General features: G+C 55.2%; 10 protein-coding genes across 10 annotated transcripts in view; 4 read left to right on the plus strand and 6 right to left on the minus strand.

Moving 5' to 3' along the window:
• Positions 1-363: 363 nt before the first annotated feature.
• Positions 364-23,736, minus strand: RIPOR1 (RHO family interacting cell polarization regulator 1; the record flags this gene model as incomplete). The annotated part of the gene is made up of 23 exons (XM_080352038.1): positions 364-732; positions 1,758-1,848; positions 2,150-2,233; positions 2,314-2,510; positions 2,858-3,016; positions 3,156-3,317; positions 3,478-3,613; positions 3,775-3,949; positions 4,319-4,458; positions 4,671-5,474; positions 6,107-6,247; positions 6,448-6,577; positions 6,792-6,940; positions 7,150-7,275; positions 7,468-7,511; positions 7,597-7,660; positions 7,747-7,899; positions 8,769-8,822; positions 9,414-9,437; positions 9,714-9,792; positions 10,108-10,257; positions 12,202-12,328; positions 23,658-23,736. 23 exons carry the CDS (start codon positions 23,734-23,736, stop codon positions 635-637), a joined length of 3,366 nt encoding a protein of 1,121 aa, XP_080208164.1. The 3' UTR covers positions 364-634.
• A 10,445-nt stretch (positions 23,737-34,181) lies between these two features.
• On the minus strand, positions 34,182-39,927 carry LOC308045035 (C-signal-like; the record flags this gene model as incomplete). Its single annotated transcript, XM_080352055.1, has 6 exons — positions 34,182-34,476; positions 35,168-35,278; positions 35,577-35,735; positions 36,566-36,756; positions 37,613-37,664; positions 39,781-39,927. The coding sequence occupies 6 exons, from the start codon at positions 39,925-39,927 to the stop codon at positions 34,363-34,365; spliced, it is 774 nt and encodes a 257-aa protein (XP_080208181.1). The 3' UTR covers positions 34,182-34,362.
• A 4,135-nt stretch (positions 39,928-44,062) lies between these two features.
• Positions 44,063-46,246, plus strand: LOC308045037 (C-signal-like; the record flags this gene model as incomplete). Its single annotated transcript, XM_080352057.1, has 6 exons — positions 44,063-44,209; positions 44,551-44,602; positions 44,781-44,968; positions 45,239-45,397; positions 45,745-45,864; positions 46,142-46,246. The coding sequence occupies 6 exons, from the start codon at positions 44,063-44,065 to the stop codon at positions 46,244-46,246; spliced, it is 771 nt and encodes a 256-aa protein (XP_080208183.1).
• Positions 46,247-60,562: 14,316 nt separating this feature from the next.
• Positions 60,563-67,276, plus strand: LCAT (lecithin-cholesterol acyltransferase; the record flags this gene model as incomplete). Its single annotated transcript, XM_080351884.1, has 6 exons — positions 60,563-60,710; positions 63,620-63,776; positions 64,220-64,335; positions 64,678-64,773; positions 65,051-65,275; positions 66,654-67,276. The coding sequence occupies 6 exons, from the start codon at positions 60,563-60,565 to the stop codon at positions 67,274-67,276; spliced, it is 1,365 nt and encodes a 454-aa protein (XP_080208010.1).
• Positions 67,277-68,642: 1,366 nt separating this feature from the next.
• On the plus strand, positions 68,643-79,320 carry MATCAP1 (microtubule associated tyrosine carboxypeptidase 1; the record flags this gene model as incomplete). The annotated part of the gene is made up of 6 exons (XM_080351924.1): positions 68,643-69,080; positions 71,829-71,972; positions 77,367-77,499; positions 78,094-78,399; positions 78,609-78,706; positions 79,156-79,320. 6 exons carry the CDS (start codon positions 68,643-68,645, stop codon positions 79,318-79,320), a joined length of 1,284 nt encoding a protein of 427 aa, XP_080208050.1.
• Positions 79,321-80,523: 1,203 nt separating this feature from the next.
• TMEM208 (transmembrane protein 208) lies at positions 80,524-85,902 on the minus strand. The gene is made up of 6 exons (XM_080352087.1): positions 85,863-85,902; positions 85,637-85,732; positions 85,503-85,562; positions 85,212-85,348; positions 81,993-82,077; positions 80,524-80,994 (listed from the first exon to the last, which is right to left on the minus strand). The coding sequence occupies exons 1-6, from the start codon at positions 85,866-85,868 to the stop codon at positions 80,857-80,859; spliced, it is 522 nt and encodes a 173-aa protein (XP_080208213.1). The 5' UTR covers positions 85,869-85,902; the 3' UTR covers positions 80,524-80,856.
• A 1,822-nt stretch (positions 85,903-87,724) lies between these two features.
• ELMO3 (engulfment and cell motility 3) lies at positions 87,725-96,038 on the minus strand. Its single transcript, XM_080352157.1, has 20 exons — positions 95,946-96,038; positions 95,836-95,876; positions 95,645-95,717; positions 95,519-95,569; positions 94,894-95,063; positions 93,946-94,045; positions 93,690-93,841; positions 92,738-92,816; positions 92,039-92,089; positions 91,557-91,679; positions 91,256-91,387; positions 90,879-90,983; positions 90,260-90,368; positions 89,901-90,037; positions 89,644-89,807; positions 89,426-89,538; positions 88,700-88,804; positions 88,460-88,542; positions 88,172-88,252; positions 87,725-87,988 (listed from the first exon to the last, which is right to left on the minus strand). The coding sequence occupies exons 1-20, from the start codon at positions 96,021-96,023 to the stop codon at positions 87,776-87,778; spliced, it is 2,160 nt and encodes a 719-aa protein (XP_080208283.1). The 5' UTR covers positions 96,024-96,038; the 3' UTR covers positions 87,725-87,775.
• A 341-nt stretch (positions 96,039-96,379) lies between these two features.
• Positions 96,380-110,409, minus strand: E2F4 (E2F transcription factor 4). Its single transcript, XM_080352202.1, has 10 exons — positions 110,237-110,409; positions 108,311-108,420; positions 107,653-107,816; positions 107,096-107,137; positions 104,162-104,223; positions 103,537-103,822; positions 102,315-102,494; positions 101,079-101,126; positions 98,963-99,007; positions 96,380-98,626 (listed from the first exon to the last, which is right to left on the minus strand). The coding sequence occupies exons 1-10, from the start codon at positions 110,381-110,383 to the stop codon at positions 98,511-98,513; spliced, it is 1,200 nt and encodes a 399-aa protein (XP_080208328.1). The 5' UTR covers positions 110,384-110,409; the 3' UTR covers positions 96,380-98,510.
• Positions 110,410-111,008: 599 nt separating this feature from the next.
• On the plus strand, positions 111,009-119,771 carry EXOC3L1 (exocyst complex component 3 like 1). The gene is made up of 13 exons (XM_080352223.1): positions 111,009-111,246; positions 112,283-112,443; positions 113,338-113,557; positions 113,843-114,503; positions 114,666-114,783; positions 114,983-115,108; positions 115,217-115,317; positions 115,740-115,850; positions 115,993-116,122; positions 117,168-117,290; positions 117,632-117,787; positions 118,556-118,680; positions 119,198-119,771. Exons 1-13 carry the CDS (start codon positions 111,204-111,206, stop codon positions 119,382-119,384), a joined length of 2,262 nt encoding a protein of 753 aa, XP_080208349.1. The 5' UTR covers positions 111,009-111,203; the 3' UTR covers positions 119,385-119,771.
• Positions 119,772-128,274: 8,503 nt separating this feature from the next.
• PSKH1 (protein serine kinase H1) overlaps positions 128,275-137,826 on the minus strand; it is a 22,661-nt gene continuing 13,109 nt past the window's right edge. The window contains exon 2 of the mRNA XM_080352264.1: positions 128,275-129,260. Coding sequence (XP_080208390.1) covers positions 128,943-129,260 — 318 coding nt within the window. The 3' untranslated portion in view covers positions 128,275-128,942. The remainder of the gene's footprint in view (positions 129,261-137,826) is intronic.

Raw genomic sequence — 137,826 nt, forward strand, 5'->3', positions numbered from 1 at the left:
CACTTCCCAACAGACCAGGAAAGGCTCTGAGCTGGGGCCACATCTCGCTACACTCCCTACAGCCACAGCCGGGGAGGGACAGGAGCACGTGGAGCTGGAAAGAAGAAACACCAGCAGAATATATTAATATCTCATATTTCATTTTATTTAAGTCCTGGAGGCCTCCAGGTGGCAAAGGGCAGCAGTCCCCACAGCCCATGCAACTCCTGGAAAGAAACAGCGTGGTGGTTTCCAAAGTGCAGGTCCTTCCAGGACAGGGCACGTGCCCTCGAGCAAGAGGAAGGCAAGAGGAGGCAGAGAAATCCCAACATCTCCCTGCCGCCGCGGTCCCAGCAGCTGTAGTGGACAAGGGGGGGCCAGGAGGGGTGGGCTCCCTGTGTATTTTAAATAGCAATCAGAGGGTGGGATGTGCAGCGAGCCCCCCCTGCCCAGGGGTGCGTACGTGGCACCCCGTGGGGCCAGGGGCCGGCGAAGCGGTGCTCCGTAAGGCAGTGTGCGGCCACGGCGAGCTGCCGGCGGGGGTAATACTGCAGTGCGGGAGCTGCCGGTCCTGGCTGGCCCCAGGCCGTGCAAGTCCGGGTGGCCCAGCGGTGCCTTTGCCCCCGAGGGATGGCGGGTGGGTTTGCGTGTTGTCTCAGAAAGCTGTACTGGCCATGCTGGCTGGTGCAAAGATCCTCGGGAGGCTGTCCAGGGCCTCCTCCAGCCGCCGGTGAGCTGATTTACCATCTTCCCCTGCAAGTACACACCATGGTCAGTGAACCAAGCTGCAGTTCTGTCCCCTGCTCATCCCCTGCCACCTTCCCCAGCCTTTCCAGGGAAACGTGGCTAACACCCAGCAGAGTTGAGCTGGTGTGCTACAGCCACAGAGTGGAGACCTCTCTTGTCCTCCTTAGCACACCCTTGGGCAGGTCCCAGCTGGGATCCGGCTGAAAAAGCCCCCAGAACTCCTGATTCAGATGTTGCAAATCCTGTTCTTCAGCTGCCTACTGTGCCCACGCAGGGCAAGATCACCACATTTGGCGTGCAAAAGTGCTGGCTTGTGGAGAGCCTAACTCGGGGCAAAGGGGACCAGACTCGGGCCTTTGCTGGCTCCAGTGTCTCAAACAGCTGTGCACATCTGCATGCACTGGCACGGGAATCCTAAGGGCTTCCCCAGAACCCCCAGGCACACACAGGGATGCACACATCCACACTACAAGCTGGCTCTGAGATCTTCACCCGGCAGCCCCACACACAGTTCTGCCCGCAGCAGCCATCCCCAGCAAGAGGTGGTGACATGGACAATCTGCTGGGACATGGGACACGAGGTGCCTACATGTGCCGGGGTGCAACGGGGATGGGCTCTATGAACAACCAAGGCACACAGACTCCAAAACGTGACACGGCTGACAGGCTCTAAGACGGAGACATTCGTGAGCAAAGCGGCAGGAGCAGGGACAGGGTGACGAGGATGGCTCACGTGTCCCAACCTGTGCAGCAGCTGCCACGATCTGGAGGCCTAGAAACCCACTCAGATGGTTCTCTCTGTGCCATCTAGCAAATAACAAACAATAACCAGGCTCAGTGCTCTGTGGCCACAGGATGCTTGGCCCTTGCTGCCCGCTGCCAGCTTGCTCTTGCCCAGCAGAGCTTGGGGCACGATGAGCTAGAGTGCACAGTGTAGGCAGGGACCAGCCCAGGACCCCCACTCCCACAGGAGATAGCGCTCAGGATGCCGTGGGTGGGGAAGGAGCAGAGGGAAGCAGTGAGACACTCACCGCACAGCATCAGGCTCTGCTTGGCTGCCTCGCGCACAGGCTCCTTGTCTGTTTGGCACAGGTAAACCAGCTGCTCGATGCTCTCCTTGGCCTGCAGGAGAAGGGACAAGGGGGTAAGTGTGGCTGGCAGGGCTGGCAGCAGGGACACGGCCCATAGGGGAAGGCAGCACAAGGCACTGCAGCCCTATGGTGCAGGAAAGTCCCTCATCCTGTTCCCTTCCAATCTCCTTTCCTGCCCTGTCCCTGCTGGGTTCTCTGGCACATTGGGGGCCCCCTCAGCTCCTCTCTCCTGGGAGAAGGCTGTGCAGGTGTGTCTGGACTTGCTGACTACATGTGATACCTCTTCCTCTAGAAGATGCAGCCCTGCCACCTCCTCCCCACGTCCCTCTCACCTTCAGGCAGCCCAGCGCCGCACACCCTGCCACGCGCGTCTGCACCTCCTCATCCTCCAGCTGCTCCAGGTAGCACACGAGAGCCTGGGGGGACACAGGAGGGGTCAGCAGCCCCAGGGACTGCAGCACCAGCCTACCTTGTCCCTGGCTTGCCCAGCACGTACCCGTTGGCGGAAGCGGGGGTTTTCTGCCAGGCTGCGGAGCTGGGCTGACACAGCGCTCACCACCTTGCTGTTGCCTTCCACAAGGAGCAGGCTCAGCGCCTTCAGTCCCTCCTTCTTCAGGCGGCCCTCGGGCACGCGCTTCAGGGCACGCAACACCACATCCTGGTCGTCTGAGTTGAGGTTCTGCGCCAGCAGCGCTGCGGGGAACCGCCGGCTGAGCCGAGGTGCAGGGAGCCCAGTGGCACTGCCCGCACACCCCTGCCGCCACAGGGAACCCATCCCTGGGCACCCCACACCAAGCAGGGGTGGCCCCACACAGGGTGCCAATGCACGGAGCTGCTGGGGCACCCACACCAAGATGCTGGGGACCTACAGCAAGGAGACAGGGTGCTCAGGAAGGCAGCGTGGGAGTGGGCTGTGCACCGGATCACACCTACTGGTCCACCCCAGGGGTGGCTCACCCCATGGCAGGTTGTGGTGGTACTGGTGGCACCCTAAGGTGATGCTCTGGCACCCCATGTCAGGGTCTCATGAGGACACCCACCTTCCTCTGCCAGCTCCATCATGTAGGTGTCGAGGACCAGGGCACCAAGTGACTCAAAGTGGCTCCAGTACTGGAAGATGGTGACCTGCTCGCCCTGGGTGCTGCCAGGCCGCCGGGGCAGCCGCCGATTCAGCACGTCCTCCACCAGTTTCACACACACTGTGGGATAGGGCTGGGGTCAGGGTGCACAGCAGCTATGGCCACCCCTCTGTGGGGCTCCTGGCACCCACAGGTCCCCACTCATGGTCACTGAGTGGGGCTGGCAACTCTCCCCAAACACCCCTGCACATTTGCTCACCAGTATCAGCCAGGCCAGGGTGCCGCTCGCTGATGGGCGCTGCGTACTGGGTGCTGAGCACCTGCAGGAACCGCTCCACAGGGCAGGTGTAGACGTTGGGTGCCTCCACGCAGTGGTCCCAAAGGGGCAGCACACCCTCCTTCCGTGTCGAGAACTGCACCACTGTGGGGACAGACACTGTTAAGCCTCCCACCAGCCACGGCATTGGGCAGGTGATGGTCTGGCACAGACATTCCCTGCCCAGCCACAGAAACAAGGGGCAACCAGGCCCCGCACATCCCCTGGGGTGCCATGGAGAGTCCTCTCGGCTGCATGTCCTTACCATCAGCAGCAGAGCTGGCTGCTCCCGCTCGCTCCTCTGTCAGCTGGCACACGATCTCCAGTACCTGAGCTTCCCGCAGCAGCCTGTCCAGGGCGTACATCTCCTGGCACCGCAGGGGACCGAAGGTGCCAAGCTTCTGCAAGGCACAGTCACACCAGGGACCTCAGGGACAGAGCTCAGCAACCACGCCACAGCCTCCATGCTGCAGCAAGACACCCCTTGAGGGGGCACCCACAGCCTAGTCCAAGGCTTCCCTCCCCAGGACATCTTCGGCCACCACACTCAGCCCGTACTCACCAGCAGCAAGCGGTTGCAGTTGTTGAGGTGAAGCACCAGGGCCTTATCCAGGAACTCGTTGCCGGTGCTCAGGGGGTCGGTACTGGCCTCAGAGCCGCTGCACAGGCCCATGTCATCTGCCCCTGTCTCTCCAGCGCTAGGGGCCCTGCTGCCGCGCCGGGGTCTGCCAGCCCTCCTGCAAGTGAGGAAGAGATGAAGACAGCAGGTCAGCATGGGAAACCTGGACCTGACCCTTCCCCACCCACAGGGTCAGAGTTTCTGTAGGACCTACAGTATCACAGCATCAAGGCTGGGCAAAGGAGCAGGTCCTGTGGGCACAGGGCATGGGAGCTGCCTCCCAGCCCAGCCCCATGGAGAGATGCAGGGTGGCACTGTGCCACCAGAAGGGCCAGATCCTGCTGCTTCTCAAGCTGGACCTGCCCTGAGCTGTGATGGGCTGGTCTAGATGTGCACAGGCACTCAGGGAGAGCTGGGCATCCCCCATCCCAACTGTCTCAGGGCCACATCCTGCCCCTTGCCCCATCCTGCCAGCCCCATTGTGCACCTCTCATCTTGGAGAGGCTCCTCCTCGGAGCCCTCTGAGTCCTCCATGTCAGAGGTGTTGAGGAAGCTGAAGCTCTCCAGCGCATGCTCCACCGTCAGGCTGATGCTGGAGGCCCTGCTGAGGAAGACGCCTTGCTTCTGCTGTGGAGGAAGGCATGGCAGGGTCAGATCCTGGCTCGCCAGCCAAGATAGCCCCACCACCCATGTCCTTGGGCACTGCCAGCAAGGATAGCCCTGTCCCCATCATCCCAGGAACTGCCATCAGGGATGGCCCTTTCCTCATTGTCCTCAGGCACCACTATCAGTGATGGTCCTGTCCCCATTGTCCCCAGGCACTGCTGAGAGCCCCTCACCAGCAGCATCTCCTCCAGGTGTTTGAGCTCCCGTTCCAGGGGCTGCAGCTCTGGGAACTGCCCCCGATAGTCTTCTAGGGCTGAGCCCAGGAGGCCAATGGCCTCCTCCAGACCCGAATCCACCACCTTCCCTCGCGGCACTTCGGGGACGCCGGCAGGCAGTGGCGGGGCCAGGACGGGCCTCTCCTCCGCGGGAGCTTGTGCCAGCACTGTGGGGACCCCGGTACCACAGCCACCCTGCGCTGGCTGCTGGTTCTGCACCGGCTCAGCCCTGCTGGCCTCCGTCTCACAGGTGGTGGCCCACACCACAGCGGCACGGGGCCTGGCCTCAGCCCCTCTGTCCTGTCCTGCTCCAACAGCTGCCACTGAGGCACCAGGCAGGGAGTCCGTGTCCTGCTCTTGCATCCCTGTGTCCTCTGGGCTGGGCTCCCAAGGGCTTTCCGCAGCCTTGGTCTCCATTGTGGCATCCACACTGGCCTCGCTGATGTGGCTCAGAGTCCGGGAGTAGGGCACATGCCCGTTGGCCACTGTCTCCTTATGGCTGCCTGGCTCCTCCGGCTGGCTCCCAGTTGGGGGAACACTGGTGCCACCAGCACCAGGCCCAGCCCCAGCCTCCTCCGGCTGCTGGGAGAAGGAGATCTCAATGGCGGGGGCGGACGCCTGCACCTCAGGCTGCACGATGGGCTTGTGTGTGGCATGGCGGGCACTGCCAGACAGCTGGGGGCTGGAGGAGTCATCCGAGGACTCGGAGGAGATGGACCAGGCTGTGCCGTTCTCCAGCTCCTCCTGGCGCCGCAGCATGTTCTGGAGAGGGAGGAAAAGAAGATGAACCTAATGAAATTCGGCAAAGGCAAGCGTAGGATCCTGCACCTAGAGAGGAACAACCCCATGCACCAGTACAGGTTAGGGGTTGACCTGCTGGAAAGCAGCATTGCAGAGGAAGACATGAGAGTCCTGGTGGACAACAGATTGACCGTGAGCCGGCAATGTGCCCTTGTGGCTAAGAAGGCCACAGCCCCAGCACCAGCTCATGGGGAGCAGCACCGGCCATTAGACCAAAGTCACAGCATTAGTTCACCACTACTGAACCAGTGCCACGCCAGCACTGTCGCGCCAGCACCATCACTCCAGCACCACACCAATGCCACAGCACAGCACACCAATACCACCAGTGCGGGGACACAGACAAGCCTTCTACTCACTAGTGCCTGGCTCTCGCACGAGGGCATGCGGATGAAGTGGGACCAGCCCATGCAGCCCAAGCTGCCCCAGCTGGGGGCTGTCTCATCAGGGTCAGCCAGACCCTGGCCTGGCAGGATCAGGCCTCTGGGGATCAGCGAGGGCTAGTGAGTAGGAGACAAGGAGCGGCTACGGCTACTGCAGGATGGCCACAGCGCTGGGCTAAGCTACTGGCCGGCTCCAGCCCTCGCACTTACGCGGCCCTGCTGCGGCCATCTCCCGAGCTCGGCCGAGGAGACGTCGCTGCAGGAGCAGCTCTGAGAAAGCTTCTCGAAGAGTGTCTCCCGAAAGATGTCCAGTAAGGACCAACCGTGCTTGTCGGCCGCCCGCCCCGGGCTCTTGGGCAGAGAGAAGAGAAGCTGTGAGTGCGGGAGGAGCAGGCACCGGTACCGGGAAGCCGTGGCCAGATGGCTGGAGAGGAGCTGCCCACCCCATACCCAAGCTGTGCCGCCCTCTGGGATGTGGCCTGGGCATGTCCCTGCATGGACCCCTCCATGGGCCACCTCACTCGAGCAGCCCTGCCCAGCACCACACTTACATAGAAAGCCTGTTCTCGCAGGGACGGCGTGTCTGGCGGGCTCTGGTTGTACGTGGAGAACCTCTTGTTCACCGTGGAGGCCTTGTTGACGCTGCTCGCTGCTGAGGGCTGGTCGTCCTTGTCGAAGGGGCTGGAGAGGAGAGCAGAGAGGTGAGGGGTGTGTGCTCAACCCTGCTCTGCAGTGAGCAGGACACCAGGACCCCATCCAGTCCAGCTCTAGGTTCCCATAATGCAGCCCAGTTTGGTGATGGGAGAGAGCTCAGAGCAGGCCACCTCTTGCCACACTGTGTCAGGTGTCCCCAGCCCTGCCATGCGTTACCAGCAACACCTGCTGAGATACTCACTTCCAGGTCACCTCCAGGCTGAGTTTGAGGGTGCCCAAGTCGTTGATATCCACAGCCACTACCTGGGGCAGAGCCGCGAAGAGGTCCTTGGTCTCACAGGACACGTTGCCCACCACAACATGGTTGGCCAGACTCTTTAGCTCCGTCACCTGGAGAAGGAGAGACAGGAGAGGATGAGATGGATCTGTGGGCTTCATCTGCTGTGTGCATCCCTGCTGTGTGCCAGGATGCCACTACCACCAAACAGCCTCTTCCCACCCCAGAGAGGGCCAGGTTTAAGTGAGGGCCTGGAGGAAAGCCTGGCTGAGATGCAGGGTGGCAGCTGGCCCACACCATCCCTGCCCCTTCTGCACAGTACCTTTATGGAGAGGAACTCAGTGACGAGGGGCAAGAAAACCATTTCCTCGCTGTCCCACACCTGCTTGCTGTTCACTTCGATGCGTCCCCGCAGCTTCCACCGCTGCCGCCCATACTTCATGAAGATCTGAGGATGCAGAGAAGTGGGGATGGGGGAACAGGCAGCACTGGGGTGGTGGGTGCTCCCTGCACATCCCAGGGCATGGGCCCATCCCGCTCACCACTGCTACCCGCACCAATGCCCACCTGCCCTCCGCCAGCACCCCAAGGACCAGAGGGCAGGAGAAGAGCAGATCCCAACCCATACGGTCCCACCAACCTCATACTGGTCACCAGCACAGAGCCGGGCAAAGCCTGCCAGTCCTGCAAGAGAAGGCAGAGGGGCGTCAGAAGATGGCAGCAGGCAGGCAGGCAGGCAGCAGGCCAGAGATGGAGCAGGACACATTACCTTTCATTCGGACATGGAACTCGCCCAATTGGCTCTCCAGCTCATTCTCCAACAGGCACATGTTCTGGGGACAGACGGACAGACGGCACCCATCAGCAGCCACCCATGGGACCCAATGCCCTGCCTGCCCACCCCAGCCAGCTGCCTCACCTCCGTGTATTCCTTGTAGCCCTTGCTGGCCTCAGCCAGGCTCTCGCGTGCCTCCCGGCTGCCTGGCGAGCCTGTGCTGTAAGCCTTGACCATGTTGTGGGCTCCATCGCGGAGCCGTCGCTGGATGCAATAAGCCTCGTAGAGCTCATCTATCTGCAAGGACAGGCCCCAGCAGTGAGGGGCAGGGCAGGGGACAGCAGGACCACCCCAGGGCTGCACCCAGGGAGCCCCAAGGTGAACCCATGGACAGTTCCACATCTCCTGATGAAATCCTTCAATAGGGCAATTGATGGCTCTTTAGCATCTTTTGTGCCCCATTGTGCCTGTCCCCACCTTGGTGCTAAGGTGCGGACAGTCCCCCCATCCCAGGGCATGGTGACTCCAGCCATATTCAACTCCCTCAACTAGGGAGGCAGGAGAGGTGGGACCCTCAGTCAATAGGGTCCTCAGTCAAAGAGGTGTTTAGGCCAAGAGAAGCCGAAAAGCTTCTGGACCAGCTGGTAATGACCACAGTCAGATCCAACCAGATCATGAAACATGGCCCCTGCTGAAGCCCTCCCTTGGAATGGTCATCTCAGAGCAACAGGTGTGAGGCCAGAGGCCTCCCCTGAGATCAGAGATGCCATCTAAGGAGACTTCCTGGGGTTGAGAGCCCTCACCTTCCCCTCGGTGAGTCATTTTCTTCTGGATATATCCTTGAGTGAGCCCCTGCCCACCACAGGCAAGCAATTATTTCCTTGTGGGGTACCCTTGAGTGAAAGAGGCCTCTTGTTTTTGTGAGTGCATGCATGCAGTGCATCCCCATTATTCTTATGTGGTTGTACAGTAATTATATCATTGGCTGGTATCAGAACCTGTGTTTTAAATGTTGCCAGAGTGCTGAATAATTTTGGATAAACCCCGTTTCTACTTGGTTTTCTTTGCTAAATGGTTCTGGCTAGAATAAAATCTGTTTGGAGCATGTTGCCTGCCAAAATTGACTTTTGGGGTGCTTCCATGACAGCCTGCTCCCCAGCTCTCACCTTGCTAGCATGAAACTCCAGGCGACGCAGGAAGCGCTCGATTGACTTCACTTGCTGGAAAAGCAGAGGAGATGGAGTGAGTGGCAGCCCAGCCCCTCTGGAGCAGAGCCGCAGGTCGGGATGTGCCCTGCTGCGTGCCTGAGCTGTGGCTGGGACACATTCCGGTCACCAGCACCTTGGGAGGAGCAGGGTGGCAGCGGAGCAGAGGCTGTGCTTGCACCCATGTGCTGCAGCATCATCCAGCCTCCCCTGCTCCAGAGGGTCCCCCAGGAGACAGCCCACACTCTGGGGTGCTTTTCACTCAGCCTCAGAGCTAGGCCAGGCCACCCCAACCACAGAGTTTATTTGAAAGAAGCAGGCTTCAAACCCCTGCCTGTCTCCGCTTCACCCCCTGCCCTGTCAGTCCGTGCAGGCAGCACATGTCCAGCCCCACAGCTGCCATAGCCCTGCCCTCTGCTCCTGGCAGGGCCAGAGATGGTTCCAGGAACCACAAAACCCTGCCCACCCTGCCCACAGAGCCCTGATCCCACCCCGCAGGCGCTCTGCTGTGCTGTGGACAGAACAAGCAGAGAGGGGGCCAGCAGCAGCACATCCCAGGCACAAGGATGGCGGAGGCAAAGGGCACAGGGCACTGCTCCCGCTTACCTTATCCAGATCGTAGAGAAAGCCCTGGAGGAGAGAGGAGAGGGATAAGATGCAGCACAAAGCCAGCTCTGCCCATCCAAGGAGACCCAGCACCTCGCACACCCACTACCCATAGCACATCGGCAGGGACAGGCAGCACCCAGCCAGGGCTGCAGAGTGCATGACAGTAGGACAGGAGCCCTGTGCAGCCCAACACCAGAGCCGGGGCTGGCCCCTGGGGCACAGATGGACCATGAACTGCTCCAGCCGTGCCCAGAACCCCCAAAGCACTGGTTCCTGTCAGGTCCCAGCAGCACTCACCAGACGTGAATTCCTCTTGGACTCCCGGATCTGAGTGCTGAGCTTCTCCAGTTCCAGCTGGTGCACCTCCAGGTAGGCTCTGGGGGCAACCACATCATGGGGGTCAGGCTGGAACAGCATGCCCAGGGCTCCTGCCACACACAGCCCACAAACCAGCCCAGCATATCAGGCCCTGCATCGCCACTCCAGCACCTGGGCAAGGGAGCCCACCTGTGCCCTGGTGCAGGACTCCATGCAGCTCCAGGACCCCAAGGCACTGTGCTCAGGAGACCTGGCACGTCCCCACCCGGTGAGACCACAGAGCTGCCAACCCCAACCCATATTCAGCTGTCCCTGTGTCCCTCAGGGGCTCCCTGCCCCCAAACACCCAGTCACGGGGAGCCCCAGCACTTACGTCAGGCCCTTCTTGAGAGCTTCGTACACCTCGTCCAGGCGGTTGGGCTGAGGCACCTTGGGTGGTGGGGATTTGTGAGACATTGAGAACATCCTACTGACCCTGGAGCCAGTCTTGCGGGAAACAGTGGGGGTGAAGGGCGAGAGGTTCCTGGGGAGAGAAGCAGGTAAACCAGGGGTGGTTGGGGTCAGCACACAGCACTGGGATCCTCCTGGGTGCCCCAACCTGCTGGGCACCCTGTCTCAAGACAAGGAACTCTGGAATGGAGGCCAGGTCTACCCAGACCTACCTGCCTGTCCCAGGACTCCCCAGCACCCTGTGTTGCCAGGGGCATGGAGATGTTCCCTGTGGTCTGGGCACTGTGGCAGGGTGACACATGCCACCATTGGCTTGCTGCCCTGTCACCGTGTGCTCCCAGGAACAGGCAGGGATCCCAGTGGGTGACAGCATGAGAGCATCCTAGGGACAAGCAGCTCTGTCACCCCATCACACAGTGCAGCAACACAGGGCTGAGACATCCTCACTGATACCTACGCCTGTCCAGATGTCACTAACCCTGCAGTACGGAGCTGCTGTCTGCCTGTTGCCTCCACCATCCCCACTGCCACCTCAGGGACCTCCCCCGGCTGACCTGAAGAGATGTCGACCCAGCGCCCAAGACCTGAACACCACCCTTCCTGCCTTGTGCAATGGAGTCGCTCCCCAGCCTTGTGAGCAACGCCCCGCTCCAACCGGCTCGTCCCTTCCTCCTCCCAAAGCATCGTCACACCACCGGTGCCCAGGAGACACCCTGGGGTCCTCGGTTCCCAGCTGCGGGCTGGACCTCCCATCCTGTGCCACTCTTTGCAGGAGCGGCCAGAAGACTTCCCTGAATCATTGGTATAGGAAAATGAATGTCTTGGCTTTGTCCCAAGCCACAGTGATGGGTAAGTGCTGAGGTTGGCTGCCAGGCATGGGGAGGGTCTAGCTGGGCTTGTGCCTACCCTGTGAAGGTGCCCACATCCTGGCAAAGCAGCTTGGCACTACTATCCTCAGCCACTCAGCTGAAAAATGTCTCTTATCTGGCACCGGTGGGTGCACTGGGAGGTAAGGAGCCTGGCTGGACACTAGGAAAATGGATTAAAAGCATTAAAATGCCATAGTCTTGCAGCCCAAACATGTCCCCAAGAACCACCTGCAAGGGGGTGGCCAGGATTGTGGAATGATGTGGAGGAGAGTGGCAAGGATGAGCACTGCATGGGGTGGTTCTCACCGATGTGAGCCTCAGCAGAGAGGAGGAAGGGTATGATGGGACCATGACATTGCCAGCGGCTGGAGAGGGTGAGTAGGGAACGGCTGCTCCTTGCAGCACAGCTGACAGGCAGCCGATAAAACCTTTCAGCCGCAGGTTTGAAATGACCTGGAGGAAATCTTGATTTATGCCAGCACTCAAAACCTGAAACCAGCTGCCACAGGATGTCAAGGTGGCTGAGACACCAAGCTTCAAAGCCACCCCAGCTCCTTCACTGCACCCATTAAGCATGATGGTCACCAGGAAGCTCGCAGGAGCAGGCTGAAGCACAAGAGTGAGCTACACCTGTCCCCTCTGTGCTAGGCTTCAGGGGCCAGGCATGAGGAAGAAATTGTTTATAAGGGTGGTGATACACTGTCCCAGGTTGCCCAGAGAGGTGGTGGATGCCCCATCGCTGGAGACATCCCAGGCCAGGCTGGACGGGGCTCTGAGCAACCTGAGCTGGTGAAGATGTCCCTGCTCATGGCAGGGGTTGGGCTGGGTGAGCTTTGAAGGTCCCTTCCAACCCAAATTGTTCTATGATTCTGTGCTCTGGTGGCAGCAGCCATGGGACCCTCACCGTGCCTGGGACATGGCACAGCAGGAGAGTGGGGTGATGGACTCTGTCTCCCATATGCCCTCGATGATCCCCGCAGTCCCCGTACAACATGCCCCAGGTACCATAAAGGCCCCTGTGGGAGATGCCAGGCAGCGGGTTGGGAAGGAGCCTTGGCAGGTGCAGCACATCCTGCCACCGCACCCAAGCCTGTCCCCATCTCTGTCCTCATCCCTCGCAGCAGGCAGCACCAGCACCCATCTCTTACCTGAAGGGCCGGTCGCCTGATGAGTTCACTCCAGCAAAGGACTGGCTCCTATTGATCTTGGTGACAAGGACTCGGCGCTGCGGGCGCACAGACAGTGACATCGTTGAGTGTGACCTGGAGGGTCTCCCTGCAGGGGACGAGAGAGTTGGGTCACCAGCAGCAGCGTGGGGAGACACACACAAACAGGGCTGCCGCCAGGATGGGAACAGCACCCAGGGACCAAGGTGACCAGGGCACCTATGGGCTGAGGCAGACACAGCATCCAGGGGACAGGACCCTTCCCTCCCTCTCAGCCCAGGCAGTGGGGACACAGCTCCTGTGCTGTCCCCGGCAATGGCGTCAGTGCCCTGCCCTGGGTGAAGCAGGGTTCCGGACACTGTCAGCACCCAGCAGGGACAGATGGATGGATGCACCCCAGCTTCGCTCCCTGGGAGCCACAGGAAAGGGCTGATGCCCAGTGCCTTCCTGGACATGACCAGGGCTATCCCTCCACTGTGCCCCAGCCCGGACACCTTCTCTTGAACCCCATCTTGTCCCAGCACACGTCCCACCATCCCCTGTGCCACCCCGCTGGCAGGGCAGGAAGGGTGCGGGGCTGGAGCCGGCTGCCCGGCCCTTCGCTGTCTCCACGCTCACTTCCGCTCGCTCTAGCAACCAGGAGGGAAATCCACGGACAACAAAGCGTTTTGGAAAGTCCCCAGCTTTGCCAGGAGCCCTGTGTCTGGGAAGGAAAGGCAGAGCCATTCCCTGCCGGAACCTGGAAAGTCCGCGCGGGCAGCACGTGTCCAGCCCCACGGCTGCCACAGCCCTGGACTCTGCTCCTGGCAGGGCCAGAGATGGTACCAGGAACCTCAAAACCACCGCCAGTACCTGCCTGTCCCCAGCACGGCTGGTGCAGTCAATGCCAGCCAGGACAGGGCAGATTTCTGAATCCCGGGACCCAGACCCAGTTGCCAGCCCATGTCACAGGGAGTATCACTACAGCCCTGGACAAGGGCTCAGCACAAAGCAAGAGCAGAGGAGTCCGGGGCTCCTCCTGTCCCTGCAAACACACCAAGGAGCCCCAGCCCACGAGGCAGCCACGGGAGCTGGGCAGAGGCTGCTGGATGCTCCACATCACCCTGGCCACCACTGCCACCAGCTCAGTCCCCCTGTCCCAACCAGGCCCCAAAGCCAAGCTGCAGGATGGGGAGTTAGGAGCTGCTGCGGATGAGTCCACACAGTCCCCAGCAGTCACACGCTGTGCCAAGGAAGGCCAGGCAGGGCCTTAGGGACACACAGCTTCCCCAACTGGCAGATGTCACATCCCTGGAGACATCCCAGGCCAGGCTGGACAGGGCTCTGAGCAACCTGATCTGCTTGAAGATGTCCCTGCTCATGGCAGGGGCATTGGACTAGATGAGCTTTGAAGGTCCCTTCCAACCTGAACTATTTTATGATTCTATGGGGCCGGAGCCACCTCCCCGCATCTTTAGGAGTTCACTCTACGTTTCCTCCTGCCCCCAGCACAGCTGGCAGCGAGCCCCCAGCCCCAGACGCACCAGGAATGGCACAGGGACACAGGCACTGCCGGGGGTCCTGTCACCATCCCCACTGCAGCCCCTAGCACAATACAGCCCAGAGCCCAGCTCGAACCGCCCCGCACGGCACACACCTGCTCGGCCGCTGGTGGGGGTGCTCTCGCCAGCACTGTGCTCCCCGCCACCCCGCAGCCATGCTGCCAGCGCCGCTGCCACCGCCGCTGCCTCCCTGGGCGCTCAGAGATGAGCCGGAGCCGTCAGGAGTCAGAGACAGCCCCCGCCAATACTCTCCATCCCAGCAGAGCTGGGACACAGCAGGTCCATCTGGTCTCCCCTTAGTACTCGGGTCCCAGCCTAGAACCACAGAGCTGCTCTGCTGGTCCCGCCACCTCTGTGTTATCTCCGTGCCAGTCCCTCCAGTTTCCAGGACAACGCTGTCCCAATTAAGCTCATTAGGAGGAGCTGTAATCCCTGGTAGCCGGGCTGACCTGCAGGGCCTGGGCAGATTACCCTCTACAGGGCTCTTTAATCTACTCCCCACTGAGTGGGTGAGGCCCATGGCACCAGTGCCTGTTGCCCCAGCTGGGTGTTACAGTGGCTCATCTATAGGGAAAGCACTCCTACAATGGGGCTCTCCATGTGTGGGGCAGGTCAGGGCTCTTATGGGGTGAGCATGGCCCTGCCAGCACAGCCTTCTCCAGCTCACGTTGCTGTCTGAGGGCATGCTCCTAAGGAGGGACACACAGACAGGAGCCTGCCCTGGAGGAAAAGGGTGCTGAGGGTGCTGCAGGGGGGAAGGATGCTGGGGATGCTACAGAGGAGGAGGATGCTTGGGGTGTTAGGGGAGAGAAGGATGCTGGGGGTACCAGGGGGGAGAAGGATGCTGGAGGTGCTGCAGGGGACCAATGCCCAAGCACAACTCCCCAGGAGGGTTAGAGCGATCCCCAGCCACTCAGAGCCCCGAGAGGCTCCAGCAGCCACCTATACCACGCTGGGTCATGCTCCAAGGCACCTGGAGCTCCTGCACTGGCAGAGGGAGCAGTACCCTGAGCGGTAGCTGCTGACAGGACCATGCCACTGCACCCCAACCCAGGGACCCAGCTGACCCCAAAATCCCCCTGCGGTACATCATACCACGAGGCCAAATCAGTGGCAGGGTGGGTGCAGACCGAAGTCGGCAGCGAGGGATGGTACAGTCCCAGCACTCATTGCCAACCAGCCTAGCACGTGGCCCCAGGCACTGCCAGGTCCTGCCAGCACCAGCCTGTCTGCTGTGGCACCCTGCGTCCCCTGGGCTGGCACCCTGCAGCCCAGCTCCTGTGTCCGAACCCCAAACCTCCGAGGAGGAGGGGAACATCATGTTCGCGCTCTGTGGGAGCCCCAGGGATGCTCGAGCCCAGCACATGGAGGCAGCCAGCCAGGTACTGCAGGGCAGCGCTGCCTGCACAAGGCAGGGCAGGCAGGGTGTGGGGGTCTCCGCTCCTGGCACGCTTGGCTCACGGGGGAGGAAAAAGCCCCGGCATGGTGCATTCCTGACATTACCGAGATAAGAGGTACCTGGTACCGCAGCGGCACGGCCAGCCCCAGTGGGGAGCAGCGCTCGGGGCACGCTTGGATGGGGCAGCCGGCCACTGCATCTCGCCCAGGGCAGCAAGCCCTGTGCCAGGCTTACCAGTACCAGGCAGAGCACTGGCACACTCGCATCCCTGCCACAGGCTGAACCCCAAGCACATCCCTCCCTCTCCTGTGAAGGAGCCACAGACGTCTTGCCCGGAAGATCCTGCCCTAAAAGTCCATTCCCTGCCAGCCCCCTGCCCTTAATTAGGGCTGCAGTGCTAATGAAGCCACCACCCGACCAAGCTTTTCACCTTGCCGTGCCTGCGCCGCAGACCGCCCGCAGCTCTCCTGGTGTAGGAAACGCAATCCTGGGAGTCTGTCCGTCTGTCCGTGTGTCCCTGGGCAGTGCTGCCCGCAGGCAGCGGCCAAGAGGGCAGAGCAGCCAGGTGTGAGCTGCTGGGTGGGGGGCACAGCGGGGGGTGCTGGAGCCCACCCTGGGGCTCTCACACCAGGCCGCTGGCTCCTCTCTCAACGCTTGGTGCTCTGGAGATGATTGGGATCCCAAGAATGCTGGTTGGAGCAGCGGAGGGGGCAGTCCGACCGGCTGGGTTGGTCCCAGCTGGTTTCTGTTTCCGACACTCAGACACCAGCCTCAGGTCGCTCCAGCGGGTTTATCAACACTACCATGGTTGGAGACACCCCAAAGTGGTTCCCCCCAAACCCCAGGACTGCAGACATGGGCACTGAGGGTGTTCTGACCACCATCCCCAGCAATGTCACTCACGGGAGGCCAGCAATGTGCAGGGTGCCCGACCCAGCACCCTCCAGCACCCCTGACCCCAGAGAGCAGCACTCACAACCCCGCGAGGGGCTTCCCCAGGAGGCACTGGCAGGGCTGTGGCCCCCACACCGATGGCACTGCAGCCACCTCCCCAGGCACAGCGGGTACCAGTGTCCCCCAACAAGGGCATGGCATGGCGGCCACAGGCCAGTCCATCCTGCCTGCAGTGTCAGTGGCAAGCAGGGGGGTCCCACCACCCCACACCACCGGCACGACCCCCCCACCCCGGCACCCTTGGGTGAATGTCCCTTGGGTACACAGCAGGGACGACCTCGAGAGCCTGTGAACCCAGCTCCCCCCAGCGCAGCCACTGCATCCTTGTTTGCACAGCTGCGTCCTCGCTGCCAGAACCCAGGGCCATACCCCGGCCCCCCCCCGGCCCCTTCCGGCCTCGGGACGGCCCTTGGCCGGCTCCCAGCGTGGGCTGGAGCAGCTCTTCCCTCCCGCTGCCCCTCATCCCTCCCCAGCACACAGGAGGAGCATGTGGGGTGGATGCCATGCCGCCTTGGTCACAGGGAGCCTGGGAGCTGCCTCTTCCCTGACCTCGACGCTCTGCCTCTCCTCCAGGCACACAGACCACCTTGCCTGCCCCCATGCAAAGAGGGGGACTGGCATTTTCTGGGAGTCGTATGAGTCAGTGAACGGCATCTCGGCTCCCCATGACTCATTCGGGAGAGAAACTCCTGGCCATGGGGTCGCAGCCCCCGCCGGAGCAGGGGGTGGTGTTGGGGGGCTGGATGGGTGCCGGGTGCTCTCAGCTCTGCAGTGGTGGGGGCACAACCCCAGTGTCCGCCCTCGTGGCCGCAGGAGGCCGGCTGGCTCCTTGGGCTGAGTGGGAGGGCGGCAGGAAAGGGAAGGAGCTGCGAATGGGAAGAATTGGAGGAAATGCTTATTTACCCCGCGGAGTGTCCCCGAGGAAGGGCAGGGCAGGGCACAGGCAGATACTCCTGGCTGGCTCCCCAGTGGGGGCTTGCAGCCTCCCACCCCACCACCCATCCCGTGGGCTCCCAGTTTGCAGCCAGAGGAGGATGCGAGCCCCAAACTGGGACCCAGGGAGGAATCCACTATTGGGGCCGGGGGGTTCCCCAGCACCTGGCTGAGCTCAAACCCAACCTGTTTTTTAGGATGGCTCCCGAGAACCAGCCCAGGACCACCATGGTCCCAGCGAAGGTGGGATCCCACCACCACAGGTGAAGACCAAACACCCAGCCAGGATCCCCATGATTTTGGAGGCCTGGGAGTGGTAAATCACCTCTATGCCCCCCTTGATGGAACTGCAGCCCAGCCAGGGTCACCAGATCCTGCTCCTGAGTGGGCTGTGACCCCTCTTGGAGGTGCTGAGCAGAAGACAGGGCTCTGGCATGATCCTGCTGGGGTTGGCATAACCTTGTGAAGGTCCCACACGCCACCTTAACCCCCCTCCTCATCTCTAGGATGCTCTGCTGGGTCCCAGTAGCTTCCCCAAAAAATCCTGCCTAAGCAACTCGGTCCCTGTGCGCGAGAGCAGCCCCAGGACCCCCAGTTCTGCCCAGGTCCCCTAGGGTCACGGTGCCAGGGATGTTCAACATGAAGCCAGGCTCTGTTTGTCCTCATTAGTACGGCCGCAGACAAGACAAGGGGGCACGAGGGGGAGAAAATCAATTCGCCAGGGAAAGCCACGGGATCAGGATTGTATCGCCTGCGAGCGGTGGGCAGCCATGGACCGCTCCTGCCTTGAGACACTGAGCCTGGGTCTCAGCGTGGGCAATAGCAAGGCTGGGCATCTGGTAGGTCTCATCCTGCCACAAACACCCCATCCTGACACCCCGTCACTGCACGTCACGGTCACAAATGTGTCCCTTGCGGGTGGCAGGTACCCATGTCTCTGGTGCCCCTGGTTCCCCTCCCAGGGAAGCCGCTTGCCCAGCAAAGACTCTCACAAGCCCGGCCACGTCACCCAGGAGCCTGAAACAACTGGGGGTCCCCAAATTAACAGCGTTTGCCAAGGAGCCCCAGTGCTGCTGCTGCTCAGTACCTTTCGGTTTGCTGTTCATGGTGGGCTGCAGCAGCACGTCCCCCTCGCGTTGGGGTCAGAGTCCCGGGCAGCACGGGCAGCTGTGGCTCTCTCATGCCGTCCGTTCACCCGTCCGTCCATCCGCCCGTGTGCGGGGGCCGGAGGGCTCCCCAGGCAGCAGTCTCCTCCCACGCTTCCCCTGCCCAAGGGCTGACATCACTGCCCAGCGCCGTGACTCAAGGGCTGGGGACAGGAGGATGGGAGGACAGACGGACGCCCGTCCCCCTTGGAAGGAGGAAACCCCACCAGCAATGCCTGCCCCAGCAGCAGGGACAGCACGGTTCGGTTCCCATCCTTCCCTCCCTACTGCCCACCTGGGGAAACTGAGGCACGGGGCCAGGGGAGGGAACCACACTGCAGGTCACTGTGGTGCAAACCTCCCCCCCATCCCCTCTCTGGGCACCACAGTGTCCCCACCAGCCCTGTGAGCCATGCCAGCCTCATGGAGCAACCCCCTGAGACTGCTCCCCTCAGCGCCCCCATCCCTCTGGCACCCCGGGCCGGCCACGAGCCCGGGAGCAAACACCATCCTGCCGAACGCACCACTGACCCCAAGCTGCTGCCGGTCTCTGCTCGGGGGGGGATGCTCTGTGCGCAGCCCCTTGCCCCGATCCCTGCCAACTCCACTGCAGGCAGGCACAAAGCCGTGGGCAGCCGAGACTCACATCACCGTGGGGAGCTGTGCCGCCAGCCCTGCTGCTCACTTCTGCACTGCTTTTTTCTTTTTAATAATATATATGTATACAAAACCACCATGGCTGTGCTGTGCACTTCCCATGGCTGAAGAAGAGGTGGTGGCACAGGGAGTCCCGTGGCATGCCTGTGAGCACCCTGCAATACCCAGCACCTGTTGGGAAGAGGGTTTCCTTGCTCAGATGTTCCTAACTTGTGTCATCTGGTCCCCACAGGGGTCCAGGTCCCATGGGGCAGGGACATAGACCTGCCGGACCTCCATGCCAACCCCCGTGGCACCTCCCGGCCCCACAACTCCCTGGCAGAAAGCACAGGGATGCCCTTAGCAACCAGAGGACCCTGTGGCACAGACGTGACCTCCCTTCCAGCCCCGTAGGTCCCTGCATGGGTCCTGGTCCCGGGGCACCCAGGCCTAGCTCCACACCCCAGCTCCGACAGAGGAGGCTGGAGCAGCCAGCCCATCCAGGCTGGGACTGACTGCCATCACCACGTCACCGAGGCAGGAAAAGACACCTCCCTCCCGGGCTCCTTTCCTGTTTGGTGCTGCTTTTAAAGCGAGGTCAGGGCAGGTTCAAGAGGAAAAGCATTGGGGTAGAGACTTGGGGGGGTGTTCACAAATATGGGGGGCTCCCAGACACAGATAACCCCCTCTCTAGAGGGTGAGACACTTGTGGGGCTGCTTCCCCAGCCCAGAGCTGGTCCCCTCCTTGCTGGTTCCTTTGTACAAAGGGGCAAGCACACCGCAGGGGAGAAGCACATGGGGCTCCTTTGTAGGGTGGCATGGCTCCCCCACCATGGGCACACACACATGTGGGTCCAGAGCCAGCCACGGCCAAGCTCAGTGAGCTGGAGCTTGCAGAGGTGTCACCAAAGAGCACTGTGTCCCAGGACACCCCCTCGTCCTGGTGTCCGGGTGGGTACACAGCACTAGCCCCATTGGGAGAGCAGATGGGGGAAGAGCTGGTGAGACTGGGCTGTCCCCATGCAGCATCTGGCAAAAAGAACACCCCAGCACAGGCAAACAGAGGGGTCTTGTCTCCCACCTGCCTGCAACCTCCATACCAGTGCCATGGGCATGGAAGGGAGCCAGAAGCCCAGAACACTGCAAAGCATGGCCTGGAGAGACCCACCTCCATGCCAGCCTTCACGCATGTCTGCTACCTTGCCCAGTCAGGATGTGCCCCTCAGCTCTCCTCACCAACAGGCAGAGTCCTGACCCGGCGGCTGCCATGGGCAGGGGTCCACTGCCTGGCTTTTCAGTGCTTGTGGCTTCTCCCCATGGGAAAGCATCGCTCCCGGCACCGCCTCAGGAGCGACCAGCCTTCTGCAAAGCCTCTGCCGCGCTGGCAGCCCTGCAGAGCCAATGCCCAGCGCACGGCCAGGCAGCGTGCCTGCAGCCACGGCCCATGCCAGCTCGTTTGTTCTCATTAAAGGTTAATGAGAAAGCCACGCTAAAGCTGTGTGGAGCCCCAGCGCCACACAGGGTGAAGGGACACCCAGGCTTCCCTGACAGAAGGGTGACTGCCAGGCTGTGCCACTTGTAGGGACTCTGGCTCTCCATAGCCCTGCCTGCGGCCCCACCAAGGGCTGCGGGGCAGCCGATGTGCAGACAAGCTGCCTGGCACAGCACCATCCTGGGCATCACCCACCAGAAGATCACCAGGAGCAGGTAGGAAGGGGGTCAAGCATTCAAAAGGTGGTGGAGGATACTGGAGGAGGCCACGGGCATGTGGTGTCAGACATCTCTGAGCACTTTGTGGCACCCTGCACGGCACCCGGCAGGGCTTGCCAGCACAGACACCTTGCCAAGGGAGGACAGGGGAAGGGCACGAGCTGAGCCAACACTGCCAGGGCCTGGGTGGTAATTGAGTTAAATGAATCTCTGTCCCTGGCATGGCTGTGGACGGGGCACAGTGAAGGGGACAACCTCACAGTCACCAGTCACCTCCACCAGGAAAGGGGACTTCCCTGGGTGCTCACCATGCTGGCTCAGCACAAACAGCCACGGCAGCTGCCTCTGCTCCTCCTACACAGCAGGGACGTGGACATAACATCCCAACCGCACCCTTGTTGGGGGCGTCCCTGTCATGCCATCCTCTCACCAGGCCTCACAACAGCTGAATATGCAAACAAACCCCTCCATAGGCAGCTGTGCTCAGACACACGTGTACAGCCATGGCCAGTCCATGTGCAGGCAGAAGAAAACTTCAGACACTCCAGGAGGACGTTGCCACTTCCCTGCCCTCTGTGGGACACAGGACTGGCATCCCAGGGACCCTGTGTTCTGCTAGCACCAAGTCCTGGGGAGGTTCCCCAGTTGCTCCCTGCTGGCCCTGGGACCACCAGCTCTGAGGCTGTGCCCACCCAGCATCACCCAGTCCCCAGAGAAGCCACCCACCCCAGGAGCACGCTCTCCTGGTGCCACCAGCACCAAAGACCAAGGTGATGAAGAAGCTACTTCAGGTTGTTCCTAGGCAAGCACTCCCTGGACACGGACACCCTTGCATAGCTGGGAACGTCACCACAGGTGGAAACATGGTGTGAAAGGGCACAGACCAGCCTCTGCAGGTGCAGAGCGAGCGGAGATGAGTGCCAGCATGTAAGCACCAGCCTGGTGAGGGGCCAAAGAGCTCCTGGTCAATGGGGAGAGCTAGGAACGGGCAGGAGATGACAATTGTGGCAAAAAGTCCCAACATCATGGCTTGAAGGAGAACCACGGTGCATGGTCAAGTGACTTGTGGCCAGACCAGGCCCAGTTCCAGAGTGGCAGGTGGTCACCCTCACCACAGCGCAACAGCCGACTCCTCTGACTTTTATCTTTTGCAGAAACCAACAAAGCTAGCTCCAAAAAACCCTGGCAGCCCAATGCTGCAGATAATATGCGGAGGTTTTTTCTGCAGGGTTGGTGATCTGAGGGCTGGAGAAGGACCAGCCCTTGTGCCAGGTCAGGCTCTACCCGCAGGCAGGCTGGCACCAATACCACCAGAGGGGCTGGGCACCCCGCATCCAGACACCAGGGCTGCAGGAGACTCAAGCCCTCCCCCTTCGCTTTCTCACATCGTCCCCATATAGCAGCAGAAATAGAAGCGATATAAATGGCAGCCCTATAAATAACCCCAAAGCACGAGGCGCGGCGCTCGTCCCAGCCTGGCAATGGCCTCAACCCACGCAAAGCCAGGGCTTGGTCTGCCTTCACCATCCCCTGGGGACCCCAAATCCCAGCTTTGTGCCTGCAACGGGTCTCCCAGGTCCTGTCCTTTAAGTCAGAGCCACGGTAGGAGCTTCAAGGGACCCACTGAGCCTTGGTCACCGGTGCAGGCTGGAGCCCAGCACAGTGACATCCCCAGGGGATGTCCACATGCCCCTGCCCAGCTCCTCTCAGAGTAGCAGCAGCCACCAGATGATGCCAACCCCAGGCACCCCGCAGCAACCCAGGCTGCAGATTCCTGGGCAAAGCTGGAGCACTGGTCAGAAGCCTCGTGCCAGGATTGGGAAGATATGCCCCTATACTGTCCCCACTGCAGGTCAAGTCATCTCCTGGTTGCACCCCAAACACCCATCTCACCAGCTGCCCATCCCTGCCCTGCTCATCACTGCCTGCATTCCCACACTCAACTCTACCACATCGAGTCCTCCACAGGGGCTCAGCCACCGCCACGCCAGCTCCCACCACGGCTCCTCTCCGCCCAAGGGGCTGCAGCGATGCATCAGGGACCTCCACCAGCGGAGAGCAGGCAACACCACCGGCAGCAAGCCCTGTGCTGCCTGAATTTGTGCAGTGTCACAGCCTCACGTCCCTGTCCTGCCCTGGGGACGCAGCAAGGGTACTCCTCAGCCATCAGCCAAGAGATAGATCCTTGGCCAACACAGTATTTATAGGAAACCAAAGACTTCCAGGTCGCCTGAGTAGCCTCCTTTGGGAATCTGGCAAGAGTAAAATGCCGCTGAGGCTGTTTGCAAGCCCTGGGACAGCTGGAGGTGCCGCAGGGAAAGAGTTAATGGCGCGAGGCCTTCCCCAGCACTTCTTGGCAGGCTGGGGAGGGCTGGGAGATAGGAGGATCAGGCCAGCAACAAAGCGAGATCTGTCTCATTAATTCCTCCGAGCATTCCTCCCTCTGTCACCCAGGAGGAGGAGGAGGCAGCACCCAGCTGACATGGTGCACCCAGGTCCCTCGGGATCACTCCCCAGGGTCCTGCTTGGGTGCAGGGGTGTGATGGGGCGGGGACCCATGGCAGCGGCTCGGGGAGGGCCCTGCATGGCCACGGGCAGCTTCCCCTTCCCTGCCGTACCCGTCCCGGGGGAGCGGGGCCGGGCACCGGCTCCTCCGCAGAGTCAAACAAGCGGCGCCCTCCCCGAGCCGGGTGCGAAGCAGCGGCCGGAGGAGCCCAGGGACTCCGACCAGGCGCCGGAGGGGACCGGGTGGCTCTGGGGTGGTGTCCGCCCTGCTATCCCGCAGTCGGGCGGTTCCTTCCCCGGGTGTCTCCGGCCCCGGTCCCGGCCCTGCCGCGGGGTGCGGAGCCGCGGGGCGCTGGGGCGGGGTAGCGGAGCCCCCTCGGCCGCGTCCCCGCCGTGACCGGGCATCCCCTGCGCCCCTTCGGTGGCCCACCCGGGGGCTGGGCGGTGGGCGGCAGACGAGGTCGCTAGCAGGCGACGTGTCCGTCCCCCTCCCCAAGGGTGTAGCCCTGCTAAATCCACCAACCCCGCTTCCCCTTCATCCCCCCGCGCCGTGACCGGCGTCTCCCCGGGGGCAGGCGGCGTCGCCCGGGGTGCGGAGGTGCCAGTGACACTCACATGTCCCAGGAGAGGCGGGGGACGAGGCGCGGGGCGAGAGCGGGCCTGGCTCGGTGCATCCCCTTTGTTCCACTCCCATGGACGGGGAGCAAAGCGGGGAGTTCGTGCAGGCTCTTGGCAGCGCCCACCCCGGCTCTCTCCATGGAAACGCGGGAGCCATGTGATTTCGGCAGGAAACCACGGCCCCGCCAGCGGCAATGGCGGCCGCACGGCCCGGGAGCGCCTCCCTCCCCGAGGAGACCGCGACCGCCACGGCCATCCCCGCCACCGCCGTGCGGGGCTCCCGTCACACCGCCCCAGCCCGCCGGTGCACCGGCATCTCCCGGGGGTCCGCCAGCCTCCCCCGAAAGTTGCCTGCGCCCCATTCCCAGCCCCGCCCGTACAGGCAGCCAGCACTCGCCCCCGGGGGAGACTCGCTCCGGAAAGCAAATGGCTGTAGCTCCCCCAACCACCAAGGGCCACGATAGTCCCCCCGGGCTTCAACATTCCCTGAAAGACCTCGAGCAGGTTGCACAGCCCGGAGATGGCCGGGACAGCATCTCTGGGCGGTGAAGTGACATGACCAAGGCTGTGCAGTCAGTCGGTGGCAGAGACATCCTTGTTCCCAGCTCTGCGATACCCAATACCTCACTCCGCCTTACCCTCGCCTCCTGACCCTAGCTGTTGCAAGCAGGAGCCATGCTCTGACCTAAGCCAAATGGCAAGTCCACCATGGGAGAGCAAAGCACAGGCACCGACCCGCATACCCCATCCCCACCAGGCTCCATATGGAAGGAGTGCAGGACTGTTCTCAGCATCCACAGCTACGGGATGGGCAGCCCTGGTGCAAACGCAGGCTGCCACCTGACAGATGCTGATGTTACATGGCACTGGCTTCCTCATGGAGCATTATGGCTGCCCTGGTCAGACCCTGCCTGCCAGTCCAAGTCCAAGTCCAAAACCCTGACAGCTCTGAGCATCCCCAAAGCTGTGGGTGGAGAGGAGGGAGGAAGCCATGCTTCTCCAGCACCATGCCTGCTGAGGCAATGCGCCCTGCTCCTCTCCTTTCTCCCAAGCCCATCTTTCTCCTACCTGTCCTAGATCATGTTGAATTGACCCAGTTTTAAATGGGTCTGATGCCTTTATAGCCCCAGTGAGACATCCTCCATGCAAGGACGAGACAGTGCAGCGCTCCAGCCAGCCCTGTGATGCAAAAGCACTAATTAGACCATCTCCAGGTCTCAGAGCTCAGCACAGTAGGGCAACATCAGCGACGAGGAAATCATTGCACCAGTGTTGCTCTCCTGGGGTCACACCAAGGAGTGGAGCACTGCTGCCAAGGACACTCAGCAAGAACTAGGGCATCCCAGCTCCCAGCTCATCTCTCCAGACTGGCCTGGTTATGTGGAAGGAGAAGTTCTGCAAAGATGGGAGAGAGGACAGCAGGTCCTGCAGCCACCAGGGAAAAGCCAAACCAAAGGGCTAACACAGGTAGAGAGGATGTGTGGATCCATCAAGCCAGATGGCTGATCAATCAACCCCCATCCCAGCACCACGAGGCACGTGGTCCTTGTCCCATCAGGATGGCCCACCATGTGCAAGGTGTGCTCAGCACCACCGTGCTACGCTGTCATCGCCTGATCCAGCATCCCATGGGGATCAGGATGGGGGCTGGATCCCACCCACACCCTGTGGATGGTGTCATCACCTACCCACTCCTTCACAGCAAGGTGAGTCTTCAGATACTAAGCATTTGGGATGGGATAGGATGGGACAGGACAGGATAGGATAGGATACGATAAATTTTCAGTTGGAAGTGACCTACAACAATCATCTGGCCCAACTGCCTGACCACTTCAAGTCTGACCAAAAGTTAAATCATGTTATTAAGGGTATTATCCAAATGTCTCTTAAAAACAGACAGGCTTGAAGCATTGACCACTTCTCTATGAAGTCTGATCCAAAGTTTGATCACTCTCTTGGTAAAAATTTGGGATGCCTGTAGATGGACTGACCCACACCACCACATTTTGCTTACCTGTGCACCACCATTGCAAGGTAAAACACCATTCTAAACCCTTGGCAGATGGGGAGCAGCTGTATCCCTCTGCAGACATCAGGAGATGAGCCCGCGGCAAGGCCAGGGCCAGCGGTGCTGCCTGCAGCACTCCTGCCTGCAGCCACATGCCTGCCTGCCCTGCCAGACTGGAGATGTTGAGCTCAACACTCCCTCTGCCAAGGCTCAGGCTGGCACACCGCACCGGCTATTCTAGGTCACCGGGAGCTTGCTCGGCACAGACCAGCTTTGCAAACAAAAGCAAAGGCAGGCTTGGCATCTGAGTCTGCATAGCACCCCCCTGCCTGCTTCGCAAAGTCCCCTCCTGGTTTTAAGGAGGGATGATGCCCACCGGCAGGCAGGGGTTAACCTTCCCAGCACAGATACAAATACTCCTGGAGCCCAGCCACTGGAGGAGGCTTCCTGGCAGTCCCCCGGTGCTGGTGCAGGCAGGAGTGCCCAAGCACAAGGACACCCTGTCTGAGCACCAGCTGGCATCACCCAGCACCTCTCAGCACAGGATCGCACCTTGCTGGAGCTTGATGACCTGGGACCACTCTCAGTATATTCCCCTCTCCCTGGCAGCTTCAGCAACCAGCTATGCCAGCTGCCTGCAGCTGCCTGCTGCGATGCAGAGGAAGTTCTGAGCCATCAGCAGACCCCTGCGCCACAGGTCTCTGCCCAAATTGCACTTCTCACTGCAGGCTGGGCCTGGAGCCACGTCTTCCTCTCTCCCCTCTCTCTGGAGGGCAGGAGGCCAGCTCTTGGCTCCAGGCCTGCCTCCCTCCACCGCTGCGTGCTCAGCATTCCTGCTCAGCGTTGGAGCAAGGCAGTAAATGTGGGCCAGGGCTTCAAGCCTTGTCCCGGGACAGCCACGCGTGCTGGGCACACTTAGAGCCTGGTCATCGTCCCCAGGAGCAGCCGAGGTGCCTTGGCTCAGAAGAATCTTCTGCAGGCTCAGAGTTGAGCATCCCGGCGCCAGGCTCCTCATCCCTCCAGCTGCACATTTTTTGGGGAACTCAAATGGGGAAAAAGCGAAGAGCTGGTGCAGCATGAGCGACGTGAGCTGCCGCTCCAGCTGACTCACCGGGGCCCCAGCCGTGCTGGGAACTGGCCGGCAGCAGGGAGAGGCTGTGCCAGCAGGTCCTCTGAGCTCTGCTGGGAACCATTCCCTGGAGCGCTCAGGGCCATCCACAGTGGCACGGGCACAGCCCTGACCCAGCCTGTCCCTCTTCATGGGGCAGAGCTGCCTGTCGCGGCACTTTGCCTGTCTGCAGGGCTAGAAGAGGAGAGGTGAGGACGTCCCCAGAGTGGTCACAAACCTGCTCGGCATTGGCCGGTGCTGGGTGCCGATTAGCTTGCCCAGACTATCTGTCTGGCAAGCAGGGACCCAAGTCCAAAGCCAGAACATGCAGATTGCGATTGCATGAGCTTCAGCCCCAGCACGGACCAAGGAGGGCAAGGAGCTGCTGAAGGACACCATGGACTAATCCAGGCTCCCTAGCCACCACCCAGCTGTCCCCTCTAACTTCCTTCTCCACCCTAGGAAGGTGGCAGGCAGCACCTCCAACCCCTACCCTGGCTCAGCTTAAGAGGCTGCCCATCCCCTGGGACCACATCGCCTCCTGCAAACAGGCAGCCGTCCCTGCCTCAGCATGGTAGGAACCATCTCACACACACCCCAGAGGAATCACTCCAAAAGTATTCATGATTCACAGGATTCTTGCAGCCCCCTCAGGGACCATCTGACACAGGGCAGGAAAGCTGAGGTCATGGACAAGCCCAGCAACCAGCCCACCTCAACACACATGGCCAGACCACGGTGTGGCAACAGCAACCTGGGGATTCGGCATTGCGCCCAGTAAAGCTCAGCCCAGCAGGTCAGCTGCTGCAGGAATAACTTGTCCCAAAGCTGGCCCAGGCCAAGCACGCCGGTGCCGCAGGGGATGCAAGAGGAAAAGGCAATTTGGAACAGGAGGTGCTTTGGCAGGGCTGTTTGCAAACACATGCCAATGTGGTCCTCCCCAAGCAGCGCAGAGGACCCCACGCCTACCCTGACCTATGTGGGGTCCCTATTCCCCTGCGAGCAGCACCCACTGCACCCAGAAGCACAGAGCAGCTCCGTGGGGAGCAGCCAGCGGGCACCCACGTTGGTCTCCCAGAGCATGAAAATGCTGCCTGCAGCAAGCACCAGCCTTCAGCAAATGATCCCTCCAAAGAAAACAACAAAGAAAGCAACAAAGAAAATGCTGGGATGGGGATTAAGGAAATGAAACCAGCTGCGAGGGGTAAGCAAGCATAGGAAGTGGCTGTAATCATCTCCTGTCCCCGTTGGCCTGCAGCTCTCCCAGCCCAGATCCTGCAGCACGGCACATATAAACCCAAAGGGAAATCGTGTGCTAGCAAGTGCATCAGACAACTGAACAACTGGTCCCTGGATGGGAACAGGCACCTGGTGACCCTCCATGCACCCCAGCCTGGCACTTCTCTGCTCACTCCAACCCTGCGGAAGAGAAGATGCAGGGAAACATGACTCCATGAGCTGCACTCACTCTGCTCCTGAAGCTGGCACCACGAGATGGCATCTCAGGAGCTTTGCCCTCATCTCATGCCTCTTCTGCCTGTCCTGAGCTGCTGGTTCAAATTGGTCCCAATGAGAAGGGTGTCCCTGGAGAAAAGTCGCAGCAGGCAAACAGCCACACCAGGGGCAAAACTAGTTGCTAAAGCTGCTGTGGGGGGAGAGAGGGGACATGCTGATAATCCGGATCCTGCCCCTTCCTCCCAACCCAAGTGATGCTCCCCTGAGCTTTAGGGCAGTGGGCTCTCTGCAGGTCAAGCCCCCTTTTCATGTGCCTCTAGCGCATGTGTTGATGCCACCAGCCCCGGGCTGTGGCTCCAGCCAGTCTCTCCTGTATCTGTCACATGCCTTGGCGCGTTGGGGCCAGCTCTGTTTACATCTGCACGTCTCAGATTCTCCTGCCGGGGATGAGTCAGGCTTCCCTCCAACACCCTGCCGGGGCGGCAGTGTCAGAGCCCCAGTGCTGTGTCACCAGCTGGCGTTTGCCTCCCTGCCGGCACAGGGCTGGAAAGGGCTCGCTCAGCCATTGGCTTTCCATCCTGCTCCCAGCCATCTGCAGCAGCACGGCCGGCACTGGAGGCTGGAGCTGGCTGCCAGGAAGCTTTCCCTGGCTCGGCTCCACCAGGCCGGTTTCCTTCCCCTCCACCCCACAAGCACGTCACAGCTCAGCATGTTTGCGGGGAGTCAAGCCCCACAAGCCCCCAGCCCCTTTCAGAAGGTCTAGCGTGGGTGGGATGGCCGGGGTGCTGCTGAGGAATCCCTATGTCTGCAAAGTCTCGGGGTGCTGGAGTGGCTCCTGGGGTGCCAGCTCACAAGAGAGGGAAGTCTCCTGGATTTGGGACCATTGGGGACAGAGGTGGGGCCCGAAGGGGAAGCCAGCCCTCTTTTGTGCCACCCCAGGACCTTGTGCTGCTGGTCAAGCCAGCACTGGACTTGTGGGGTGGCAAGATGGGTACCAGCCCCATACCACTGCCCTGCCTGGTGCAGTTTCTCCAGTGGAAAACAGTGGTCTGTCCCCTCAAGAGGGTCCCCAGCTGAGATGCAGTGAGGGCAGCATCCCTGGCCCTTCTCCAGGGGGACAGCAGATACCCCCAGCCTCATCCTGCCTAGGGGACCTTCTGCTCCTTCTTCCCCACATATCCCAGATTCTGGAGAGCTCTCCCTCTCCAGAGAGAGACCTTTTCCCTTTGCTTCCAGCTTTCCCAGAGTGCGAAAAGAGCCTTGAGGCTCCATTTCAGGTCCCCCCCACCTGCATTCCCCTCGCTGTGCCCAGGGCTGGGAGCGGGCTGGCTCCACACGAGCACAATAACAAGAAGTGTGTTGGAACCGTTGGGAAGGAGTGATGTTCCGGGATGGTATGCAGCCCTGACAGCACTGGCTCTGCTTTAAAGGGTAACTCTATCCTGTAATAACAAACAAGAGGAGCCAAGTTCCTCCCCAGCGTCACTTCCCTGGCTCCGAGGAGAGGGACACAGGGGAGAGCGAGCTCATCAAAATGAGCCTGAATCCTTGTTCTTGCCATCACTGGAGCTCAAGTCTTCTCCCTAGAGCAAACAAGAGGGGAAGGATGCTCCAGGGGAGCAGGGCTGGCACCTGAGTAGGCATCCTGGCCACACTGCTCTGCATTCCAGGCAAAGGCTGGGACACAAACCAGGTGGCTGGAGAGGATGGGATGGTACCTGCTGGTCCCCAGGGACATCCCTGAAGTCCCTGTGCCTCTCACTGTGTTTGCACAGGTGCATTTGGGTGCTGATGTGTGGAGGACGGAGGGGACAACCCCTCTAGCAAGCCCTGTTGCACAGGAGAGCAGCAGGAAGGCTTCCCCAGCCCCGGGCATGTCCTGGGCAGCTTGACCCCATCCCCACAGCCCCCTGTGTCATCACAACACCAGACAGACATGCGAGCAGCTCAGTGCCATGCCGGCTCTGGGTACAGCCTCCCAGGAACTTGTTCTGCAACAGCTGGAAATTCAGGCGCAGCTGGTGCCAGGGGACAGACAGGGAGAGGCTGACCTGCCTGCACCACATCCCCCATCAGGACCCTTCAAAGCGGGACCAGATCCTACAGCCAAAGACCCGCTCTGGCAGCGTCACCCCTTTTGTGGGCACCGCTGGGGACAAAGGCGTGGGGAGAAGCCCTGGCTGTGGGAGGGAGGGCGAGCACCTCGCTGCAACCCACATGTGCATGCTCCTAAGCCGAGTTCAGGCGACTGCACAGCTTGTAGAGTTCCCAGATGGGTTTTTTTGGAAGACACGCGTGTGTTGGCTGTGTCAGGTCCCCAGGGCATGGGGCAGGCTGGCCCAGGCAAACCACTGGTTGATGCTGGGGGTGCACATGCAGCACCGGGGCGTGCAACGGGCACACAAACATATGTGATGCATTTGCAGGAGAGCCTGGAGCATCTCTGCATCACCCTGGCAGGCTCCCCGGCTGGGTGACCTACCTCTGCTCCTGCATGGACACTGATGCTTGGGAAATATGTCCCATGTGGCCAGTGCTGGGAGGACACTAAGGCACTGAGGTCCCCTCCCTGCCACATGAGAAGTGGGGGACAATTTGGCCAAGTTCAGTTGCATGAGAAGATGATATGGAGAACATTGCTGAGATATCCATCTGGTTTCCACTTACCCAGGGAGCAGCAGGTAGCACCTCTGGAGACCCTGGGGTTTGATTAAACCCCAGTTCATCAAATGAAGCTGGTGAAGTGCTGCAATTTTCTTCCCCAGGATGGATTTCCTCCAAACCTTTTATTAGGTATTTGGGTTAAATCTGTGCCAAGCTGGTAAAGCTTCCACTTCCATGGTGCCCCCCACAGCAGACCGGGGAGGCTTCCCAAGGAAGCATCAGGCAGGATCCAAACAGCTAAAAGAGGGAAGAAAGAACAAGGAGGAAATCATCAGCACCTGAAGCCTTCAGGACCTCTCCACACTGAGAGATGACAATGGCAGTATCCGCCCTCTGCAAAGGTGGCTGTGCGAGACAACAGGGCTTGGGGAAGACCTGTCAGGGGGTGCTACTTGTCCCCAAGGAGGTAAAGCCTGCAGCAAGCTCCTGGTGCCAAACCAAACCATCCTCCTAGGGCAGCCATGGAGCCTACCTGGCTCTGGCCAACGGGAGCAGTGAGCAGCAGGTCAGGCAGCAGCGGGTTAAAAGCTTGAGGTGGAACTTGGTGAGCTGCTTCCTCCCCACTAACAATAACCCAGCGAGAGGGAAAAGGGATCCATGGGGCTCTGCAGGGTCAGATAGCGACAGAGCAACCCTGGCCCTGCAGCTGCGGCGGTGCTGGAGGAAGCCTTGGCACATTATCTGCTGGCCCCACTTGGCTTCCTTGGCAGTTCTTGGGCTGTGGGGGCCAGGACCTGCTTCCTCCTGAGCCACATTTCTCATGCACCCAGGCTGGGGTCCCAGTACTTCGGTGGCAGCCATGAACCCTGGGACCCTCCCAGCATTGCACCCTGCAGAGAGCTGCAGTTGCCCAGATGATCCAGCCTTCCCAGCACTGGTTTACCCCACTGCTGGTGGCTCTGGCAATGGTCACCTGGGGCTCTGAGCCACAGGACCGCAGTGCCACCCAGCACGGAGATGCCCCCACTGTGACCATCCTGCTTCCCTGTCCCCCCCATGCCATGGACAGTGCCCGCACCTTGGCAGAATGAAGAGCTGTTCTGGCTGGAAGGAGACTCCTGCCGAGAGGATCTCCAGGTCCTGATGAGGTCCCTGCAGTTCTGGTTGCCTCTGCTCCCGTTCCTTCCCGAGCCAGTGAAGGTCCTGCTGCACCTGGAGCTGCTGCAGCCACCCTGGCCACACTGGCTGGTGTCCCAGCGCTTCCTCGCGTGCTGCCTGTTTGTGACCTGCCTCCTGCTCCACCTCCGCAGCCGTGTCACAGGAGCAGCCCTTTTCCGTTCCCTGCCTCCTCTTCTGCCCCCACCCTGCTCCTGGAGCCTGTCACGGGGGCTCTGTTTGCCCCACTTGAGCATGGTGGGGTGCCTCTCACTTGGCCTGATCCTGGCAAGTCCTGCCAGGACTCTCCATGTCCTCCCCACTCCTGCCTTGACCATGGACATGTCTGACACCAGCTGCTGGTGCAACAAGTCTTTTCTGGTGGCTGTTGGTCTGAAAGGTGTCAGTTGGTGAAAGACCCTGGAAAATATGGGCCTTTCCCATCACTGAAGTCAGTCCCTGGAGCCTGGAGAACTGCTGAGCTCCCCAGAGCTGAGATATACGCTGAGGGTGGTGAAACACTGGCCCAGGTTGCCCAGAGAGGTGGTGGATGCCCCTTCCCTGGAGACATCCCAGGCCAGGCTGGACGGGGCTCTGAGCAACCTGACCTGGTGAAGATGTCCCTGCTCATGGCAGGGTTTGGATTGGATAAGCTTTGAAGGTCCCTTCCAACTGAAACTATTCTATGATTCTGTGTTTACCCCAGATACTACTGTGGCCCCACAGGAGCTGGTGGAGGCAGTCTGAGCTGCTCTGGGTGACAACATTCCCGTCCATGCTCCCTGGAAGTCCCCAGATGTGTCCCTGTGTCCTTTTGCAGCCCCTATGTGAAGAGTACCTGAAATGCTCCCTACTACTGGACCCAGCAGCTCCCCAAGGTCCAATTGGTACCTGGTCCCCAGCTTCAGAATAGAGATGGATCAGCTGCTAAAAAGCAGATGTATCATAAATTGTCCTTGCTCTGTCCCAGCTTGCCCATGCTCCCAGGGAGCTGGCATTTCCCTGTGCTGCAGCCCAAGGAAAGGACCCAGGGCAGGGTGCTCAGGTCTGTGCATTGCCATCATGTTGGGAAGGGGGGGACACAGAGATCTGACACTGCCCAGAGCCGGAAGATAAGCCTGACACAAAGGGCAAAACCAGCAAAAGGGAGTAAGCAAGGCAGGAAACATCAGGAGGGAGAGGAAACAGGGAGATAATCAGCTGCATGAGCACAAACACCGGGAACTTGTGCAAAGGAAAAGCCGACACCACTTGGCAAGCACTGGAGAGGGAGACCTGCCCATCTGCCCTCTCACTGTGGCTTCTTGAGGAATACATGCCCTGGAGCACCTTAAGGTTCTTGGGCATCCCTGGCCACCAAGTTACCAGGACTGGGGCAGTTCCTCGCAGCTCAGTGCCAGCACGTCCCTGGGATAGGCCTTGTCTTGGGGGGTGGGATGGGCTACTGGGGAGCAGCTGGCCCCACTTGGGAAAGGAAAGCACTCGACAATGGTGATTCCAAATTGCAGAGGTCCAAGGTGGGACATACTGGCTTGAAAAATGGGATTGACTGACCTGCTGCCACTTGTCTCTGGCACAGCAATCAACCTATTGTCCCAGCACCCGAAGGGAAAGCCACTGCACTTGGCTTCCCACTAGCTGAAGCTCATGGTGCTTCAATGTCCAGCAGCCCCTCGAGGTTTGTTCTCATCCCTAGCACCTAGGCTTCTAGTAATGCCAGAGCGGACCTCACCTGCAGAGCTTCCCATTTCTCTTCCCACAACTTTTGACACAACTGGGACACACAAGGCCACCCACGGCCCAGGTGACCTGCCCACACTGTGATGTCCCACTTCCCAGAGGGCTGGAGACACAGGTTTGCCAGCCTCCCAAGCTCAGCCAAAACCTCACTGCCACAGCAGGTGGGCAACTGTCCCATGTCATCAGCACTGCAGACCACCAGCCAAGCAGATGGAGCTTGTCCCAGCTTTCAGCAGTCCCGTTTCACCTCACATTCCCAGGGCAGCTGCGTCCATCTCTCGGGGCTGGCAGTGGGGGAGAGGGCGCTACAAGCTGCCTGCGAGCGGTGATAGGATCCAGCACATGGCATGGGGCAGAAAGGAGAAACATGGAGCCAGATGGCCATGGAGCCAGCTCCAGGCCAGGCCAGAGTCAGTCTCAGTGCAGCCATTGCAGCTGGGAGAAGGCACGAGTACTAATTGACTTTATTTATTAGCAAGGTGAAGGCAAAGATTACAGGCTGCCCTGCACACCCAGTAGTGGAGTCCCAAATAAGACCCTTGCAGACCCCAGAGAGCTGAGCATCCTGGTGTTTTGGGGCACCTGGTGAGCCCCCTGGCACTGTGAGGTGCCCTCACAGGGACAGAGAGCAGTTACCAAGGAATGGCTTGCCCTTTCCAGTTGAGCAGGGTCCCGCTGTGTTTCTCAGAGAGGATGGGCAGTACAGACAGCAGCCCCCGCACGCTTGTGTCCACCGTCAGGTCAGCCTACAACGGGCACAAGTGAGGAGAAGGACTGAGACCCCACCGGCACCCACTCAGCTTGTGCATGTTGGCAGCCGGGCTCCTTCCACCCAGACCAAGCAGAGAGCCACAGAAGGTGGAGTGGGTCTGGTACAGGGGATGTTTGCGTGTCTGCATGCTAACTGATGGTTTGGATGGAGGTGCCTCGGGCTGGGAAGCCAATTATCGGTTTAAAACAATAGGACACATAAAAGATCCCTGATGAAAGCGTGATGCTACATGCAGCCTTCTCAAAACTCCAGGGTTGCAGGGACTACCCCAAAACCATAGATTCTGCAGAATGAGGTGAGATCTCATGGAACTGCAGCTCTTCGGGGAAGGCAGCATAGGATGGGATGGTGTTGCTCCTCTCCTCCCTGCTTCGTTGGATTCAGGTTCTCTACGCATCTCCAGGCTGCCCAAAGCCATTTGTCCCTCCTGCTCACCACAGCCATGTGCTGATGCTGTTTCCCAGAGAGCACCCACATGGTCTGCAGGGGCCCAGCACAGATGCAGTAAACTCACAGCCTGAGAGGCAACTCATTCTCACACAGATCCCTCCTCCTGAGAGACATCCCAGCCACCCAAGGCACCTCCCATGCCACTGCAAGTTTGTCTCGAAGGCTCAGGTCCCACCTGTGGGTTCCCCACCTCGACCTGCTCAGCCAAAACCCACCTCCTCGGTGCCCATGTCGGTTTTCACCCAGCCGGGGTGAAGTGCCACACAGAGGATCCCGGCTGCCCTGTAGGTCAGAGCCTGGCACTGGGTGAGCATGTTGAGTGCAGCCTGAGGAAGGCAGGAAGGAAGGAAGGATCAGCCACGGGTAGCAGAAAGCTCCATACCTCAGACTCCCTTTCCCATCCCTGCCACACGGCAAGGAAGAAATAGCAATGCCAGGTCTTCAAGAGACAGTACCTGTGTCCCCTAGGTGGGCACCAGCTGGGCATGGAGATGGCCAGGGAGCTTGGGCAGTGATCAACAGGGATAAGTCCCTCCATCTCACAATCCCAGGTGCTGCCCTGGCAAGGGGCAGCTCCAACTCCCACCAAGCTCACGAGCACGGGCAGGTCCCCAGTCTCTGTACCTTGCTGCAGCGGTAGGAGATGACCGGCTTGAAGAAGGACTTAGGAGTTTTCTGGATGGACCCCATGATGCTGGAGATGTTGATGATGGCTGCCCTGCTGCAACTCAGTCCCTCTTCTGTGCTCTCCTTGGCAGCCTTCTTCAACAGGGGCAGGAACGCCTGGGGAAAAGCATCCTTGTGAGATGCCTGTGCCTCCAGCCGGCAACTGCAACCCTGCCTGCCTATGGCAGGGAGGATGAGGAGGAACAGTGGGAAGCCAAGAGAGCCCAGGTGTTTTGCTGCAATGGCCCTGCCTGCTCCTAGTTAGCCCAGCACAGTGCAGTGGGGCTACAGGGCGCCTGGGCTGGGAGCACAGCCCCAGCACTGCCCCAGGAAACCTGGCAAAGCTCCCTGAGATAGAATCATAGAATCATTTTGGTTGGTAGACACCCTCAAGATCATCAGGTCTAACCATTAACCCAACACTAACACTACACCATGTCCCTAAGAACCTTATCTACACGTCTTTTAAAACCCTCCAGGGATGGTGACTCCACCACTGCCCCAGGCAGCCTGTTCCAATGCCCGACAACCCTTTCCAGGAAGAAATTTTCCCTGCTATCGAATCTGAACCTCACAGACAACTTGAGGCCATTTCCTCTTGTCCTATCACTTATTACTTGGAACGCCCTCCATGCTACAACCTCCTTTCAGGTACTAGTAGAGAGCGAGAAGGTCTCCCCTCAGCCTCCTTTTCTCCAGGCTGAACCCCTCCAGTTCCCTCAGCTATTCCTCATCAAACTTGTGCTCCAGACACTTCACCATCTTTGTTGTCCCTCTCTGAACTTACACCAGTACCTCAATGTCTTTCTTGTAGTGAGGAACCCAAAACTGAACACAAGATACAAGGTGAAGTGTATCCATTGTCACCACAGACAGCCCAGTCTACCCTTAAACTGGTCTAAATTCCCCCTGCACGGTGAGCTCCATCCCCAGAGCTTCATCCATACCTGGGCCACCAGCATTGGCCCCACTGTGTTAGTCTTGTACACACTTATCATATCTTCAGCATCTGCTGTTGCCAGCGACGCCGTGGGGGTGTAGATGGCAGCATTGTTGATTAGCAGGTTCAAGCCCAAGCCGTCCAGCTTCCCCTCTACGATCTTCGCTGCATCAGTAATAGCCGAGGGATTCGAAATATCTGTGGTGGAAGAGAACAGGGTTTGAGAGCCACGGGGGGCCTGGAAGAGGAGGGGGGTTAAGATGATGAGGAACAGCGATGCACCTCACATGGCCTTCCATGTGTGGGCACCAGATGGCGCTGTGCAATCATCTCTGAGCACCCCGGCACCCAAAGCCCCAACCCTTCCCAAAATTGCCTCCTCCACCACGCGCAGAGTTCCCCTCCACTAGCAGCTGAAGGACTCTGCCCTGGGGCAGCTCAGTGGGCAAAGCCACCCTGGGGACAGCCCTGCGGTGGCAAAATGCTGCGGTGACTCCCAAGCTGTGTCAGGGACCAGCAGGCACAGCGTCCTGTCAGTGGATGAAGTCCAGGCCTGAGCAAACTCTGGAGAACCCAGAGCAGTCAGGGCAGGGGGGAACGGTCCCCACGGGCGCTGTGCTGGGACCTGCTGTGGGATGGCTGTGCAAGGCCCTACGGCTCCTGCCCAGGCTCTGGGTCAGTTGTACAAGCATTTCCATGGGAGCTGCCTTCCTCCTGGAGCCCTCCTAGCCTTGCCTGGGATTTGAGATCAAGGCAGCTCAGCTGCATGGCAGAGCAAGGATGTGGTCACTTGGCTGGGGGATAGGGAGGCCACACAGGATGGGTCTCAAGAACCTCCTGGTCCTGTGGCCACAGGGCAAGAAGGCTCTGGGGAATGGGGCACTGGGGCTGAGATGGGTCTGGAGAAGCTGGGCTTTTGGCAGCAGGACCTGAAGCAGGTCTGAAGAACTGGATTCCCATGCAGAGCCTGAAGGCAGGGAGGGAAGGAAGAAGAACTGCAGCAAGTGTGGCCAGCAGCCACAAGTTCACCAGCTCAGAGGCAGAGCGCACCTACCCAGCTTTACAAGAACCAGGTTTGGGTGTTTGGATGCCAGATCTCTCAGCTCCTACAAAAAGAGACAAGAAACAGTGAGCGCGAGGCAGAAGAGATGCCAAGTATCAAACTGGGCCATCAGCAATGGTCCACCCTAAGGGAAACACATTCTGGATGTTACTCAGAGCCTGTGAATGCCTGGACTGTGGACCTACTGAGGTTCTCAGGCCTCTTCTAGGGTCCACAAAGCAACATGCATCTATCTCCTCGGAGTGTGACACGGCCACAGCTGCAAGATACTACAGCCACTCTCCCAAAGGGTCTATGCACACAACCCAGGCAGAGCCACAGCAAAGCAAACCATTAAGGACCTGAGTAAATGGTGTAAACTGGCAGGAGATACGGCCAAAAACGTTTCCCAGAGGCTGCTGGAAGTGAGATGGAGGAGGAACGGCTGTGAGCACCAACACCAGGCTTGATGTTTAGGGAAGTTGCATCTGGATCCAAACAGCCCAATCCCAGGACCTACTCTGCTCTGGACACTACATCTCACCTACTCAAACGAAATTAAGCACTTTGCACTTTTTTTTATTTATTATTTTCACCAAACGCAGAGGATTCAGAATCCAAAAGGGATAAAAGCTGAAACTTTCCGCTTTACAGTTCCAAGCAGCTCTTTGCTCTAAGCTTTTTTCACCTATAGTAGGTTTTGGATGACAGAAATGTAAACGCTATATTCGAAGTGTCCAAAACTATTACTTTTAGAACTAAACACCTCTTACAAACAATCCCACAGAGAATGCTACAGGGGAAACACAAATCAGTGGCTTCTTGTGAAGTGACACTCCCCCTAGGACTTGTCCTACGAACGTGGAGCAGGAGAGCTGCTGGTGCTGGCTGTGGTTCACATTCAGTCACCTCTGGGCTTCCCCACCGTGCCCCATGTTCCCACATTCCCTCTGGGCTCAGGAAATTATGGAAAAATCCATCTAAATGGTTTGTGATTGCCAACCGGCACTTCTCCTCCCCTGTTTTGCCCAGCTGCTAGTCTCTATGGCCTTGCACCAAGCATAAAGTAGCCTCACGCCCTCCAGCACGTGATCCTGGCACAAAGGGGCAGAAGAAGCGATGTGGCTCTTGCAGTGGCACGAGCCTGATGGAGAGTCACTCTGTCCACAGTCTCCTGTGGTCATGGACTTCAGCAGCAACACCGTGAAGACGCTGCCCTTGTCCTACTGTGGCTGGACAAGGCTCAGAGAAGCATCCCATGGTTGAGAGCAACGTGCATGGATCACCTGGGGGAAAGCGGTGCCAGCCAAGCCCTGCAAAAAGTCCTCTGATTTCATCAGTGCCTGATATCAGCAAGTTGTTGGGGGAAGAACAGGGCAAAATGAAGAGACTCGAGATAGTTTTGTCTCACCAGCTTGGGCACCCCGGGCTGGTGGCAGGGTGGATTCTCACCACACTGGAACTACTCCTGAGCCAGAACAACACTGGCAGTGACCACACAACGGCCATCTTGAGGACTTTCCTAAGGTGTGAGCCCTGCACACAGCCAAGCTGCGAGAAGATGCAGCAAACAAAGCAGCTGGAGGTGGGATCTATCAGAGAGCAAATGTCTCCATGCTGCTATTTCAGTGGGTCAACTAAACAGTGGGAAAGCAAAGCTGGGCCTAAGGAAAGCTGGAAGCATGGCCATGCTTTGCTCCTGAGATTTCCTGCTGAAGCAACACCTGAAAGTCACATTTCAGTGCAGTGGAAAGCAGGGGAGGGAGGATCCCACCGCAGCCTTCAGGCTCCGCTCGTTAATGGACTCCCAGCTTTTATGGACACCAGTAACACATCACAGAACCGCCCAGAGCAGCATTGCCGCAAATCCTCCCAGCTCAGCCAGTCCCAACCACCCAGTCCAACCCTGCTCAGACCAACCTTTGCACGAGCTGGCATCGTGCCCACAGGCCATGGGCAAAGCTCTGGCAGGGGAGGGCCAGCTGGGACACGGCCAAGGCAGCCTCAAATCTCCCAGCAGCACGGTTGGGGGGGACGGGACACAGCTTATTCTGCACCCACTGCACAGCAAACCTTCAGAGGACCTTCACACGCCGTCCCTTGCGACCACAATGCTTTTCTTCACGTTGGTGAAGTTACTCGAGCGCTTAACTAACGGCACCTGCCCGCCCCGCTCTCACCTGGGCCCGCGGTCCCTCGGGGTCCCGACATGTCGCAAAGATCCAGGCGGGTGGCCGCGGTGTCGCCAGCAGCTGTTTGACCAGCTCCAGCCCGATGCCGCGGTTGCAGCCGGTCAGCAGCACCGTGCCCGCCCGCCCCGCCGCCATCGCCGCCCGCCCCCAGCGGGGCGGAACCGGCCCGGCACCGCCTCCCCGGCCCGGGCTGCCCGGGAGGGGCTTCCCAGCCACCCATGGGGCCGTGCGTGTGTGTGTTTATGTGTGTGTGTTTATGTGTGTGTGTTTATGTGTGTGTGTGTGTGTGTGTGTGTGTGTGTGTGTGTGTGTGTGTGTGTGTGTGCGTGTGTGTGCGTGTGCGTGTGCGCGCGCGCGCGTGCGCGCGTGTGTGTGTGTTTATGTGTGTGTGTATGTATTATCCCTCCCAGCTAACGTGCAGTACAAACGCACCCCCATCTGGGGGGCCCCGACTGCCCCGGAATCCCCGCGGGAAGGAGCGACGGCTCCCGGAGGGATGCTGGGGGGGCTGCAGGGACCCCAACCTCTTCCCAAGGCTGGGGTGCAGGGGCGAAGGCTTACAGTATTTCTGAGTTGGTATCTTCAGCACAGCAATGCAATTTTTCCCCTAGACAGGGAGAAGGAAAAGAAGGAAACCCAAAACTAAATACCCTCATTGAAATAAATAACTTACGCTTTTTCTATGGATAAACAACATTTAATCCAATTCCTTAATTGTATTCCTTAAACACGTGTTCATTAGAGCATAAACTTCATAAACAAGTTTCTTAACTTTTTACATAGAACTTAACCACCTTTTCCTTTTTCCAGGTTTAGAGCCCGTGCCTCATTTGGCTGTATCTGTAAACATTATAGATCTTAGCATGAATCACAACTGCATTTCTCACACCTATCAACCCAATTTATCAGGGAGGTACCAAATCTTTCCCAGCTGCTCTTTATTGCCTGCCCAGCAATGCACCTGTTTTGGCTGTTCAGAATATAAATGTGAACCATGAAAAGAGCTGGGCTTTAAGCATCTGCTATTGGATACTTCCCATGGTGGCCCTTGCTTGATTCACTTTTGTGCTTCAGTCATCCACAAAACAAGGCATTGTCAGCCCTCGGTTAGTTAAATGTTGTGAGGCTTCCAAAAGGTAAAAAAGAGAAATGCAAACAATTGAAAAAAAAAACCAACCAACCAAACAAAACCAACACACAAAACAAAACAACAAAAAAAAAACCGCACCACAATCACAAAGCTTACCGCAGTGCTTTAGTTTCTTTACAGGCCTTGGTAACTTCCTACTGACTGGTAAAGCTTGAATCTGATACTACTGAATTTTGGAGCTCTTGAATGCATCAATATGCAAATGTTCCACCTGTTTGCTGCCCTCAGCCCCCACTGGACCTTGGTGAGCTCTGGTGTCCTGTGGGCACAGCTGTGCTGTCTCTACTGACTCCTCACTGCCCGCTGTGAGAGCCACCTCTCCATGCACCAGTCCTGGTGTGGTCCACTTGACCCTCACAATAACGTCCCATCCTCTTGCATCCCTCAGACGCAGGACGTGAAGCTGAGATGATCCTTGCGGAGTGCAGGCTTAAGAATTTCTCCCATATCTTGCATTGTTGTGTTTCTTAGGGTGTCAGTCAAATGTCCAGGTCCTATCAGTGGAGAGGCTGATCTGTCAGCACTGAGCAGCCAGTTTTAGGAGGAAGGTCATATATTTTGGTTTTAAGAAAGCTATGTTTGAGCTCAGGCTCTCACCCTTAGTGCCTGCACCATCCCATCACAATGGGCTTTCACTAGTGCTCTCCAGCCAAAAAGAAAATGAGTCAGGGAGGGTGGCCATGACCTGCCTGGCTTCACAGCACAGTTACAGGGCTGGGTAAGTCTCACCCAGCCCCTAGATTAGTAATTCATTCATCAGTATTCATTCTTCATCAAGTGACTAAGATGTGATGACATGGCCCAAACCAGCCCTGAATACAATGTCGAACAAAGAGCCTTGATAGATAGCAGTATCTTTATTCTTCCTTACATAGTAGATTAAATGTATTAAAGATAATTGGGCCATATGCCCGTTTCCCTAGCTGGCAGAAAAAAAAGCAGGTTTCTCAATATTGTCATTGCCCTTTGTGCAAACATCCAGGTGAAGGTGAGTACACATGAGTGTTCAGCAAAGGAGAGTGGAGGAGATGCGACAGCATATTGGAAAACTGGCTCTGAGTCTTCCTAATGTGGTGGGATGGAAAACATCCATATGTGAAATACGGCTGCCAGGAGTTACGGGAGAGGGGTGAACAGAAGGACCTTAATGCTCATCTCAAGGTGCAGACCATCACTCCTCCCTCTCTTGGTGCCCAGTTGGACTCTGGCTCCTGGAGAAGCAGTGCTTGTTTAAACTCTAACAATCAACAATGCAGCATGTGGCCCGAGAGCAAAGTCAACCTGGTAAAGATACAACTCCGGAACCATGGGAGGCTATAAACCAGTGTTGACACAGCAAAAACAGGAGATCTAAAACGTTAATGCTTTGTTTCTGATCCTATCTGGTTCTGAGTCAGCGCAGAGCTTTCTAACAGGCTGTGTGTGATGGCCTCACCCTCCGCCTAGAAGAAAACTGTGGAAGTCTGGAGGAGCAGAGGTCTCGTGCAAATGGCAGATACTGGCAACTATAGTTGTGGTCATAAAATGTAAAATGTATAGAAAACGTTATTGAATTGATCCATCAGAGCCTGCAAACCAGTCCTGCAATCTGGGAGCTGTGCTGAGGTGGGGAGAATTGTCAGGGTTCTCAGGGAGAGATGGGTCTGAGATGGACAGCTGGAATAGCCAGAGCTTTGTACGATTGATGAGTGGTGGGAATTCACAAGGCAAAAGAAACCTCTCAACCCAATGTGGAGAATCAGAAAAGCAGAAGTAGGTCTGATTGGCCCCAGGAAAGAAAATGGGGAAAAAAATGAAATGCGTAGAGCTTGAGGAGAGGCCGAGACTTGTCAGGGTCGAGGAAGAGGGAAGATCTGTGATGTGCTCCCACACACACGCTGCAGATGCACAGGAGGGCAGGAGCCGGCTGCTGTAGCTGTGTTCCCACAGAGGAATATTTCACCAAGAAGCTGGACAGCACAGCACTAGGTGGCCATCGAAGCAAGAACGGGTCATGGGATGCTGGTAGAGAAAGAACAGCGGCTCCACAAATAGGAGCATTGCCGTGGATTTAGTATCTCATGCTGAGATGCTGTGATGGGATGTGCAAAATTCAGTTCTCTCTCAAGCAGGTATGTGGAGATATTTCAACACCACCACAGCAGAAACTGTGAATGTGCCTCTTGGGAGGCTAGCAAAAATGAACTGGAGGAGCTTTCTGCTGTGATTTGTGTCATAAGGCTTGCCGGGAGGTTTCTGGGGATAGGTCTGCACTTGCGCTGGAGCAGGAACACACAATGTGCGCATGTACCACTCCCCATGCTACAAATCTCTGATATGTTCACTTGAGGTATTGGGCAGCAATGGGCTTCACTGGCGCTAGTGAAGAACTGCCTGTGCGCCATGGCTGTGGGGGATGTGGACAATGGGGCTTTCACCAAGGCATTTCCCTTTGCAGGAGAACATCCTGGGCACCTGAGCTGTCTGTGCTTTCTGAGCTGAGTGACCACTCAATGTAGGATTGCACCCAAAGGGGTGGAGTGCCTGAGCAGCAGAAATGTGATGTGCAGGCCAGGTAGGTCCATTTCCTTCTGCCAGGAGACCACACTGGGTTTGATCTCCTCCATGAGTCTCTCATGGGACAACCAGTGAATGGACATTGGCTTGGAAGAGGCAAGAGGAAGGCAGAGAACGTCTGCTCATGGCCATCTGAGGCACCACCTGGTACAATGTGGAAAGCCCAACAGCCCACGGGATGCTTGTGAAGCTGTGAAGCCCACCTGAGCCCTGGGGCATCCTGCATCCCTCCCATGTGCTGCTCCCTCTCTCCCTCCCTCCCTCCTCACCCACAACAGCTTCTCCTGACCCAGCTGGCCCATAGTGCCTGCATTAAGGGGCCAGGTTTCCTGTGGTCAGCAGAGTTTCACTGATAAAGCCACGTGAGTTTTGCACTTTGATAATGAGAGCTGGTTGCCAGCCAAGAACTGTGTCCCAGAGAGTCAGAAGAGCTGGAGATAGTGTACCCAGAGCCAATGGTTTGTGCAAGCTCTGAGTGGGTGTGGTGGACATGGAACATGCTATAAAGAAGCATTAGGGAGCCGATCAAACAATGCAAACTGGAGCAGAGGGAAGAGAAGCGATATGGGAGAGCTTAGCATCCGCTCCGTTCTGGTCACTGGGGCCAACCGGGGAATCGGCCTGGGGTTTGTCCGGCAGTTCCTGCAGATGCCAAAGCCACCTGAGTGGGTCTTTGCAGCTTGTCGGGACCCCAAGGGACAGCGAGCACAGGTGGGGCTGGGCTGGGGGGGTGGGTGGTGCTGGAGGATGGGAGAACTCGGTGCCAGGGCAGCGGGTTGAGCAGGGAGGGGGTTTGCAAAGGGCTGGAGCTACAGCTGGGCTGGGACAGCTGTGGGACCAGCTGTGCATGGAATGTGTGGAGGGGACAGTGGCTTGTGGTGTGTGCAGGAGGCACACAGCCCCATCTGATGGGAGCGGGGCAGCCAGAGCGGGGTGCTGGGCGCCAGGCGGGGCAGGGACGAGCTGGAGCAACACGGGTTTGCCTGGGAAAGGCTGAGCCTCTGCACAGCCCCTCCTGCCTCTCCGTGCCCACGTGGTCCCCTCTTTTGCAGGAGTTACAGAATCTGGCCTCCAGGCACCCCAACCTGGTGATCACCCAACTCGGTAAGTACCCCGAGGTGGGGGTCCCTGGCCCCAGTTCCCCTTTCTGCGCAGCACCACGGCTCCCACAGCCCTGGCGAGGGCCTGGGTGCTGAGACACCCTGGGAACCCAGTGCTGGGAACACGGGGGCCTCCAAGCCAGCATGGGGACACGGGCACCCACCTCCCCTGTGTTCTGCAGATGTCAATGACCCCACCAGCATCAAGGCAGCTGCAGCCAGAGTGGAGGAACAGCTGGGGGGCTCAGGGCTGAACCTCCTCATCAACAATGCTGCGATTCTCAAGATGACCACGCTTGATAGCGAGACGCTGGAGGACATGATCCAGGTTTACACCACCAACACCGCTGGGCCGCTGCTGCTGGGCCAGGTGAGACCCTCACCCCAACTGGGCTGTGCTGGGGGACAAAGGGCTGGTGGGAGGGGGTCCTGCTGCTGCTCCAGTGCTTGGTGGGCTCGTGGTCAATGGAGCTCATGGAGCCACAGGCTGGAGCTCAGGAGCTGGAGCCTTATGGGCTGGGGCAGTGGGAACAAGAGGGAGGATGCTCCAGTGCTGGCGCTAATGTTGCCACTGTGGAAAGAGCTTGTCCTGTTCCCTGTGCACAACCCTATTTCCTTTCGTCCCCTTCTCTCCTCTCAGGCGTTCCTGCCCTTGCTGAAGAAGGCTGCCCAGGGGAGCCCGGGCTCAGCGCTGAGCTGCAGCAAGGCTGCCATCGTCAACATATCCAGCATAGGGGGCTCCATCAAGGAAGTCTATTTATGGGAACTGGCACAGGCTGTCTCCTATCGCTGCAGCAAGGTATGGCCACGCTGCACTGGGTGTGAGCCCAGGTATTTTCCTCTCTGATCTTGCATGCCTTCCAACCTCGCCCTCAGTCCCTGCACCTCTCTGCACTGTGGCTGAGCTCCTGAGCTCCCACTAGTCATTGGGTCCCTCTGATGGCACATTCCCATGTCTGGACCCAGGTCCCACCTCAGAGGGACCTTCACCTGGGCTGGTCATCCACATGGGTGCAGTGCAGCAGCATCGTGTGCCCCAGGGAGCTGGCTCCACCTGCCCTCCCCTGTCCCAGCCACCAGCTCTGCACATGTCCCCCGCAGCCACCCTTCCCCTCCCATCACCATCCCTGCCCTGTCTCCCCACAGGCTGCTCTGAACATGCTGACCAAGGGCCAGTCCCTGGGGTACCGGGAACACGGCATCCTCTGCGTCGCTCTCAACCCTGGCTGGGTACAAACGGACATGGGGGGCCCAAGATCACAAATAGTAAGAAAGCTTTTGGATGAGTTCTGTAAGAACTTCTTTATTTGGGAATACAGAGGACTGAGCAGTCCTGGGCATGCTGGGCACTGGGAGAGCAATGCGGCAGATGCTCTGAGCTGGGGGCACATGAGGGGAGGGCATGAGAAATGGGGAATTCTTCTTGCCCTGTGCCGGCCTCGCTCACTCCAGAGAGCTCCAAGCCCTGAGCAATGATCTGCTCCAGGGCAGACCTCAGCCAGGCCTTTGACACACAGCTGTGTTTCTCCTTCTGCCCCTGCAGACGGTGGAGGAGAGCGTGAAAGCGATGCTGAAGGTGCTCTCCTCCCTCTCTGAGAAGGACACTGGGACCTTCTTGAGCTGGGACGAGAAGGTTATACCCTGGTGAGATGTCAGCCCAAGATCCTGACAGAAGGTCCCTTTGCTGCTGCACCAAGTTATGCCTGTCTCTTAATAAATACATTTGTGCCAGTAAACAATGAGTAGCTCTGTTTGAACCTTCCTCTTGGTCTCCTGTCGTTGTGGGAGTCTTCACTGATGCTTTGAGACAACTTCTCAGAGTTGTTTCTCAATATAATTCAGCTAAGTACGTCTGGATGTCTGATTTCCTCTGACTGGGGTCCCGGCCATCATCCTGGAAGGGCTTTTTCCCCAGGCACAGAGAGGCTCATCCCACAGCTCTCCCTCTGAAGGCCAGCACAACCTTCTGATGCATCAGTTGCCCCACCAGTGAACCCTTCCTTGTTTATAAGTAGGACCTATGTCACAAAGTTATCACTGATGCCCTCTGGGAATCTCCTGGGTTGCCTATGTCCTGCTGCATTGTCCCCCCAGCAGAGACCGGGGTGGTTAAAATACCCCATGAGGAACAGCAAACATGGGGCTACTTCTAGCTGTCTCTAGAAGGCCTCATGCACTCGTTGCTCCTGCTCAGGCAGCCTGTAGCAGACAGCCACTACAATGACGCCCATCCCAGTCTTCTCCTAACCTAAGAACTCCCCGTTGGCTCATCATCAGGCAGAGCTCCTTGTGCTCCTGCTGCTCTCTCACACAAAGGGAAACCCTACAAAGGAGGCCTGGAGCCCAGCTGTTGTCCCAGGAGCAGGGATGCTGCTCTGTGCATTGTTCTCCAAGCCTTGCCTGTATCCCAGGAACTGGAATGTCTCTGTGTGCACAGCCCCACATCAGCAATGGTGGCACAGCCTCTGCAGTTGGAACCGACTAGCTGACCAGCACATCTGGAGTGCACAAAGTCAGCTCCTATCTGGACCAAACCCCAAGGACCTTAGTGCCCCCCCATTCTCCTTGGGAGTGGGCAACAAGGTGGGATTAGCCCACCAAACATCTCCCCTCCCTCTTGTAGGGCAAAACCTGGTAGGATCTCTGTGACATTGTCTGGGGTCACAGTGGAACATTCCATGTCAGGACAGAGTTCGAGGCCCTTGGGTGAAGTCAGAGTAGGAGATAGAGATCATGGAGGAGATGTTTCCTTCTCACCCTCCTGCTACAGGGGTTAACCGAGAGGGGTGGCAGACAAAGATGGAAAACCTGGGCCCAGGTGCATTCCCAACGCTCAGGAATCTCACTTCTAACGGTGAGGCTTGCGAGAGGGGGTTCCTGCATGTTGTAGGCAGTGTTAGCTGTGAATGTAGCTGTGGAAACATGGGGGTTTTGGGTGAAGGCTGGACAGGGCTGAAGGGTGCAAAAAGAGCCCTGTCTGGTCATCTCTTCCTGACTAGGGATCAGTTTGGCAGCCAGGATTCCTGGGTCCTCTTCCCGAGGACTTATTCTGCCCTTGTCTTGCTGCCTACTGCCCAGGTCAAAGTCCCTACCACCAAAGGCAGCGACTTGCCTCGCAGAGGAGGTTGCCCACCAGAGCTCCCAGCCATGGTTGTCAATGAGCACAGAGAGGGCTGACAGGGGTCCCTGCCGAGGAGACACCAGGGGGTCCCCAGAACCCCTGAGCCCTCTGTGGGCACCACACCATCCTCTCAGTGGTGGGGACCACTATTCCACATCATTTGTCATGTGGAGCACCTTACATGTTCTCAATTGGGGTGCCAATACGTTTAATCTGGCTCACCATCTCCTTGGGTAAGAGCGTGCTGAAGGGTTGTGAGCTTGCTAACCTGGAGTATGACACATCTTTCTCTTGCTTTCCAGAGATCCTGATGATTTGGGACAGCGTGTCTGAATGCATTAGAGAGCACTTGGCACAGGAGAGGGTGGGTCTTGCATCCTGTTCCTCCCCTCAAGAACCCCTAAGAGCTTGCCTTGTCTGGACAACACTATGCCATCGATTGTCATCGCTTCAGTGCTCTGAAAGCAGAATCAGTCACCCAGCAGGACACTGCTGTCAACCAAGGTGTCACAGACCAGCTTCTGTGGCACCTGCGATAAAAATGGAAGTCCAGATAAAGTACAAGAAAGTGTTAAGCACTTTCTAGTATTTCTCATCGACACCACCAGAACGGGAAGACCATACCCTGGTGCCTCTTTTAGGGTTTCACCTTGTCATTGGAAACTCCTCCAGTTATATCTGGGGGTGGGATGTTGGCTCTGCTGTTACTTTTCCCAATAGATTTCTTGAGCAGAGGACCAAAGAGCAAAAAAGGCCTCGAGTACGTGCTTTGTCTCTGTCCCATCTTGGTCTTCGTAGGCTCGGGGTGGGCAAGGCTCAAGGCAGCATCCCCATGCTCTGACAAATCACTGGTGAGTGTTTTCCTCTCCAGGATGCTTACAATTGTTCCTTCTTTTTACCTCCACTGTTCTCAGGGCGTCCAGCTCTTAGGAATCGGCACATTCTATGTTCTTAAAGACTTCACATGCACTGTGAACAGCAAGGATTCAATTGTTTGGAGACCTGTGTTTCGTATGTCCAAGGTGATTGCAGATGAATGCAACCTCAGCTATGCTAAAGAAGACGTTCCTGGTAAGTAGATGGATTAAACATTTGCTTGTCCTTGCACCACCCTTGAGGTCCATGCTAGCCACTGTTAAAGCATGACTGAATGCCTAAAGAGCTCTGAGAACCACCTCAGCTTGTTCAAGCTGGACAGACCAACAAGGAGCAGTTTCTCAGAAAGACCCCTTGGGTGTCCTTTTTTAACAATACACCTTCACCTAGAGGATCTCTTCTTTAATTGCTCTCGTGCTTGGCTCCACATCAGTCACAGTTATGCAATGTTAGGTCTACTGCTCTGGGCTGTAATTATTGGAGTTGCTTTTATGCATGAAACGGAGATAAAGCTCATGCTCTGCCTTTATGGCTATGTGCACCTACTTGTAAGGGCAAAGGCCAGAGCTCCTGTTGGTTCTTACAGGATCCTTCTAGAGCAAAGTGGGTACAAGCCGCTTGTAGACAGGCCAGAGCTGAAGACAAGGACAAGAGTCTGTGGAAGAACTCGGGGATGGTCATATCTGCCATGAGTTCTGGTCAGTGCAGCTGCAGTGTGACATGAATGATGCTGTGGGGCAGGAAGAGCTTGGGTCTGTGTCTGGAGGGGTTCTTCTCTTTCACATACCACATCTTCCAAGTGACTGAAACGTCAAGTGGATGCCTGTGGGGCCACTTGCTGGGGATGAGGGGCAGGGGGTCTGGTAGATGCTACAGGTTGATGTGCAGGCCTTGTGGTTTGCTCCTCCATGGCTTCTCCATGAGTCTGGCAGACTTAGCCGGAGTGCACCGGCTGTGGGCATGGTTGTGGTCGAGTGCCATGGACTTTGCCATGGGATCTGCACCTGTCTCCCTCTCACACGATATTCATCCCCCAGGCACTCCTGGGAGCTGTTAGCATGGGATTCAATAGACTGTGCTGGAATGATGTCCTGCCTGCAGCTGCTTGGAACTTATGCCATTGTCCTGCTGCAGAAGTGACGTTTTGTTCCTCTTGTTCTGTTCCCTAGCTGATGTAACCATTGTCCCTCTGAGGTGTGAGGAGCTCTCCGTGTGTGCCCAGCTACCTTTTACAACCGTACAATGTTGTGTGTATGAGACTGCGGCATCATTCTTTCGGGCTACTTGTAGAAAACAGAACACGGACTTTGTCTTCAAGGCCATTGGCATTCTTTCCATACGAAACAGAGAGGTCACTATGAGATTTTTTGAGGACTTTCTCCTCACTGTGGATGTCACTGGCAAGTTGCTGGAAGCCCTTCTCAGTGTAAGTTGCTCCTTTCCTGGTACTACACCTTGTCTTTCTGTACACATGTCAAAGGATGACTCAGTTAATTTCTGCTGACCATTTAGGACCCCCATGGCCACTGTGGCAGTCATGGTCTACAGCAGTGCCAACTCTCTAGTGTCCTGTTCTCCTGCACAGTGGTCTAGTTGATGCAGAAGAATCCAGGAAGGGTCACACAGAGTTAGATCATGGCTCTACCTATCTCAGCATCACACTGTCTGTCCTAGAAATTGTAATGGTGGGGTTTTGATGGATTCAAAAGTAGATGCTGTCTGAGTCCAAGACATGGCAACCTGCCTATTACATGTCCCATCCTACTTCATCTCTCACAGAGACTCGAGGTTTAGTTCCCCTGCATCTTAACAGCTGTGGGGTGATCTTACTGCTTTTGAAACACCTTGGACCATGTTTGGGATGCTGGGGCAGCAGGTGCAGCAGCTTCAGTTCCCCATATTTGTGTTGTGAACCTGAGAGATGGCAGCTTGCGTGGGGCAACTCATGGTAGTTTCATTGCTCCTTTTCACCTCTGATCTCTGCAGCTTCTACCTGAAAAGTTGAGGGACTCATGTTAGTTAAAGAAAAATTTGTTATAGGATATCTGAGTGGCTGTGTCTTCTCTGAGCAGAAGAAAGACTTTATAAACAAGGTAAAAATGTCCCTGGAATGCTCTCACATATTTTTGTCTTTGTGTCAGACCCCAGGGAGGAGATACCTGGTCGTACTGGGTGGAGAAAGTCCTGATTTTCGCGTGGATCCTGGTGGTGTCTTTGTCTTGCCACAGTATGTTCACTTCTTGTTGTTTAAGGAACTTGGACAACATTTTCCATAAGGTTCCCTTGATTCACCTCTTTCTTCTGGGTACAATTTCAAAATGGAAAGATCCCAGAATTTCCTGCACATGGATTGTACAGGAAAAGTTTCCCTGAGTGGGTATTAGATTCATACAAGTCCTGTCTTTGTGACATAGTCATGCCTTTGGTGAGACTCAAGGGTCCCAAGTGTCCCTAAATGCCTGCTCCTTGCATCCCTGGGGGACAGGAGGAGTGATTTCTCCTCGTGTGCTTGAGTGGGTTTCCTCAGAGCCTTGACCTGAGCTGGGGCTGCTCAGTAGTGGGCTTAATGGCCACAGGGGTGGTGGTTCTGCATTACAGATGCTCTGACATGAACGTGAGAGGGTCTGTAAGGAAGTTGTTAGGCAGTGTTAGAATTAAAACCAACCTTGACCGTTTAGATAAAGAAAGAGTAGTCTGTTCTCCATGTCCATGAACAGGAAGAAGAGTTAAGAGACAGTCTTCAGAGAGGGAATCAACCTTCTCAGAGTTGGGACTGGGAAGTCTGGAGCAGACTGATGGGGCCTCTTGTGTGCTCCCAGGTCATGGAGGTCTTGTGTCACTCCATTTCCTAACACAGTTCTCAAGGACGTTGCATACTCTACTTTGGAAAGTAGCAGCCTTGAGAGACTTCCTCAAGTCTCTCCATAACTGCATTGTTAATGGAAGATGCAACGGGAACATGGCGTCCTGTCTTCAATCTGGTGCCCTTTCATTTCCAGGTTTGATTTTACATTTCCCTCTGAGAAAGAAACTGTGAAGTGTTCCTCTGTAGGACCTCTGAAGATAACAGAAGACAGGAAGGAGAAGGACAAGGACAAGGAGAAGGAGGAGAAGGAGGAAGAGAAGGAGGAGAAGGAGAAAGAAAAGGAGGAGAAGGAGAAAGAAAAGGAGGAGAAGGAGAAAGAAAAGGAGGAGAAGGAGAAAGAAAAAGAAGAGAAGGAGAAAAAGGAGGAGAAGGAGAAAGAGAAGGAGAAGGAGGAAGAAGAGGGTGATAAGCAAATTGAGACCAACGGTAATGTCACATTTGACTAGGGGGTTGGGGTGGGCATGGGTGCTTGTGTGTATATGTGTGTGTCCTCAAGCAGTAGGTGATTGAAGATAAGGACAAAAAGTGGTGCCCTGGCAGGGAAGACTGCATTTCTTGTTCCTTGCTGCATACAGCAAAGCTCGAGTCACCTGCTATGGAAGACCTCATGGCAACCAACTTTTCCCCAGAGCCCTGTACCCTGATATATATTCCGAGCTGCTCCTTCATTTCAGAAAGCTCTGCCTTGACCTGCCAAGGTAGAGGGGTCTACCTGTCCCACAGATCCTGTGCCCTCGAAAGCGGGGAGAAAAATTGCCCAGAGATGACTTTAAAAGGCTACTAAGCTGTGCCAAAGACCTCCTAGGGAGTGAGACATCTTTGAGATCATGGTGTCAAGGGAACTGGATTGTTTTATCAGATGCTGGAGCTGATTTCCCTGTTATTCTTGTTAAATAACCCCAAAGGTGTTTTCTGAGGACTCTTCCTCTTGTACAGTTCCAGAGAGTCCTTCTACTGAATGCCTCCTGTCTCGAAGAAGGTGGTCTCGGTCTCCATCCACACTATCTGGCCTGAAGAAAGGAAAGGGGCAGAAAGGCAAAGAAAAACGATCACCTAGCAGGTAATCATTGTGGAGAAATGGGTAAGGGTGACCCTGTGCTCTTGGATTTCTTGAATGAGTTGTTCCCTTTGTACGCAGTGTCAGTGTTGTCTCTGAAGGATTGTTCAGATTTTTCACAGTACTGATGTTTGTGAGAAGAATTACTCCAAGACCTGAGGAAATTTTATCCTTCTCTTTTGATGTCTGTGAACTTCTTCTCATTTCAGTCAAAATGAAGCCACTTTTCACAGAAAAATGAAATTCAGAACATCCTTCCCCAGTAGGACAGTGTGGTGACTGTGTTCACTACTTTCTACCTTGGATTTAGCCAACTGGAAGACTCAGATTTAATTCCAAATCTGATGGTTGTAGAAGGTTTTCTGGCACAGAAGGGGTGCCAGAGAGAGCTAACTGCCAACATCGCTTTTCCCCTTCCTCCTTCTCCTGCAGCGGGTGCCCCCAAAACGTAGCCTTTAGTGTGTGGCCACCAGGGTGCCATTCACAGAAGGAGGTCCTCCAGGCTCTGATTGTGGCAAAAGTCACTGTTGTTTTCTTTGTTCTCTCAAGATGGGGACAACACATGGGTGTTTGTGGCTCATGTGGGTGCTACGACTCAGTGTTTTCTTCCTCCACTCATATCAGCTCACCCTCTTGGGTAATTGCAGCTTTCTGCCAAGAGTTCAGGAGTTGGAGGAGAAGGTTGGCAAGCACAAGCAAACTCTCAGTGTCAGACCTCAAACCTCACTTCCCATTTTCAGAAGCAAGAAGAGGATGTCCCTGTCACACCAGGAAACCAGTCTGCAGGTCAGGGTCTGGATCAGCTCTGGCAGGGGCTGAAATGGGATGGGGATGAAGGTCCTGGAGGATACTGGGCAGGGTTATTGAGGGCTAATGGTTCCCTCAGGGCCTCCAGCTCAGCCATCTTTGTGGTTCAGTGATGTGCTCTGACCTGCTCAGCCCCACTGGACCTTTTTACCTCACGGTTCCCTCTCTGAAAAACAACCATTCCCCCGCCTCATTTACCTTGTCATAAGTGATATCAACATAAGAGCATGGGGCCAGTGGGGAACTGATGTACCCCCAGTGCTGTGTTGGGGTGACTCTCATTCATCTCATGGGGGTTTCTGAGGGTGGAACAGACCATGCTGGAGGCCTGCACAGACCCTATAGCCGCTGGCATCTCCGCTGCTGAACGTTCAAAGCACCCGAAGGAGGTGCAAAGCTTCCTAAAAATCGTCCTCTGGTGCCAATGCAGACTAGGTGGTCTCATGAAACACTGACAGAGATTCCATCACACTCGCCACTGCCACTGACTGGGAAAGAGGAGAGGACTGCTCCCTCCCTGACCAAAGCCATGGTGAAAAGGGACCTGAAGAGTCCACGGGAGCTACTCAGACTGAATGTGCTCACCAACCTCAACTGGAGAAACTTGAGGAGCAGCACCAGCTGCTCGAGGTGTGAAGGACTTCAGACCCTGAGCTCTGAGGCTGGGTATGGCATCCTCCCCTTTTCCATGACCTGGCTTAGACCCTGACACCAGGCAGCCCCAAACTGCCTCCAAGTTGAAGGCAGGAAGGAGGCTGGAGAGTCTCGGACAGAAGGTTAGGGAGACTTTTCCCTTTCTGTAGCAGCCAGCTTTCTGTGCGAGCAAACTACACCTTGCAACTCCTGAAGACTTACCACATCCATCGGAAAGAGTGGAGCAAGAGAGTAGAGCTGAATAGGCAGAGGAATTTCGATCAGAATCAGCTAGTCTGGTAAATCTCTCCAGCTATGGATGGTGTCTCCCCATCCCTTGCAGCGCCCTTCCCTCCACAACCAGGACTCAGGGGAAGAAGGTCTCTCACTGGCACCCTTGTGGGAGGGTATCAGGCTTGGAAGGATGGCACCTGGGAAGAGGAACCCTGACATGTAAGGTCCAGCTGTTGAGCACTCCGGTAGAATTTCTAGATGGGACCAGAAAGTTGTGGGTGAAAGATTCCTCCAGTGTTTTCTCACTAGACACCAAGACACCTAGCCCTATGGGTCAATGCCTCTTTGGTCCAAAGTCTCATGCTTTGCCCAGCCCATCCCCAGGCTGCCTGCACAGGGGACCTTGTCATTGCCTCAGATGCCAGGGTGTGTGTCTCATCATAGAATGTATAGAAATGTGAGAGGAAGCAGATCCTTTAATATGCAATCTGAATGGAACCTGTAGCATTTCTGCACTCTCCTCTCTGTGCAATAATGTCAAACTGTTCCTTCTTAACACCACAGCATTGGGCGGCAGATGATTCTCAGGGATCCAAGGGAAAGGTATCTGGACTTCTGGCAGAACAGAGAACACATGAATATGATGGAGAAGTCTGCAGATGTGGCCATCGGCCACCTCCCGAAACCTGCCAGGACCTGAAGAGTGTCCAGCCCTATAGGGCCACCCCTGCATGGCCAAGTGAAGGTATGTCCATGTGGAAACTCCCATGACTGCTCTCCATATTGTCTCCAACTTCCACACTGCTGCACTCCAATGCTGTCCCCATCTACACTGAGATGCTGGAGAACCTGTTCCTACAGGAGAAGGTGCAGGAGGCCCTGGAGCTCCACATCCAGAGGCTGTGCCAGTAGTGGAGCTGGCCCAGAAAGTCACCAGGAGCACCCCAGGCACAGCTGTCAGCCCCAAGCAGCATTTCATATCCAGTGACACTCTTGGCACCTACGGACAGGCTGGGGGAAAACAGGTGTCAGGAGAAACCATCCTCAGCGCCAGCCCTGCTGGTCACACTGCAGGGGACAGAAGCTGGAGAGGACCCCCCATCACTGTCTCTATATTTCTATTAAATCTTGTCTCCATCTCTCTTCTGGTTGGCTGTCCTCCTTCTTCTGAGCCAGTATGTGGAGTCAGGATGAGCTCTTGGTGCTGTGTACGTTTCCACGGGAAACACGTGGCACTGGGTGCTCCACGCTGAGCAGAGATTCCCAGGGGCGCTCTGAGACTCACCATGGCGCTGATGGAGTGGGGTGGGGGACCCGATGGGCACATGGGGGCCCTGGGCTCCATGCAGGGCTTGGGGCAACCAGGGACCACCCATTGCAAATACTTTGGCACGTGGAGGGATGGGGAGGAGGAGGAGGTGGGATGTTACCCAGGGGGCTGTGGGCTGCGCAGGACATGGAGCAGGGAGCTCTGACCCACACCAAGTCCAACAGCAAAAGCAGCTCTGGAGTCACCAAAGCACCTTCTTGAAAGTGTAGAGTTGGGAGTAATTTAGAGGTGTTTTTTTCATCAATAATGAATACAAAGGTTGTGTTTTAACCTAGGGATGAAGAACACGGGAACCCCAACCATCCCACCCACTTTGGCAGAGTGGGATCTAGACAGGGTGGTCCCAATTCAGGGTATATGGGACCATTTTTTTGTCCCTTTTTGGGCACCTGGGGTGTTTTGGGAGCCTGCAAGCACCACCAGGGGAGAGGAAGGCAAGAGTAGGACAGCTGTGAGAGCAAAAACTCCTGGCCCTCATCATCCTCACCAGAGGTGAGGCTGTTTTGTCATGCCCAAGGGAGGAGAACACCGTGACGGAGAGCAAGAGAAGAGGGGATCAGACTAGCCTTGGATCCATCTCTCTTGGCCAATTTCTACCCTGGGGCCATCTTGTTCCATCCACTCATACCTCTGTGGTGTAGACCCAGTCATAAAAAGGATAGAAAATGAGGTTTCCTCTCCAAACAAGGCAGGAGGAAAAAGCTTAGAGGAAGAAAGAATTGACAGCACTGACACTCCATCAGCTGGGCTACCGGAGGGCAAAAATGGGATGGGGGAGAATTAAAAATGTCACAGAAGCAGTTGGAAGCATGGGTTTGGGTGAAAACCAAGGGCTGAAAGGCAGACCTCTGTGTCAGCACAGACTCTGGAGACATGAGCTTGAAGGACAGAGACCCCAAACCAAGGAGCCCCACAAGGCTGAGCCCTCCCAGAAGCTGTGCCGGGATCCCCATGACAAAGCAATGCTGCCAGGGAGGGATTTCTCTGCAGAGACTGTGGCCACCCAGGGAGGTGACAGTGGGGTCTGGGGATGCTGGATGAAGGGCCCTGGGGACATCCTAGGTTACCTGGACCTCCCTGTCCAGGGCCTTCCCACAGCATCCCTCAGTTCCCTATGGAGTTCTTCATGCCATTTGTTGTATTTTAAACTGAGTTGCCACAAACTTTTTATATTGTGCACTTACAATGCCATAAAATTACTTAATTACAAACCTCTTGTATAACTTATACTTAGCTGAAAGTATTATAAGCCTAAATTTGCTGTATTATAATGTGACGCTCCCCCCCGCTGCATGATGGCCCCATGTCACAATATCCCCTCCACAGAGTTGTCCTTTGCAGCACGCTCAGTCTCCAGGTGCCATCCCAGCATTGCCAGAATTTTGCACAATTTAGGGCCCCGTTCCACATTGCTGAGGCTCCGAGCAGCAGCATCCAAGTTCATTTGTAGCCGCCTTAATAAAATAGTGGGGTTTTGTTCCCCAGGCCATGTGGGGTTCCCCATGCCAGGAGAAGGGACAGTGCAGGCGCTTTCCTCCCGTGGTCCTGGTGTGTGGCAGGATGTCTTCTGCTGTGATCGTATAGTGGTCAGTACTCTGCGTTGTGGCCGCAGCAACCTCGGTTCGAATCCGAGTCACAGCAACAGCTTTTTCTGCTGCACAAAAAGGTCAGATTGAAGGGAGGCATCTGCAAAGAGGGTGGTTTGCAAAGATGCCAGCAACAAGAGGCAGAAACAAGCTCTGCTGTGCTCTCTGCTCCTAAAAGTGACTGGATTCACACCTACAACGGTTTCCCAGCCTGTAGTCACTGCACTGGGTCTCTCCAGTGGGGCTGCAGTGACGCATCTGGAAAAGCACTCCAGCTTCACAATTTTTCAGGCAAAGCTTGAGAACTTAGAAGAAATCACCTGGCTTCCCACCTTTCCCTCACCCTTCCTCCCAGTTCTGCAAAAAAAAGATACCAGAAGATGCTGTGGCAGCCTCGCAGAGTGAGAAGCAGTGGGAGGCAGCAGCCTGATGCCCCAGGCTCGGCGCTAACGAGCCAAGAGGTCCCTCCTGCCCTGCAGGGTAGGAAGGCTCTGCCACAGCCACCACCTGAAGAAGAAGGAAGATCAGGCTGATGAAGCCCCACTGTCAGCGCTCCCAGCTCCAGGGGAACAGGATTTTGGCTGCAGCACCTCCAGAGGAAAAAACCAACAGCGTTGAGGAATGACACTGACACACTGCGGGCTTGGGCACCAGAGGTCTCCTGCGCACCAAGAGGCAGGTGGAGATCTCTGGGGTGGACCGGGAGGTGCTTCCGCTTGAGGAAGCGTTTTAAACTGTTGCCTTTACTCTTCAGGAGCCCCCAGACCGTGGAGACCCCCTGTTTGCTTGGTCTTGGTGCCCTCTTCTGACAGCTTTGCAGAACTCACTCTGGACGGCAGCTTTCAGAATAGAAATTGCAACCAGCTGCGTAAAATGTCACAGGGGTCGCCCTCGGGGCTCAGCTGGTGCAGAAGACACTACCCAAGCAGCGGGGGTCTCAATTTATTCACCACCACAGGGGTAACTGGGGATGGCAGAGGCTGTCAGAGCCCAGGCTCAGGTGTCTGCAGGGTTTGTGCATGGGAAGGGAGAGGGAGGATTTTTATCGCATTAAATAGATTATATTTTTCATACCTTATCCGTAGCAGGAAATGAAGAGCAAAATTCATTATATATTTACCTTTCGGAGTTGCAGCTTATAGGGCACAACTTGCACAATTTCACACCCCTCTGATCTTCATTGACTCTTTTACTGAACATACATATTTCTTACCCAGAGAAAGCTCAAAAAGCGTTTCCCCTTCTAAAGACGACACAGGAGGAAGAGAACACAAACATCTAGATAAGTTGTCCTTTAGCAGCAGGAGTACCTGTCCCACTTTTGCACAGCTGAGAAGCAGAAACACAAGGAAATACACAACTTTTCCATTATTTTTTGTTGTTGTTTGTTTGTTTGTTTGTTTTTAAATTCCCCAGAATGTCACTTTGGGGTATACAGCCACTAAGTTTTTCTGAAGAAAGATGTACCGTGCTTGAGTAACTGATGTATGTTCAGGTTAAAAAAAGTCAAAATCCCAAAGAGGATATTTTCCATCTAAAATTATTCATATTTCTGTTAGAAGGGTTCCTAGTTTGTAAAAACATCCCAAAGTGTATATACATGTACACAGTGCAACCAGGGCTTGGCTGAAGCTGTGTGGTGGCCCCATGGGTGGCTTCAACCCCTGCTCTCGCAGGAACCATCTTCCCTTGAAACAACACAGAGCTCTGCTTTGGCTGGGATGGGTTTGGGATGACCATCAAGAGAATATAGGATGGTTGAGGTTGGAGGCATCTCTGGAGGTTGTATGGTCGCAGGGTCACCCAGAGCTGTTTCCCTAGGACTGTGTTGGCTGCTGAACACCTCCACAGATGGAGACTCCACAACCTCCCTGGGCAGACTGTGCAAGTGTTTGGTCACCCTCACAGTGAAGAAGTGTCTCCTGATGTTAAGACAGAGCCTCCTTTGTTCCATTTTGTGCCCATTGCCTCTGGTCCTGACACTGGGCACCACTGAAAAGAGCCTGCCTTTCCACCTGGGAGAGATACCCCAAACCTTTCGTTATCCTCATGGAGATCGTGAAAAAGGAGGTGCTAGGAGGGAGTTGGGTTTAGGCACTCCACAGCTTCATCCCCATCTCAGCAGTCCCCAAAGGAATGATGCTGTTTCTGCCCACAGCCTCCTAAAGGATAAACACTTTGCCTGAACAGGGGCTTGAACCCTGGACCCTCAGATTAAAAGTCTGATGCTCTACCAACTGAGCTATCCAGGCTCCTGTTTGGGGGTTCAGGGGGTGTCTTAGACACACAACAAGAACCCTGCTTCACTGTGGCACCAGAGGGACAGGCTGGGGATGACTCACGTTGACTCTTCCACCCCACACTGCCCTGGTGGGGCTGCCAGTACACGCCAGGCTCAGCACCCAGCTCTTGGCCACGGGCTGGCCCAGCCACCCACCAGGGACTGATCCTGGCACAGGGACATGCCATGGCAAAGTGTCAGTGCCACAGGGATGTGCTGGCGGGGAAGGCAAGCAGGGGTGGCTGTAAAACCCCTGCATCTCTGCCCCCAGCCCCCACCCCGTGCTGGCAGCACTGCTGGGCTCAACATACCGGGCTGAAAGCCAAGAGAAGTGATTTTAAGGAAAAAAGTTTAATTATGCCATAATAAGCCTTGGGGTAAGTAGACACCCCCCAAGTGAGGGGCTGCAAGGCAGAGAGCCTGACAAAGGCAGAGGATGTGGCAAGACTCAGGACAAGCAGAGATTTCTGATCTCTCTTGTTCATGCTCCCAGGGTGTCCCTGGGCTTCTGTCCGCCAAGAAGAGCATGATGGAGATGCATGCCCAGATCCTTCTTCTCCTGAGCCCCATGTGCTCTTCTGGTGAACCGAGCTCAGCCCAAGGGTGACATCCCTGAAATGGGATGAGGACCCCCCACATCCCAGATCCAAGCCCTTTGTCTCCTCTATCAGTTTGTTCAGCACTCCCTCAGTGTCACAGGGGAGCTGAGATGTTTGGGGTCCACCTGGCCACGTCAGTAGCCCCAGCCCCCTCCACCAAGGGCAGGAGGAGCAAAGAGGTGCTGTGTCCACCCAGGGAGGGAGCAGGCAGCGCTGCGCAGCCCTGTGGGGCTATCCCAGGAGTCCGGTGCAGGGGGAAGTGTGTGGCAGCCACAACCCCAGCACACAGCAGAAGGACATCAATGCGCTGGGAATCTGCTAAGATTATATTCCCACTCTGCTGGCTGGCCCGGGCAGGGCTCTTGGTGTGCAGAGAGGCCCGGGGCACTGCAGGGCATGGCATGTCCCCAAGGCCAGTCCTTCGTCCCTCCCCGTCCCTCCTCCCCATCACGGCCAGCCCCTTGCAGCTCTCCCCTCCCCTGCAGCCCGGGTGCCTCTTTGGCTGGACTTGCGTAAAAAAATATAAAAGGCTGTTTTGCTTGGAGACGTTCGGAAGATCCTGGCCGAGCTTGCCATGGGGAGCAGCGGCACCGGGGTTGTGTTGCTGACGCTGTTGCTGCTCCTGCAGCCCACGTCCCAGTTCTGGCTCTTCAACGTCCTCTTTCCACCCACCAGCACCCCAGAAGCTCCCCCGACCAACAGCACGCCGCCTGTGGTACTCGGTAAGGTGACGCCAGCAATGGCACCGTGCAGGGTACGGGTGGGTCCCCCAGGTGCCGTGCCCTCGGTGACCCTTGGCTGAGGTGGCCCTTTGCAGTCTGCAGTTGGAGCCATCAACCCAGGGGTTGCACATGGCTCCCAGGTTCCCTCCCATCAACCAGGTTGGGGATGCAGGGCTGGTGATGCTTGGCCACAGCTGTTCAGAACTGGGGGGACAGGCTGGGCATGCCAGAAAGCAAATGGGGTTCTAGTATCTCATAGCTGGCCCAAAGGGTGTTTTAGGGCTTGCTCGGTTCAGGGGGTGCTCTGCTGGCAGAGGGACAGGGGCTGCAGAGCATCCTCGTCTGCCTCTTCCCATGGCTGCTGCTCACAGTGCCATGGGCCAGCACTCACCACCCCGTCCTTGGTCCCCCAAAGCCCACCCTGCCCTGTGTCTTCTGCCACTCCCTGGTGATGGTTAAGTCATCCTCTGCTGCTGCAGTGGGACGTCCATCTCACATCCCACCAAACATCTGCCCTGCCTGGGGGATGGCACAGAGGAGAGAGAGCCTTTGGCAGAGGTGCTCAGGGCAGGGAAAGGAGAGGTTGGGGCATTATCTCATGGAGGTGGAAGCAGCAGCCACCATCCTGCACGGCTCCTATGTTCCTTTGTCCCTGTGCCATCACTGAGGACTCAAGCTGGGGTTTTGCCATGAGACCTCTGCTGAGCAGAGCTGGGTTTTTCCTCCTTTTTTTTCTTCTCTTTTTTTTTTTTTTTTTTTTTAATTAAGCCATTTCCCCTTTAAAAAGAGAAGAGAAAAAGCAAAACATCCCTGTTGCAATGCCAAGGGCTGATCCCGCCAACTCCCTCCCCAGAGGCATCAAAGAGCAGGGGACACGTCTAGAGCTGTAGTGCCCTGTGGCAGGTCCTGCTTGGCCATGCTGGTGGCCAGAAGGCGCAAGTGGCTGTCACTGGGTGCCTTTTCTCAGGATGACCTGTAATGGTTGGAACATCTCCCCATGCCCCAGTACCAGCATCAGCCTCTGTCCCACACCCAGTTGGATCCGTCTGCCCCATGTGCCGCTCAGCATCCGCATGTAGCCCATCCCCTTGGGCCGGGCGTTCTGGAAACCCCCAGTGCCCTTGGGACACCGATAACCGCTCTGCCTCCACAGGAACTCCCTTAATAATTACCTAATGTCCTCTGGAAGAGGAGGCAGAGCTCAGGGCTGTATGCCGGGGCTGTTGGCTGTGCCGCGGGGTCCAGCCAGGCACCAGCACTCTCAGCTGCCCTGGCATCCCCAGGAGCCAATAGAGCAGCTCATGGTCTCACTCTTCTTGTTGGCTGGGGAGGTCATCTCTGCCCACTCCGTGCCTGGGTCCACTGGTCTGATCCTCAATAAGGTGTTTTGAAGGCAGGATTAGACACTCCCTGTATCCTTGGGGAGATGGCACAGAGGTGAGGAAGCTGTGAAGCAGGTTGAGGGAGGCAACCACTACATTCCCTTCACCTCTTGCATGGGATGAGGCTTTTGGAGGCTACAGCTGTGACCCTGCCATACTGCAGGAGCTGGTGCTGTGGTGGGTGGGATGGGGGTATGCAATGTATGCAATGGGGACAGTGCTGTGGCTCCCCCAAATGCCATGGACCCCAGGGTGCAGGGACACCTGTGGTTGGTGTGGACAAGGGAAAATGGGGTCATCCTTCTCAGGTCAAAAGTGCTCCTCATGTGCATCCTTCATCCCCTGCCCCAGGCAGTGTGGCTCCCACCCTGCTGTACCTGTGGGGTCTCACAGCCACAGCAGAGCCCATCTCCGGGTCCCACACCCACAGCAGAGCCCATCTCTGGGTCCCAGAGCAGCACAGGCACCTATAGGGACTACAGGACACAACACAGCTTGTGGTGTCCTTGAGGGAAGCAGCTTATGTGTGACATGTGACAAGCCACATAGTAGACAGTGCCTGCAGCGGCACTAAAGCTCCACGTTGTCCCCATTTATGCACCTCAAGCCAGCCCCTGGACTCACTGGGGCTACAGGCTTCATCACCCAGTGCTCCCATCCTACCAGTCTCACAGCCACTGTCCCCTGCAGTCTCTTCACCTCTTGTCCTCGCCTTTGGGGTCAGCATTGGCACCAGGAGCTGGCATTTCCTGCACACTAGCTGGGAATGCTCTCCCCAGCATCTGCCCCTGGCACAGGCACACGTACCAGGGTGGCACTGGGATGAGTGTCCCATCCCTGCCAGAAATCCCAGAGGATGGCTACCCTCCATCACAGGAGCCCAGGTCACACGTGACAGACAGTGAAATTGCTTAAAACCACGCTGTGTTTACTGTACAAACTATTTGCACTGAATTCTCACGGGGTACGGTTCCGCTCAGCTCCAAGCCATTTCAGAGGCCTTGTTGAGTGTGTGCTGAGGGTTTAAAGTTCAGGAAAACAGCACACGGGCCTTGGGTGCCAGCACTGGGGTGACTTTCATCTCCCTGGGGACTCTGTGCATCCCTGAGCTGTCCTGCCACCCCAGGACAAGATGCTGGGGGTGCGGTAGAGCTGGGGGCAGCCCCCAGCAGCACTGACTCCTTTCCCCAGGCTGCAGCCAGGCACGGATGGAAACCCAGCCAGGCAGGGGGAATAATCTGGGATCCTTTGTGCTGGTGGGGATGGGCAGGTTTGGGCTGAGGGTGGCACCTCTGGAGATCACCCTGTGGGAAAGGCAGCTTGGGGATCCTCGAGGGTGCATTTGTATCTCTGCTTCCGTGCTCACCTTGCGTCTCAGCTCCCAGGCTGTTCTCCAGGGATGCTCTTCTAGCAGGTCCCCTGGTGTCACTAACCCCAGGGGAGCCCTGCTTGAGGGGCTGGAGGAAGCCCTGGGCCAGTGGGATGGGGTCTGTAACTGGCTCTGCTCTCCTTCTGTGGTGCCACCAGTGCCTGGTTGCCTCGGGAACCAGCTGGAAGCGAAGCTGGACAAGCCAGATGTGGTGAACTGGATGTGCTACCGCAAAACAGAGGACTATTTCACCATCTGGCTCAACCTCAACACCTTCCTGCCAGTGGGAGTTGACTGCTGGATCGATAACACGAGGTACCACTCACACCAGGAGCTCCCCAGGGAAATGACCTACCAGGGATCTCCCTCCCCCTCTCCTCCCCCCCGGCCATGACCCAGTACACGTGGAAAACCACAGGAACACCAGGGAACTGTTTGGGAACACATTCTGGATGGTTCCTATTCTGAGTGCCCATCCTTTTCCTGTGTCCCTGCCATGTGGTCGTGCCAGCCAGCCTGTCCTCAGCACCCACTGGAGAAGCTGCCACCCTGCCCAGGGCAGCAGGATGAGGGGACTGCCACAGCCCATCAGAGCCTCCTGCCCTGAGATGCTGGGCAATGCTGGCTTGGCACCAGTCCACCTCCTCACCCACACAAGCCTTAGAAACAGCCACCAAGATCCAGGCTGCCGCCCTGTGATCTCCACCTCATCCCCTGGGGACATGGCTCTTCTCCTACTTTCTGCCCTGTCTCCACAGGGTAGTTTACAACCGAACCTCTCGGAAAATGTCCAATGCCCCCGGGGTGCACATCCGCGTGCCTGGCTTCGGCAAGACCTATTCCGTGGAATACCTGGATCAGAGCAAGCTGGCAGGTGAGAGGAGAAGAGAGGTGGGATGTCCAGGTAGCCCACGGGCTCCCTGCAAGTGGAGAGGGGTTCCCATGTCTCCAGGGGAAACCAGTTCTGTGGAGAGCCCAGGTCACCTGTGAGTGAAGGACGTTGACCTCAGGGACACGCTCCATTCGAGTGCCAGCAGGAACCACCCTATCCTTGACCCCGGTACATATGGGATGCATGGAGATGTTACCTCTGGCTGGACCCACCAAGTGACAGGGCTTACCACAGGACATTGTGACCATGATCAGGACCAGGGTGGAAAAAGGTTGACAGGAGAAGACCACAGACCTAATTCCTGCCTGTTCTCTCTGCCCGTAGGTTACCTGCACACCCTGGTGCAGAACCTGGTGAACAACGGCTACGTGAGGGATCAGACAGTTCGTGCAGCCCCCTACGACTGGAGGGTTGGGCCCCGTAAGTTTGGGGTTTGTGGCCAGACCACCACACAGGGAGGGAAGCAGGATGGCTCTCATGGGGTGGGTGAGCCAGATGGTGTAGAGGAACCCCTGGACAGGGACAGTTGCCCATGTTGGCAGTAACTCAGCCATTCATGGTGCTCTCATGTGAATGCATGGTGGCACTTGTGGCCTCTGCACCCACAGCTCTCTCTGGTCAGGGCTCAAAGAGTCAGCCCTGGAGCTCTGCACCCATGAGTGAGATGGCCAAGACCTGGTGTCCCTCTTGTCCACAGAGGAGCAGCCTGAATATTTCCAGAACCTGAAGGCACTGATCGAGGAGATGCACGATGAGTACCAGCGACGCATCTTCCTCATCGGGCACAGCATGGGCAACCTGAACGTCCTCTACTTCTTGCTACAGCAGACGCAAGCCTGGAAAGATCAGTACATTGGGGGTTTCATCTCCCTGGGTGCTCCCTGGGGAGGGGCCGTCAAGCCCCTGCGTGTCCTGGCATCTGGTGGGTGACCCCTTGTGTGGAACCAGCTCTTTGCTTTCTCTCCCTCCTGGAGAAATGGAAGAGTGGTGGTGGGCAGGGACAGGACGTGGTGGTGGAAGAGGTGGGGGACAGACAAATGAGGGGTCTGTGGGGGCAGCTTTCATGCTCTGGTGCTGATGCTACTACATCCCACTGCAGCCGGTGGTGCAGAAAGCACCATGGAGGTTCCTGCCACAGCCCCAGCAGCAGGAGAGTGACCCAGAACATGCTCTGGTTTCTATGATTGGGGTTGATGGGCTTGTGTGTCTGGAAAACTGCTGCCAGAAAAGTCCACCTGCAGCCTGGCCATCCCCCTTCCTCCACACCAGCTCTCATCAGACAGCCTGCAGCACAGCCTGCACCATGCCCAGAGTTGACTCCTGGGCTAGGGTGCACCTATACTGCAACACCCATACTGGACTAGAAAAGGGCTCAACCAAAAATCTTGGGGCCAGGGAAGAGGTTTGGAGCATGCTCACCCCCTTCTCACTGCCTCTCCAGACACCTGCATCACCTCCATCCATGCAGGCTGCTGGACCTTCACTCCAAATCACACAGCCCTTCTGCAGCAGAGGACGTAGAGGCCACCCAAGGGACACTCATGCTCTCCTGCGTCACTTGCTTGGATGTGTCTACATCTAAAAGCCCATCCCCCACAAACTCTGTGGTCTTCAGGCTTTAATCTTCTTTCATCCAAGTTCCTCTTTAGTCTCTTCGCAGCCCAGAAAGCCACAGTCACTTGCCTAATGCTGACAGCCCAGAATATCTACAAGTCACAAGCTGAGCCTCCAAAAATGCATGAAATTAAAATCATGTGCTTGAAGAGTTTAACAGCTGGCCCCTTGCATCATCACCCTTAGGTCACCTCCTCATATTTTTCTTTGTTACTACAAGGGCCAGAGACATTTTTAAGGTAACCTGAGGTCATTGTGTGGTCTTAGAACTCCAGACAGACTAAAAATGCCAAGGCTTGCAGGGAACACGTGGGTTGGCCACCTGTTATCAGCACCCTCAGTGGGCTCAGCTCCCTCCTGTCCCTGCAGGGTGTGGAGTTGCTGGGGTTGCAGAGAAAGTCCAGGGCGGGGTTGGTCAGGACGATCACACATCCAGGTTTGTCCACACTCACCCCTTCTAGCAGCTAGAGATATGATACTGAAGAGAAGAGTTTGGAAGGTTGCTCTGGATATCTGCAGCCAAAGGGGTGAGAAGATGCAGGCAGGGCAGGGGTAAGCAAAGATCTGAGGTTGAACCAGACCCCAGAAACAGCTGGGAGCCACTGCTGGATGGGCTGATCCCCGTGCAGCCATTTGTGAGGGTACGTTTTGGTGCTGTTTCTGATGACCGCCTGTGTGTCCTGCAGGTGACAATCAGGGTATCCCACTCATGTCCAACATCAAGCTCCGTGAAGAGCAGCGCATGACCACCACTAGCCCCTGGATGTTCCCAACAAGCCTGGCCTGGCCCGAGACCCACGTTTTCATCTCCACACCCTCCTACAACTACACCTACCGGGACTACCAGCGCTTCTTCACCGATGTCAACTTGGAGGATGGCTGGTACATGTGGGAGGACATGAAGGACTTGCTGAAGGACTTACCCCCTCCTGGGGTGGACACATATTGCCTCTATGGCACGGGTTACCCCACTGTGGAGACTTACATATACGACGAGCATTTCCCTTACGAGGACCCTGTGGACATGATTTATGGCGATGGGGATGACACTGTCAGCACACGCAGTTCGGAGTTGTGCAAGCGATGGCGCAATCAGCAAAAGCAAAAGGTGCATGTCCAGGAGCTGCGAGGCATCGATCACCTCAACATGGTCTTCAGCAACCTGACACTCAGTTCCATCAACGAAATCCTGCTGGGGAGCCCACAGGAGCAGCGGGAGCTGCAGCAGATGAGATCCAGCCCAGAGGCAGGGAAGCGGGGAAAGACCCTACCTGGACGAAAAGTCCTTAGAGAGCCCAAAAAGAACTGAAAGGAATGAGGGCCACCTTCCCTCCATGCTGGTATCCACAACAAACTGCCATGAAGGACTTGGAGCTGAGTATGGAAGGAAAAGGAGCAAGAGCTCAGGTGGATGGGCTGGCACCCACTTCCACTCTGATTGATTTTTCTTTTGGGAACAGCAATTCATTATACTTCAGAGGCTTGTCACTTCCCACTAGCGGGTGGATAATTAACCGCGCTGCTAGCTCATTAACATCACACTTGCAAATTCCGGCATACATGCAAGCCCTCCTTGCTAGTAAGCCATGTTTAGGTATGTGTTTAGGCTGTGGAGGCTGCGGTGCTGCAGCCTCTGCTCACTTGGGACAGAGAAACTTGTGTAACGAGTGCAGGCTCTCACTTACCGGGGTGCTCATGGGGGTGGCATGGGAATGGCATGGCAGGTATGGCTTGCAAGAGCACTTCTGCCAGACACCAGCAGGCAGGCAGCAAGTGAGGCTCCCCAGGCAAGACCAACTAGAAATCAGCAGATTTACAAAATAATAAACACACTTTGCTTCTGAGTGCTGAGCCTGTCTTGTCCCTGTGCAGAGGATCAGTAAAGCCAGCCCAAACCAAAAACTGGGGTCCCAGCTGCACCCCAGGAGCCAAGGCTTTGGGAAAAACCACATGCTTGGTGATGCAACTGAGGTTGGCAATGCAACTGGAGTTGGCAATGTAACTGGAGCTGGTGATGTGACTGGTGCTGGCAACACCATCAGTGTGACAATGTGATTGGGGTTGGTGACACAACCAGGGTGGCAATGCAGCTGGGGCTGGTGACACAACTGTGCCTAGTGATGCAGTCAGCTCGGTGGTGCAACTGCCTTGGTGATGCAACTGGGGCTGGCAAAGCAACTGGGATGGCAACGCAACCGGGTTTGGCACTGCACCTGGGACTGGCCACACAACCAGGATCAGTGGCATAGCTGGGGTTGGCGATGCAACTGAAGCAGCAATGCAATCAGGGCTGGTAATGGAGCAGGGGCTGGTGATGCAGATGAGATTGGCGATGCAACCGGGACTGGTGATGCAATTGGGACCGGAGATGCGAGCGCGGCTGGGGATGCAACCGGGGCCGCCGACACAGCCCGGGGTGCCCCGGGCCGCCGTTACGGATCGCTCCGCTCCGCTCCGCCCCCGCCGCTCCGCACCGCCGGCAGCACACGCTCGGCGCGGGGCGGGGCGCAACACGACCGCCGGAGAAAAGGGCGGGGCTCTCCCTAAACACTCCTCTCCCATTGGCTCTGGCTCGCAGGGCGCGGCGCCGATTGGCGGGGGGCGGCGCGTGCCCGGGGCCGGTAGCGCGAGGGTCGCCCCGGCGCAGCCCACGTGCCGGCGCCGCGCTGGAGGCCATGGTGCTGGACCCGGGGGCGGCCGGGGGGCTGGGGGCCAGCGCCGCCCCGCGCCTGCCCCACCGCCATGGGCCGCCGCTCTGCTCCTGCCCGTCCCCACCGGCACCGGGACCCGCGCCCCGTTGCCCGCGGGGAACCCGGCGCCTGTCGGAAACCGGCGCCGGGATGCGGCGGAGCGAAAGCGCGGGGGGGCGCGGGGGGATGCGCGCCGCCGCCTCCCTGCCCCACATCGCGCGGGGACGAGGCGGGGACGAGGGCGGCGGCGGGCGGCGGAGCCCCTGCCTGCTCGTGGCGCTGCGGCCCCGGAACGTGGAGGCGGAACGGGAGCGATTCTTCCGCGCCAGCTTCGCCTACGACCCGCAGTTCGAGTACGCCGAGCCGGTGCCCGCCGCCGTGCTGGATAAGTACGGAGCCGCCTCCGATCGCTTCGTTGCTCAGGTGAGGCGGGGCCGGTGGGTCACGCGCTGCCCGCTCCTGGGTGTGGCCGCCTGCCTGCGCGGCGGGCGGGGGGCGGGCAGCGGCCGGTGCCGTGATTGATTCCGCTGCCGGTACCGCTGCCCGCTGCGCTCGGGCGAGGGATGCGCGTCAGGGCAGTTCTCGAAGGGATGCTCGGCCTGGGAGGAGGCGGAGCTGGAGGACCCCTGACCACCTCCTCCCCACCTTCCTCCCAGCCCGTGAGGACAATAACGCGGCGGGTGCAAAACTGTGGGTGTCCTCACGTGGGACAGTGTCACCGGCTTGGTGTCCCAGGGGTGCACCATGGTGGGGCCGTTCCCAGGTCGGGCCAGCCAGGAGCTGGTCCATGGTCCACATGAAGCCCCCTGGCCTGTTTTCCTTCTCGACTTGTGCTGCCGGGCTACTCTTGCTCCACTCGACATCTTTTGTATTCTGCCTTCAGCACCCTCACCCTGTTCTTTCTTAAATTCTTTAGTTTCCTGTTCTGCTCACAGGACCAGTACGTGGTTGATGTGGGAGATGGTCATACTGGTGCTGAGTGATGCTTCCAGCCTCAGACTAGCACTTGCTCACAGATGCACAGCGGTGGCTGGGAGCTGGTGCTCCATCAGGGACACCTTGCCATCATTTTTTTTGCACTTGTTGCTGTAGAAATAGCAGACAAGGAGCTGAAGTGAGTGGATGACAGCATGGGAAATGGACATTAGTCTGAATGTGCTGGTGGTTAAGTCTGACTTGTTTTCTGGGAGGCCTAAAGGTTGTCTGGTGTGGCAGCATCCTTAACCATCAGCTAATGTGGTCAGTAATTATAATAGTTGGTGTAGGCTATGCTTAAGGAGTCGGTGTTATTTTACTTAACTGTTTCCATCACTCATACTCTACTGCCATATTTCCAACTTGCTCTCTGGCACGGGTAATAACAATGTATGGAGGGCAGTGAGCAAACAGCACCCGGCTGCTCGAACAGGAGGAAACAGTCAGGAGCTGCCTGATGCTCTGCCTGCAAACGAGCCTTTCCTGGGCACAGGCAGAGCCTGGCAGGACCGGAATGTTCCGACCCTTTGCTCTGGGTTTGGAGCCAGGAGGCTGGTGATTCCCCAAAACCAGTTTGCTCCTCAGGTTGAGCATCCCGCCTCTGGCAAGAGCATCCTTTGTGCCACAGGGACCCTTCTCGCTGTGTCTGAGGCAGCAGATGAATAACTCTCACAATAAATTCAGATGTGCACACCAGAGGCGTCTATTCCTAGTTGGGAGCTTCCACCTGCTATTTCAAATAACAGCTTCTTTGCCGACTTACTGTTCTGTGAATGTTTACTTATTCTTGCATTACTTTCTATATCTCTGCACGAATTATTATCCAGATGATTCAGGCTCTTTTTGTAAACAGCTTTCTGAGCAGTTAGTCATTTCCAGTGCCTGCCGTACCTCTGCCCCAGATAAACTGGTGCCAGCAATGCTGTTGCAGGGGAGACTGTCTGACCTCTGGAAGGACCTTGCTGGCTTTTCAATGTTTTCTTTCCACATTTAAGTGTGTGTCATTCTCCGAATAATGCGCTAGAATGAGTTGTCCAGAGCTATTTCCCCACTTGCTTTCGCCTTTGGCACAGTTGACTTACAATATAGTAAAAAATGAATAATTGAGATTATTTTTTCTGCGCATTATCTTGAATGAATGAAATTAAGTGTTCGCAAGCAGTGTGAATCGTCTCATCGTGGATCCTAAAACTGTTTGCAAGTGTTGAGTGCTTCTACCAGTGTTTCCTAGTTCTTCAGTGACAGTGCAATGGGATGGAATTTGTGTCACTGTTCGTTTTCTTGTGCCCTGCAGTAACCTCCTTCCAGTCTCTTTTGTTTTGTGAAACTTTTTCCTTGCCAACTATTAACAATAAACTGGTTTTATTTTAAAAGCATGCATTAATCATGGAGGTATTTTGCTAAGCCAGCATCCTTGGACAAGAGCAGATAAACCAACACGACCTCCCCGCTTCCAGTTTGCTGCTCCACCAGCTGCTTTCCACATGCTTGGGGGCTTATTTTTTTTGGTATAAAATTAACTAAAGGATTCTTCTAGCCCTATGGAGGCTCATCATACCGATCACATCCCCTATTTGTTAAGGGAACATCTTGCGGAGCTGGGGCTGGAGGATTTGTTATCCCTCTGCATATGGTGGGTGCATGATTTCAGGCTGCTCGGGGATGCTCAGCAGCCTCTCAGGAAACTAAACTTGGTATCTTCGGAATTTTACTCGCTGGGACATGTGCTGGAGGTCATCAGGGAGCGTGTCCTTTGGTCATCCCACTCCTGGGCACCAGCTGTGCTGGGTTTGTCTTGGCTCAACGCTTTAGGTCCCCTGGGAGGAGAGAGCAAGAAATGGTCCTTTTTCTGCCACTGTCAGCAGGAGGTACCTTGTGGCACTGCAAAAACAATCCTGATTGGTCAGCAAACAAAACAAAAAAACCCAAACAAAACAAACAAACAAAGAAGGCAAAAAACCTCCTAAAAAACAACAACACAAAAAGCCCCGCACAGCTCCTCCTGGGAAGACACAGTGCGTTACATATCCATCTGTCCTGGTGGCCACCTCCAGCTGGCTCAGTCCCCTTGTTCTTTTAAATATCGCAAAACCATGTCTTGCTTTACCAGTGATTATCTCCGCTGAGTTTTCTTTGAGGATGTGTTTATAAGTGGGAAGGGTGTCAGCACTCGTGTTTCATTTCTGCGTGCGACAGGCGATCCGGATCATTCGTACTGTCCTGGAGAAGTACGGGACCTACGAGAGCTTCGAAGTCGCCACGGGCGGGAGGCTGCTGAGCAAGTGCCAGATCTGGTCTGTGATCCGAAAGTACATGCAGAAGGAAGGCTGCGTGGGAGAGGTAATCTGTGTCCCTGTTTTATCTCTTGTAAAATACAGCTGCAAAATATTTATTTTCTGATAAAAAGGACTCAGATTAAGAACTGTTTTGGGTACAAATAGGAAACTTTACTACTCTGAGCCATGGTCTCCTTTCATCTCTGGTTTGGCTGCACTTGCTGTGTCCCAGTGTTAGGATGTGAGTGCTGGTTCCTCACCAGTTTCCCTTGTGTTTTTTTCAGTGTATATCTCCTTTTTATGCTTGAGAGAAAGAGAGAGAGGAGCTACTGCTTGTCCATGTGGTCATGCAGGGAGCCTTTTGCTGTGTGCATGAGGCTTCAGTTGCTGCTGTTAGCCATGGTATGACAGATGTCTCCAACAGCTGCCTGTGCTCATATGTCCAAAGGCAAAGTCAAGGGCAGAGATTTCCTGTTGTCCTGTGGGATGTGCCGGGTTATGGCTCTTTGAAACCCCAAGCTCGTGTTTTAAGGCTGGGAACTATGTGGTTAAGATACGATGGCAGCAATGCGGGATGGAGGTGGAGGGGGAGCTCGTAATCTCTTAATCTTAATCCCTCTGTGCCCCGAACAGCACCCGATGTGGGATGTCCCGCACCTTTGGTTAAGGGGGTTTTTTTTTCCTCTTCATGCCAGCAATGTGTGGGCAAAACGCTTCCACTGTCCTCTGTGCAAGCAGTGAGAAGGATTTCTGGACCTGGCGTTGGGTTTTTTGGCTCAGGGGGCTGCCTCCGGCTGTTGGCTGCAGAGCAGGTGGCCACGCAGCGCCGGGGGAGCTTCCTCGCTGCTGCCTCTTGGCCAGATGATTTCTCCTGGCCCTGATTTTTCACCTCCATCCCCAAACAGGGATATTCACAAGTATCTCTCTGAAGCATCAGCTTGCTCAGTGGTACCCAGCACATTTCATGCCTGCAGGAGCGACCGGTTCCCTCAGATCCTGCCTGGCCAGGCGACGTTCCTGCTTTGGTTTGTCATGATCCCTCCCAGAGGAGTCCCTGGGATGTGGATTTGGCACTTTGCTCCTCCTAAGCCTTTGCTTGGGTCAGAAAGGATCTCTGCAGAGCTCTTGCTATAATTTAGCTTCCTTTTAGTACCCAGAACCAGTCCCAATACCCAGCGGAGCAGCTGGCCAGTCACACTTACAGGCACACACTTAGGACTTGCTAGTTGTGGTCTATCTCTTGATTTTTATTCCTTAAATTCAGTTATTTTTCTCTTCTCTGTTAATCTAAACTGGAATTGAGCTCTGTCTGGGCAGAAAGCCATCTTTTTTTCTTACATATTGGCATACAACTGGCTTTCTTCCAGCCCTGGGCAGTTTTTCCCCTTTGCTCAAGGGAACGCAAGGTTCAGCAAATATGTTTACACATCGGAGTGTGAGATACATAGCTCTTTTAGATAAAACTTTTGATAACCGCTTTTAAAAGCATTTGTTTGTTTGTTGCCACCTGCTACAGCGATGTCGGCAAAGCTTGTTCCACGTACAGGACAAAAAACTTGCTGAAACTTCTGCATCGCTGATAATACAACAACGAGCTGTCGGGGGAGTGGGTGGTTTCAGACGTGTGTCTCTCTGCCTGCACCTGTATCTGCAATTCCTGACTTTCACCTGCTGTGCCCTGTCTGTGCTGCTGTGCCGTTCGTTTCCCTGTTATGTATTAATTATGATGGCTTTCCTAAAACAAACAAGCAAGCAAGCAAACAAAAAAAAAGGTAAAAAAAGGAAGAAACTGTGCCGCAGAGGGTGGTGTTAGCCAGGAGACCGACCCATCGACGTGGCAGCCGCTTGTGCTGCCCGCGGGCAGCGTGGCCAGGCCGGTGGCGGTCACTGCAGGCAGCTGCCCTTTGTCCCCAGCGCCCATCCGCAAAGGCAGGATCCCGCTTCCCGGCACCGCGGGCGGCGCGCTTGTGGGTAAGTGTTTGCACTATAATTAACTTTGCGTCTTGAAAAGCTGCTTTGTTGCGGTCTGAGCTGAAGATCCTGAAGCTTTTGCGCTTTTTCTTCTGGCTCAGGATGGAGATGACGCTGCCGGAGCTCAGAGGTCTCCATACGGATTTTGGCGAGCTCCCAGCTTGCAGCAAAGGAGCTCTCAGTCCTGTTGGTAAGTGCTGCATGGAAGCCCCTGGGGTTGTAAAATGTTGTTAGCCTAAACGGCGCTAGCTGGCATCTCCTGGGATCCCGTCGGTGGTGCCTCTCCACCCTGGAGCTGCTCAGTGCCGGTGCTTTCTTGGCGTGCGAGGTCCTGAGCAGACAGACGGGGAGCTGGGGAGAGGCAGGAGCCTCTGCCCCAGTGGTGCCAGCAGTCATCCCTTGGTTCCTGGGGCTCTTTCTCCATCATTGCATCCACAAAAGCTGAGCAGAAGCTTCATGGACCACAAGGATGTGCTGGGGATCCTGCTTAGAAGGAGAGAATTTCTCTCCAGGCCGTGGTGTCTTCCCAAGTCATGGTGCGTTTCTGTCTGCAAAACTCCTGCCTTTAATTTGCCTACCTGACCATGAACCATCGCAAACCTCACGTGGCAGGTTGTACCACTTGCTGATGCTTCTTTGTCCCAAATCTGCTTCCTAATTGTTTTGCTTGATGCCATCGAGCTCTTGTACAGGGAAAAATAATTTCTACTCCATGTAATTGAGGTGAGTGTTGTTGTTACTGTGTTGCCTTTACCCTCTCTTCACTATGAGAGAGGAGAAGAAGTCAGCAGAGCTCCATCTGACTCAGTTCTTCCTCTGAAGGTTCTGGGTTGTTCTTCCTTGGAGTTTTCCATCATTCTTGAAAACACAGACTGGTTATTTCAGCTGCGCCCTCCCCTCCATGTTCAGTGTCCCAGCTTATTGCAAACTGATTTTTTCCATGTCCTTTAATCTTTCTCCAAACGCCATATGCCAGGCAATGCTTCGATCTTCAGCTCTTGCTGCCTTACCTACAAAGGGCTTGTGCAACAGCCCGTTTCAGTGCCAAGCACTGCATCCTCTGCATCCTTGGCTGCCTCTTGTTTTCCAGCTGTTTGCTGCATTTGTCTTTTCTCACCCCACACGTGGTGATATCACATAGGAAAAAAATAAAAGGATTTGGGTTTGGACTGTTCTGTCTGCCTTCTGTTCAGGCATGATGATGATTGAGGGACTGTCTTTGCACAATTGGGCTGGACTTGTTGGATGCTCACAGTGAATTGTGTGAGTGGATCATTAATGCTGTGGCTTCATCCTTCTCTGGACAGGAATGCCAGCCCAGGTTCCAACCCCCCTGCCTTGGGCAGGGACACCTGCCGCTACAGCAGGTTGCTCAGAGCCCCGTCCAGCCTGACCTTGGACACTCTCAGGGATGGGGCATCCACGGCTTCTCTGGGCAGCCTGTGCCAGGGCCTCACCACCTCATGGAGAAGAATTTCTTCCTTGTATCTAATCCAAATCTCCCCTCTTTCAGTTTAAAGCCATTACCCCTTGTCCTGTCGCTACATGCCCTGGTAAAAAGTCCCGCTCCGGCTTTCTTGTAGGTCCCCTTTAGGTACTGGAAGGCTGTTATAAGGCTCCCCAGAGCCTCCTCCAGGCTGAACAACACCAACTCTCTCAGCATGTCTGCCATGAAGCAGAGTTGCTCCAGCCCTCTGATCACCTTCTTGCCCCTCCCATGGGCCCTCTCCAACAGGTTCATGTCCTTCTTGTGCTGAGGACCCCAGAGCTGGATCCAGCACTACAGGTGGGGTCTCACTAGAGTGGAGCAGGGGGGCAGAATCACCTCCCGCAACCTGCTGGCCACGCTCCTTTGGATGCAGCCCAGGGCACAGCTGGTTTTCTGGGCTGCAAGCCCACATTGCTGGGTTGTGTTGAGCTTCTCATCAACCTTCTCTCCAGGGCTCCTCTCAACCGTTCTATGCTCAGCTTGTATTTGTGCTTGGGATTGCCCTAACCCATGTGTAGAACCTTGCTTGAAACTAACTCTAAAGCATAAAATCAGTTTTAGTCTGGATCAGTTCCCTACCTCAGTTTGTCCCAGGTCACCATGTCCATGGCTGGACATGGCAGAGGGCAGCGAAACTGCAACTGTTATTTATTTTGATTTGCTTATGAGAGATGTACACAAGTCAGAAGTGAACTGGCAAGTCTTTTCTCGGAGTTACAGGGATTCTATTTCACGCTAGTGTGTTTTAATCCGGGTAAGTAATTGCGCTGTCAGTGTTTCTGTGCTGTTCACCTGCCTAGTTGTAGATTCTGCTCTGTTGTGTTGCACTTACGGCTTTAAGAGACAGCTTTGCACAATAATAAATCTGTATTAAAGCAAACTTGTTCGGTCTCCTCTCCTTTTTTTAAATAAAAGAATTGCCACATAGTAATGTGTGTGCAAGTTTTCATCCTGAAAACTGCCAGCTGTGAAATAATAGATGGGTTTTAGTGTTCATATGTACACGGGGGAAGGGGTTTGAGTTAAAATTGTTATGTGCCTGAAGGTCCCAAGTATTGCTGTGGCTGAACCTTGGATGCAAGAGCTCCCGGGGATGCAGCAGAGCCACGTGTTTCCTCCAGCAATGCTGCGACTCCAAGTCGCTACAGGTCTGAAGTCGGATGGCCAGAAAATGCTGCTTGGCTGCCACGTTAATTCACGTTAACGTAGAGCAGCTGTCTTGGCTCCAGCACTTGCAATAGCCACGTTGCCCAAAATAGATGTTTTTTTCCTGTATGAAGATGTTCTCCAGTCCTGCGCGTGTGTTGCCCGTCCCTGTTGTGAATCGTGGCCGGTATGCGAGGGTGAGTTGGCATGGATCCATCCTTGCTGCTCTCGTTTTGGAGCCTTGAAAGGGAGAATCCACAGGTGAGTCCATGAAAATGGAGTGAGAGCCTTGGTTCCCTTGTGGGATGTTTATTGGGGGGTCTAGAGGCTGGACCCGCAATGAAGTGGGCGCTGTTGTTTGTTTACAGTGGGGCTGATTTGATGACTGAATTTACTGCGCTATCACACACTAGTGGGGATGCAGGAGTGGGACCAGGCAGGTCTCCAGAGGATGCCCGTCATGTGTGGCCATAAAATCATGGGGAGACCATGGGAAAGAGCTGGTGAAGAATGGGGAGATGCTGGAGCCAGGCTGCTCAGGAGCTGCCTACTCCCCACCATGGTGCCTGCTCAGGTTTGCTGGCTGTAAAAAGGTTAAAGAAGTTATTTTATCCCCCTCATGGGATCATCCGTTTCCTCTCCGTCCCCCCTCAGCACTGGCAGTGCCCTCCTGCCTGCTGCTGCTGCCTGTGCTTTCTCTGGGGAGCACAGGGTGGTGATGGTGCCACCCATGGCCTCCGTGGCTTTTTCTGACTGTCCACCACCATCTCAGCCTCTACTTAGAGCCAAGGCCTCATGGATCATCTAATTCTGCAGCAGCACTGATGCCATTTCCCTCCTTTTCCTCGGCAGGTGGTGGTGCAGCTCACCGACGACCTCCTGTCCCAGGCGGTGATGATGGTGGAGGACAGCCGGCCAACGCTGGCCATCAACCTGGCCGGAGCCCGGCAGCACTGGCTGGAGGGGATGCTGCGCCACGAGATAGGTCAGCGGGGCAAGGAGGCATCGCGGAGGGTGCGCCTGGGCAGGTTTGGGAAGGGGCTGAGGCTGCCTGGATCCCTCTCTGCACGTGGGGCAGGGGGTGTTGGGCAGCCAGCCATGTACCTGGGCACTAGGGCAAGCAGATGTCAGAGTCATAGGATAATTTTGGATGGACGAGGCCCTCAAGATGATCAAGTCCAACCGTTAACCTAGCTCTTTCATTAAACCACATCCCTAAGAGCCTCATCTCTGTGTCTTTTAAAGACCTCCAAGGAGGTTGTAGCATGGAGGGTGTTGGTCTCTTCTCCCAAGTAACAAGGGATAGGACAAAAGGAAATGGCCTTAAGTTGCACGAGGGGAGGTTTAGATTGGATATTAGGAAAAATTTCTTCCTAGAAGGGGTTGTCAGGCACTGGAACAGGCTGCCCAGGGCAGTGGTGGAGTCACCATACCCCATGGCAGCATCTCAAGCTGAGGCTGGAGCTGGCACCCGTGGGTGCTGGGTCTCAGCCCCAACCGCAGGGACACAGGGAGGGGTGAGGTTTGAGCTTTTTGGAGGTTGCAGCTGACAGTGCTCGCTCCCATCCCCCCTCCCCAGGCACCCACTACATCCGGGGGGTGAACAACACCCGCCAGCCCTGGCACAGCTCCGAGGGCCGCAAGCAGTACAGCCTGAAGCCCGCCAACCCCACCGAGGAAGGCTTGGCCAGCCTGCACAGCGTCCTGTTCCGCAAGCAGCCCTTCCTCTGGCGGGCAGCCCTGCTCTACTACACCATCGAGCGCGCCAGCCGCCTCTCCTTCTCTGCCCTCTTCCAGGACCTGGAGCAGTACGTCCAGGACGCCAGTGTGCGGTGGGAATACTGTGTGCGGGCGAAGCGGGGCCAGACCGACACCTCACAGCCAGGTACCACTTGGGGAGGGAAGAGACATCGAGTTTTGGAAGGGAATGTCTTTCTTTTTTTTAAAGAAAAAACAGTCTTGGCCGTGGCACCAGCAACACCTGAGCCCTGGCGCACTCACGTCACCCCAATCCAGCACCAGCGCCTTGGTTATTGTGGTGGGCAGATGTGGGTGAGCTGGGCTCACACTCCCCATCCTCTCCCGCTCTTCCAGGCTGTTTCAGTAAGGACCAGGTCTACCTGGACGGGATTCTCCGCATCCTGCGCCATCGGCAGACCATTGATTTCCCACTGCTGGCTGCTCTTGGAAAGGTAAGGGCTGGGGGAAGGTGGATGAGCTCCACCCCATCCCAAAGCTCATGTGGGCCCCCTTGGTCCCACTTTTTCCCAAAAAACAAGCCCTTGGCTGGTTGCCTGTCTGTCCTTTGCATGTCCCTGCACTCAGAGGCCTCGGTGCAGCAGGGAAAGGCTGTGCTGGGTGGGATGCGAGGAGGGACGGGACAGTCCTGCCCCCACTGTGGGAGACCTGTGAGGGGAGGCGTAATCCAGTGGGTTTGGTTCTGTTGGCCCTTGGCCACACTGGTCCTGCCACCACTGCCACAGAAAAATGACTGAAAACACAAATCCTTGCAAATCCTCCCTGAGTGGCTCTGCCTGTACCTCCCCGCAGGCAGGAGCGGGGTTTGGGCAGGGGGTGGATGGGCCAAAACCCCCCATTTCTGGATGGGGATGCTGATTCCTGTCTCCCTGCTTCCCATCAGGTCTCCTACGAAGATGTGAATCGGCTGAAGAAATTTGGGGTCCTGGAGAAGACACGCATTCCCCATTTCATGCAGGACCTGGAGCGATACATGAAGCAGCTGGACCACATCGTCACCACCAATGGCCTGAACGAGGAGGAGCTGGAGCAGCTGCTGCCTGACTGAGGGGCATCCCCGCACCCCAAAACCAGTGCCCTGAGGCTGTAACTGGTGCCATTTATTGGATATTTATTGGGGCTGGAGCCTGGAGGAGGGCAGAGCGTGGGCCTCCCGCCCCGTGCCCGCTGTGCATGTACCATGTGTAGGGTAGCGTGGCCAAGAGGGCCGGGCTGGTTAGTGTGAATGTGTGTCCCCCGTACCGTCCCCTGCGCATTTTGGGGACCGCTGTGCAGCTCCACATGGCTTTGGGGAGCTGGAGAAGAGGGTTCGGAGGGAGCAAGGGCAGAGCTGGGGAGATGCACTGGTCCCCCAGAGGTGCAGAAGGCTGGGCTGGGGGGGTTGCAGTTTTGGGGGGATGTCCTTAGGGTGCCATGAGGTGCTCCTAGCAGAGTGGGGAAGGACTTTAATTCCCCAAATCCCAATCTCTGCTTTCCCCCCCCTCCTCAATATCTGCCCACAATTAACCATTGCTCTGCACCCCAACTATGGCTGCTCTGCCCAGCTCTGACACACAGGAGGATGCAGTGTGGGGAGGGGGCTTGATGTTAGGAAAAAGTGTGTAATAAAAGTGATGTAATGGAAACAACGTGTGGGCAAAAGGTTGTGGATGGCGTCAAAAGCCAGGCTGGCACCACGAACACCGACTGAGTGGAGCTGCATGGCTCCGAGCTGGTGCGTCAGGAGCAGGAAGGGGTCACCAGAGTGTGTAAAACAACACGCTGGGCAGGGACAACATTAATAAATCAAAGTAGGTAAAAGCAGAAGCTGCCCCGAGCTGCTCCTGGTCTCTGACACATGGTCTCTGCAGCAGTCATGACACTCCAGCTGCGAGAGGTGATTGAAAAGAAAAAGGGAAAAAAAAAAGGCACAATTTAGTTTTGGCTTCTTGTAGCTGTTGCCTTTCACCCCACTGCGCTCCTGCAGAGGTAGCACAGGCCAATTTGTGGCTCCAGAGAGCCCAGGCTCAATTCCAACAGCTCTGAGGTTGGCTGCCTGCCCTATTCTCAGCCCCCCCAGCTGCCACACGCTCCTCATCTCGCAGGGCAGCTGCAGCCCCTCAGTGGGGGGCAGATGCTGCGGCAGGCAGGGCAGCACAGAGCAGCTTGGGAAGGGATGAGACCACTTGTCTTGGGGGATTTTGCTTCCCTCTGGTCCAGGTCTCCAGGAACACGCCGGTATTTCTACCAGCTCCGCTCTGCAAGCAGCCCTGCACAAACACACTGCAGCACGGTCAGACTCTGCTCTTTAATGTACTATTTCCTCCAACATTGCAACTCCCAACCTCAAACGTGATACAGCGCTGCTTTAAAAAGGTTATTTACACACATCCCAGCATCACCCTCCTCATCATCCCAAAGAGCAAGGCCTTGACTGGCGCCAAGAACCAACCAAGGAAAGTCTCTTGCGGCCTTTGTAGCGGAATGGCAGCAATGAGAGGGTACCAGAGCTACTGCGATGGTTTGGGGTTGGTTTCAGTTGCATCCCTGATGAAATAACAGCATGGAGATGAGACACAGCGTTAATCTGTCTCCTCAGCCAGGGCTAGAAGCGTTTCATCTGGCGGCGTTCCTGTCGGCGTTGCTTCTTCTCATTTGGTTCTTGACTGGCGGGCGAAGACTCAGCCGTAAACCAGGGCCCCAGGATGTTCACCCACAGGAGGTAAAGCGCACGCCCCGGAGCCTGCGAAACACACGTGGCACAAACTCGGTCACTTTCGGGACAGCTCTGGCAGGGGTGGTGCTACTGAGGGAGCCAAGGGAGCTGTAGTATCTCTACAGGCTGGATTGGGGGCATCACAGGTTGCGCAGAAATCAAAGGCAGCGGCAGGCATCCAAAATAAATGGCCTGATTTCATATGGATTAGGAACATTCATATGTATACAGAACGCAGGCTTCATTTATAGAAATCTCAGCATCAGGTCTGAATTACCCAGAGAGATCCAACTGCCCAGACATCCTGCCCCTCCCTCCTTCAGAAAACACACCCACGTTTCTGAATTTTAAAAAATCACAAGTGATCCAGATGGTCTCCAGGGGCCAGTCAGAGCCCAGGCTGCCCTCTGGCCAGTCAGCTAGAAAGAACTTGTGAGGAAGGACTCAAATGAGAGAACTTTCTAGGCTCCCAGCATCACCTTTTATATATTTTTGGGATATACTCAAAGCAACTGTGGGATTTTTTAACTAACTGGAGATTTTTTTGTCCTCCTGCAAAAAGCAGTTTTAGCTGGAGGCACATGACAAATGTCTCATGAGTAGAAAGTCTGGTGTGTTCAGGAGAAATCAAAGCCCTTAGTGTTTGATCTACCAAGCGGCAGAGTGTCCAGCAGTTCCCAGGCCTGGTTTGTGCTGGTAAATGACTGAGAAAACCAAACACGGTCTGTTTGCCGCAGTCACAAAAAGGCTCCACACACAAAGATGGCTTTGATGTGCCTCAAGTTTCTCATTGCCCTTTCACAGGACCAGAAAGGCCAAGGCCAGCCTATTTTTTGTGTAGTTCACTCAAAGGGATCAGGACTTCTTTCCCTGTAAGGCCTCACTTTTAACAAGATTAGACAGGGAGATTAAAAAAAATATCAGAAAACAGTTTTGGCCTGAAACATGATGCTATGAAATGAAACAGATAAATGATGTCCTTAGTACTGAAGACAGGGACAACAAAGAAAACTGCAGGGGCTTACCAAGAGCCAGAAGTACCAGACGTAGAGCGAGAAGCAGCTCAGCACTTGGACCATGGCTGTCAGCAGGATCACATCCTTGAGATGCCTGAGGGAAGAAAAGCAAAACATGAACGTTCCATTCCAGCCCCTGCTAAACACACCAGCTCCTCTGCCAACACAGCCCATGAGCAGCACCTCCAGGGAGCCCCCCGCCCCAACTCAGGGACTGTCCCTGCAGCTGCGCTTTGCCACGCAAGACTCGGAAGAGTCAGAACAGACACCAAGAAAGCTGAGGAATGCCAGAGGATGGAAATCAGCAGCAAAACCACCCCCCAGGCAGCCTGTGCCAGCACCCGCTGATGCAACACATCTCACAGCACGAAGTCTGTGCTTTATCTATAAAGCTCACGGCTGGTGGCAAGTGGGGAAGCAGGGATCTTCCTGTGCCACTGCACCAGCTGACAGACACACACAGTCACCAAAGGGCTGGGGTGCCACAAGCACAAGCACACCCAGACAGCCCCCCCCGGGCCCTGATTCTCCAACTGTGGGATCTCCCACACCAGCCTGAGGCAGAGCTGAGAGCCACTATGGACAGGGACAAGCTGCCCAAACCTCAACCAGCCCCCTCGGGTGGGACCGGACACCCAGAAGACATAAATAGCTGCTGGTTTGGCAACACAAGCCATGGGGAGTGCCACGATGGGTTAGAAAACCACCAGCTCCTTCACTCCCATTAAATTGTCAGCTGCTGGAATAAGAAACATTCAAGTCACATCCGAGAATGTGGTGGAGAAAACAGAGGCAGAGGGAGTGGTGATGAAACAGCGTAAGGGTAATGAAAGAGCTTGTCTCATTCTGGGCACCACTGCACTAAACAAAGTGACCAGAAACAACTGGTTCAGGCTGGAAACACCACCATCAACTCAAGACACCACACCGTCTTCCACTAACAGCCAAGGTTCAGAAATCTCATGCATCACCAAGGGGTGACAGCAGAGCTCCCACCGAACCCAGTGCTCCCAGGGATCAGCAAGACTGGTTTTCCTCAGCCCCAGAGCACCACACAGCATCTGGTTCGGCTACAGATAGCACGAGGGAAATGCCGTCAGATTCATGGCTGTCCAGAAGCAGCTCCATGACAGCCTGCACTAACTGACTTGTGGCACAGTCAGCTGAGTGACAGAAAAACATCCACTGCTTTCTGAAAGGAATTGGTAGCCTGGAGTGGCTTCCTGGTCCCCAAAGTGGCAATTTAGAGGCTTCACCTGATAAACTGATGCTGAGCAGCCAGCGGGAGGAGTACTGAGTGTTCGTTAACACTTTGCATTCACATACAAATGGGGTTAAACTAATGAGACTCTCAGGGTCACTGAGAGCTCTGCACAGGCTCGGGTACAAAGGTCCAGAGTAAGGATGGGAATTGCAGCTGTACAGGTTTTGCTTTTACAGCTCTGCCTTCACACTGCATTGGGTTTCATGCAGTCCACGCCTCAAACAAGTATCAGTTAATTATAACGTGTCATAAAACTTACTCCAAGGGCGTATCGCTTAGGCAGAAAAACCTCGGAGCCCCAGCACCAAGGGAAGTTCTACGTCTACAAGCAGGACTACAGCCGTGCTACAGCTGCGCCTGACACCTTTCCACAGGTCAGCAGGATCCCTGTGCCAGCTCCTGTCAGTCCCTGCCCTTGACAGCACCATCCCACATGTGCACGGGGCAGTTATCAGGGCACTCACTCTGCTTCGGTGCCCTACACACCTCCCGCAGCTAAGAGGATACCCCAGACAACATCAAACTTCAGTATTTTCCTTACTGCACTGTCCCATGTCGCGTTTCACAAGAAAGGAATCCAAAATATTTTCCATCCCCCCCAGTTCTACTCAGGAGAGTCAGAACAGTGCAAAACGGGACAAAAATGCTCAGCTGACCTGCAGGAAAAAGAAGTTATTGTAGGATGAAGAGAGTGTGAAGCACTAGAAATAACTAACTAACTACAAATAACTAACTAGAAGTAACTAACAACTAGAAATAACTAATAACTTCCTCTCTTCCTGGCCACCTTGTCCCTTGGCTGTCCCTCATACCGGACACCTAAGGCACTCTGGCTGCAGGTATAAAATTTACTACTCCACTAACAAATGCCCCAGATAAGAGCTCATCCTGTGCAGAGACAGCAGGTTCTGTGACGTACAAGTCACTCTGCCAGCTGATAACATCCCCTGGCATCTTCTGGCTGCAGAGATAAGACTTATGTGAAGAAAGAATATATACACCAATACATGGCACTTTCAGCATTAGAACACTTGACGTGATGCAGAGGCCCTACTGACTTTCTTCAAAAGCCTGGCAGCAAGTGAAAGATGGGGTCAAACCATAAATTGTACGCCAAAGACCCCTGGTACCTTGCTGAGCACATGCTGTGGAACCCCAGCAAAGGCTGGGCCAACAGATGGAGGCAGAGGGCAGGGAGGACGGACAGCAAAGCCTGATGTGTCCAAGACTGCCAGGAAGTTTTCTGTAACTAGTGTTTTCCAACAGTGAGCCCCAGAAATAAATGCTGTTTCTGTACCATTGCCTCCTTATTTTATTTAAAAGCGCTTTGCAAGAATTACTGTTGTTTGTTCCCTGACCAAGGAACCACCACCGGCACCACCAAAAACACTGGACAGGCAAACACTTGGCACTGTCTGCAGACAGACACAGGGAATGCACAAACTGAGGAGGCAAAAAACCTGAGGAAGTGAAAGGAACCACCTCGGACAGTGGGGAGGATTTTTAGTGTGTGGAACAGTGCAAGGCAGTTTGCAGCCCGGATGGGGTGGCTGGCAGCACATGCCCTTCTGCTCTGCCAAGAGCTGCCTGCACTTGGAAAGAAAATACAAATTCCTCTGTTCCCAAAGCGTGCACAGCGTCAGTGCTGTCCCTTCACTAACCTGCTCCACCAAACCACGTGGAATCTCCTACCCATGCACCCCAGCCCGAGGGACAGTGACTGTTCCAGGCTGACAGACCCATGTGGCAGCTCTCGACTAGTGCGCATCGGGCTGAGCATGCAGATAACAATGACAGCTTAGGTACGTTCTCGGAAAAAATGGCAACAGGCTTCCAGCTCCCCTCACGCCCTCACCGGTGGGTGAGCAAAGGTGGGAGCTGTGGCCTGGCCTTCTCCTGGCTCTGCGTGCACGCTCAGGCAGCAGGTCCTGCTCACCTGGACTCGTGCAGGTGTGGACACTCACTCTGCCATCCCCTGCTCCATATTCAGGTCAATTCCCCCGTCGGCAAGGCTGCCATCGTCTGTGAAAGACGGCTTTGCCATGGAGTTCATGGTCCGGTAGCTGGTGCCGTAGACCACCAAGCTGAAGACGAACGCCAGCTGCAACAAGGAAAGAGCTGCCAGCCGCAAACGCCACGACCCCCGGGCAGAGCGGCGGGGCCCGCTGGGCTCGCCCGCCGCAGTGACCAGGAAAGGGCCCGGGTTCCCGCCGGCCGGGTCCAGAGCCGGTGCCCGCAGCGGGCCGGGCGCTCACCCACGTCCAGGCGGAGGCGGCGGGGTAGAAGATCACCAGGTTCACCACGGCGTAGACAGCCTGCGGAGAGAGCACGGCACGGCTGTCAGCCCCGCCCCGCCGGGACCTCCCCGAGCCCTCCCGGCCGCACTCACGGAGGCGCCCAGGATGATGCGGAGGTAGAAGCGCAGTGTCTCCCGGTTCTCCTCGAAGATCTGCTTCTTGCCTTTGGTGCCCGCCTTCCCCTTGGGCTGCGGAGCCGAGAGAGGCGGTCAGCGGAGCCGAGAGGGGCGGTCAGCGGAGCCGAGAGAGGCGGTCAGCGGAGCCAAGAGAGGCGGCCAGCGGCCTCGCCCGCCCCGCGCCCCCGGCCCCGCCACTCACCGCCATGGCCGCGCCGGCTCCGCGCTCCGCTTCCGGCGCCCACCGGAAGTGACATGCCGAAGTGGCACGGCCGGAAGGGCGGGGCCTACCTGAGGCGGGGCGGGTCTGGGCGGGCGTTCCGCCGTTCCCCTTCCCGGGGGCGCCCCGCTCCCCTTCCCGGGGTTCCTCCTGGCTGCCCCGGTCCCCTTCCCGGGGTTCTCCTGGCTGCCCTGCCCCGGCCTGGGTGTCTCCCCAGTCCCCTTCCCCGTCTTCTCCGCCCCGGGGGTCCCCGCAGAGGACCCTGAGCCCTTACCCAGCCTGGGGGCTCTGGGGCAGCTGCTCGACCGTCCCTCCTGAGTCCCGCTGCCCTGCAGCGGCCCAGCACTTCTGGTGCCCTTTGTGGCTATGAATGATGAGAGGAAATGGCCTCAAGTTGTGCCAGGGAAGGTTCAGATTGGATATCAGGAAAAATGTCTTGCAGTAAAGGGTTGTTGGGCATTGGCATAGGCTGCCCAGGGCAGTGCTGGGGTCACCATCCCTGGAGGGGTTTGAAAGACACATAGAGGAGGCTCTTAAGGACATGGGTTAGTGCCAGTGTTAACAGTTGGACTTGATCTTGAGGGTCTCTTCCAGCCACAGTGATTCTAAGTGACTGACCCAAACCCAAGCCACATCGCTCTTAACTCCCTCAGCAGCCCCGCTGGCTCCTGGTGGCTCAGGGGAAGTGACAAGAGCTGGGGCTGCAGAGCCTGGCCCCGTACAGCAGCAGCCCCACAGCAACCACCTGTCCCAGCCTCATCTCTCTGTGCCACAGCCTTTGTCTGGCCAGGACGCTGCGTTCCAAGCTCCAAGCCCAAGAGGCACTGGCCCACTTGCAGGAGCTGAGCCGGGCCAGCCGGCCACTGGGGCCACGAGCAGCGCTCTGAACCCTTCCCAGGCCAGAAACAGCCTGAGCTGCAGCCCCACAGCCGCCGTCCTCGGAGGGGACTTGACTTCACACCTGCTCAGCGGCAGGAACTAAACCTTCCTGCTGGCTCTCCCAGCTCCTTCGCACTCTGTGCTGAAGCTCCCGGCCACATTGGCCCCTTCCCCAAACCTTTGGAAAGGAGACAGCCCCAAGTTCCCCACAAGTGTTTATTGTCCCAGTGGGTGGGAGGCAGAGGCACGGTTGGAGCCCTGGCGACCTGCAGCTGCAGGTTTTACTGCAGCCTCCCAAGGAGAAGCTGTTGGCACCGGGGGGTGTGGGGCAGCAGGTGGGGGCCAGGCAGGAGGTAGCTTGTGGTGCAGTAGTGCAGCAGCAGGGCTTGAAGTGTGCAAGTACCCGCCTGGGACGGGGGAAGGCACCAGGACTGGCACAAACAGCCCCTGCCCAGCTGAAACGGTGCTGGGAGAGGCGGCTTGTACCCTAAACACCCCAGTTCCCAAAGTGGGGGCACACGGGGGGAAGCACAGGGCTCAGCACAAAAACCTTTCAGTGCAGAAGAGGCCTGGCTGGGCTGGCACAGTGTGCTCTAGAGATGCTGTCTGCTCACCAAACTGAGCAGAAAGGGTATTTCATCCTTTTTCTAAACCCCTTCTTGTCCAGAAAGGATTCCCTACGCTGGCAGGGAGAGTCGGGCAGTGCAGATTCGTACCTGTGTAGTGCTCCCTACCTTTATTCCTGCCCCCATTCTTGCCCTCCCTGCCCAAAGCCTGGCTGCAGGGGGTGGCAGCACCACCACGGAGGGGTCACCCCCCTCAAAGAGGACCTGAAAGCTCTGTGGATCATCCCCAGGCTCCCGCAGGAGGGCAGGATATGGGCAGGGGTGGCAGCTCGCCCCAAGTTGTGTGCAAGGCACAGGTAGCACCTGAGCTCATCCCTTTGGGCAGGAGATGGAGGACAGAGCCTGGAGGAAGGGGTTTGATTTTGGGGGGGACAGGGCACAGGGAGGAACTCACTGCTCTGTGTGGCTGAAGTCATAGCAGAAGTTCAAATTGCTGGGGGGCTTTGGGATGGGAGGGGGGGTGTCGGGAATGCTTATGTTCTCCAGGTCCAGGAGCCGCAGCTTGAGCTCCATGGACAGCAGAACATCAAGGTCTGTCTGCATTCGCTCGCTTGTCATCTCCTTGCCCAGGAGCACGTTCAGCCCATCCGTCCAGAGGCAGAACTGGGGAGACAGAACACAGGCGTCTCAGCCACCAGCGCTGGGCAGCCTGAGAGCCCCCCTGTCCCACGCTGTGGCTCCCACCACGGGGACATACACACACACGTGACTCCCTCCCCTGCCTGATGTCCCCTGGCCAGGACACTCGGCCACCATGTGCCTCCCCAGCCAGTCCTCGGGGCTCACCTCATAGCGGGTGGGGGCAACGAAGTTGAGGCAGTATTCCTCCACATCGTACACGAGGGAGAAGGCCAGCTCCAGGACGTCCTGCAGGGACAGCACAGCGGGCAGCTGGCTGCTCAGCCAGGCTCTTCCCAGCCTGGCAGGTTTCCGAGCAGGAGCTGCCTGCTCCATCTCTGCGCCCCACCAGGCCCAAGAGGTCTCCAGTCTCAAACCACATCAAAAACCTGCCACAGTCCATGAAACCACCACAAACCACCACCAGCTGTGCAGAGTGGGGTGGGAGGTGCTGACCTTGTTCTGCTTCCCGGAGCTCTTCTCCTTGGTGTGTGGACACTCCTTTCCCACCAGCAGCATCTTCATGTCCGCCACGGGAACTGGCGCAAGTCAAGGAGCCATGAGCACCCGCTCTCTTCTCCTCTCCCCCAGGTCCCTGGCACTCAGAGCCCGAGCATGGGGGCTCACAGCCACCTGCCACTTGGGCAGAGCATTTCCCGCTCCTTCCCATCCCTCTTCTTTCTCCCCATCACCTACTTTTTTCCAGCAGGCTCTCGATGGGGGCAGAGTGCACCCCCTCCTCCACATCCCCGTAGTGCAGCACCTTGTGGTTGGGTGACAGGCGGCAGTACCAGAGCTTGTCTGCAGCAGAAGGGCCAGTGGGAGGTGATCAGCGTTGCCCTGCTGATGTCCCATTCCCTGGGTGGATGGAGCTGCCCCCACACCAGCACACACCCCACTTGCTCCCACCCCATGGGGGAGCCCACACCAGCCACAAATGCTACTCCTCACAATCTCATTGTGACTTCTCTAGTGGAGGGGACATCTTTCTTACAAGGAAGGCCTGAGGGAGCTGGGTCTGTTCAGCCTGGACAAGAGCAGGCTGAGAGCGGATCTTATCAATGCTGATAAATATCTCAAGTGTAGGTGTCAAGAAGGTGGACCAGACTCTTTTCAGTGGTGCCCAACAACAGGATGAGGGGCAATGGGCACAGACTGAAACACATGAGGTTCTGTCTAAACATGAGGAGAAACTTATTTACTTTGAGGTGCCAGAGCCCTGGCACAGGCTGCCCAGAGAGGGTGTGGAGTCTCCTTCTCTGAAGACATTCAAAACCCACCTGGACATGATCCTGTGTGATCTGCTCTGGTGAACCTGCTTTAGCAGGGGGTTGGGCTAGATGATCTCCAGAGGTCCCTTCCAAGCCCATGCAGTCTGTGATTCTATGGGGACAAGGCTCTGCCACCCTACCGGGCACTCACCCTGCCTGCGGCGGCTGCTGATCTTGCGGAACAAGGTGCCCTCGCAGAGGTGCAGCAGGCGCTGCTGGCGGATCAGCTCCAGGAGTTCCGGCTTCAGCCTCTCGCGCAGCTCCCTGGGGTGAGAGCCAGCAGAAGAGGAGCTCAACCACTTCAGTGGGTGCTCGCCGACCTCCCCCAGCCCCACAGTATCCCCTGCTACAGCCCCAGAGCCCACTCACAGCACGGGTACAGCCAGTGTCTCCTCCTGGTGCAGCCGCTCTGTCTGCCGCAGCTTCAGGATCTCACTGTAGTTCAGCGTGTTCACCCGGATCTTGAATAGCTCCAGAGAGGTGGGCTTGAGGGACAGGGTCCTTGTGATCTGCTCCCGCACCACCTGCAGCACCTGCAGGGCACAGGACGTCACCCCCACTCTTGGTGACATTCCCCAGAGCCCTTGAATTCGTGCACAGCCCACTGGCCGAGCATCCCCTCGCACCTTGTCAAAGTCCTCCTGGGTAGCGCGCATCTCCTTCCAGGTCTTGTTCACCAGCTGGATGCAGATGCAGAAGAGCTCTTCAAAGAAATGATCCTGCCCGAAGAACATAGGGTAAAAGGCCTGAGCCGTCTCCGAGCCTGCAGTGAGAAGGACAGATGATGCCAGACTCCCCATTTTTTCCAGAGGGTTTCAGTGTCCAGGAGAACCAGGACATTTCCCAGCCCTCCCTCCCTTCCCCTGCTGTCAGCCACGCCAGAGTCTGGTGGCACCACGGTCCCAGCCCTGGCAGCTTGTCCCCAGTTCCTGCCAGCCAGCAGGCAGCAGGACAGGGAGAGGGAGAAGCTGGAGCACAGACATACACGGCTCTCCAATGTGCAGGATCTCGCAGAGGATCAGGGTGAGCTGGATGCTGCTTCGAGCGAAGGGACATTCGTGTTTGTCTTCCCGGCTGCTGTTCTCGAGGACAAACTGGAGGAGAGGGCCAGTGCATCACGTTACATGGGCCGTGGACGCAAAGTACGCGCAAATGGTGGGGGTCAGACATGTCACGCTCCTCTTGAACGTCCTACTCGAGGTGTCCCCCCAGGTTAAGCCATCCCTCACAGGAGTCAGCTTTCCCCAGAAAGCAGCCCCAGTGTCCTTCCCCTGCCTCAGCGCGGGAGCTGATCCCAGGCACGGCACGGGGAGCGTGGCTCATGCTCTGCAGCCACTGGCTGGTTTTGCCCAAATCTTCCTGATCTGCCCAGATCTGCTCAACCCTAGAAACCAAGCTGTGGGCAAAATACTAAAAGTTATGGGGACCCTTCAGTGCCACCAGCCTCAAATGGCTGCTCCTACCCCCAGGAAGGACTTGGCTCCATCTGAAACAGTGCAACAGTAGGACACCTGCCCAAAAGGTGAGTTTGGCCAAGGACAGGTCACAAGGAAAGGAAAAGAAGGTGGAGATCCACCAGCACATCTCTGGGAGGGGGCACGCACCCTGCCGTAGGCGCTGGGGGTGTGCCTGGCGAAATACACCATGTTGTCGAGGGCAAGGAGTCCCGGCGGGGCACGGCGGAAGTCCTCTGCTGGGTTGCTGTTGTTCTAGGAGGACAAAACGATGCAATTCAGCAACCGCTCCTTTCTTCTCTGAGCAGCACAGTCCTCCTGACTCACCCATGGGGTTTTTGCCTTCTGAGTCACAGCAGCTCCACAGCACCCACTGCTTAGCGGTGCTGAGGGAGCAGAAGGGAGGTTCTTCCCAGTGGCCCATCACATCAAAAGGACACCAGGCTTAGGGGAGCCACCAGAAGGTGCTGCTTGGGCTGGTGACAGAACCAGCGTGGGGCTGGGGAGGGGATGGAGAGAGGACGCACCGTGAAGCCCAGCTTGCGGAACTCCTTGGCGCACAGGGATCGCCGGCGCTCGGTGCTGAAGTTGCTGGCAGGGACCTCACCCTCCGACTCAAAGGCGGTTTGGCGCAGAGAATGGAGGAGCTCCCGCTGCTCCTGGAGGGAGAGCAGAGAAGAAGGGATGCTGGTGAGCCCCACACAAGCAGGTTCTCCCAGTACAAACCAACAATTAAATCAAATGTTCACTCAAAGGCAAACCTTCACCTGCCTCTGCACCCAGAGGTGGAAGAGAGCAGGGCCAGGCTTGTCAGGAGAGCACTCCAACCTGCGAGTAGGGATCCATGGAGCTCCTCATGCGGCGCTCGCACAGGTTGAGGCTGACAGACTGCAGCACGTACAGGTAATGGGCCATCTCATCCCCCAGCGGCTCAGAGCTGTGGATGATGTTCTACAGGAGACCGTGAGTGAGCAGGTGCCCCCCAGGCTGCTGCTCCTGGTTCCTCCAAGCCCAGGGCGAAGCAGCCAAAGCTGGGCAGGTCCTGCTGCTTGAAGGGGCTTTAGGAAGCCAGCAGCTCCCCTCGAGGCTGGGCGAGTGCTGGGTGCGCTGAACCGCAGGCAGCCAGGGGAGCAACCCTGGGCACATGGGTGCCAGAGCAGCAGCACCCACAGGAGGCGTCAAGAAAGGGGTGTGGGGCACACAGGCAGTGCGGCCAAGCACGGTCACCAAGGGCTGAGGGGACAGGGGCTGGGGAGGAAGGACAGAGGATGAAGCGCAGAGCAGACCGTTGCACAACCCTAGCTCCTCACCTTGTGGATAAACTGCCTGATGTTCTTCTCCCTCAGGTAGTCCATCATGTCCTAGGAAGGGGGGAGGCTGTGAGACGTTCCCCAGCTCAGCACACCGCCATTTCCCAGAAAAAGCCAGTGTTCTCTCTGCAGACCCGCTGCCCCGCTATGCCTGGCTTTGGGCCACAGGCAGAGTGGGGACAGAAAGGAACCAGCAGTCTGGAACCACCAGTCACTTCTGACACCGCCAAGCTGGAGACCTGTCCCCAGCTTCCACTGCCCTGGCAGCCAGGACCAGCCCACCCCAAAGGGGCTCAGACAAGATCCTGCCCCACCAGACTGCCAGGACAGGTTGTGTCAGTCAAGGAGAAGAGTCAGAGTGAGGACACCGACTTGAAACATCTGCAGCCACTTCTCACAGCCCCACCACCCAGACAGCACAAACGCTGCTGTGGAGGACACAGCTGCCCAAGACCCCACCATTGGGCTCCAGCCGTGATGGCCCAGACGTGCCAGGCACTGGGGCTGGGCCATCTTGGTTACTGTGCCACCACCAGCCGTGACACTTCTCCCATCATTTGAGATCTTGCGTCCCCCCAAAACTACTTCAAAGGGTGTGAGACAGCAGAGCATCTCTGTGACAGGGACACCGCGGTGCTCGGATCTGCAATGCCACCACCCTGCTGTCACCCTGCCCGTGGACAGCAAGCGGCCCCTTACCCGCCGCTCCGTGTCGCTGGCAGCCAGCAGCAGCGCAATGAGCAGGGCCATCGCCTTCAGCTGTAGCTGGGCATTTGTCCTGCAGAAGGAGAAGGAGTGAGATAGGCACAGTCCCCAGTTCTGAGGATGGTCTTGCCCCCCCAAGCAGACTCCTCTCCCTGCTTCACTGCATGGAGCTAGGGAACCCAAGAAGCCGGAGCCAGGAGTGAACAGCTGCTGCCAGCGGCGCCAAGGGTGGGTGCTCCCTGCAACTGTGACCACAAAGCACCCAGGAATGAATCAGATATTGCACACACCCCTGGGTGCAGCATTTTGGAGCCAGAGGACAACCCAGGGTGAGCAGCAGCCTCCTGTCTGGCAGGAGCCCTGGGCACAAGCCTCTCCGTTTTCTAAGGAAGAAAACCTCCAAGCTTAAGAAATGCAGAGGTATGAGGAAGAAGAGGGAATGAAGAACCCACCTTAGCTGAGGAACTTAAACTCTGTTTGATCAGTACAGTACCACCACCCCAAGTTGCAGGGAACAGACTATGGCTCTTAAATACACTGGGGAATGGGAAGGAATGGCTACTGCCAGAAAAAGTGCTGGTCAGATAGAGAACCAAAATATCTGGACGAAGCTGGCATGAATGAATCCATGAAGGAATCTGACCTGGAGATGGAGTGGTTTCCAACTCCTGGTATAGGGGACAAGACAGGCTGATCTCCCACAAGTTATTTAGGAAGGGACAACACAGTGTTGTGCCAGGGATAGTCATAAAATCATAGAATGTCCTGAGTTGGAAGGGACCCGCAAGGATGATAGAGTCCAACTCCTGTCCCTGCATATGACAGCCCCAAAATTTGCACCATGTGTCTGAGGGCGTAGTCAGCAAAACCCAGAGAAATCCCTTCCATCACCTCCTCCCCACCAGCCTTGGGATGGGGTGAATGGTGCTCTGGGCTCCCCACTTACACCTGCAGGTGGGTAAGCAGACGATCCAGTGTCACTTCTTTTTTCACTAGCTCAAAGAGGAGGCGACTGGTGGGCACCATGTTCTCCAAGATAGACAAGGAGAGCTGCTGGACAGATGCATCCACTGCGTTCATATTCACATAACTCACTATCTACGAGACACAAAACCATCTGTTGACAGGAGGCCGAGCCTGGGTGACGAGGACAACAAGGACTCCCAAGAGCACAGGCTGTGGAGCCTGCAGGAGGCACTTACCTTCCTGATGAAGGCTGCGCTAAGAGTCTCCCAGGAAACAAAATCATGCTCCATCAGCTCCATGAAGGCCTTCAGGGTGTGAGCAAGCATTTCCCCTGTCCTGGGGGAACAGATGGGCAAACAGTGAGGATGGGTCCAGATACCCCACAGTCGCCGCCAGAAGATGGGGGTACAGGTGCATATTGGTGGGTAAGTTAGAAACAGAGAATCAGAGAGCAGTGAGCAGGAGAAGAAAGGAAAGAGAAAGTGTTGGGTAAGAAATTGGACCCTCACTTAGTCATCCCAGGAAGCTGAGGCAGGGGAAGTTCAACAGTATCTGTAAAGCTGTAGTACTACGGTACAAAGATCACTGCAGACAAGCCCTCAGAAAAGCAAAGCCACCCCAAATCTCTCCCCCTACTTCCAAGAAACTGTGCTGCGCTGCCTGGTTTTAGGCTCCATATCCTCTGTGAGGCAGGAGTTTGGAGGAGATGCACAATCACATCCTGACAGAGTCAAGCAGGTGCTAGTATTTGGCAACCTGGGTTTTCCTAAGCTGCCTGCAGATCTCTCACAGCTAATATTGCAGGGCAGGTGGGTTATTTGGGGAGGCAGGAATAAGCAGCAGCAGAGGCTGGCATCATCACGGGAGGTTTCCTGGTAGCAAGACCCATGGGGCAGCAGATGACCCAGCCAGCAAAGGGCTGCGAGGTTCAAGTCTGGGCGCGCTTGTGAGCAGTCAGGAGCACAGAGCCCTGGGGACCTTCCCCAGCTGCCAGCCTGTGGGGACATGTACCTGCAGGTAAGGAACCTGCAGAGCCATGCGTCCTGCTGCCAGTGCAGCACAGGGATCAACACGCCAGGAACACCAACAGAGTCCACACCAACACCCAGCTTAGAGCTCATGCAGCATTAGCAAGGGAGAAGAAAAGTCAAGAATCACAAGGAAAGTCCTCTCCTGATACTCACGCATTCCCTTCTTCCACAATATAGAAGATTTGTTTCAAGCCGTTCCTGTTGATGAATTCCTGAGCAAAGGTAACATCTTGGGAGAGGCTTGCAAGCTTCTTCAGCGAGTCAGTCTTCACATCTGAGTTGTTGCTCTGGATCCCACTGTACAACCTCTCTGCTTCTTGATCCTACCAGGAAGGAAAGATTGAAGCGAAAGCAGCTCATCGAAAGACAGCAAAAAGCTTGGAAGTAGAGGCTGGAAGAGCTTAAGCACAAGTTTTGGAAGGAGGCTCAGGCTAGAGCAGCCCCAGTGAGGAGCTGGCCTGAGAGACAGAGCCACCAGAGCCGAGAGCAGGAGGAACTGAGGGAGGAGGTAAAGCTGGAACAACGCTCAGAACACTTGATGAGTTGGCCCATGTGTCCAAAGATGATTTAGTTTCTCTCCAAACTCCCCCAAGCTGTGCTGAGGGAGAATGAAGGCTGAGACAAGTCTGCTGGGTCTGAGGCCAGAGGAGCCGTCAGGAGCCAGAAGTGGCTGAGGAAGGCAGCGGCAGAGGGCTCGGAGCACCACATCGCCCGTCACAGGGGCACATCCCACCAGAGCATGCGGCAGAGGAGGAGACGGGGACGCAGAGGGATGTACCGGAGAGGTGGTCAGCCGTAAAATGCTCCCATTCTTAATCTCCCTGCGGTTCTGTAAGGAGAAAGGAACTGCTCAGCTGGGGAGCACTGTGCCGGGGGGCTGGGGAGAGCTCGGGGGGCGTCTCACCGACTCGGTGATGTAGGTCTGCCGCCCATCCGCGTACTGCAGGGCGTAGCGCTCGGCGTTGGGCAGGCTCCACCTGCGGCGACAGGGACTGGTCACAGCGCCGTATGGCTAGTGCTGGTCACCACCAGGCCAGCAGTGGCCCGGTCATGGGCTGTCACAACCAGGCGATGGGCAACGGGTGCGGTACTCACGCATCGCAGACGTCCTTGAGCACCGAGGTGAGCGGCTTGGTCTGCGAGCGAGAGTGGCCGTGAGCTGCGGCGAGGGGTGCGGGGAGGGGTTTGGGGGTGCCGGGTGGTACCTGATGGAGCTCGATGAGCTGCGGGATGGCTCCCACCATCTGGATGGCAATCTTCACCACGTCCTTGGGCGGCGGCATGGCTCCTGCGACGGCACCGTCACCGCCGCTTAGCACGGCTCCCCGCCCCGCCACAGTTCCGGGTCGCTGCCGCCGCTTCCCCGCCTCCCGGGGGGCCCTGCCACCGGCCCCAGGGCCCAGCCGCTGCCAGCACCACCCGACTCAATGGCAGTGCCGGACCCAGCGCCGAGCAGGCCCGGCCCAGCCCCCTCACCTGAGCTGACGCAGGTTTGGCAGGACCCACCTCCACGGCAAGGATGGGGCCTTGCACCAGGAAAGGGCCTGGCCCTGGGGGCATGGCCGGCACCCCACGTTTCGGAGACACCCAGTCCCTCCGGGCTCAGCACAGAGGAGGCGCAGGCTGGGGGAGGGTGGGAAACTGGAAAGTTTTTTGTTTATTCATGACAGAGAACACTGTACAAATATTACAGGCAATTTTCTCTTTTTGCAAAAAAAGTATAAAAATAATCTTTATATATGAATCAAAAGTTCATTTGCGACTGTAAATTTTTCTCTAGGTATCCTTTTCCGAAGGTTAACTAACTGGTGGCAAACACAAATACTTGGAAGGAGGGCAAAGGCCAGGCAGTACACAAAGAGCTCGAGCTACACCAAAGCCAGGGAGCCCACCTAACGCACGCAGGACTGAGGGCTTTGGGTCAGCTTCCATGCGAAGGGAGGACATTTCAGGACCGGCTGCGTGCGGGCTGGCAGTTCACCCCGGCAGGGTCCCGTGCCACGGCTGCCTCGCCAGCACCAGAAACAGACAATGTCCTGTTGTTCCTCCTGAATTCTTCATGCTTTTCCCACAGAGGACGCTGGTGCTTTAGGGCCGCAGACAGGAATGGCTCTTCTGGAAGAGTCCCACACAGAGCAGGACAGCCCAAGGAGCCACCTCGGGGACGTAGGTCTCAAGCACATACTCTTCACCTCTGCAAGGTTCCAAGAACCGGTGACTTTACATCCCTTAGTCCTGGTGCTCCAGCTGGTTGTGGGTTCACTGGCAGCGAGCGGCTAAAGTTGAGACGTTAAACACCAGCTGGCGACGCGGACGGCTGCAGCAGCCAGCCGCGCTCCTGGCCTGGCCCTCTCTTCGGCAGTTTGCGGAGCAGGGGAGGCAGGACGGCCGCTGTCACCACGTCAGCAGGAAGATGTGCAAAACTGAAGACACACAAATACAGGATCTGACCAAAAACCCACGTTGGGGCTTGCAAAGTACAACACAAATCCATCAGGGCATTTTACTCCAGAGTCGAAGACTGCTAACACTTGATCATCATAAACCCAACAGCAGACCTTCCATTACAAAGCAGCGAAGAAAATCTTGCGGACGAATGATGCAGAGAAAGCATCACACTAGGTAGCGACCTGCCCACAGGATCAGGAACTGGGAGTGTGGGTATGGACACCAGAGGAGCAAATTCAAATATACAGAAAGCCTGATCCTGAGCAGACCCTAAGAGAGAAAAAGGCAGGGAAGGGGGAGAAAGCACTATTTTGACAACACCTATGTAACTTGTCACAGAAAGTACTACTGAATTGTTACTGCTTGGTTGCCTTTTAGAGAGCTGAAGGTTCAAGTGCAATGGCTGGAGAAGACAGCTATTCACAAATATGAGCAGGCTCTGATGTACCTGGAGTACCTTACAGGCACCAGCTGGAGCAGTCTTTTCAAACATTTCCTCACTCAGGAAAATAAAACAACAAAAAAACCCAAAAAAACATACTGGCACCTATTCTTTAGCCCTGTAGAAATAGCACAGCTGCTGTACAAGGAGCTGGAGCACCTGGGCTCATGTATCAGCAGACTGGTGAATGCCAAGCCAGCATCGCTGCTGGTGCACACACAGGTGAACACTCAGCTCCTGGGTCCTACTAGGGATGCTCAGCTCCTGAGTCCCACTAGGAGGCACAGCTGGCTAGAAAAAGTGCTTTTTCTTGTAAAACATACTAACTTGGTCTGGAGTCACTGGCAGAAATGGACACTTTGGTGCCATTTTTCTTTTCTCCTCTCCTCGTTGTCTTTCAGAAATATAAACACACCAATCTGAACTGCTCACATTGAGAAAATCTAGCTAACTATCGCCGGGCTTGTGAACTGACCACAATATTAGGGCTCCTTGTAGCAGCTGGTACCTAGGAGGTGCAAAGTGCCTCTAGGAGTGCAGGAAAAAACAAGGCATGCAGATTTGAAGAAGCTCAGAGAGGCACGTGGGCAAACTCTACGGGTGAACTGGGAACACTCAAAACACAAGACCCCTTGAATTGAGGCCCTGGATCCAGTGGAGAGAGAGATGCAGCAGAGCGAGTTGCACGTGCAACAGAAGAAGAAGCTACGGGGAGGCTCCCAGCCTGTATTGTCCACATCTCTTGGTTCTGAGTCCATATGAGAGCATCTCTGAATTGCTCACTCATTGAGCTCTAGCACAAAAGGGATCCAAAAATAGACACTTTCCAAAGAGTTACAAAACGGTCTGTGTTCACGAGGCTCACAGCTGCACTGAGAAGTCAGAGGTTGAGGATAGGCACGTCAAAGAGGTCACAGACGCCTTCGCTCTCATCCAGGTTATAAATGTAGTCGTGATCTCCAGGTGGAGGGGAGAGGCGGAGCAAGGGAGCAAACACTGGGGAAAGAAAAGCCCATAGTTGGTTACAAAACTCGGCACTCCCACCCCAGCCAGGTGCTGCCAGTGGGCATGGAGCTGCGGAGCCACACAGAGGCCATCCCACAGTCACAGCCCTGAAGGTTGTTCAAATCAGCCTTGTGGTAGGGAAGAAAGGCTCTCCTGGTCCCCACACCTCACAGGGACTGGCAGGACAGTGACAACAGTCTGTGTCCAGAGCACAGAAAGGATGAGGGCAAGTCTGCAGTCACAAGACTGTCAAGTGGGTAATGTCACACAATACTGTTTTCCTCCCCCAGAAAGGCCACACCATGAGAGGGAGACTCCAAGACTCACCTTCGGATGACATCAGCTCTTCCAGCAGCTCAGAGTTCATGCATTCTGGGGAAGAGACAAGCACGGTTAAGCAATGCACTCTGCCTTCCTGGCCTGTTCCTCTGCAGCGTCCCACCCTCCCCAGGGTGCTCCTCACCCTTGTTACCCGTTCTCTGGCCAAGGCACAGCATGTGCAGCTGCCAGTGGCCAAAGGAGGATGGGAAATCTGTGTTAGACATATCAAGCAGCATAAAAAAAATTGTGCAGGATGTTTCTGCCAGCTTAGCTCAACCACACACCAGTCTCCATCATCTCTGGCTGTGCCTTCCCCCTGCACTGGCATCTGAGCTGGTGCCCCAAGCTTCTCCATAGGAAACGCTTCAACATGCAGCTGAAACTGAGCTGGTAAGGCCTGATGTATTCAGAGTCCTCAATTACCCACCAGCTTTGCCAGAAGAGGAGAAAAAATTTAAAAACAAATGAGCAGTAGAACTAATGAACCTCCAGTTGTCTCCCTAATCAGTTCCCCTCAGCCCACTAATCCAGCCCCACTCCCTGGCAGATTCACTGCTTGCCCACTGCCAAACAGAACGAACATCTGAGCTCTGCCTGTCCTTCCTTCACGGCCCATTAACTCTGCTCTCCCTCTACTGCCCACACAAAACTCTAAAATCATTAATTCTCCCTGAAATGTCATTCCTTCCTCTAGTGTTGTCTCTTCTATAAGAAGTCAAGCATTTGAAAACAACCCTCTCACTTCACCAAGTTAAGGTCTAACTCAGTCTAACTGGGTTGATGAGACATGACCCACACTTGAAGTAAGATTTCACAAAATAAACTCAGATCAGCCCATTTTTAAGATGCTTATCCACAGCAGGCTGGTTCCTAAAGGACAGGAACCTACATGCCTAATTCAGTGCCATGAGATAAGGGATTTTCAACACCAAGCAACTAGCCAGGAATAATACTAGCTTCAATAAATAGCAGTTAAATGCAGAACCTGCATTCTTAGATCAGAGCTTGGAATATAGCAGAGTGTGTATATGTGTGTGTTGAAATTCAGTTTTTATACAGGATTTGAGTTTAAAACAAGCAGTTTTTAGGTGCTCATTTAGGAGAGGGAAAACCATGCAGAAAAAGTAATTCCAATACAAAACACTAAGAAAGAACTCCAGGCTCTTGCAGCTTAAGCTGTACAGCCTTAAAGCAGCTGCCAGCGCAACATTACTGCGCTCACACAGGGATGGAAGAGGCTGCAGGGAACACGCTGCAAGGCTCATTTCTCTGAGCTCTGCAGTGTTGCTTTTTTTACAGTCCTCAGCTTTGCCTAAGTAACTGTAGGCTCTATTTTGCAGAACGCAGCTTTTGTGTGAATTCAGTAGTGGATCGCGGTTAAAATCTGACTTTGCCACGTTACGTTGTCCTTCACTCCTGGATCTCTATCTTCATCCTCCAAACTGGCAACATAAAACAAGATACATTGCCGCAGACAGCAAACATCTCCTTTACAACAGTGTCCACACAGTCACATAGTGCAGCTAGTTTGGGTTAAACTAGATCTTCTGCACAGGCTGGGGCCTTGCAGCAGTTTATGTTTCACATTGCAAATTCAAATTCACTCTTCAGAGGTACTTGGTCATTACAGCAGCGGGTGCTGAGCAAGGAGGAAGGAAGGGTGTTCTCCAGGGCTCCCAGCACAGATTGGACGGTTGCACACGTGCACTGGGGACTGTGGGGTTTAACACAGGCAGCACTTTCACAAAGCACCTGCTAGAGCACAGAACTGGGGACTGTTGTACATATCCTGTCACCACCACAAAAGTGCTTGTGTGTACTCAGCTCTGCCTCGCTGCAGTATTACACCAGCATTGAAGGGAAATAAATGTACAGATAAAAAAAACCCCCAGAGTTTCCAAGTTTAGGCTTATGTTAGACCCAAGTCTTTCACCTTCACAAACAGACAGAAACCAGCGATTTTAAGAGTGTCTAACTACAAATAGAGAGCCAGCAGCTCAACGACCACAAACACCTTACAAAACCAAATCCCCAAAATAATCCAAAAGGGAGCAAATAAAAGTGTCCCACTTCTGCATGTAGATGGGCACAGGACAAAGCCGTGGTCAGGGAGTGAACATACCTCTCGTTGGATCAAACATTTCTGACAGCTCTTTGGGAAGTTCCAGTACTGCAAATACAAACAACCACATGGTTTGCATCGTTACGTGAAGAGTCTGAAATGCTTTAATCACCTACTGTCCTACTGTACTCCTTATGCACCCAAATCATCATATGCCATCCAGAAATTCTGCTCCCACAGCCTGTGTGATGTATTTCTGCTGAAATGAGCAGTACTAAAATACTTAAACTTGGCTACTTTAAAATAGATCTGTGGGAGCCCCAGGACATGAACATGTTATCACAGACAGTGGCTCTGGAGGAATTATTGCCTGTGTGTAAGCCTCACATGGCATCAGCTGCTGTACCCCACCTTGATTTACCTCGGGTAGGGTGAGGACAGGCCCTTAGAGAGGCAGCACAGGCCCACGGGGATACAATAAGTTACACGCACACCAAAGGCCTAATTCCACAATCAAGACTATTCCAACATGAAGACCAACAGTTCATGCTTCTCTCAGACACACTAGCAGCCTAAGTGTGAAAAAGCACTTCATGAGCTACATTTGAGGAAGATTTCCTCTCCTAACCATAACCCTCCGGAGTGTTGCTGCAGTGAAGGTGGGCTGCAAAGCATCAAAGCAACACGTCTTACTTGGAGGATGCTTTTCTGTCCTTGGTCCAGCCTTTCATTTCTTGGCATAAAGCTCAAATGTTCCTTGTTTAAAGCCCATTTCACCTCACCAAGTACATCAGGATGCTCCCCAAATACACACTGAGAGACTGTTAAGACCACAAGATCACTAAAGATAGATGAATTATTTCTGAGTAAAGGAGGAAAACAGAGACTAGAGGTGTCCTAATAAAGGATAACTCCACAAAAGTTACAAAAGGTACTTTCAGTGATGGATAGAAATTCTACAGATTCATGCAGTCTCAGAATTGGACTTTGCACTACGGAAGGGACTGAGAGGGAATAATCCTACATATAACAGCAGAGATGTGTGTCATGTGAGTGTCCCTTGCAAATTTTCTAGTACTGACATCACAGAAAGCAGCAGGACACTAGACATGACACAGTCACCTTCTCTCCAGGTTCCCCAGCATCCTGGCAGGGAATTGCCTGCTCATCCCTCAGAGCCCGATTGAGAGCAGAGGCAGAACTGAGCTCAGCTCCTCCCTCAGAGGCCGGCAGCCTCTCCCTCGCTCCAAGCAGCAGAGTCTTGGAGCAGCAGAGGAAAGCAGAGTGCATACTCACTTCCTGTGGGATCTGGCTTGATGGGCTCGAAGGAGGTAGAGGGGCTGGGTAGGACGGAGCTGCTGTCCAGCGATGCAGAGGACTGGAGCGGTTGGGTATCTAACCCAGCTGACGCCGACGCGTTGCTGAGGGGATCAAAGTCACTGCTGCTCTTGGACTCTGCCGTGGAGACGCTGCATTCTGGAGAGGGTCATAGACACACACAAGAACATCATCTCCCACCAGCCCGAAAGCAAAGCAGCTGTGGCACAGACTGAACCATCACTGGCAGCACTGGCCGAGCACAGACAGCTTCATAGGAAGGCGGCTTCTTGCTTTCACCCAGTAAAAACTCCCTGGTCCTGCTGCAGCTCTGCTGGAGAGCAGTCTCAATGGTGCCAGGCTGCACATAAGGCAAGAGCACACTCTCACAGCAGTTAACACAAAGTAAGCTACACCAGGAGAAGCGTGGCCAGTGCGCTGTGGGAAGTTACTATCCTGCTTGGGGCTAAGGCTGTGCTTGGAATTCTGTGTCCAGCTTTGGCCATCCTCCAGTTCACAGAAGACATGGAAAAGATCCAGCTGAGGGCTACCAAGCTGGCCAGGGGTCTGTGGCACACGGCCTGCAGGAGGGGTGGAGGGAGGTGGGCTTGTTCAGCCAGGCCTAAGAGAAGCCTAAGGGCAAACTAACAGCAGCATGCAGCTACCTGAAAGGCAGTTACAAAAATTAAGAACTTCTCGGTGGTGCCCAATGATGTAACATGCACAAGATGAAGCTCAAGGGATCCAGACATCAGGAAAATGGAATTCACTGAGAGGATGCTGCAGCCCTGGAAGAGCTCACCAGGGAAGCTGGTGATCTTCACTGCTGGAGGCTTTCAAAGTTTGACTGGACAAAGCTACAATCAACCTAATCTAGTATTTTTTCAACTCTTTTTTCAAGCTGCAATGTGAACAGGAGACTTGGGAAGACTGTTTTACAAACTTCAGCTAATGGATGAATCTGCATGATTAGTGTCTCCCCCAGCGCTGCCCCCTCAGTCTCCAGAAGCTAACTGTATTATTTCCACAAGCATACTGAGTCCATCCCACTAACCAAGACAAAAGAAAACGCTCACTGCAGCAAGGGAGAGGTGCCCCCTTTGCCAGGAGCTGATGATGCTGCATGACCAGCCAGGCCAAGGAATGTGCTCCCCTTTCTTGGTCACCATCCTGTTTCTGCCTCCTGGAACCTCCCTCTCACCTGTGCTCGGGGCTTTCTGCGCGGGAGGGCTGTGGTCCTGCGTGCTGCTGGGTGTTGGCGTAGAGGGCTGGGTGCTGCTGGGAACTGATGCCTCCTGGAAGTGGGCGAGCGGTGGTATCTGCGGTTTTGAGGGTGCAACTGCCTGGCACTGAATGAGGTCTTCGGGGGGAGGGACAGGTAGTACGACAGGAGGAGAGCTCCAAGCATCTTTGTTTACTAAGAGAACATCAATGGGACCACTTGTGCTCTTCAGATGGATCTGATATTTCTTCTGACCATTTAGGCCCTGAGAAAAGTCAAAAGCAAAACACAACCAGACATGAAATGCCCCTTTCAAACAGAACAGGAATTTCGCAGAGGGAAGATGTGCTGTGACAGTTCCACACACAATTCCGTTGATGCCCAGGACCACCCTGCCCTGGGTGCTCCTGCAATTACTCACGTACTTCCAAACATCAGAGTTTCCTGGCAATTATTTAACATCTGGAGCCTTCCTAGGGTTTTGCTGGTTCCTCCAACTCCATCAAACCCCTGACTGCCAACTCCCAGCCTAGTCAATCCAGCAACAACCCCCAGCCCACACCCGCAAACACTCCTCCTCTCTGCCCACGCATTGATCACTCACCTCGGGGATGGGAACCTCCAGACGCGTACCTGATGGGGCTCGAATTGCAAGCAGGGTGTCTCCTGTGAAAACAGACTGGTCAGCACTCAGTGGGCACTGTTCTGGTGATAATTAAGCACTGACAAAGAGCCCCTCCTCAAAGCCCCCCATCTCTTGCGTCCCCTCGCCATTGATACCCTCCTGCACTGCTAAATATGTGGTGCAGCTGCCAATGCGCCAACCGCCCAGGGCACAAAGAACCTGCCAAGTCTGTCCCAAAGCAATCCTAAAGGTTTTGAGCAGAATCCTTAGCAGGACTAACCTTTCTTTGTCTCAGAAAGGCTGGCCTAAATTCACTCTTAGGAACATCTGAATTCTAAGGGGAGGATCCTTCATTCAGGTGTCACAAGCTTTTCGATGTGAACCATAAACAATAGAGGGCACAACTCAAAGAGTCTGTCAATGGAGAGATGGTGTCAAACTAGGCGCAGGAACCCTGTGCAGGAGTACCAGCACCCTAAACCAACGCTCCCCAACCTCTGCTGGCAAGAGCTGCCTGTTGTTAGTTGTCCTGGACCCTGCAGAGAGCCCAGCGCACGCAGGGCTGGGAGCCAGGCTGACAGCATCTTTCCTTTTCAAGTTTGGCAGTTCCTTAAGACCTGCGCCCCTAATAGTGCAACAGTCACGCGTCAGCAGCTTCCATTTCATATCTGGGTTTAGAGAAACGTGAAGAGAGAAACACCACTGCTGTGAACATTAGACATATTCAAACTGAGCAGTCAGCAGCTTTCACTTTGAATCTTTAAGCTTTGGTGTGGTTAGTATTCACACTTCATCAGTATTCTGCTTTAAGCTTCACACCATAATTAACACAGGAGATTCCCCAGAGTGATGAGACAGAGTGGACAGCAGAGAGGAACACCCTTTAATTACAGGCAGGCAAATAAAGGTCAGATCAGGAAAAGGTACAGGGATTAAAAATACCAAAGGATTTGTCAAAAAGATGGATTCTTTTAGCAAATCTGCACTTAAGAAAAATATTGTTAAAAGACATTAAAAATGCATAACAAAGCTCAAAGCTTTGGGACCAGTAAGCTCTAACAATATAGGTGCTGAATTTCTATCTCCCTTGATAGCTACATCCCAAATACTTTTACAAGCCAGTGTATGGTGTTCCCACTTCCTTTTTGATTCTGCAAGTGCAAAATGCATCACAGCAACAGATGGGAAAATTATGTTTCCCAGTCACTAAAGGTTAATATATTACCACTCTTTAAAATGAATCCAAATAATGAATCCATATTTGACAAGACTCCAAGAACGGAAATCTTCCAGCCCTAACTCACTTTGAGAAAGCAAGTTCAATAGCAGTCAATCAGAAAAACCAGGAGCTGAAATTCAGCTTCCACCACAGTTCCAAAACACAAGAGATCCAACAAAGAACATCTGCAAGCCTCAGATACTCAGGAGAGGGCAAAAAAGTCAGGTAAGGCATATTCATACAGGAAAATTGAAGAGACAACACAAAAACCATGGATCAAGCCTCTGTTCTAGAAGGAATTCAGATCTATCCTCAGTAATATCTAACCTCCACACGTTTTGGCAAGGTCTGACTTGAGACACAAACCAGTTTACAAAAAACAGGTGCAATAATATGCAAAATACCCAATCAACCAAGCAATAAGCTGTCTGCTGGTCTCCAGTAAACTCTTCCAGACTGTTAAAAGTTATCTGGCCCCAAGCACTGTCAAACTGAAAACCCAATCCCTGCCCCCAGAAAGTCCGAGCTTAAATCAGAAGAGACAGTAAAGCAGAGGGGGTGGTGATGCATAAGTTACCAGCAGGTCCTCAGGCAGTATAAAGTCTGGTGAACAAGGAAAGCACACAGAGGCAAAGATAAAAAACAGAAGAGCTGATGAAGAGAAGCGTGAGAAGATATGAGGAGAGAGTGAGAGAAGGGTGAGGTGAGGGACGCTCGGGGGAGGTCAGGACAAACACCCTCAGTCTCTGCTGCACGCACACAGATGCAGGTAGTACAAGGTCAGGAGAGGTGAGGCGTCCACCGAAGCAGAGAGGAGCTGTGAACGCACACCGACACAGCTGAGAAGAACACTTTATGTCCTGCCAGCTGCTGTACTACACACTGGCCACTAGGGATTATTTTTTTTCCAGTCCTACAGTTATCATTAAAATTGGCAATAGAGAAGAAACAGAGACATCTGTGGGTTTTCTTCAGTTTTGCCCCACAGAGACAGAACATGTGGCTTTTTATACAGACACCTCACAGCCTTAGGAAGGCAGTCCACAGGGAGTGAGGTCACAGCAAGCCGTGTACTCCCTTCTGCCCTGCCCTTCACTACCTCCCTCTGGCACTCACTACATCCCTCTTGTTGGTAGAAGGCAGGATGCAGCTACGGGATCGCTTTTTATATACTCTGCTTACACCCAGATTTCTACCATGCAATAAAACTTGCTTCCTATTATTAGAATGTTGCCTACCTAAGCCCTCAAAAGCTTCTAATGTAATGCACTCACACCCACGTAGTGACATCCAACAAATAGACTTCTTTAGGAGTAGCAGCTACATTCCTTTAAACATGTATTCTTGCCATTTTTTTTTATGAATCCAAACAACAAATCCATATTTGACAAGACTCCAAGCATGGAAATCTTCAAGCTCTAACTCACTTTTGAGAAAGCAAGTTCAATAGTCGTCAATGAGAAAAAACAGGAGCTGAAATTCAGCCTGCACCACAGTTTCAAAACACAAGCAAACCAACAAAGAACCTCTGCAAGCCTCAGGGGGTACACAAAGCCAGGATGGCATCAGAGCTCACACAACACTGAACTTGATGCTGTTGGGCAGCCCGTGGTGTGCTGCCTCCTCTGTCCTGGAGAGAGGAGAGTGGCTGGACAGCAGCGTCACATCTGTACAATGGAGCCCCATTTCCTCACCTGTGAAGCACTTGCAGATATCTTCATGTGTCACATATGCTAATGTTTCCAAGGTTAAGGAGAAAGGCTGCAGCTTCCTGCAAAGACAGAGAACTCAAAGGACACCTGGTGTTTCCTTCCCAAGCACAACAAATGTCATTCCCAGAAGGTTCTCCGTGACACGCTCTGGTCTGCAGGTGAGGTCTGCAAGCCACATACTCTTCAAAGCTGACACCCTGAGACAGGCCACAAGAGCATCTCTGCACTCAGGAAAGCAGGACCTGTGGCTTGGGGAGAAGCACTTTCCTCATCACTGTAAATATTATGGTGGTTTTTACTTCAAAAAGCCAGAGAAGCCAGGCATCGCTGAGAAAGCTGGTTCCCAGGCTGGACAGTTACTCAAATTTCAAAGGCAGGTGCTGCCTCTTACCCCTGTCAGTGCAGATCCTCCAGCAACGCCAGGTCGCCAACAACCACACTGTGCCCTGAGCAGGGCAGTGCCCACCCCACCCTCAGCTCTCTGTGCTCCAGCCCAGCAAGCAAACACAGAGACAGAGTCATCAGTTCACACCAAGGATATCGACTGTTCTGCACGTCTTCTGTCACATTTTTGATGCTCTGCTGAACCCACATCTTCTGCTGCTCCAGCTCCTGTTCCCGCTGCTCCAGGTCCTCTATATCTGCCTTCAGCTCAATAAGTTTGTGAGCTATTTCACGTGTGTTGCAGCCAGGACCCACACCTCTGAGAGAGGTAAGAAGGAGGGACACGCATCAGCCTCCGCAGGCACCCAGACCAGCCCCAGCCTCTCAGGGAGGTTGTCACCCCCCCTTACTGCCACCCCTGTCACACATCAAGGGCAGATCGCCCAGAAAGCCTCATCTGTACCTGCTCTAGATCCCCACCTTCCAGCACAGCAACATTTGGTACATCTTCCTACAACCCACAGACTGAGAGGGCTCTTTCCCATCTCCGCTGCCTTTAGAAACATCTTTTCTGGCCCAAGGCCCTGCAAACACTTAGTTTGTACCAAAATAAAAGCTCTGCTGTAAAACAGACATGCCGTACGTACTTGAGCTTTCCTCATTACTACCATCAGCATAGCCCAGCTGGGGGAAGTACAGGCATGCACAAAATGCCCAGGGATTTTGCTCTGAGCAGGGCATTTTAACCCCAGTGTCATTTAGACCAGGACTAAAAGGGACCTGTGAACAATTTAAATCTTCTCTGTCACTCACTTCCACTGGATACTGTTCTTGGATTTCTTCTCGATCAACCCGATGCCTTCCAGGACATTTGTGATATCGTAGATCCGTCGCTTCTGACGCACAGCCAAGGTATCCGCAGCCTGCAAAAAGGTTAAACGCTTAACTCCAAACTCTCAGTCATGTTTCGCTCTTTCCTGCCTGTCAGATTAATTCCTGGCCAAGCGCTCTGCTCGCCATCTCACACCTCTCTTCTCCCAGTGCCTCAAATTACAAAGGCATGTTCTCAATGTCATTACGACCATGAAAAGAAGCCACGGCCCCGACTTCATTCCTTTTCTTACCCAGCAACCTCCCAACTAGGCACAAACCAAATTTCAGCCATCTCACTTGCGGTGGGTCCAAAAATCACCAATCCTCAGCAGTCAAGCAGTGCTAGAAGACACTAGTTTGGCAGCCTAAAAACTGAGTGCTCCTTTGGGGCAAAAGAGATGGGAAGAGGAACACAGAGAGCCATCTGTGCAACTGACAGCAGTTTAGCGAAACTGACATTCTAAAGGTCTTTTCTAAATCTGATCTGATGCTGCTTGAGAGAGAATTGACATCTTTTCAAGGGGCAGATTCCTCCGTTTGAAAGACACCACGCCGGGAGGAGTAACCACAGCAATAAGGCGGAGCTCCTGAGCAGCCCCGGGACTTCCCTGCCTTGCTCACAACTGTTTCCACTGCCACATGGCAACCAAGCACCGGCACACTGGCAAAGCCGGGAGCACCAATGTCAGCGGCACTGCAGACACAGCAGCTCAGCACAGGAACAAGGTTCCCTCTCGCCTACCAGTAATGGGACTTAGTAGACCCTGCACCACACAACTGATCAAATGACGCTAACAAATAGGAATCCCACTTAACAGACATTTCAAGCAGGAAATTATTGGTATTCTGCCCAAATCCAAAGAGACAACAGTTTGGTACAGGGGAGGACAGAAGCTGACAGCCAGGAGATTCCTCCAGCCCTGCATCTTCAGGACTTTATGGCACTTGTCTGCTGCCTGCAAAGGGTCAGAGGTGTTTGTATAAACCACGGCAAAGGAACTTCACCTATAGGAAAAGCCTAGGTTCACATGCTTTATATACCCCTTTTACATGAAGATCTTCAAAACGCAGAAGTAAGGGCACCTCTCCACAGCCTCAGGGCTTCAGGGACAACCTTTGGCAGAGATGAACCTGCCCACACCTCCCATCCTGCTGCAGGCCAGAGGGCCAAGGCACGGCAGAGAGGCACAGTTCCTATAGGTATCTGTTTCTATAGGTCTCGGAGGCTTTACAGGGCAGGATCATGATGGTGCCGGTGATCACAGAATCACAGACTGCTTGGGGTTGGAAGGGACCTCTGGAGATCATCCAGTCCAACCCACCTGCTAAAGCGGGTTCACCAGAGCAGATCACACAGGAAGGTGTCCAGGTGGGTTTGAATGTCTCCAGAGGAGACTCCACACCCTCTCTGGGCAGCCTGTCCCAGGGCTCTGCCACCTCAATGTAAAGAAGTTTCCCCTCATTCCTCATACTCAGATGGAACCTCCTGTTTCAGTCTGTGCCCGCTGCCCCTCATCCTACTGTTGGGCACCACTGAAAAGAGATCAAGCAGCACCTGGGCGTGGGGCAGGAAGGCAGAAGACAAGGCGGCCAAACGGGGCTTGAAACACCTGGCGGGGTTCGCTGAGGCGGGGGAGCGGCCGGGACAGCTCGGCCGGGGGGGAACCGGGCGGGGGAACCGCCCGCAGGGGAGCGGCGGAGGGCGGCAAGGGAACCGGGGACCCTGCAGCTGCTGCGCCGGGCACCGCCGTGCCCCGATTCCCCACCACACCCGCTCCAGGCCCCGAAGCGCCGGTCTCCCCGCAGAACGGCGAAGCCGCCCCCCCCCCCTCGCAGGCCCTCCCCAGCCGCCGGCAGCCCCCGCACCAGCTTGAGGTCGAGCACGCCGTCCTTGGCCTCCTGCAGCAGCGACACGAACTTGGTGGTGAGCAGCCCCAGGCTCTTCTCGTGCCGGCTGGGCGCCCCCGAAGCCCCGCTCCCTCCCCCGGGGGGCTGCGGCCCGCACTCCGCCATCTGCCCGCCGCCGGCTCCGGCTCCGGCCCCGGCTCAACCCCGCCGCGCTTCCGCTTCCGGCCCGCGGGGCACGACGGGAGGGGCGGGCGGGGGGCGGTGGCGGAGCCAACGGACCCTCCTCCGGGTACCGGGCGCTGGAGCCCGTCAGGCCCGGCTGCCGGTCCGGGGAGCGCGGGTGAGCGTGGGCTGTGTGTATCTGCCCCGCGCCGTCCCGTGGTAGCGAAGCTGTTACAATAAACTGGCACCCCGTGCGTGGCCACCGGCGTCCCTCACACCGCCCGGGCGAGCGGGGCGGCTCGGTGCTGCCCGTTACATTCGTCCGCTCCAAAACACCCGGTGCGGGGGATGAACCCCCTGACCCGCCCCCGCGGGAGGCGGTTAGTGGCGGGGGGATGTCCCTACCCCGTGTCCAGCCCAGAAGGGTCCCTCCCGCTGCCCCTCGGGTCCGGCTGTCGCTGACACCGTGTCCCCGCCGCTCCGCCCCTGGCCGGGCTCCCGCTGCGGATGGGGACGGTGAGAGCGCCGGCCCCGGGCCGGTGTCCGCCAGGCAGGGGCACGCCGGAGACCGGGCTGGGAACGGGCCGGGGGCTGCAGCGGAGCCGAGCGTCCGTGGGATGCCGGGGAGGACACGCAGGGCGCGACTTCCCCTGCCCAGCCCCGCGGCAGCCGCGGCACCTTCCCCCGTGTCCCCCTCCGCCTCCCGGCCCTGACGTCCTGAGCGCGGCCGCGGGAACACAATGGGGCCCTGAGGAACGCGGCTGCTCCGGCCTGAGGAAGCGGCTGCGGCTTCCTCCGCGCTGCCCTGCCCGGCCCCGGCGCCATGGGCATGTCTGCGGAGGGCGAGCGCGCTGCGAGCCCCAGAGGTAACGGGGACGGTGCGGCCGCTCCCGGCGAGCCGGCGGTGCTGGGCAGGGGAGGGATGGTGCTGCTGGCTGCATGTTTTGGGGGCTGCGCACCCCCTGCTTTAGCTTTTCCCTGTGCTAGGGCCGGTGCTTTGTGCTCTTTGCGGGGGGTGCGAGCCCGGCTGTGCCTCCTGACCTGCTGTTCATCCCCAAAATCGCTGCCCCCCTCGAATCTCCCCGCCCCCCGAGGGCGCCCGTGCGGGCAGGGGCCCCAACAGAGCAGGAGCTTGGGACTGGTGAGCCCCAAGCTGGGAAATTGCTGTGGGGAAACAAGGAAACCCCTGGCGGGGTTGAACAGACACCGAGATGAGGTTCTCAGGGACATGGGTTAGTGCCAGGGTTGGGTTAACGTTTGGACTTGGTGATCTAGAGGGTCTTTACCAACCAGAATGATTCTATGAAACGGGTGCTGGGGATGGGGTCTGGCATGTGATAACTGCGCCGGTTTTCAGCCCCCTGCGCTGGCCAGAAGGCCAGTGGGACGGCTTCGCACGCTGTGCCAAGGGGGACACCCTGATTCCCCCCAGCTGCATGGGTGACTTTGGGAGAGCAGGAGCCTCCCAGCCTGACCTCAGCCTGGCTCTCCTTAACACGGGACCTGCCACCTCTCCATCCCTGCTGCTGACTCACTGCTGAAGCCTCAGCCCTGCTGAAGGTTCCCCAGGTGCCATGAGAGCCCCCTCAGACAACCCAGCGTTGTGTTTGGGATGGGAGCAACGGGGATGTGCGCTCAGCCCGGGGGACAGCCCGAGCTGCCAGGCTGGGTGACAGCTCCACCGGCAGCCGTCTCACTGCCACAGCCACTGTCACAACCCCAGTCTGTGGCAGTGGCATCTTGGGGGCTTCCCCATGGAAGGACTCACTTGCTGCCATGCTGTCCAGCTTCCCACATCTGACTGTGCTTGGACATCGCTGGCGACCAGCTTCCTGCCACTGGCCTCAGGGGCCCCTCCTGCCCCGCTTTGTTTCACTCCTTAACCCCCGGCTTCGTCCCCAGAGGAGGAGTGGCCAGAAGCGGAGAAGGCTGAGAAATTGGCAAGAGGAGCCGCTCTGAAATGGGCTTCAGGGGTATTCTATCGCCCCGAGAAACTGGAGGGGCTTGGGCAGTACCGGAACCGAGAGAGGCAGAGGAACAGCTCCATCCAGTCCCGACTGAAGGTGGGTGTTTGCCGCAGCCTCTGAAAGCGGGGCTCCCTGCCAGGGTCCCCTCTTCTGCCTCTAGTCCTCTTTGTGTCCACTTCTGGCAAAATCTTGTCCTTCAGCTGGTGCTTGGTGGGAGAAATGCAATTGTTTTGTGTGGAAAAGATCTGGTAAAAGATCTGCCCCCACCTGCAGGTCCCGCAGGAGAAACTCCATCTCTACACACACCCATAAGGGCTGTTGCCCTGTGTGCACCCCTCAGGGCAGCCCTTTTTACATCACCGAAGGAATGATTGATTAACCTCCAGACTCGATCAGCCTGAGCACCCCAACCTTCTTTTGATTATTTTGGAGATGGTTTCACCTACCCTGAATGCGGGTGAATTGTCCAGAAGGCAACTTCTTTTAAGTGATGTCACCTCAGTGATTTTGGAGGAGGATTCATATGGCCACTGAGGTGTTTTATGCCATTAATCTGTCTTGTGGGGCACATGGGGACCCTCTGGCCTGCAATGTTATTGCCGAAAAAAACTTTTAAAATGGAAAGGAGACATCTGTTTCCTGCTCACCCTGCTGCCTTAGTCACCCCAAAGGGATGCTCCCACCTCCTGCACAGCAGCCGTTGCCCCCCACCCCATAAATAGCCACCGTGACTCAGTTTACCCCAAGGGGGATGCAGTGAGCCATGCCCGCTGCTGGAGCGGCTTTCTTGAAGCTGGGTGTGCTTGGGTCTGGTGGGATGGAGTCATGGTGGAAGATATGGGAGATATGCTGGTGTGATGGCAGATGTGACCTTGTGGGGCTGGGCAAGTGCATGCAACAGAGACCTGGCAAGACTGGGACAAACGGTGCGTGAGTCCTCCAGCCTTTGAGAGCTTCCACACTGCCCCTCTGTCCTCTTCTGCTCCCCAGTCAACTGTCCAGTCCTACCTGGAGGGGGTAAGTGCGGGGCTGGAGCAGCTGCGGTCGGCAGCCCGGGAGGTGCAGAACGTGTCCCAGGACCTGGGGGCTGCGCGCTGGGCCCTGCTCGACAGCACAGGCCACTTCCAGGGCCTCCAGCAGATGCGGGCACTGATGGCAGAGCACGTGCAGCTGGCCTCGGTGGTCCAGGTGCTGCCCCAGCTCTTCTCAGGTAAGGCACTGGCCTAGTCCTCGTGGATTTGGGTCGAAAGGCACTGGGGAGAACTCCAGTCCACCCCCGGGCTCCATGCAGGGCTGGTGGCAAAGCTCAAGCAGTTTGCTCTGGCTTTGCTGGTTGGGTTTGGAAAGTCTCCGTGGATGGAAATGCCACCACCCCCCAGGGCCAAATCCAGCATGGTGTCCCCAGATCTCAGGCCTTTTCCCTCACTCTGACCCCTGTGCTGAGCCCCTTTGCTCCCCACACTCAATCCTGGCATCTCTCCTCCCTCTCCCGCAGTCCACGAGGTTTTTTCCCACACCCTGCAGCTCCTCTGTGAGCAGAACCTCCTGGAGGCCCACGCAGAGCTCATGATGATGGAGCACCTCCGGGACAACATCCTCTCCCAGCTGCACCTCCGTGGGCTCTCCAGCGCCCAGGCGACTGTGCTGTCCTACTTCAGTGGCCTCCAGGAGCTCAATGAGAGCCTGGCCAAGCAGCTGTGGGACATTGTGGGCAGCAGCCTGCAGCTGGTACGCGATGACCCAGTTCTCTTTGTCACCGCTGTAAGGATCATCGAGCGGGAGGAGAAAATAGATGATTCTCTGCTCCTGGAGGCCACCTTCCTGCCCCCTGGCCGCCCAAAGGGCTGGAGGCAGAAGTTTTACCATGTTCTTCAGGAGACCATCACGGGAGCCCACTTTCGTGCCACCCCCATGGACGCTGAGGGGTCAGGGCTGGCCAGGCACCTGGCAGCACTGCAGAAGGACATCGTGTCCAATCTGCTTGTGGTGAAGGACCTGATGGTCCAGTGTGTCCCAGCTCACTACAACATCCTCAGCATCTGCACCACCACGTACCACCAGGCTCTCACCAGCCACCTCCAGGACATCCTCCGAGAGGACCTGGACAAACAGGCACTTTTCCTCCTCCTTGAGTGGGCACTTCGTGTGTACCCCAGGTCAGCACCAGCCCCAGCACCCACTGGGTTGTCCACCAGCACACGTGGGGGTTGGGAAGGCAGTTCTGGCTGCCTGGGAGTGACCACTGGGAGGGCAGAGAGAGAGGTAGGAACTGTTGGAAAACACAGGTCTTCCAAGCCTGTCCCACCTCTGCCTTCCAGCCCAGACATGATGGGTCACCCTGACCTTCTCCCAGAAGTGGACGTTTCTGCTCTGGGTCCCTTGATGTCCCCTGAGCTTGTGGATCAGACAGAGAGGAAATACGTGGTGAAAGTCAAGGTGGGTGAGTGGGACAGCACATGTGCAATGGGTACGGGGACCCAACCACCACCACTGCGTTGGCAACGGCTCTGACAGCAGCAGGAGACCATGAGCCTGTGGGACAAGGCCTGGGACTCACTGCTGTGCCGTGTGTTGGGTCTCCAGGGAGCTGGTACCTGATTTCTGGGGCTGAGCATGGTAGGTGTCCATCCCACAGGCTAGCGTGCTTGAGTGGATGCAGAGGACCCTGGAGGTGGAGTTCAAGGAGTGGTTCAGGGAAGAGGAACCTGAGACAGACCATCAGGGCTTCTTCCAGTCAGCTCTGCCTGTCATTGTCATGCAGGTGGGTCCCCAGCACCATGTGGCATGGCCATGCTGAGAGCCCCCCAAAAAGGAGGTCTTGACCTGCAGCCTCTCGCCAACTTACCTCTGCTCTCCTCTCCCTCTGCAGATGCTGAATGAGAATATCCAGGTAGCCTCCTTGATCACCGACTCTTTGCAGCAGAAGGTCTACAACATGGCCTTGGAGGAGCTGGAGGTGTTTCTGGGCCGGTCAGTGGAGGCCCTCGCACCCCTGCCCATCTTCCCAGAGCCTGGGTCCCCTTGTCCGAGCACCATAGGCTGATGGTGGAGATCTGCCATGGGCAACCCTGCACTCACCCAGGTCCCAGAAGGCTCAGCAGGGGCTACCCATGGGGCTACTGTCTCAGCCCTTGGGGCCATCAGCTCCCTGGGCTTGCTGTCCCAAATGCTTCTGGACCCTGCCCTCCTGAGGGGTCCAGAATGGGTCCCACTGTCCCACCCTCCCCAACAGCTTGTCACTCTCCAGCTGGCAGCAGGACCTGGAAGGAGCCGAGTGAGCCGTGAGGGTTGTGGGAGATTCATGTGCCCCCAATTGCATCTCAGCTCCAGGTCCTTGTGGTAAGATGTCCAGGGCTCTGCCCACCCATCACTGTTGACTCGCTGTGTTGCAGCCTGCGGGAAGCCCTTGTGCAGTGTGGGAAGGAGCACCAGAAGGACCGTACCACCCCCAAGTACTATGTCTCCTACCTGCTGGCCATGCTCAACAACAACCTGGCGCTCAGGTAACATCCACCAGCACCTCATAGCTCTTGTAACAACCCCACCACCCACAAGGAAGCCACATCTTCCCCATCCCCCTGTGGGACCAACGTCCCCACTAAACTTCCCAGGCTACTGGTCCCCTCCCTTGCCTCTCTCTCCCAGCTCCTCTGTCTCCTCCCTGCACTCTGACACTGCCTGCAGAGAAGTCCCCGCATCCCTTCAGGCTGCTCTAGACAGGACACAGAAGAAAACCTGCCAGCTGCTGCTGGAGGAGCTGCTCCTGGACCTGCAGGTAAGTTTGTCCCCAGCCCCTGCAGCTGGCAGGGCTGCAGCAAAGTCAGCCTCTGCAAGACCAGCCCCCTGCTACACGCCCAGGTATGGGCTTATTCCTGCCCAGGATCCCCGCGACGTACCCCATGGCCTCTTATCATCCTGCAGACATCTCTGCCAGCTTGGCTCCCAGACCTCGATAAACCGCCTGCAGCTCACCCCATGTCTGTCACCAGCCAGCACCACCCTGTATCACTGGGGCAGATGGTTTGGGCCCCCAAATCACTAACAGACAGGGACCGGGAGCCACAGCCCCCCAGGGCTGCCTCATGCTCCTTTTTATGGTTATTTCATGGCAGAAAACCAACAGGAGAGAGGCAACATCCGTGCAGAGGATACAAGCCCACGTATGACTGCCCGAGTTGTTTCCTGCCGGTGTAGTCAAATTTAGCTTTCCTGGAGTCTGGACCAAAAATCTAGAATAATTAACAGCATTGCTATTTAGGGCTTGAATGCCACGAAAACAAAGGAGCAGCTAAAAAAGGGTGAAACACTCACAAGCAGCGTGGAGGCCACTGTAGCCCCAGCAGAGAGGGAATGTCTGCCTGCAGGCAGGAAGGCGGGCAAGGACAGCAGGGCAGGAGGAGGTCAAAGCCCTCACTCAAAAACATGTTATGTCTACACAAGGGAAGTGGAGAGGAATGGCAATTAAAAAGCAAATCACAGCAGGACAGGCAGAAAGTGAGTGTGTAGAGAGTAACTTGCTGCCCAGACCTCAGGTGCTGCCCACGATGGGGCATCATGACCCAGAAAAAGCCCCAAAATGTGAATTTCAGAGTGTCAAGGAGGAGCAGCTGCAGTGTATTTCCATAATTTCCTAATCTGGACCACTCTTGTATTTTTATGCTGACTTTCGGCTGGCAGCAGGGCCTTGGGGGTTTTGCACGGCAAAGCGGACGTGGTGCCAGGCAGCAGGTGGGCAGCGCTGGGGGTGTCGTCCTGCCCCACAGCTGCTGCGAGAGCGATGCGATGTGGGGTGCCCTACGCTGCTCCTCTGCTTCTTCCAGCCCCTCTGCCTGCAGCTGCCTTCCCGCAAGTGGCTCTCCGGGTCCCAGCTCGTCAGCAGCATGTGCGAAGTGATTGACAAGTACGCAAAGGACTTCTCCCGCGTCAGGAAACCTGTCTTCATGGTAGGGGAGCTGTGAGGCGTCCTTCAAATAGCTGCTTGACTGTTAGGAGAGGAGGTTGGGCGGTTGGGTGTCAAGCTGGGGTGCAGTCGCTGCAGTCGCTGCTGGGTTTGCTGGAGAGCACATACACTCTGGAGCAGCCCTGAGGACACCGTCATGCAGAGATGTTCAGGGTTTCCCTCCAACTTCAGCTACCTTCTCTGCCCCTCTGGCCAAGGGGCTCCCCAGCAGGTTGTCCACACACCGCGGTGTTGCATCCAGCCCCTTTCCCCTCTGTCTTTCCATGGCCAACTGGGGTCCGACACCCAGGTGATGCCCGGCACTAACAGCTCTCCCCTGCCCAGCTCCTGCTGACGGAGAGCGAGCTCCTGGTGACGAGCCAGTACCTGCGGGCGCTCATGCAGAAGAAGATGGTGTGCAAGAGCAACGAGGAGCGGCGCCAGCTCTGCGACCGCCTGCTGCAGGACGCCACGCAGCTCCGGGAGCTCTTCTGTGGGCTGGTGAGAGGTGCCGGTGTGTGATGGGGAGCCGGGCTGGGCTGTGGGTGGGGAGCATCACAGGGCGAGGTCTGTGCAAGGAGCTGAGAGCTCCCCTCTGCCATCCCCCTGCTCCCCTCCAGCCCGCAGCAGATGGGGTGGGTCCATCAGCCCATGAACAAGATGGAGCTGTTACACTTGGGTAGCTGTGAGGCCAAGATGGGAGGAATTGGCTTAGGGAGGAACTATGTTTATGAATATCTGAAGGGTGGGTGTCAAGAGGCTGAGACCAGACTCTTTTCAGTGGTGCCCAGCGATAGGATGAGGGACAACAGGCACACACTGCAGCACAGGAAGTTCCATCTAAACATGAGGAGAAACTTCTTTACTCTGAGGGTGCCAGAGCCCTGGGACAGGCTGCCCAGAGAGGTTGTGGAGTCTTCTCTGGAGACATTCAAACCCACCTGGACACATTCCTGTGCGGATCTGCTCTGGTGAACCTGCTTTAGCAGGTGGGTTGGACTGGATGGTCTCCAGAGGTCCCTTCCAACCCAGCCATTCTGTAATTCTGTGGCTCGGGGGCCATCCACCCTGCCCAGCGCAGATCAGTGAGGCTGCAGCGCCTTGGCTCACCTTGAGGTGAGCTGGCCCTGAACAATGGGACACACTGAATGGGAAGACACCAGCTGCAAGGAGCCAGGTCCCCACATGGGCGCTGAGGACCAGGCTGTGTCTCCGCAGCCACCGCCGTGGCCTTGTCCTGGTCTCACATGTGGCCACTCTCCCTCCCAGGGTCTGGACCGGAGCCAGCAGAGCCTGGAGGCCATCTTTGCCCTGCGGGAGCTGATCTGCCTCAAGGATCCAGCACTACTCAGCCTGGAGGTTCTGGGCTTCGCCACCAAGTACCCCGATGTCAGGTAAGAAGCCCAGCTCTGCCCTCCTATGAGGTGTAGGTATGTATGTAGGTATGTATGTAGGTGTGAGTCCACCCAGGGCTGCCAGGTTTGGGCTGGACCCTTTGAGGTTATGCTGCAGAGTAGGCAGAAACCTGGGTTTTTCCTTCTCTCCCCTGAGGTTTCATTTTCCCATGCTCCAGATTTAAGGGGTTCTTGCAAAGTCCCAAGGGCAAAGATATAAAGGAAAGAGTGGTTGTGCTGTGGCATTCACCCATCTTTGGTGGCCAAAAAAAGCATGAGAAATCACACCAAATTGGAAATAACAGTGTCAGCTGAAAGCCATGAAACGTCAAAAACAAATTCACAGGGTTTGTGGGGTTATTTTCAAGCAAATTTTAAAGTTGGCTGGTGCAAAATACCAGCTCTTCCCTGGCCTCAGCTCAGCTTCTCTGGATCATGGGAGGTTTCTGGGACATGAGCCCTGTGGATGGTGCCATGGGCCAGCAGCACCCGGACTCACCTCTTGCTCTCTGCCCAGCGATGAGCACATCTCCACCTTGCTGGATCTGCGGGGTGATGTCTCCAAGGAGGTGCGGCACATTGTGCTGGAAATGATGGCACAGCACCCCCAGGTCCTGCCCGAGAGCTACCGGCCCATCTTCAGCACCATCCTCGTCCCCGCGCCGGAGCTGCCTTTCTGCATTCGCAAGGGCAAGTGTGCCTGATGCTGCGCCCCATAGCCTGCTCCCTGCTGTCCCCACGGATGTACGGACCATGCAGGACATCTCTGAAGAGAGTGGAAATGACATGTGGCATCTGCTATGCGCAGCGCCTTGCCCTTTGTTGGGGATAGTCTGGACACGTGCCAGCCTGCTCTGGTCTTACCTCTCTGAACTGACTGTCCTCTGCAAGCACCAGTCGTGGGACACCTGTGTCAGGAGAAAATCGACCCATAGCGATTTTTCTGGCCTGCAGAGGCAGGAATTGAGGCTGCTCAGGCCTGGCCTGTTGTCTGCAGGAGAAAGAGGAGCCACAGAGCAAAGGACAGTGTTCTGCAGCTGGGGTGAGTCCACATCTCCATGGGGCTGCAGAGATATTTGGGTTTCCCTGAGTCTCCAAACAGCCCTCTGAACCAGTGTGTCCTGGCCATGGAGTCTGTTACCACCCCAGCTCCAGGGCAGACTGGAGCCTTGCTAGACCTGGGCATGCAGGAGGGTTTTAGCCATGGGAGGTCTTGCTCTGTTTTGGCTCAGCCCAGAGGTCTGGTGGTGCTGCTGCACCAGCCTGGGCCCCGCACAGACAGTGGAGAGCAGCGCAGCCAGCTCATCGTGGCTCACGGCCGTGGAGGAGGAGGGACAGGGCGGTCTCACTGCTCTGGCGGGTGCTGCCAACTCTGTTCCTGCTGGCGTGAAGGGACAGCTCTGAGTTCTGCTGACCTGCCCAACTGCTGGCCCCAGACAGGACTGGAGTCCAAGACGTTCGAGCCCCTTGGAGAGCATGAACTGAGTTGCATCTGGTGTGCTGAGCATTCTCCTGCCCCAAGATTCCTCCATGATGGGCAGCACCACCCCGTGCCCTGGCTATCCCTCCATCGCTGCTGCTGTCCAGAGGTGATGGTCATCTCCTACCCAGGTACCATGCAAAGATCAGAAGCAAAGCCTGTTCCTGTGCTCCATCCTTGTACCCAACCACTGCAGCACCCTGGGAAGGCTCCACACTCTGCCATGTGGGCTGGATCCTGCTGTCCTTGCGTGGCACTGCTGCCAGAAATAAAGGCCTGAGCTCTGCAATCACTCACTGGTGTCCAGGCTCTGCTCTCCACGGGGTCGGGGCAGGGATGAGGGCAGGGAGGTGGCACAGATATAGGGGGGAATCCATCCCCATGCTCAGCATCACCCCAAGGATGGCTCCCTGCACCCAGTACCACCCTGGAAGCATCACCCAGGGACATGGGGATGGTGGAGACACTACCTACCTTCTGTGTCCAGGCTGCAGAGGACCATACTGTTCCCCAGCATGCAGCCCTGGGGCGAGGGGTCAGGCACAGCAGAGGTGGGGGGATGCTCAGGTGGAGGGGTCAGTCTCAGCTGCTCACTGTCCTCCTGGTCCTCACGCTGTGCTTGCCCACCTCTCCACGCTGTCTCCTGGGAAGGTGTCTGGGAAGGTGTCTGCCCTCCCCACCTGCCCCACTCGCTCTGGGACACACTCACCTGCACCAGGGCTGTGGTTCAAGGGGTGGCCCTGGGAACATCCATCTGGGACCAGTGCTGTCCGAGGCCGAGGCTTCATGGCCACAGGAAACAACAGCCCTGGTGCCAACAGCTCTGAAACGGGCCTGGGGACAGGGTGACCTCCCACACCGCAGGCATGGCTGCCTGTCCCAGCACATCCGGCCCCACTGCTACCCCAGCCAGGTGCCCACAAGCAGCCCCTGTGTCCCCCATCACAGCCCCGCAGTGCTCTCCCTCTCCAGCTCCACCAGCTGCCATGAGAGCTGACACGACTCACTGCAGCGACAGCCCAAGCACCCCAGTGTACCTTTTGACAGCATGTTCCCACGTCGCCACGTGCATGGGGCAAGGTAGGTGCCAGCTGTGGCCTGTCATCACTGCTGCAGCTGGCAGAAAGCAGGAAGGTGACCTTGCCCTGCTGGGCTACGAGCCACATGGTTCCCAGCTGCTCTATAAAGCTGGTGGCCCCTGGGGCACAGCCATGTCTTCCCAGGATGGCGCTTCTGTGGGCAGTTGCCTGCCTCGCCCTTGCCAGCACCGTCTCAGGTAAGTGCTGCCTGCAGGTGTGGGGAGGTCCTCAGGGTACAGCAGGACCGGGGCACCCCGGGATGGTGACACAAAGCCACCCGTGCTGGCACAGACAGGCCCCGGGCATGAGCCATGAGCTGTCGGGGTCCCCCCCGTGCCCCTCTGGCTCTCCTGCAGGCTGTGGGCTGCCGATCATCAGCCCCTCGGTGCATGACAGTGAGAGGATCATCAATGGGTACGATGCGGTGCCCGGCTCGTGGCCCTGGCAGGTGTCCCTGCGGGTATGGCACTTGCCCACTCCCCAGGCAGAGTTGGTGCCATAAGCACTGCAGTGACACGGCACAGTGAGGGGGGCAGGTACCAAGGGGATCTGTGACACTCTGTCTGTCCCCAGTTTTGAGGGGGCCCAGCCTGCCCAGCCCAGCTCTTCCTCCCGTTTTCCTCCCCAGAGTTGTTTGGGATCCCACTTCTGCGGCGGCTTCTTGATCAACGAGAACTGGGTCGTCACGGCCGCCCATTGCTGTGGGCATACCAGCGTATTTCCAGGGACCTTGCACCCAAAGACAGCTGAAAAAATGTCCTAAAGTGTCTGTTCACTCCCCAAATCCTGCCTTGCAGCAAGAGACTGAGTGCCTGACTCCTCCAGAGCATCCCCAAGGGCATCCCAGCTCTCCTGGCCTGGCAGCTGCATTAAAGAAACCAGGAAACTCTTCTAGGGGCACTTCAGTACCTTCTCGCTGTGCTCCAAGAGTATGTCAGAGGGGTGGGCAGCTCCTGGCGCTTGATGCATTTACTGGTTCAGAGCCAGGAAGGTGGCACCTGTCAGCAGTCAGCCCGCGAGCCAGAAATAATGACAGCAGAGCGATGGGGTACACAGAATACATTTAACATGTTTAGCAGACTGAGTACACAAAATAAATAATTCTGTACACTCTAATCGTAACATTACAGACTAATTACAATGGTTCAGACCTCATCCTACAACAGCCCTTAGTGTAAAGACAGGATTCAAAAGGCAAGTCACAGAACTGGAGGCTTCTCAAAACGGCCCCGTTGTGAGATGAACAGGATGCAACCGGAGTTACTTCCAAACCGTTCCAGCCCAGCACCGGAAATTTGGTGACCAAAAATAACAGCAAGTGCCGGAACAGCTCCGGTCCCGAGAGCTTCCCGGGAGGTGTCTTTCCGTAGTGAAAGGCAACAGGAAAGCTCAGGGCATCTGGGTGTGCTGGCAGGAGCTGCTCGTGTCCAGCGCACCGTGTTGGGGCTGTGGGTCTCCCCCACGTTCAGCAGACACACACAGTGCAGCGTGATCTGCAACAGCAGTGAGGAGCTCGCCCGTCACACACGAGGGATCTACAGTATCACCGCAGTGGGAGAAGGAAAAAGTGTCGCCAGGCAGGCAGAGCTCCCTCACACAGAGACACCAAGTGTGCAGGGTGCCACGCTCCGTGATGTTGTTGCCGCTGCACATCCCTGCTGCTTCACATTTTTTTTTTCAAATTTTTTGCAAAGGTACTGCTCAGTGAGGCACAACTGACACGCGGGCACCTGCCTCCGCAGCGCCCGAGAGCTGCATTTCTAATCCAGGCTGAACAAGGAGGGACTGAGTGGTCAGAAAAAAGCACCAAAAACCTCCCAAGAGAGGTGCAGGCAACTTGGGGCTGGGCATCTGGCACCTAGGGGTACAGGCACTTTGTGGTATTTTCCAGGATGAAACCGAGCTGGTGAGAGGCCGGGACACAAACATCATCCCTGCAAATCCCAGGGCTCACACTGCTGCTGGAGAACAGACTGTGACTCCTTCAGAGGGTGTGATGCCCCCAAAAAGCCAATCTCTGTGTTGCTTTGCTTCATTTAGAAAACTAAATTAAGTCAAATAATTGAGATTTTTGTTTACCCTGCCTCAAACCCTCTGAATCTTCAGCATCATCACTTAAACTAGGACTATGGGCCTCATGCAGTCTGATAAGAGGCCTGGAACACTGCTCCTTCTATGTTGTACAAGATCATTTTGAGCTGAGCCTGTGCCGCGGGGCCCTCCGAGCCTTCTCCCACCGTACAGACGCTTTTACCTGGCTCCAGCACTCACCACGGCTCCTGCGGAGCCAAACCCAGAGTCACTGCCCAGGAGTCGAGTTAACCACAACCCCATTCCCGTTTGTGAATGACATATAAGTTGACTGTATCAGTACTTCAGCCAAACACCCGGGTAGTAAACAGGATTGAGAAACCAAACAGGGTATGAGAAAGAATGGAAATCAGCAGAGCAGAAAATATCTGACCTTAAAGAAGAAAATACCCAAATTCCAAAGAAGTTAAGAGTTTGAGGGTTTATAATTTCCAAAATAAATACGTAAGGCAGGCCCTACACTGCAGCTGGTTTCCACATCGCTACTGAAACAGCAGGTCAGAGCCCTTCTGCCTGGGCTGACTCTCATCACATAAAGCCGTCCCTCACGTCCGGCTGTACATTTCCAAGAACAACGCAGTCCAGGAACTGGTAGAAGCATCTGGATGTTACCACAATCTCAGTGTTAAACAGCACAGACTTCTTCTGGATTGAAGGAAGGGGAGTTTCTACCACCACTGGGTTGACATATTAATGTTTTGAGAAGCCTGAGAAGGGTGGGAAGTAAATCAAACATCGACAAGTAACTGCTGTTTTAGCAAAATGCATGGAAAAATACATCACATACTCAAAAATCTGGATGCAAAGCTTCACAAGTATGTAGACCACCTGATGTTATTCCTGGAAGACCTTTTCACATTCATTTCCAATAACCCTTAAAAAAAATTTTAAAAAAGAAGAAATCAAGGAATCAACAGGCCACATTCTTTGGAGCCGTAGTTCTCTTTCCCAAGAGAGCAGCCAAACTCTCAGGGACAAAACACTGGGATTATTTTACACAGTACAGCGAAGTTCCAAAATACTACCAACCATAATTCCCTCTACTCCTTAAAATTGCTTTTCCCTGAAACAGAATATGCTGGAAAGCAACACACTGAGCTGCTCCACCATGTCTCAAGGTGGGAGAAAGTCCCAAACCTACTGATTCCAACCTCAGAGTCTCTGGGTTTTGCTTTCTCCTAGTGAGCCCTGAGATGTCTCCCCAAGGCAGGGTGCTGGTGAGCATCCCCTTGAGACACTGCTGGGTTGGCCGCACGTGTCTTTTCCCCAGTGCTGAGCATCCCTTCCAGCTCATGCACATGGACTCACGCTCCCCTGCATGGGGTCAGATGCTGTTCTTTGGGATCAGTAAAGGAGAAAACAGTGTCCCATTGAGTGAGCTGGGATTGCAGGTGTGGTGCAGGAGCATCACTCAGCAAACCCAGATTCCTCTTTGTAAGAGCATCTCGCCCAGGAACAGTGGGAACGCACCCAGCAGATGGCTGTACTCAGACAAGGACACACAACAATTTGCCACTAGGTGTCATTCCAGCTTCGCTTTCATTGCATGAACAAAAGTACAGAAAACAAAAGCACTCTGAGATGGGCAGCCCAGCTAATATAAAGACTGCAACTCAGCAATGGTCTGGAACATGCATTTGTTACCTGCATTCTCCTGGCTAATTCAGTATCAGCAGAAACCTTCCAAAAAACCCCACGAGCTGAATTAAGAACCACCATGAAGAGCCACAGAAGGGGATTTAAAAAATTAAACAAAAGAGCAGGGAAAAAAAGAAATCTGGGTATTTTAGCTTCTAAAATCCCCAAACAAGGCACACTTGAAAAGTGTAAACTCCTGAGACTTACGATAAACTGAGCACTGACATACTCCTGTGGAATATATATGAAGACAGATGATCAAGATAATTCACAGTGAAGAGCTTCTTAGAGGACAGATTGAAGGCACCTAAACTACGGCTCAAAATTACAGCACTTTGCCTGTTCCCCTCCCAGCAGACCCAGCTGAAAACGTGCCCCCATTGCAAGGGTAAAAGCACCTGAGGAATTGTTCTTGCAGTGTAGTGTTTGGACATCACAGTTTTTCAGACAGAGTGAAAATAGGAAGATCACTGAGGACTCCAAGGGACACTCGGTCGGAGCTCTGCTCGTCTCCCCTCTGCCCACACGTTATTGTTCTGGGTGTAAGAGTTCCTGCAAACACTGAATTTAGAAAAAGAAGAGGGATTGAGCCAGGAGAGTCACAATCAAATGATGGAAGGGAAGCCTATAAAAGATGTTCCTCATGTTAACATTGATTTTTCAGTTATTTTTCTAGAAAAGCCAAGGCCCCTTATGGGTCTTAAGTGATCCTCTTTGGTGCAATTCTCTCGTAGCAGCTATCCAGCATCGCCCATGAGTGTGAAGGATCCTCCCTTCTGCCAATTCACTGCCCAGCCATTAGAGCATCATCACAGAAAATTACACTGTTAGGAGAACATACACAGCAACATCTCGCTTCCCAAAACATATTCCACCCCAAACACACTATGAGTTAGCTTTTGTGGGTGAAAACGTAATTGCTGAAAAGAGCAGCAAAGCAAAAATTGTCACAGATGAGAAGATTCTTGCTCTGCTTTGTGAAGGTGGAGAAACGAGCCTGGTCAGACCAGAGCTCACCATCCTGACCTCCTCTCCACCTTCATCCACCCCCACCACAGGAGAAGGCACGAAGGAACAGGCTGGGCAGACACCTACACTCCTGCACATTGTGATGGTCTAGTGGTTAAAGGGAAGGGTCTCAGTTCTACAGGTCTTGGCTCAGTTAATCAGTTTGACCTCCTTGCACAGGCAAAACCACCTGTTTTGAGGATAAACACACCAGATAATCTGGGGAGGGCCATGGAAGAACCAGGAGGTAAAAGAGATCACAGCATCTGGGTGCGATGCTCCACATATGCAGGAGACTCTATGAATAATGGCTCAAAACCAGGAGCCCTTTGAGAAAGCATCCTGCCAGTGTGTAACATACAAGGGAAGAACAAAGTTCCAGTCGATTCTTGTCTTAGTCATTGCAGCTTTTGGAGAGCTGTTGGCAGTAATACAAGGGGCACTGAATTGCTTATGGAGCTGCCTGTTTTGACAGAAATCCCACCTGGTTTATGGTTCATGGTAAAGAACCACAGAAAATGACATGAGAAAGCAAAAGAAGTGGAAGAAACTTTTGTTTTGCAGTCCACAGAGTTGAAAAGAACAATTTTTGGTAATTCTGTGGCATTCATTAATGTTGACGGAAGAAAGACCATGTGGAGGTTGTAGCATGGAGAGTGTTGGGCAAGTAACAAGCGACAGGATGAGAGGAAACAGCCTTGAGTTGTACCAGGGCAGGTTTAGATTGGATATTAGGAAAAATTTCTTCACAGAAAGCATTGCTGGGCATTGGAACAGTCTGCCCAGGGCAGTGGTGGAGGCACCATTCCCAGAGGGGTTTAAGAGATGTGCAGATGAGGTTCTTAGGGACATGGTTTAGAGAAGGACTTGACTGGGTTGGGTTAACGGTTGGACTAAATCTTAAAGGTCTTTTCCAATCAAAATGATTCTATGATATGGTAGGACGGCCACTCAGAGAAAGGGCAGCCTGCAAACGATTTGGAGTTTTCAAATATGCAAAACCATGCCAAGGATTTAGAATTCACCCCTGCAACATAGGGGCTGCCCTCAGGTTCCTCTGCCACATTCCCACCGCACGCCTGGGTGCACCGGGCTGTGCTCACAGCAGTCATGGCCTGGCCCAGCCTCGGGGTGGGAAGCACACCCCTAGAAATTACTTCCCCCTCAACTCCTTAGCACAGAAAACTCTTCTCCCACTGCAGCTGCCCTGCTTTGCTGTTTGCTGACCAGGAGGGGCTGCGGCCAGTACAGTTACAGCTCCCTGGAGATGTGACCAACCACTTAAAACCTTGCTGGCACTGAAACACAGCAGCACAGACATCAATCCTGGGCGGAAAGGCCACGCTCGCCAGCCCACTGAGCTGGCAGAGCCTGCGTTTCCAGCCCGGAGCTATGCCAGCACTTCCCAAGTACCCAGCGTGAAGCAAACCGTACGGCTTTGTCTGAAAAGCTTCAAAGAGCAGCATTCGCCGTCACTGCAGATCTTGGCTCTGCTATCACAAGAAGCCAAATCCACCCTGAGATTGTGCCAACAGCCCCCACTCTGCTGCTCAGACCAGCTGGGAAGATGTCTCAGCAAGCTTGCACAAACCTCAGCTCTACAGCGCACACCTCACCTGAGAGGTTCTTCACAAGAGGCCCCCACATCACCCATCCAGCACAAGAAGACCTGAAAGGCAGCTTTTTCCTGTTGGATTTAAGTCACACCTAACAGCTCTAAAGTTTTTCTGCACTGCTTCTAGGGTATTATCTCTGCTGACTCTCCAGGATTGGATCTCTGCTGCTCAAGCCCCTACCCCGATGCTATGGAGTCATTTGTGGCCATCCCAACAGCTCCCACCACCACTTCACCATCCCAGAGCAGGGACAGCAAGACTGGGCCAGAACAGGCACACAAAGCAGAGGAGCCCCACAAAAACCTGTAGACAAGGAGCAATACCTGGAACCACCAAAGTTTTAGTGAAGCAACACGATCGGTAACACTAGTGTGAAGGGCACAAGATGTGCCTGGTCACAGGCATGACAGGGCCAGGTCACAGCAACAACAAACCCTGCATGGTAGGCACTGGTCTTGCTGCAAACAGGGGAAGGACAATTCAAGGGGGACAGCACAGAACCTCTAAAAATCCTGCCTTGCTAAAGACAACCCTTTGCATACCATTAAATTATACAGGACCATGATCCTCTTCCCACCCCTCCCTCAGGAGCACCCACCCCATCCAGATCAAAGGAACCAAACTCCAGCTCGGAGCTCACAGCACTTCATTCTGTGTTGCCAATTTGCAGGGCAGCTCTCGCACAGCTTGAGTAAATCCTTGACGTCACCAAGCGGATGGCAGCCCTCGGGGGAAACCTCGCAGCTTCCCAGTTGTCACGGAAAACTGCTGTCTGGCATCTCCTCGGAGCTGTACAGAGATGAGGAGCTGGTGGGCAGCACGCCAGTGAGTCAGAGCTATCCTACTTCTAACTGCATGTGACTCATACCTCCTTCACTGCAAAGGGACCACGGTCTGACTAAACCAGCTCAAAATTTGTGTATATGTAATTTTAAAATACATATACACACCCACACGTGTATTGCACACACATACGTAGATGTACATACACATAAAGTGATTTCTTTTTTTTTCATATGCAAATGAGAGAAACTTAACACTCTGGAATTAATAAATAACTATGAGCAACCAAGCTCCTGGGCTACAGAAAGAGCTCTTCTCCCCACGTGGCTCCTTAATTTGTGTATGACTTGAGGCTCTGAACTGCGCTCTGAGCCCACAAGTGCTCCCCCGTTTCCTGTGGCATAGCTCGCAGGGTGTGATGGCCACCACGAGGTTCCCTTTCCTCTGCACAGGGGGGCACACCTCCTCATGGATTGGGGGGGACACCTCGAGGGAGGGAGGAACCTGGATGTTCCTACACCGCAGAGAAGACATTGGGAAAGCCACCCGGCAGGTCCCAGCCGGCGCTCAGCCAGTGTACTGCTGCTGGTAGCGCAGGTTGAGCTCCCGCAGCTCCCGCTCCCGAACCCGCCGTGATTTGTTGGATTTGGTGGAGCGGCTGGAGCGGGTGGACTGCGCAGACTTGGTGCTCTGGCAGCGGGAAGACGCTCTCTTGAGAAGGTTTTGTGAGATGGAACGGTGTAGGTTCTTCATGGAGGACGAGGCTGCCATGCTGACCACCCACGGGTGCTTCAGGGCCTGAAGGGCTGTCATCCTGTCACTGGGGTCCACTGTGAGCAGACGATCAATGAAATCCTTGGCCAGGTTGGACACACTGGGCCATGGCTGAAACACGAAAGAGATAATTAGAATGAACCGTCCCGGCACAGCTTTGCTGATTAATTCATTCCTCCCATCCCCAAAAGGTGCTTCAGGGCATTCAGCTTCTTCCACTCTCTCTTTCATCCTCAAATCTTCCAAGTTGTAACCAACAGCGTCTGCCCAAGGAGAAGGAGACACAATTACTTCAAGAAACTGTTAGAGGGAGAGGCTGAATTAGTGGGAAATGTCTATATGTACATAGGTGCAGCACAGATCCATCCAGCAGGGGAGCCTGGATCCCAGTCTTCCCAGGTGCCTCATGCCTACAGACCCCTACATATGCGTGTGCACACACATATATGTGATCTCAGTCAACCCCCAGACTCAACCATCTCTCCAGCAGCTGGCTGGGACTTCCCTGGTCCCCAGATCCTCCTGTGGTCCCACCCTTGTCCTTAAGAGACACACAGAGACATCCCCAGCATCCAGGTCCCTTCACTCCCTTGTCTGGCTCCAGCTCCACCAGCAGTCACACCCTTGGTCACACACTCGCTGCATCAACTGCTCCACGGACACACACAGGCTCCTGGACCTATGTCCTGCTCCAGGTGCTGGCCCTGAGTCCTCCCACCTCATCTTCTCACCTTGTCTTCCAGACCCATACACCTGTGACAAACAGTGACTGTATCCTGCTGAAGACCCTCCTCAGTCCAAGTGCTTTGTACCCCATGAAGCCACCACTGCTCAAATCGGGTCATGTCACTCCCAGGGGATGGGTCCTGACACCAGACCCCTGGATCTTCTGACTCTTCATCTTAGGGCACACATCTACAAGGATCAATCTCTGCATCAATCCTGAAGCCAAGCCTAGGAAGGTTTTTTGGCTGTGGTGCTTGGTCTCACTCTGATGTGGAAATCTGGGAGATGTTGCTACTGGGTCAATCCTGGAACAGCCAGCTCAGCCTGGCTGGAAACAACCCCATAAAACATTCTAAATATATATAAATGTTAGATAAGGAATTTTCAGGAACGCTTACCAAAGAAAGAAGGAGGAATTTTATTTATTTATTTTACAAAACACTAGTTTTAAAGAAACAAGCCCAAATTAATTAATTTACTCCTATAATGAATTCCTCCTACATCCCCCCCATACACCAAAGTATAGCCACAATAACCTATGAGACAAACACCTAAAGCCATGCACACTGGAATTGTGTCATTTCTGACAAAATATCGTATTTGCAGTAACATGAGGAGTGAGAACATTTCCTTGAGCATGACTGGAGGTTGGGCTGTGGACAAAGCTGGGAAGAAAACCACAGCAAAATCCACTGTGAGGTCTCACCCATCCTGAAACCATCAATGCTGAATTTTTCAAATACATGGAGACCACGTCCCAAGCAGCACTAAAAAATGCCTGAGTACACTCATGCAATAGAGTGAATGTTTTGATACAATAATTCAGGCCATGCACAAACCCACAGGTGTCAACTGTGAGGCTAAAAAAGAAAAAGGCTGCTATTCTGTGTCTTATTCCTCTTTTCATTTGGTGAGGAAGAAAAGAACCCAGCTATTTTAAAATTTGGGGTCCACCAACTGCGCAGTCAGATCTAACGCCCTTTTCTTGTACAAAAGGTCTAAAAAAAGGTATGTCCTGATTTTTTTGAGGCCTGCAATTTATGGCTACCAAAAGCAATTTTCTCTTTCGAAGGACTGAAAGGCACCAGCGAGAGAGCTAATCCACAGGGGCCTTTTCTAATGTAACGTTCTGAGCGTTCCAGCACCGCTCCTGGCCCTGGACAGCCTGTGGTACGGCCAGGAAGGGTGAACTCCAGCTTGAGTTAAGGAACCAGCTGCCAGGATGGTCAGAGTTCAGAAAGTCTTACTTTACAAGCAATGACTAAATCAGTCTGGCTTGCTCAGCTTAGCTAAAGGGGGATATATGATCACCAGCAGCAACTGTGCAAGAGAAGAGAGTGAAAACGATATGAATCACTTGATATAAAGAAAATACCTGCACATGGATAAAAAAATATAAATGTTCCTGAAGGTATTCAGGATAGAAATGGGAGTATTTAGAGCCAGAGTGCTCGGGAAGGAAGCACAGCCTTCTCCAGGGGACCAGACACCACCTCTGCGCTTTGAAATCACATCCACGATCCGCTCCCCTCTGCGTTTCCTCAACAAAATCAGTTAAAAAACATTTCCCACAATTCAAGCTTTTCTGTCTCCTGCTTTCAAATACAATTAGTTTGTCATGACCTGCCTTAAATCACTTCTTAGCTGATGAAACACATCTTGACAAGGAATGGTAAGAAAAGAACAGATGCTTGTTAGAATAGAACACGGACAATCTTTGATCAGAGACTCATTAAAATGTTTGTTTAAAAAGAAGATAATTGAAATAGCAAAAAATCTTTTGAAATGTAGTAAAAATCACAATAACTGCAATTGAACACACTGGGGTTTTTTGCAGAACTAGGGATGCTTCGAAGAGCTCAGCTTTATGTTATTTATAATATTAGAACCAGAGAGTCAAACCTGCCTCTGCCATAGGGAGATATAAATCACGTTTCAAGCCTATGGATTTCCTACCAGACTTCTGGATAAGGAGCTTCCTTTGTTAAATAGCAGCAAAGGGAACCAACTTGCAGGGTTTAGTCTCTGTTGGCAGTTGGAGATTTTGCCCCTAAGTTTACCAGGCTTGCCTTCGAAAGCTTTTAAAGAACTATTTTCTGTAGCTTTTTTTGAGTCATTTAAGTTATCAGCTATTCACACAGTTGAAATCCCACCCGATTAACCTCCCACCACTTCTTCCCTCCTCCTCGCAGACACAGAGCTCACCCCATTCAGTTTTCTTCGCAGAGGACTCATTTTCCGCTCTCCAAATGAGACACCTAAGCTAACAATATGTCTATCTAATTTACCGATTATAACTCAAAGTGCTATTAAATGCTGGTGACAATTTTACTCTCCTTGCAATAACTCTCTAAGAACTCTTTACTACTGTCTTCATTACTGTTACCAGCAATCAAGATGACTTAGATGCCTTGAAACAGCTTTTGTCTCACTCAAATGAAGAAAACACATTCACACAACTCCAGCCTTATTGTTTTTCCTGCAGTATTTCTCCCCAGCTATCTAAAATCCTTTACCCTTCTGAATATTGTTCCTCACAGAGATACAACCATGCCAGGATCTCCATCCTCTCGTTTTCACCTAAATCCAAAGAGAAGCAAGAGATGCATTTAAATGAAAAATACTTGAGGGCTGACACAGCAATGCTTTTCTTGGAAATACATCCCCAGGACATTCAGGAAAGCATTATTTATTTCCTCTTGCAGGTGTCAGTAACTGCACAGGTCTGGAACCAGAGGCAATCCAAGAGCCATTTTGCCGTCCAGATACGTTCAAAGTTCAGTCAACGGTGCAACATGAAGCAAGAGATTCTGGGAGGTGAAACAAGCCTCTAAACACCAAGAAAAATATTAATTCAATCATTTCAAGTCATATTAAAAGATGGCAAATGATTTAGAATTTTAAGAAATCCATGAAGAACACATCAGTTTGAAGACCTAGAAACAGCAAATACACTACCAGCCCAAGCCTTGCAAGGTCTGTGCACTGCACCAGTCTGGTTTAATGAAACCTGAAGTAGAATAAACTCCAAACAAAAGTAAATTGGATTTCTCATTATTCCAATTACTCTAGTTTCACCACAAACACTGAATATGGAGCACTTGCAATTAGGATTTTCTTCTGGTCAGCAAACACAAATCACTTCATTGATCTGTTTACACAGCTGGAGGTCTCACCTGCTGCACCAAACACATCTTTGGTTTTATTTCTCCGAAGCCTTTTCTTTAAAAATAGGTAAGGATACATTCTGCTGAAGCACTGAGAGGAATGAATTTTGCAATTTTCAACCCCAGTTCGTGGAGAAATGTATCCAGTCTCCAGACACCTTGCTTCAGTTGGCAATATGGCAGTTTTAACTCAGCAAAACCTCAGGAACCCTCCCAATTAATATTGCAAGGCAGCAGCTGGAGTTTGTGTAAGAGCTGAGGAAGGTCGACACTGGTGTGTGTGGGGAACCGCAAGGAGGACACGAGCGCAGGACACGAGGTGCACTCGACATGACAGGGCTGGAGGGATCTAGAGGAGATTCGCCAAGGAGAAACAGAGAATGGCTCCATCCAGAGGACCATGAAACATCACATCAGCTAAACCCCATCAGATACCCTTGCCTTTAACCCCGCTGCTGCAGGGACAAATTCCTCTCTGTTGTGACCTCACCAGGTGGCTGCAGAAGCAGCTACATCAACTCAAGTGAGCAACAGGCGCAAAGGCCAGAATTAGCAGCACTTGAACCAAGTACGAAGCCACTGCCACAGTCTTGTCTTACAGCCTTAACAGGAGAAACTCTGGCCGTGCAGATTTGTAGCTCTGGCCCCTCAGGAATGTCGGCTGCCGCTTCCAGGTGCACCAGCGTTTCCTACAAAGCATCTCCTGAACTTCTAAGCTGCATTAAAACACACGGCACATCGCCAACCTGCAATTTCATCTCTGCTAGATAACAAACCCAGGAGAAAGCAGCCTCACTCACAAAGCTTTAAAGAGCTCTCAAGTGTGCTGTGTTTTATTCAGACTCAGGCTCTGAGTCTGGAGGAGGAGGAGGGAAAAGCAAGAGATCCTCCTATGAGTGTCCCTTAGGCAAAAGGGACTGCATGCAGCACCGGGCTCTCTGTGATTAAATCCATCACCACCTCCGCTTTTTATTCACATCGGTATAAAAGCTATTGAGGCGCCATCCACACCGGCATGGGGGGAACAACCACCATGTTGTTCTCCGGCTCGAACAAGTAGCCCCCGTGTTTCGCTGACAGCTGAAGCGAGCGGGAACGGGGCGCACGCCGCGGCGAGCTCCTGGTGTGCGCGTCTGAAATAAAACGCTGACCTGTGTTACCAACAGGAGTCTTCTCGCCTAACAAAAGCAAACCCCGGTAGGGGTGGGAGCCAGCACGCACACGCACAGCAGTGATCAGGGCTGGCTTCAGGTACCAGGGCAGAGTCCCCAAATTTTACTCTGCCGGCAATGGGAACGCATGCTGCTGGCAGGCAGTCACCAAAGCCTGCACTGCAAACACACTATGAAGACGAACATTTTATGCAGTCTTTTTACTTGTTTTTACCTTAAAATACATGGTGAAGGTGTTTCTGATCCATTTTCCTGCTGGACACTAGTTCCTCTGAATATTTCTATTGTATTTATGTTTCTAAGTTACTTTCCCCCCACAAGTATGTTTTTCTTTAATCAGAAGTCTCTAGATGTCAGCAGCGCATCTTCTCCCAGATACACACCCCCCTGTGAGAAGAAGCCATGCGGATACAAATCCAACAAGTTGCAAAGACCACCCTGACCTGGGCAGGCAGAACTTCTAACATAAAGGAGTTCGTTCTGTATGTTGATGATATACATCATAATGAGCTTTTCTTGCCTTCAGACCTGTGTGGGATGCAGAGCTTGCAACAGCTGCCCTTTATCCTATAGACACTGCTGGGAATTGTGTACGTCCCTATATATACATCTCCACCCTATATTCACCAACTGCTGCTGTTCGCAATTCCATTGAAGACATCTGACCACTAAAAATCATTAACAAGAAAGTCAATCTGACACAGATGGCACCCAGGTATCACAAATATGAACAGCAAAGGCTTTTTTTTTTCCCTCCAAAAATGACTCAATCTAATACATTTGTATGGTGTTGCAGGCAAGGCACATCTCTCCATCTTCTGTCATTTTTCAGAGTAGCTGCATTTTAAAATTCAGATGTCTTTGGTGGTAGACAAATGACATGCTGTTAGTTCTTAAAAATAAATTAATTTGAGGTGCCCAAGTATTCTTTGCAGGGCATCTTTCGCATAGTCACACTAACATGGTAGTTGTGTCTAATTTAGGAGGTTCCCGCATGACTTCAGAAAACAAAGCGTCAACTTTCCAATCTTTTGGAGCAGGCTGGGGACAGCAACTCTGAGACATCACATGCTGAACCAGCCTGGACAGCGCTGGGGCTCCAGTAACAGAGGTTGCGCAGTCCTGGGCAGTGTTCAGCCCCACGAGCAGTTGCAAAAGAGGCGATCAAAACCAAGTGGTTCAAAAGGGCTGGAACAAAAAGTTTCCAACAAAAAGATATAATGTGCTAAAGTCTGCGCAGGACAGATTCCCAAGCACCCCGCATTAATTTGTTGATGTGGGGAGGAGGAATAAAGGAAAGATGAAAGAGGAAAATACAACAGCCCTTTAATAATCCACAACGTTATAAGTATGCGTGGCCATCTGGTGCTGTGAACTCCTATAACCCAGCTTTTCGAATGGAAATAGCCAGCCGATTCTCCCTGTACAAGCACTGAGTATTCAGCTAGAATCATGTAGTAAAATTACAGCAGCTACCAAAACAATAAACACAGAGCTTTTCTCTACAGCCAGGGATGGCTCTTCTAACCGTAATGCCTAGGGAGATAACTGGCATGTTAAAATGGGGTAAAACCACATTTTAGTTTGGATCGCCTCACATCCATCTCTTAAAGATGTATCCGCAAGTTACAGTTAAACATAGGGGACTCTAACCAGCACCTTGGCTGAGAAACTGTATATTGAGAAAGCTCAGGGTCAAGAGACCTGGACTCAGAAGAGTATAGGTGAAAAGACAAGATCAGCAAGTACAGATTGCTAGAGACTGACATCAAAAAGGCAAAGAGGGGAAACAGTCAGAAATTTCCAAAGGTGTTTGTTACAGCACCAGGTCACAACAGTATTTGCAGTAGCTAAACTGGGAAATACCCTTCCCAGTCTGTTCATAACACCTGAGTATCCTGACATCTTCAGTGCTTTCCTCAAAAGGAAAACTCAAATTTGATCTGAATTATGTTCTCTCATTCTGAATTGTTATCCTAAGAGATGTATTGGCTGAGAACTGGAACTGAAGCTAACGTGTTTCAGCGTACCAATTCAGAGTAACAGTTTAACTACGAAATGGTGGCCCCAATAGGGAGGAAACATCTTCCCCAGGGAGGAAGAATATCTTTTATCACACCGATTAGTGCAGCAGGGGGGATGAACAGATAAGCTTATAACCTTCTGCATACACAATCCCCCTCCTGCAGGCTTCAAGCTGTCGATGCACAAGCCCTGGGTGCTTACAGGAGAACGAAAAAGGGGGAGTAAATCCCAAGACAGTCTTAGTTGTTAGCCCAACCGTGCTCTGCTCTCCAGACGGCACCAGCTCTCCTCGGCTGCTCGGGCCAGCACAGAGGCTCCTGTAACCCCCTCGAGGCCAAGCACCAAGGGCAGGACGTGGTGAGGAGTGTGTTGGAGACACCAGCACTGCCCAGGCTCCAGCAGAACAGCAGCACCTGCCTCACTTGCCTTTCTTCCCTATAGTCACCCTGTCCATTTTAATCAGAATCAGGCACAGGTCAGAGGAGGTGCAATGCCCCTTCTGTCCCAGCATGTCCTAAAAGCCCAGGTTTAAATACTTAAGTGCTGCCCAAGTTAGGCCAGTATGGTCCAACCTAATTTCTTTCCCAGAAAGCACTGGTTTGGGTAGGCAAGGATCCCACCCTGCCACATTTCTCTCTAATATCTTCTCAGCCTCTTTCAGCACCCAAACTGTTCAGTGAAGGAGACACAGATCCTGCTGAACAACAATATATCATTGAAACTGCACCAAACTGCACACAAACAGGAATGAAACACTCAAGATGCAAGGACAACTCAAACATCTCCACCTTACACATACCCCATTCCGCAGCTACTACCTTATACTGATGTGATCTCTTTTTTTTTTTCTATTATATCCTACTCTGTCCTTTCCTACACCATATTTTTTTCCAAAAAGAAGATCAAAAGTTTTCGGTTTGCTATGTGGAATCACACTCACCACTGCTGAGCCCGGCCATGCCCCAGTTCCAGAAGGATTTGGAGAAGATCCAGGGGAGGGCTGCCAAGCTGGCCTGGGCTCTGTGGCACACGGCCTTTGAGAAGAGGAGGCAAAGAGAAGTCTAAGGGCAACCTAATAGCAGACTACATCTATTTGAAAGTAGTTACAAGGATTACAGAGTCACACAAATGATACAAGAGCAAACAGGGAGAAGCTGCACCTTAGAAGGTTTGTATCAGGAAATAATTGGGGGAGGAAAGAGGGAAAAAAAAAAATATCAAGCCAAAAATCACTGGCAAGGGTGGTGCAGCCCTGGAAGTGGTGACCAGGGAGGTGGGCGATCTCCACCTTTGAAGCTTTTTAAGACCCAGGAAGACAAAGTCACAGCCAACTGGTTCTCATATTAGCAACAGCCCCATCTCAAACTGAATGGGATTAGAGATCCCCAAACATCTCCTGTAACCAAGGTTTCTATGATCCCAGTGTTCTCCTCCCTGTCCCCAGTCAGTACTGTCACCTCCTGTGCATGGCAGCAGCAAATCCCTCCTTCCCACACACTCCACTGCCCGAGCTCCAGCCCACACGCTTCACAGGGTCAACCATGCCATGAATGGTTCAGAAATAAACACGTGCCAATCAGCTCTCTG

The sequence above is a fragment of the Nesoenas mayeri genome (assembly GCF_963082525.1).
Source record: "Nesoenas mayeri genome assembly, chromosome: 12".
Taxonomy (NCBI): Eukaryota; Metazoa; Chordata; class Aves; order Columbiformes; family Columbidae; genus Nesoenas; species Nesoenas mayeri.

Excerpts from the sequence above, each read along its gene's own strand:
- TMEM208 (XM_080352087.1), bottom strand. Across the intron at positions 85,563-85,636 it reads GCATCATCCTGGGCGCCTCC|GCTGTCTACGCCGTGGTGAA; the intron begins GTGAGTGCGGCC and ends CTCTCTCCGCAG. Across the intron at positions 82,078-85,211 it reads ATGGAGCAGGGGATGGCAGA|GCATCTCAAGGATGTGATCC; the intron begins GTGAGTGTCCAC and ends TTCTTCCCTCAG.
- E2F4 (XM_080352202.1), bottom strand. The coding sequence starts at position 110,383 with ATGGCGGAGTGCGGGCCGCAGCCCCCCGGGGGAGGGAGCGGGGCTTCG. Across the intron at positions 107,817-108,310 it reads AAGAACAGTATCCAGTGGAA|AGGTGTGGGTCCTGGCTGCA; the intron begins GTGAGTGACAGA and ends TACCTCTCTCAG. Across the intron at positions 98,627-98,962 it reads AGAGCTGATGTCATCCGAAG|TGTTTGCTCCCTTGCTCCGC; the intron begins GTGAGTCTTGGA and ends TTCTTTCCCCAG.
- EXOC3L1 (XM_080352223.1), top strand. The coding sequence starts at position 111,204 with ATGGGCATGTCTGCGGAGGGCGAGCGCGCTGCGAGCCCCAGAG. Across the intron at positions 112,444-113,337 it reads CCATCCAGTCCCGACTGAAG|TCAACTGTCCAGTCCTACCT; the intron begins GTGGGTGTTTGC and ends TCTGCTCCCCAG. Across the intron at positions 113,558-113,842 it reads GCTGCCCCAGCTCTTCTCAG|TCCACGAGGTTTTTTCCCAC; the intron begins GTAAGGCACTGG and ends CCTCTCCCGCAG.
- ELMO3 (XM_080352157.1), bottom strand. The coding sequence starts at position 96,023 with ATGCCGCCGCCCAAGGACGTGGTGAAGATTGCCATCCAGATGGTGGGA. Across the intron at positions 90,984-91,255 it reads TCCGCAAGCTGGGCTTCACG|AACAACAGCAACCCAGCAGA; the intron begins GTGCGTCCTCTC and ends TTGTCCTCCTAG. Across the intron at positions 90,038-90,259 it reads CCTGCACATTGGAGAGCCGT|GCTCGGAGACGGCTCAGGCC; the intron begins GTATGTCTGTGC and ends TTCTCACTGCAG.